At 35.2% G+C, this 128642-nt stretch overlaps 17 protein-coding genes, 1 long non-coding RNA gene, 2 other non-coding genes and 1 pseudogene across 27 annotated transcripts; 11 read left to right on the top strand and 10 right to left on the bottom strand.

The window, feature by feature from the left end:
- Nucleotides 1–11315: 11315 nt before the first annotated feature.
- Nucleotides 11316–13410, top strand: LOC109128134 (uncharacterized). Of its 4 annotated transcripts, none has more exons than XR_015557220.1 (4): nucleotides 11316–11609; nucleotides 12107–12276; nucleotides 12583–12658; nucleotides 13107–13410. It is a non-coding gene; the product is annotated as an uncharacterized LOC109128134 (long non-coding RNA). The 4 variants fall into 4 exon arrangements; XR_015557218.1 differs by having other exon boundaries at nucleotides 11793–12276; XR_015557219.1 differs by having other exon boundaries at nucleotides 11316–12034.
- Nucleotides 13411–14791: 1381 nt separating this feature from the next.
- On the top strand, nucleotides 14792–19221 carry LOC104787019 (serrate RNA effector molecule). Its single transcript, XM_010512509.3, has 12 exons — nucleotides 14792–15334; nucleotides 15594–15694; nucleotides 15990–16047; nucleotides 16520–16594; nucleotides 16677–16751; nucleotides 16844–16891; nucleotides 17014–17082; nucleotides 17177–17965; nucleotides 18046–18094; nucleotides 18307–18575; nucleotides 18680–18838; nucleotides 18946–19221. The coding sequence occupies exons 1-12, from the start codon at nucleotides 14925–14927 to the stop codon at nucleotides 19004–19006; spliced, it is 2163 nt and encodes a 720-aa protein (XP_010510811.2). The 5' UTR covers nucleotides 14792–14924; the 3' UTR covers nucleotides 19007–19221.
- A 150-nt stretch (nucleotides 19222–19371) lies between these two features.
- Nucleotides 19372–23747, bottom strand: LOC104787020 (protein FAR1-RELATED SEQUENCE 3-like). 2 transcript variants are annotated; one of them, XR_015557217.1, is made up of 6 exons: nucleotides 23406–23693; nucleotides 20941–23185; nucleotides 20773–20862; nucleotides 20390–20525; nucleotides 19781–19897; nucleotides 19372–19651 (listed from the first exon to the last, which is right to left on the bottom strand). XR_015557217.1 is itself a non-coding variant. In XM_010512510.3 (6 exons), the coding sequence occupies exons 2-6, from the start codon at nucleotides 23092–23094 to the stop codon at nucleotides 19607–19609; spliced, it is 2556 nt and encodes an 851-aa protein (XP_010510812.2). In that variant the 5' UTR covers nucleotides 23095–23185; nucleotides 23406–23747; the 3' UTR covers nucleotides 19372–19606. The 2 variants fall into 2 exon arrangements, 1 of the variants encoding a protein (XP_010510812.2); XM_010512510.3 differs by having other exon boundaries at nucleotides 20390–20539; nucleotides 23406–23747.
- A 966-nt stretch (nucleotides 23748–24713) lies between these two features.
- LOC104787021 (serrate RNA effector molecule) lies at nucleotides 24714–29022 on the bottom strand. The gene is made up of 12 exons (XM_010512511.3): nucleotides 28396–29022; nucleotides 28045–28145; nucleotides 27692–27749; nucleotides 27261–27335; nucleotides 27101–27175; nucleotides 26960–27007; nucleotides 26757–26825; nucleotides 25879–26670; nucleotides 25750–25798; nucleotides 25352–25620; nucleotides 25108–25260; nucleotides 24714–24977 (listed from the first exon to the last, which is right to left on the bottom strand). The coding sequence occupies exons 1-12, from the start codon at nucleotides 28791–28793 to the stop codon at nucleotides 24917–24919; spliced, it is 2148 nt and encodes a 715-aa protein (XP_010510813.1). The 5' UTR covers nucleotides 28794–29022; the 3' UTR covers nucleotides 24714–24916.
- A 1754-nt stretch (nucleotides 29023–30776) lies between these two features.
- Nucleotides 30777–32179, top strand: LOC104787017 (non-specific lipid transfer protein GPI-anchored 12-like). The gene is made up of 3 exons (XM_010512508.3): nucleotides 30777–31332; nucleotides 31667–31720; nucleotides 31900–32179. The coding sequence occupies exons 1-3, from the start codon at nucleotides 30969–30971 to the stop codon at nucleotides 32013–32015; spliced, it is 534 nt and encodes a 177-aa protein (XP_010510810.1). The 5' UTR covers nucleotides 30777–30968; the 3' UTR covers nucleotides 32016–32179.
- A 70-nt stretch (nucleotides 32180–32249) lies between these two features.
- On the bottom strand, nucleotides 32250–34284 carry LOC104789291 (pentatricopeptide repeat-containing protein At3g29230-like). Its single transcript, XM_010515014.2, has one exon. It carries the CDS (start codon nucleotides 34174–34176, stop codon nucleotides 32368–32370), a length of 1809 nt encoding a protein of 602 aa, XP_010513316.2. The 5' UTR covers nucleotides 34177–34284; the 3' UTR covers nucleotides 32250–32367.
- Nucleotides 34285–40963: 6679 nt separating this feature from the next.
- LOC147944057 (uncharacterized) lies at nucleotides 40964–42376 on the top strand. The gene has a single exon (XM_087512439.1). The coding sequence runs from the start codon at nucleotides 40964–40966 to the stop codon at nucleotides 42374–42376; it is 1413 nt and encodes a 470-aa protein (XP_087368565.1).
- Nucleotides 42377–46968: 4592 nt separating this feature from the next.
- On the top strand, nucleotides 46969–48615 carry LOC104787016 (MD-2-related lipid-recognition protein 3-like). The gene is made up of 4 exons (XM_010512507.3): nucleotides 46969–47196; nucleotides 47467–47574; nucleotides 47671–47849; nucleotides 48324–48615. The coding sequence occupies exons 1-4, from the start codon at nucleotides 47100–47102 to the stop codon at nucleotides 48435–48437; spliced, it is 498 nt and encodes a 165-aa protein (XP_010510809.1). The 5' UTR covers nucleotides 46969–47099; the 3' UTR covers nucleotides 48438–48615.
- A 209-nt stretch (nucleotides 48616–48824) lies between these two features.
- On the top strand, nucleotides 48825–48897 carry TRNAA-UGC (transfer RNA alanine (anticodon UGC)). Its single transcript has one exon. It is a non-coding gene; the product is annotated as a tRNA-Ala (tRNA).
- Nucleotides 48898–49892: 995 nt separating this feature from the next.
- Nucleotides 49893–51477, top strand: LOC104787014 (uncharacterized). The gene is made up of 2 exons (XM_010512505.3): nucleotides 49893–50019; nucleotides 50464–51477. Exon 2 carries the CDS (start codon nucleotides 50481–50483, stop codon nucleotides 51312–51314), a length of 834 nt encoding a protein of 277 aa, XP_010510807.1. The 5' UTR covers nucleotides 49893–50019; nucleotides 50464–50480; the 3' UTR covers nucleotides 51315–51477.
- Nucleotides 51420–52448, bottom strand: LOC104787015 (uncharacterized). Its single transcript, XM_010512506.3, has 2 exons — nucleotides 52175–52448; nucleotides 51420–52075 (listed from the first exon to the last, which is right to left on the bottom strand). The coding sequence occupies exons 1-2, from the start codon at nucleotides 52284–52286 to the stop codon at nucleotides 51498–51500; spliced, it is 690 nt and encodes a 229-aa protein (XP_010510808.1). The 5' UTR covers nucleotides 52287–52448; the 3' UTR covers nucleotides 51420–51497.
- Nucleotides 52449–55777: 3329 nt separating this feature from the next.
- Nucleotides 55778–57887, bottom strand: LOC104787013 (putative defensin-like protein 146). Of its 2 annotated transcripts, XM_087450453.1 has the most exons (4): nucleotides 57757–57887; nucleotides 57105–57214; nucleotides 56077–56125; nucleotides 55778–55978 (listed from the first exon to the last, which is right to left on the bottom strand). In XM_087450453.1, exons 1-4 carry the CDS (start codon nucleotides 57815–57817, stop codon nucleotides 55947–55949), a joined length of 252 nt encoding a protein of 83 aa, XP_087306579.1. In that variant the 5' UTR covers nucleotides 57818–57887; the 3' UTR covers nucleotides 55778–55946. The 2 variants fall into 2 exon arrangements, with proteins under 2 accessions (XP_087306579.1, XP_019101116.1); XM_019245571.2 differs by lacking the exons at nucleotides 55778–55978; nucleotides 56077–56125 and having other exon boundaries at nucleotides 56970–57214.
- Nucleotides 57888–59499: 1612 nt separating this feature from the next.
- LOC104787012 (abscisic-aldehyde oxidase) lies at nucleotides 59500–65088 on the top strand. The gene is made up of 9 exons (XM_010512503.3): nucleotides 59500–60078; nucleotides 60249–62134; nucleotides 62234–62446; nucleotides 62545–62763; nucleotides 62836–63804; nucleotides 63893–63988; nucleotides 64066–64164; nucleotides 64252–64441; nucleotides 64685–65088. The coding sequence occupies exons 1-9, from the start codon at nucleotides 59952–59954 to the stop codon at nucleotides 64909–64911; spliced, it is 4026 nt and encodes a 1341-aa protein (XP_010510805.1). The 5' UTR covers nucleotides 59500–59951; the 3' UTR covers nucleotides 64912–65088.
- Nucleotides 65089–65395: 307 nt separating this feature from the next.
- LOC104787010 (structural maintenance of chromosomes protein 3) lies at nucleotides 65396–74061 on the bottom strand. 3 transcript variants are annotated; one of them, XM_019245948.2, is made up of 28 exons: nucleotides 73771–74061; nucleotides 73491–73532; nucleotides 73297–73372; nucleotides 73100–73138; nucleotides 72952–73019; nucleotides 72776–72847; nucleotides 72190–72269; nucleotides 72024–72102; nucleotides 71770–71887; nucleotides 71494–71669; nucleotides 71030–71275; nucleotides 70723–70844; nucleotides 70309–70453; nucleotides 69935–70107; nucleotides 69755–69854; nucleotides 69392–69528; nucleotides 69078–69279; nucleotides 68800–68887; nucleotides 68565–68714; nucleotides 68253–68404; nucleotides 67949–68140; nucleotides 67557–67740; nucleotides 67398–67468; nucleotides 67172–67323; nucleotides 66804–66972; nucleotides 66578–66724; nucleotides 66106–66201; nucleotides 65396–66004 (listed from the first exon to the last, which is right to left on the bottom strand). In XM_019245948.2, the coding sequence occupies exons 2-28, from the start codon at nucleotides 73503–73505 to the stop codon at nucleotides 65642–65644; spliced, it is 3612 nt and encodes a 1203-aa protein (XP_019101493.2). In that variant the 5' UTR covers nucleotides 73506–73532; nucleotides 73771–74061; the 3' UTR covers nucleotides 65396–65641. The 3 variants fall into 3 exon arrangements, with proteins under 3 accessions (XP_019101493.2, XP_010510803.2, XP_087306578.1); XM_010512501.3 differs by having other exon boundaries at nucleotides 73491–73536; nucleotides 73771–74002; XM_087450452.1 differs by having other exon boundaries at nucleotides 73691–73958.
- Nucleotides 74062–74484: 423 nt separating this feature from the next.
- On the bottom strand, nucleotides 74485–83728 carry LOC147944055 (uncharacterized; annotated as a pseudogene).
- Nucleotides 80275–81357, bottom strand: LOC147944056 (uncharacterized). Its single transcript, XM_087452060.1, has one exon. The coding sequence runs from the start codon at nucleotides 81313–81315 to the stop codon at nucleotides 80275–80277; it is 1041 nt and encodes a 346-aa protein (XP_087308186.1). The 5' UTR covers nucleotides 81316–81357.
- Nucleotides 83729–104120: 20392 nt separating the features above from the next.
- LOC104789290 (glutathione S-transferase T3-like) lies at nucleotides 104121–105016 on the top strand. The gene is made up of 2 exons (XM_010515013.2): nucleotides 104121–104204; nucleotides 104258–105016. The coding sequence occupies exons 1-2, from the start codon at nucleotides 104121–104123 to the stop codon at nucleotides 105014–105016; spliced, it is 843 nt and encodes a 280-aa protein (XP_010513315.1).
- A 920-nt stretch (nucleotides 105017–105936) lies between these two features.
- On the top strand, nucleotides 105937–106866 carry LOC147944054 (uncharacterized). Its single transcript, XM_087512438.1, has 2 exons — nucleotides 105937–106579; nucleotides 106694–106866. The coding sequence occupies exons 1-2, from the start codon at nucleotides 105937–105939 to the stop codon at nucleotides 106864–106866; spliced, it is 816 nt and encodes a 271-aa protein (XP_087368564.1).
- Nucleotides 106867–109266: 2400 nt separating this feature from the next.
- LOC104787009 (uncharacterized) lies at nucleotides 109267–110376 on the top strand. Its single transcript, XM_010512500.3, has one exon. The coding sequence runs from the start codon at nucleotides 109631–109633 to the stop codon at nucleotides 110132–110134; it is 504 nt and encodes a 167-aa protein (XP_010510802.1). The 5' UTR covers nucleotides 109267–109630; the 3' UTR covers nucleotides 110135–110376.
- A 4353-nt stretch (nucleotides 110377–114729) lies between these two features.
- LOC147944053 (small nucleolar RNA R71) lies at nucleotides 114730–114836 on the bottom strand. The gene has a single exon (XR_015558607.1). It is a non-coding gene; the product is annotated as a small nucleolar RNA R71 (small nucleolar RNA).
- Nucleotides 114837–117205: 2369 nt separating this feature from the next.
- LOC147944052 (uncharacterized) lies at nucleotides 117206–119454 on the bottom strand. Its single transcript, XM_087512436.1, has 4 exons — nucleotides 119405–119454; nucleotides 118372–119356; nucleotides 117694–118063; nucleotides 117206–117645 (listed from the first exon to the last, which is right to left on the bottom strand). Exons 1-4 carry the CDS (start codon nucleotides 119452–119454, stop codon nucleotides 117206–117208), a joined length of 1845 nt encoding a protein of 614 aa, XP_087368562.1.
- Between the last annotated feature and the right edge of the window lie 9188 nt (nucleotides 119455–128642).

The raw sequence follows: 128642 nt of genomic DNA, 5'->3' as shown, positions 1-128642 counted from the left end.
ACGACCACGACCGCGACCAACAGCATCCTCACCCCTAACCATCTGTATCATCCAAGAACAGAAGGCTAAGCAAACAATAATTCTAATACACAAGAAACACAACTCACCGTGGAATCACAATCAGGCTCGAAGAGGATGTTCTAGGACTTCATGCCACACACAATTGCCAATCACACAATCAATTATAGCATGTAATCCTAAACATCAACAGCAGAAGCACAATGAACCCTAGACCTAGAACCGTAAGGGCTCTGATACCAAATTGAAACAACCCTTCCCGTTTTTTTTTTTTTTTAATACCTTAATTTACTAGTGGTCCCATACCCACTACATCCTATCATCATTCAATAACCGCGGATAATCAAATAAAACAAATTCCAATAAACCAAAAGAATTCCAACATTCAAATCCAATAACCAATAACATCAATCAGATAAAGAGATAACCAACCACTAACATCCTACAATGTTCCTTTGACTTAATCTAGCAACCTAACAACAGCTAGACCACAATCAATCAAGTCTCTAGAACACCCCTTCATCATCGCCTTGATTCCACGATCACACTTTGCCTTTACCTGCACATCACAAACAACAATTGAGATGCGTAAGTATTATCATAAATACTTAGTGAGGCCGTCCTCCCATCTACTGGGTTATACACACAAGCATATGAGACTCCCAAGTCAACAAACAACAACAACACAATCAACATATCAAACCAGGAAAATAAGACTCGGCAGGTACTAGTGTCGACCGATGCTCAATCGGTGTCGACCGATGCTACAGGAACTGGTGTCGACCGATGCCGGAATGGTGACGATCGATGCTACTCGAGACGGTGCCGATCGATGCTCCACAAAGGTGGTATCGATCGACGCCTCTTCTGCAGTCACGATCTGCGCGAAACTCAGCGACGAACTCCGATCTCAATCAACACAGATTCGACTCCAAACACGTCTAATCATCTCGGAATTCACTAGAAATCACAAATACAATGTACCCAAGCAAGCAAACACCACAAATAACAAGGAATCACACAAAACAAGGGAGATCTCATGCTTAGATCAACCATGGTCAAGCACTCACCTCAAGAACAAGAAGTTTGGATTGAGAAACGTGGAAAACAACACCTCCAGAAGCTTCCCCTTCGATTCCAGCAACAGCTAACACTCCTACAGCCTCAGATCTCTCCAAAATCACCAAGAACAAGCCCAGAAATCCCAGAAAAGTTTTTCTCTCTTTTCTCTCTTTCTTTTCCTCTCAAAAACGGCGAGAACCACAAATAATACGACCTAGGGTCGTTTTTCCCCTTTTACACACGATTAGGGTTTTAAATCAAACCAAACCGAACCAATTCGGTAATTAAATCAAACCCGACCAAACCGGAAAACATGGTGTCGATCGATGCCACCAAGGGTGTCGATCGACACCCACACCAAAAATACACAAATTGGTTCGCGGGCGTTACAATAGCAAACAAAACGAATCATGATAATGAAAAGCACAAATAAAGAAGTGGAATGCAATATGTTTGTGGCTCACAAATTTCTACAGAAAGTCACACTACAATTGAAAACTCAGATCACGACACTTCTTCTTCCTTTTGCTCATTTTTTTGGTTTAGGTTTTTCTTCCTCTCTTCTTCATCTCACTTAATTTCTTTGTTGCAGGTATAGTATGACAGTGAACTCACTAAGTCCGGGGAGCAAGCCTCTGAAATCTGCTTTGTGATAATGCAAAGATATTATGGGTCATTTACGGGTCATTTCGCGTAGATCCTTTATCAAGCTGGCTTTAGCAGAATAGTTTGTACTCTTCTGTAATGTAAACTCTACTGCAGCGAAGAAAGTTCCCTCAATACTACTCTGGTTCATCTGTTTGCCACTCGGTATCTCCGCGTTGCTCATGATACGGGAAACAATCTCCCGAGTTCCAGGACGCTTCAAGAATTTGGGACGAACAAGATTCAAAATGTTAAACACTTCCTCAACATTGTTTTGGAACAAAGTACCCTGTGAGAACCACCTTTCGAGGAGTCCTGACACGAGCAAGCGAAATAAGCATGTTTGTCTCGAGTCTCCTTGTTCCCTGATGTATGACCTTCATCAAGTATAAGCAACGTTGGTTTCTCAAGCAATATCAGCTTACAATCTTCTGAAGCTGCTTCAAAGTTATCATCGCAGATGATTTTTGCAAACTGTTGGTACCCAAAAAACAGAATGCTTCTCTATTCGACCCATTGCCCCAAAACCTTCAACTGTTGTTTCTGTGATTCTGCTTTCACGCTGTAGAAATCAAGAAGGGGGACGTTCTCAACTGCCCACGAAGTAAACTCTCTCTTCCATGAATCTTACATATATATGTGAATGCTTCTCAACTTTCTACAGAGCTTCATGGCTATGGATTCGCAGGCTAGACCATTGATCGTGTTACCAAAGGGATAGATTCTCGGAAGCATTTTTTACCCAATTCAACAACCAGATTTCAGAGGCTTGCTCCCCGGACTTAGTGAGTTCACTGTCATACTATACATTACAAATGATTTTAAAGTCACACACTCACACCACAAAGAAGCTTTTTTTCTTTGTTACAGGTTTTAATTAGAAACTCAAATCTCAACAATCAAATATGTTATTATGGGATCATCTTGACCAGATTTAGACTCTCTGAGCATAATTTTCTTTTTTGGCATATAATTTTCTTTCTTTGTATTGTAAAATATTTAAAAATCACCCAAAGTTTATTAATAAAATCTCATAGAATCATATTTTATTTCTTTTTTAGAAAAATAGAAAAACTCTAAAACACAATCAAATCTCCTAAAAGTCTTCTAAATCTTTCAAAATTCTAAAATATTAAAATCCTACAAAATCTTTAAAATATCAAGTTGAATACCTCCCTCTTATACCTCAATTATCTAATCATTTGATGTAAATATAAAATATATTTCTTCTATCCTATACAAAATATATTTCTTCAATCATTATTCATTTTGTACTAAATGTGTTTGTGAAGATTGAACCAAACTATAAGGTATACCAAAAACTACTTTACAATTGATTTATTTTTCTCATTTTCAGATAACCAATAAAACACAAGTCACACTTTAGATGATTGTTTTGTGATTAAAGTTTCACTCTCTCATTATTATATTGGACCACTTAAAATTTATGTTTTAATATATATTATTTATTAACAATAAACTTATGTGTTAACAATTTTCCACATAATTGACTTGTTTGAGCTGATTATTTTGTTGTCAAAAAAAAAAACTTATATGTAATTTTGGAGTGAATCTTAAAATGAATGCATTCAAGTGGGTTTTAATGAGTCCAACAATTACAATATTAGAGGGAGTATTCAACTTATATTTTAAAGGATTTTAACATTTTAGGATTTTGAAAGATTTAAGAGATTTTTAGGAGATTTGATTGTGTTTTAGATTTTTTTTTATTTTTCTTTTTAGAAAATAAAATGTGATTTTATAAGATTCTATAAGATTTTATAGTAATTTACAACACAGAAAAAATTCTATAGCAAAATATTGTGATCAGTTGTGAGAGATGCCGATGAGACACCACAACAGAGTCTAAATCCTGCAATAAAGAAACAAAGCTTGAAGTGAGATGAAGAACAGAGGACAAAGCTAAGTGAAGAAGATGAGCAAAAGCCAAAATGAGGAAATGTCGTGGAGAAGGAGAGAGAAAGAGAGAGAGAGAGAGAGAGAGAGAGAGAGAGAGAGAGAGAGAGAGAAGCAAAAGAGAGAGAGAGAGAAGCAAACGTGAATGTGAGGAAAAAAAAAGAAACAAAGATATTAGAAGAAGTAAAATAATCTGATTTTTCTCATTGAGTGAATCAAGTCACTGTACAAACATATATATAGTGAAGCTAAATTACTATACAACAATGGACTTAACGTCTAACAAACAAGCTCTGTTTAGCTCTGTTAACGTCTCTGTTATGTGTCCGATAACTCCAACACATCGCCTCTTCTTCATATAGTCTAATAAAAGAGAAGCAAACGTGAAACATGAATGTGACAAAAACCAAAACAGAGGAAACAAAGTGTCGTAAATGAAAACAATCTAAAATAAAGCATAGTCTTGAAGATTTGCAGTCTCTGTCTTCACCGTGTGGCATCGATCTCGTCCGTCGGAGCATAGCCTTTGCGAGTGGATTTGGTGTCTGATTTGGAGCGAGTCTTATCCCTTCGTCTTATCTAAAATAAAACTGTTTGTTTTGCTCGCCTTATCCCTTCGTCTTGTATAGATGCTGAAGCCTCACTACTCTAGCTCCTCTCCTTCGGATATGTATTCTTGACTATGCTTCCGGTAATTTTCAGTTTTGGTCATCTTCCTCGACGATAAGGTTTGGCGTTAGAATGGACGCTTCTCTGTTGGTCAAATATGTCTGAAGACAGCAGCATATCTTTTAGGAGAGTGTCCTTTGTGATGCGTCGGGTGTTTGGTTATTGTCTTGGGGTCTCCATTTTGAGCTTACCGGTAGCTCCGGTGTTACTGCTTTGGTGATGTTTTGGCTGCCGGTGGTGGTTCTTTATAACATCTCCTTTTCGTGAGTATCAATGGTATATCTTGTTTCGTGATTTGCTTTTTTCCCTGATATTGGTTGTGTTTCGTTGCTCTGCTGTTTTTTTTTTAATGAAATCCTTTAAAATTCTAGCTCAAATGGTATGATTTTGAGAGGAGTAATTTTCAACTAAAAACAAAAAAAAGTCTCCTAGAATCATTCAAAGTAGCATTCTAAAAAAAATTGTGATATTTTGAATAACAAGAGATTTGAAGTTAGTTTTATAAACTATTGACTGAATAACAAGAGATTTTGAATTATTTTAAAGGATTTTATAAAAATCTTAATTGAATAACATAGAATTTCATAAGATTTTTTAAAATCCTCAATTGAATAACAAATGATTTTAAGAATACTTTAAAATACTTTAAAATATAAGTTGAATACCCCGCCTCTTAATTACTAGTCACTAAACACTATTTAAATCATTATAAATTATAATATTAATTTGTAACATACATACACATAGCATATATAATAAAGTAAGGTTTCCATAAAATCAAATCTCTTAGAAGCTGCCATGTGATTCGTAATCTTTTGACATATGTCATTTTATTAAATTATAATATAAAATCTATTAATTTAATTAAGTTATTAATGAAAAATTCACTATGGATCTATTTTACAGATATAGAAAACAATTATACATTATTAATATGAATTCAGTTTCATATTCCTTAATCTTTTATTTGTATTATATGTAATACGTTTTTAGTTTTATGATGTTAGAATACCGTTTGAGAAAATTACTCCATAGGATTAGGTGATATTAGATACTAAATATGTAAATCATAATGGATATATCTTAAGAATTTTCAGCAACATAAAATTTGTTGTCTTCATCCACTCTTTTCTAAAAGAAAAATTTTCTCATAACAAGATGAACATGATTTTATTGTGAATAATAACTATATATATATATATTCAACATTTCAAAAAACCAAAAAAAAAGACTAATTTGCTGACATATATAAACAATCACACCTATAATTTATATTTATATAGAATTCAATATAAACTATACTCAATATATATCAAACGATTAAATCAAATCATGTATAGATTTGGGATATGATACTTACCAATGTAAAGCCTTGGCCTTATGATATAAGTTTGTTTTGTACTTGTGAACATGTAGATGACAAATATTGACAAGAATTAGATTACAAAGGCTTTTATCACTCTTGACTCTGAGACGCATTGCATTGTGCAAAGGAAACAACTTATCCAAAGCCACAAACATGTTTGCCTATTTTGCCTTAAACGCTACCTGAAAAAAAAAATAGAAAATTGATTTATGTGTTTCTATTATAAATACATATCAATAAATATATATAAACAACTAATCATCCACGCATTCACGGGGGAGTACACATATAGAACAAGTGGTAAAAAGATATAGAACAACAAACAGCGGCTGGGAATCATGATCGGAGGAGATGAGAACAAAACGCGACGGCGAGGAGTTACGATGGGGGGATATTTAAACAAGAAACGGCGAACCAAGTATATTAATCATTGTATATCGTATCAATATTTTCCAAAAACATAGGTTTAAATTACAACTTTAAAAGCATAGGTATAGTAGTATAATCAATCTTTGCATGTTACCGGCGAGTCTGATGGACGAAATCAAGGGAGCAGTGGAGAGGAGAAGAATCCGCGAGACGCCGCCGGTAAGAGCTCTACCGGAGGAGTTGCTACGCGGAGCGGAAGAGGGAGATTCACGGCGACGAACGAGAGAAGAAGGTAGATAGATCGGAGGACTGGAGATTCTGGAGGCTTCACGGGATCGGTTATGATAGGGGAGGTAGTCTCCGATTCGGCGGAGCTAAGCCACCGTCGAAGGTCCGCTCATCTACTCCCTGCTGCCTCTTTTCTCTCACGACTGAGCGTGAAAACCTCCTCGACAAAGGGCAGATCGGATCTCTTCCTCCTTCCCAAAACGGCTCTACGGTGGCAGGATGGCAAATGGATCTTGGATCACCATCTCTGTTCGGCTACCGTCGTCCAGGCTCACCGGAGGTCCTGTTCCGGCTGAGTATCCGCAAGTATGGGCGGCGGCTGCAAACGAGTTTTTCGTTTTGCAAATTAGGGTTTCACGGTCCCCGGTTAAGTTCGGTTTGTGAACCCGGCCGGTTTTGTTCCATCGGTTTAGTTTTGGTTAACTGTAAATGAGTTGGACCCTTGGGATAATTGTAAATGGGCCTACTCCGGAAATAGCCCATTGGGCATTATATTTTATAAATTGAATACCCTTTAACAAAAAAAAAAACATAAGTATCATATTAGTAAAATATAAATATAATACAGATAAAATACAGAACCAAATTTGTATGTGTATATTGACTTAAATGTAATTATTATCAAACAAAATAAAACAATTAGATTTTACAAAAAAAAAGAGAGAAATAAATAACTTCTCTGACAACAACAAATACAATAGAAAAATTAGGTGATTAAATTTGTATAAACTACAAAAAAATACTCCATAAATTCAAGCTACTCTAATATATCTAGCTCCCACAACAAGTAAATAAAATAAAATTTGAGATTAATGTTTATATTGATTTTATATATTAAAACACCAACTAATGACAAACTGAACAATATTTAAGTTCCAAAAATAATGGTTTTATATTATAGTTTAAAACAGTGAAACTAATTAATCATCTACAACTTAAAACTTACTTTGAAAATTAACCTAATCCCTATGCTATTCAACAGAAGTATAATAGTATTAAAATAATACAAAAAACCAGACTAAAGTAAAAAAATATGTCTATATATTTTGATAAATAATAACTTTTATAACAATTAAAAACACTATATAACAATTATGTGATTAAATTTGTATTAACTACAAAAAAATACACCACAAATTCAAAGTAACTAATATATCTCCTCAGCCTGGAAATATTACCCGAACCGAGAATTCCGAACCGAACCGAACCGAAATTTTCGGTTTTTGGTTCGGTTTCGGTTAAGAGAAGAAAACCGATCGGAAGGAGTTATAATATGTAATCGGTTATCGGTTCAGTCGGTTCGGTTCACCCTAACCGATCGGTTACCCAAAATTACCCAAATTACCCGCATTACCCAAAATTACCCGAAATTAACCGACCCGAATTACCCAAATTACCCAAACTACCCGCAAATAACTGAAATTACCCGAATTTACCCGAAAATAACCAAGATTTTTGACCCGATTTAACTTAAATAACCAAACTAACCAAAAAAATAAAAACTTCGGTTAGTTTCGGTAACCAAAAATAATAACCGAAAAACCCGATACCCGAACCGACCCGTCCCGTTATTTAAATCGGTTATTTTCGGTAACACTTCCCAGATTCCGAACTACCCGACTATCCGAATTACCCGACCCGAAGTATCCGACCCGACCCGAATTCGCAGGCCTAATATCTCCCACATTAGGTTAAAAAAAATAAACCAGAACATACATTAGGGATTGTTAGAGACTCCAACTTAAAGTATCTAATATAATAAAGTAGGGTTACACCTCTAACAAGCTCTATCTATCTGCCACGTGGCACTTCTAAATTCTCTGTTTTTTTTAATAATGTTTTATCTCATGTTTAAGCCAATTGATATGTAAATCATTAATGGGCCACATAATTTTGTCGACTTCTCGAATAAAAACCGACGGAATCTATGACTTCCGACTTCTCCTCTTCCTCGCATCTCTCTCTTCCCCACCCCTTCCCCCCTTATCTGTTCAATTCTGCGAGATTTTGAATCAGCCGAGTTGAAGGGAATCTCGACATCTCCAGTCTTTCACAGCTTGACATATGGCAACTATAAAACTGACACCTGTCCAAAAAACTTGTTCACCAAAATTTTAACTAAACTACCAATAAAACACATTTAATCAAATACATATAACTCACACTTTAAACATAAAACTAAAAAAATATATTTTCAATTAATCCACAAATAAGTCATTTAATCTTACACTTTAAAATTAAACTTTCTTATATAATAAAGTATGATACCTCCTAAAACTTTCTTCCACAACTACTGTAAAACTAACACTTGTCCAAAAAACTTATTCACCAAAAATTTAACTAAACTACCAATAAAACATATTAAATTAAATAAATATAACTCACACTTTAAATGTAAAACTAAAAAAATATATTTTCAATTAATCCAAAAATAAAACATTTAATCATACACTTTAAAATTAAAACTTTAATAGAAACCTTAAAAGAAAATTCAATTAAACCATAAGTAAAACACATTTTATCTTATATATTTAACTCAAAATTTAATATAAAACTGAAAAAAAACATTTCCAATTAAACCACAAATAAAACACATTCAATCATTTAAATTTAACTCACCCTTTAATATAAAGCTAAAACGGTTCAATCAAAACAATAAATAAAACACATTTAATCATATACATTTAACTCATACTTTAGTATTACAATTGAAATAAGATATAAAATATTTCCAATTAAACCATAAATAACACACATTTTGTCATATGAAACTGAAAAACTATTTCTAATGCAACCACAAATAAAATACATTCAATCATATAAATTTAACTCACACTTTAATATAAAATTGTAAAATTATTTCCAATTAAACTATAAATTAAACACATTTAATCATATACATTTAACTCACACTTTAATATTAAAACTGAAATAAAATAAATTTGCATTAACTTTATTTCTCCACTCAATTTTATTCAACACACAATAAATTAGAATTAACTCTCATACTTTTTAGTTTCAAAACTATAACTCTCATCACTTCCCATTCCATAAATACTCATTTTTCATTCTCTCATTCTCTTTCACTTCATCTTAACTATTATAAATTTTTTGCTATTTTTTGTTGGTTGGTTGGTTGGTTATTGTTGTTTGTGTTAAAAAAAAAACAAATTAAATATTATTAAGTGGAGATGTTCGCATGTTTTTGGCGAAGTGAGCAAGTACAGGGACAAAGTGAAGTTTGTTACAAGTATGGCAAAAGAAGTGGAATCTGCTTATAAGGCTGCTCAGGTAGGAAACCGCGGAGGTGAACAAGTGGAATGAATGATCTGTTGGAAACCTCTGGGTGATGGATGGGTGAAGCCGAACACTAACGGGGCTTCACATGAGAATCCGGGTCTGGCCACAGCTGGAGGAGTACTGCGAGATAGGATGGGGCAATGGTGCAGAGGTTTTGCTTTGAACATAGGAATTTGTTCTGCGCCTTTAGCGGAGTTATGGGGAGTGTATTACGGTCTCCATATTGCTTGGGAACAGAGAGTAACACGGCTTGAGCTGGAGGTTGATTCGGAGTTAGTTAGTTGATAAAATTATTTCAAATTAAACCATAAATAAAACACGTTTTATCATATACATTTAACTCACACTTTAATATTAAAACTGAAATAAAATAAATTTGCATTAACTTTATTTCTCTATTCAATTTTTTTCAACAAATAATAAATTACAATTAACTCCCATACTTTTTGTTTCTAAATTGTAACTCCCATGACTTCCCATCCTATGAATACTCATTTTCTCATGCTCTTTCACTCTTTCTTAAATATTATACATTTTTTGTGTTTTTCTTGGTTGGTTGTTATTGTTGTATGTGTCAAAAAAAAACAAAATTTAATATTATTAGAAAAGCTTAATTGTAAATTTTAACTTTAGATACTATATGATATATATCTTACATTTTTTTTTTGAAGATACATCTCTATTATCCCTAAAACAAACATTTTCATAATCAACCTATTACAACTTACATACAACTATCTTAGATTTTAAAATTAAAAACTAGATAGGAACCCGCGGTACACCGCGGGGTTAATTTTTCTTTAAAAGAAAAAAATATAATATTAGTTTAGTAGACTTAATATTTTGTATTTATTAAATGTACAACTCTTATATCGATATACTAAGTTCAAACCCGCGGTACACCGCGGAATAATTTTTTTAATTGTATTTTGATATTCATTTTTATTTTTTTGGAACACCATATTGTATTTTAATATATGTTCTTATTTTTATTGTGTTTTAATTTATTTTTATTGTATAGTGTTGTTTCTTGTATGTCGATATATTTCATAGTTCGTATAGTAAATAAGGATATAATCTATAACCTAATTAATTTCAAAAGAAATATATAATATATAAAATATGTTCATAGTTTTTGTATTGGTTTAATAATTCAAACCAGTCATGCTAGATTTGTGCTACAACATATTAAAGAAATTTAACCCCAGAAAACCATCCTAGTGTAATATATAGTATGTCTGCATTTGCTCTACTTATGTAATATCGTAATGTTATTTGCAAAAAAAAAATACACAAAATACATGACCCGCATTAAAAAGAAACATATCTTTTGATCCATATCCGATTAAACGTAAGATCTAAAATAAAATAAACAACATGTTTAAGAAAAATAAAAAAATACATAACTGTTTAAAATTTCTTTAAATATATATTTTTGACTATTATTTCAACACTTATAAAAAATTTTAGTCTAAGATTGAATAAATAATACGTATTATTTAACAATAATACTTGTAATTTAATTTGGTATCATAGTAAATTTAATTTAAAAGATAAAACAATTAAATATGATCCAGCTACAGGAAGCATTTTTCTACATTGGTTACATAGTCATATAATTTGTATGATTATAATAAAATTTATTATATTTTGAGTTGGGGCAAAACAAAAATCAGCCGAAGAAAGACATTAAACCTAAAGTCATTGTTCCTTTGTCTCTTTCCTCCTCTCTTCCTCGGTTCCTCCTCCGTGACCTTCAAAATTGTTCTCTTACCAATCTTTTTTCGTTTCTACACCCAGGCCGTTTCTTACCAACTTCCTCCACTGGATCAACTAATCATGTATTATATAATTAACAATTCTATGTGTTTGCCTCCGATTTTGTCTCATCTCATCACGAATGGTTACCTGAATGGAAAGAGCTACTCTTATCTATCTCCAAGGCTGGTTATTCCGCAGATCTAGTAACAATTGTGTAAGAACTCTTTTTCTCACTGAGTTTGCGACTTCTTAAATTGATTTGATTCTCTTATTTTGGTGAAAATAAGTTTTTTTTTTGGATATTATTGATTCTGCTATATAATCTATATAACTATATTCTCTGTCAATACAATTTTGTTTTTTTTCCTTTCAAAATTCCATTCTCCGTCTCCATCAGCAACTAAATAGCAAACATTGCCCGTGAGATCTCTCTCCACTTCCGTCACCGAAGATGCATTCTTCTTCTCGAGGATCCGAGCCTTCCAAATCCATGAGCTCTCTCACTGCTTGATGCTTTAAAATCCCAATTCTTTGATATGTACCAGTTCTTCATCGAATTAGGATTTCGCATGGATGGATTGCTCATAGTATATTTGTTGGGCAATAACTGGTAGTGACAAAACATGAGTTAGGCTTTAGGTATAAATAAAATAAAAAGCTTACAAATATATGTTTGATGGTTTCTCTGTATTAAAATTTAGACATTTTTAGATGGCTATATTGGAAGACTTACCTCCCAAACGAACATGCAAGTTGATGAAATTAAAAGAGATGATGTCATTTGCCTGTCAAGGAATGCTGCTACTTTGGCTGGTTCTCTCACTCTACATGTCTTTCAAGTTTATATCGATCTTCCAACTCTCACATAGAAGGATAAGGAGGTCAGAGTTGCTTCTAACCTCTAAATCTCAACAATTTATATTGAATCATATGTTACATTCAAAATATTAAATTCATATGACTTGCATGACTTCTCCTCTTGAATTTCTGGAACCGGTTCATTAGATCCTTTTTCACAGAAGAGTGAACTTTGTACCCTGAAAATGACATAACAGTAGGTTAAGTTTATGAACATAAATACTGCTGAATGTGTATATATACAACAATATAAGATCTTTATACTTACCTTGGCATCATCGAGTAACATGTCAAATGTTTCACCAAACATTGGTGTATATGTCTCCCAGGTATGAAGAACCCTGAATTGCACTTTCTATGAAGTCTTGAAAGGCATCACATCTCGTAGGATGCAGTCATTGCGAGGTATGTGTTTCAAAGCTTGTATTTGAAAAATGGTGAATGTGTGATGATCGGGTCTATGCGTTTCATGATGATATTTATAGGTGATTCATATATTAGTGTTTAGGTTAGAAGCAATAAATGATAGATTTCTTGTGCAAGCACAAAAATCTTTGATACGCATAATTAGCATTGATTAGCATTGCTTTTTTGGTATCAAATTAGCTATGTTCGATGTTTATTTTTGTTTTTTTTGGTAAGTGTATTGTGTAGCAAATATGGTAATTGTATGCTAATTATAAGATGACTGGAGAATTATTAGTCGAAATTTCAGTGATTTGCGTTGTGTGATTTAGGCAGATATTAACATTTAAACATATGCCATTATTACCGTTCATTTATGGATATTTTTAGGCTATATTCCTCTATTAGTAACTAACTAACAACTATTACATTTTTGTCTGTTTTGCAGGATTTATCCTATACGCAAGGCCCAACACGCATACAAAATATTTTAACAATAGTAAGGCCCAATTTTAAATCAATATCCATGCAGCTGGATACGTTGTCGGATTATCTGGTGGGTAATCGGATAAACACGCGGACCCTATAGCTAAAATCGAATCTTTAGTTTTTAAGTCATTTTTGTCCTTATTGATTTCAATAAAGTGTCTCCTTTTTTAATAATTGAGTGGCAATTTGAGTAATTAGATTAGGGATTTTGGACATTCTCCTATTTGTACTTCTCTTTTAATTATAAGAAGATTTTTCTCTAATGGCATCTATGCTTAATTGAATTCCTACCTTATTCTTATCTCCAAACTAAATTACCAAAGATTTCCATAAAATATAGTAATGTCTAAACTCTTCTAAACTCACACTTTAATATAAAGCTCAAATATCGACAAAAAACAACAACATCAGCTACACAATCTCATATTCCAACAATCCACATTTCATAACCATAACCAATTTTTGTATTATCTTTCATGAATAATTTGATAGATTTTATACACGCATCTATCCTATCATTTGGACCAGCTAACCCACAACCACTCAACGTCTTCTTTGAAAGCAAATACCACAATCCAATGCAACAAGAACACTTGATGTGGAAGCAGTAATTTAAGACCTAGAAATAACAATCAACTTGTCTTCAAGATCTACGAGGAACTCAAAATATCGACACTCTATTTTGCAATCACAAAATAACATGTCCTAATTATAGAATACAAATAGTATAAACTATAATACTATTTAGAATTCAATAAAAACATAAATAATATAATAATTTAAACTTTTAAAAAGGTTTTTTAAATTGTTCATAATTTAGAAAAGGATAAATTGATCATTTAACATTAACTATATAGTTAATGAATACAAATAAAACAATTCCAAAACCCTAATAACTTTTAACCAAAAAAACAAAGTTTCTCGATACAAATAAACTTTATTGGTATGATCTTCAAATTGTAAAGTCTCTCGAATTTTTTTTTTAAAAATTAATTTATTCTTAATGACTTTTAACCAGAAAACAAATTAATATAATAATCTCGTGCAACGCACGAGACTCAACCTAGTTATAGATACAATTAAGTACACCCCATTTAAATGTAAACATTTATAAGTCATCCTAGATTTGACATTTCTCTATTTTTATTTTATTAGTGCGTTTTTCTATTTTATCATTGTATAAACCATAATTTTTTACAATTAATCCAATTCCGAAAAAAAAAATTCATATTTTTCAATAACTAAATATATCTAAAAAATAGTTACAAAAATATCCTGCAGCGTAGCGCTGACCTAATCTAGTTTTCGTAAAAGAAGAGAAACAAGTCCACCATTCCTATTTTAATAAAAAAAATCGACACAAAATCTCGTTTAGTTGTAAACTATAATCTTTTTTATAAATCCAAACTGATAAAATAATTTCATTTAATTGTAAGATCTAAACTCTAAAACTTCATATATAAATTTAAACTGACATATAATTTCGTTTAATATTTAAACTTTTTTTTTCTATGTTTATAGATTTTCTTTTTAATGTTTTGTTTATTACATGGCATATTGTTTTGTTAATAAAAAAGAGAAGGAGAAAAGTGTTGTATAAATGAGAAAAATAAAGAAGATTAATATAAAAAAATCCCTTAATTTTCATGAAGACGAAGATGGGCCTCTGAGTAAGGCCAAGTTGAATAAAGTTCACTGTAACAGCTGCAGCAGCAGAACCCGTAAACGTAGAGAGAGAGAGGCTTTTGGGATTCTCCGATTTAGGGTTCCGATCGTAATGGCCGATGTGACTCTTCCTCCGTCTGATTCCGTCGATAACCGCCTCCCTGAGAAATCGACCTCTTCCTCACCACCGCCTTCTTCCTCTCTGCCGCAACAAGAGCAGGAACATGAACAGCAGCAACCTCCACAACGCCGTGACAGAGATTCACGAGAGCGGCGTGACGACAGAGACCTCGAACGTCCGCCTAATCGCCGTGACCGTGACCGTTCTCCTCTCCCACCGCCTCGTAGGGATTACAAGATACGGCCTAGCTTGAGTCCTCCGCCACCGTACAGAGATAGGCGGCACTCTCCTCCTCCTCCCATGCGCCGCTCGCCTCCTCATAAGCGTTATCGGAGGGATGATAATGGCTATGATGCTCGCCGTGGCAGTCCTCGTGGTGGCTATGGGCCTCCCGATAGAAGGTAATCTTTATCTCCTAGGCTTGGATCTTCGTTGCTCACTCACACTTCAATTGGAATCACATCAGAGTTCATCTGTTACCGATTGAACTATATATAATTCAAAGTCATATGGGTATCGTGATTTGATACAAGGCTAAGTTGCATTGTTGCTTAGCTGAAGAATAGAAAAGTGCATCACAGACCTATTGTATCAATGATTGTTATATCCTTCGTTTTCGTGATTTCCTAATCTGTACACAATTCTTCTTTTGCATGTTAGATTTGGATATGAATATGGTGGAGGATATGATCGTGAAATGGGTGGGAGACCTAATTATGGTGATGAAAGGCCTCATGGCCGCTTTATGGGTCGCCATCAGGGTGAGACATCTCTTTTATATATTTCGAAAGTTGAGAGAACCTGTATAACCACTTTGCACTTGTGAGACATGTTTAAGATGACTGTCATTGGGCGTTCTGATAGATTGAAGACTTCTGGATCATTTGACTAGCATAATTCATAGTCATAGCTTCATATTTTTCACTCTATATGCTGTGGATTGGATACACTTTGAGTAACTAATTCACAATTCTGTTTGTGAACAAGCAATCTATTTTAGGAGAGTGACTGAGTGATATCAATATCTACCTTTTAATTTTGTATTTCTTTTGGCAGAATGGGAGGGAGGTCGTGGAGGGTATGGTGATGCTTCCAACAGTGGAAATAATCAAAGGTTAAGGCTCCTTCATCTTTGTTTATTTTTCTTTTATATTTCATGCTTTGCTATCTTTGTCATATGGTGTGTAGATTCTTGGTAGTGGATTTTTAATCTACTGAATGTATAATAGGAGTTATGAACTGTCCTATGGTGCTCAATGAAGGGAAGTTTTATCCCTTTTCGAATGTTCTTTCTTCGATGAGGCATATATGCTTACTTCCTTATAGCTCCAGAAAGTTAGAGCAAATGTTTGAGAGAAACAATTGATCAGACACTAATTCGATAAAATCATTTCTCAAACATGCGTTGTTGACTTTGTCATCTCTTTTCCACTATTGCTGTTGAGTACGAGATAACCTCATTGTGGGTTCCAAATGTTAAAGTTTGATCTGTTTTACGTTTAAGATAGTGGCACACAACTACTGCTGTTTGTAGTCTTCTTGTTGTTGCATTTAATAATACGTACCGTTGTATTTCCTTTATCCAGGGATGGATTGATGTCATACAAACAATTTATCCAGGAGTTAGAAGATGATATATTGCCATCTGAAGCTGAACGCAGGTGCGGTTATTTCTGCAACTTAGTCTTGTTGGTTAAGCAGTTGTATCGTAAGCTGCAGTGGTAAACTTTTTTCCTGATGCAGATATCAAGAATACAAGGCAGAGTATATCACAACACAGAAACGTGCCTATTTTAACACCCACAAAGAAGAAGAATGGTTATTTCCACTCTCTGTTTCCATCTTTTGCATTCTTCTGGTATATTCTGCAAGCTAACCTATTAACATGTGTATCTATGTTACACGTCCAGGTTGAAAAATAAGTATCATCCAACAAATTTACTCTCTGTCATAGAAAGGTGAGTTCAAGAGCCATTTGCAACAGTGTATGTCGGGCTTTTGTGCCTGAATGGTGTTATATTAATACTATACATTGATCTCTTGTAGTCTTGGTATTATACAGTCTTGTTTTTTTTTCCAGGAGGAATGACCTTGCACGAAAAGTAGCAAAGGATTTCTTACTTGATTTGCAGAGCGGGGCGCTAGATTTGTAAGATAATTTCCTTTGCATGTACACCACATTTATGATTATGATCACCATTTTGTCATCTCTAAAGCTCACAGTTTCCCTTGATCCGTTTCAGAGGTCCTGCAGTGACAGCATTGAATAAATCTAGCCAGACCAGTGAGCAAAATTCTGAGGATGAATCAGCTGGTGGTAAAAGAAAAAGACATGATAGGGTGGGAGCTAAAGAGGCTGACCTTCTTTCAGCTGCACCAAAAGCACCCAGTTTCACTTCTGATCCAAAGAGAATCCTAACTGACATTGAACAAGCACAAGCACTTGTGCGTAAGCTAGACTCTGAGAAACGAATTGAGGAGAATCTTTTATCAGGTTCAGAATCTGAAAAAACAGATAGAGAGAAGTTACATAGTGGTTCAACTGGTCCAGTTATAATCATTAGGGGGTTGACATCTGTGAAAGGCCTTGAGGGTGTTGAATTGCTCGACACACTTGTCACATATCTCTGGCGTGTTCATGGTGTGGACTATTATGGAAAGGTTGAAACAAATGAAGCTAAGGGTCTGCGGCATGTGAGAGCTGAAGGTAAAGTTTCTGATGCAAAAGGAGATGAGAGTGAAAGTAAATTTGACTCTCATTGGCAAGAGAGGTTGAAAGGTCAAGATCCCTTGGAAGTGATGGCTGCTAAAGAGAAAATAGATGCTGCGGCTACTGAAGCTTTAGATCCACATGTCCGAAAGATTAGAGATGAGAAGTATGGTTGGAAATATGGTTGTGGGGCCAAGGGTTGCACAAAGCTGTTTCATGCTGCTGAATTTGTGTACAAACATCTCAAGCTGAAACACACTGAGCTTGTCACAGAGCTGACTACCAAAGTTCGGGAAGAACTGTATTTTCAGAACTATATGAAGTACGTAAGGTTTTTTTCTTGATTTCCTCGACTGTCGTTTCTGACAGGTTCGTAATGAAAAATTTATGTGCCATGTACAGTGATCCTAATGCTCCAGGAGGACAACCAGCTACTCAGCAATCTGGCCCGGTACATGATCTTTTTTTATCACTATAATTGAATGTTTAGTAGTCTTTATCTTTGGGTTTCCACTTGTTTAGCTTTGTTTTGAGGTTTACTTACGCCAGTGAAATATATTTTTGACAGAGAGATATTCCTATGAGTAGTTTGTATCTTTAACTTTCCACTAGTTTAGCTTTGTTTCGAAGTTTACTTACGCCGGTGAAATATACTTTTGACAGAGAGATAGACCTATGAGACGTAAACCAGGTATGGAGAACAGACTTAGGGATGACCGAGGTGGACGCAGAGAACGAGACGGACGTACCAATGGAAATGACAGAAATGATCGGTCAGAGGATCAACAGAGAGGTGATGGTGATGGTCCTGATGGTGGAAATCCTGGGGAAGGTGGGTACGATGCATTTGGTGGACAAGCAGGTGTTCATGTTCCTCCCTTCTTATCGGATATAAACCCACCACCAATGCTGATGCCTGTTCCCGGTGCCGGGTAGGTTAAAGATTATCCACTCCCTCGCGATCTTGTTTCCAGAGTAAACTAGCTTCTGTGTTTAATCAATGATTTTAACGGTGCTTAACTGATGATGTGGGCAGACCACTGGGACCATTTGTACCAGCACCACCTGAAGTTGCGATGCAGATGTTCAGGGACCCAAGTGGACCCAACCCTCCTTTTGAAGGTAGCGGCAGAGGTGGACCCGCTCCTTTTCTTTTGTCTCCGGCCTTCCGACAGGATCCTAGACGGCTACGCAGGTAATGTGGCTCACTCTATGCTTTCATCCTTACAGCAAACATAATCCAATCATATGAACAAGAGTGCAGTGTCTCTAAGAAACTAATGTATTGAAAAAATGGTGCAGCTACCAAGACCTAGATGCTCCAGAGGAAGAGGTGACCGTTATTGATTACAGGAGCTTGTAGACAAGGAGCTATAGCGATGCCAAGTTTACCCATTCGGGTCAGGTCGGTTTAATGGAATCATGGATAGAAGGCGAACTAGCTCTGATTTGTGATGTATTTATTTTTGTTCCTCCCAATTTTCACACACACACACTCCATATATTTCCCTTATTGCTTTTCATGTGCTTACTGATTCTGTTGGACGAATACGTAAATGTGCATGAGAATTTCTTGTATTCATAGTGCGTTTCAACTACTTTGTTTGTTACACGTAGTCTATGCTTTCCTCAAAGCTGCTTTATTTCCGAAGTGTATAGTTATTCACTCAAACCAATGACTACATAACAAGAAGAGAACCGCAATAGATCTAAGCTAAAGACGGGTACTTTGCGCACTTTTCTACACACTTGCTAAGATGACATGATACTTTTACATATGTTACACATGATATTGTATCACATTTCTAACAACATCAGTCACAGAGATAGTACAGATGAAACCCTAATGAGGTTAACAAGCATGTTCCTCAAGTTATAAGAAGTTTTTTTTTTCTCGTGGTTGTTTCTCTCTCTCTCTCTCTCTCTCTCTCTCTCTCTCTCTCTCTCTCTCTCTCTCTCAACATCACTTGCGTTGCTTCTTTGCTTGAGGTTCTGTCTGTAGCTCTCCCTGCAAATGCAAGATACCATTTAGATCCTTAATAAGACACTACTCAGACCTAGTAATAGTTCAAGAACAGTTATAGAATAACTACTACTTAGAGCAAAAGAAAAAGGATTTGAAAGGGAGAGTGCCTACAACGATAGAAAGCTGCTCACGGATATAGTCCATCGATCTCAACATGGCACCTAGTGTATCACGGGACACCTGAAATTTGACCTCTGATTCTCCTGTTGTTGTCTCAGTATCTTGAAGCTGGGGTAAGGACAACAGAAAACAGTTCAATACCAAAGAGAGCCACACACAAAATAAGCCAATCGGTCTCCTATTTTATAAGTGATTCTCCCATAAAATAATGCATCATGAAAGAAGAAGACGTTACTATAGCTATTTTAGTTCCTCTCATGGAAATGACTCCTTTGAAGTGGTGAAACAAACTTCTCTGAACTATTTTCTGATTAAATTCAAGTGGGATTCAAAATAACCTTTTCTACGATAGGCAGAAATGAAATTTCATATTCAAGTGGTGACTGCAAAAAGTATGGCAGCTTAACATGAAAAAGAAAAACCAGATTTTGTAAATAATGTGGGGATAAACAAGTCAAATAACACAGAAGTTTCCTGCACTGAAGGTATATGGAATCTATGTTGGAACAAACCAAAGACAATCAATAAATTAAAAAGACTTTCGTCTCGTCAAGTCAAGACTACATGAGAAGCCTAGAGTCTAAGAGTCTTAAAAGATACCTTCAAATTGATGACAGCTACTCTATTGGCTGGAGATGAGAGTTGCTCGCTAATGTAAGCCATGGACTTTAACATGGGTTCAAGTGTGACGCTAGACAGCTGAAATTTGACCTCCATATCCGCTGAGGGAAACTTTCTGTAATCGTGCAACTGAAATCATCATGAAAAAGAATCCTCACTAAAGCGGTCAACTACTTTTATGCAGGAATCAGTAAAGACTTTGCCACAAATGACAATTTCAATTGTTCAAATCTTCAGCATCAATATGCTTTTACAAATATCCAGTCTCTTTTAGATGAATCATCCCATCAGACCAACTTTTAGCTTCAGTTAATGCAAAAACCATACAGAAAAAAAGTTACTAGTTTAAAAATAATGCACACCTTTAAATTGATAACAGCAACTCTACCACCCGGCATTGTATTTTTACTCTCCATCATCCAAGTCATTGATTTAAGACAAGGAAGAGCTACCTGTAAGACAAAGCAAGTCAAATTACCACTCAACACCAATATCAACAATTAAGTCTGTGAAAGGTTTACTCTGGGTACCATATTCTCAGGAGCACCATCGTCTCGGTGAAGTGCCATACGCGGCAGATTCAGATCAGCAACAGATTGAGCTCTGGCCCCACCATCATTAAGGTTAAATCTGCGTATCATTTCATCCTGGCGTGGCCACAGTAAAGGGGTTGTGTCAGCAGCTGATAGTGAGGTCTTGCCAGCACTACCATGTGCGCTAGGAGGTACAGCTCTACCTATATTTTTTCTGACAACTGAAACCTTCTTCCCACCCTCTCTGAGTGCCCCTAAAGCAATACTATAAGCTTCAGCTGTAACTGCCCCTTTCTCAGCATACTTGATGGCCTCGCGACATAAATGATTATAGCGGTGTATCAAGCTATCATGTCCATTTTCACTGACATGCTCATCCAACTGTCCCATGCTCTTGGCGTTTCTTGTCCACCGTCTCAAAATATAATGTGGTGGCAAAGTAGGTATATTTGTGACAGTAAACACTGTCAAAACATGTCGGCAGAGTATGCCGCAGTGCTCAAACATTTGACAGCTACAATTGGCTCTCATTTCAGGGTAGCAAAACGTTACTATATAAGCTTTGTTGTCATCTTCAAACTTTGCAACCCTAAATGTGCTGGTCGTACCATCATCTTCAATTCTGTTTGCAGTGTGAGCGAATGTTTCGACCAACTCTTCCTGGAACTTTCCAAAAATTTTCCTTGTGAAAAGATTTGCAGCCTGGTTCTCCATGGGTGATGGCGTCTTCAAGACTGGAGGCGTGTTGACAGTGTCAAGATCAGCTTCAGTCTCCATCTCAAACCAGTTCTCCATAGCCCTTTCGTACAGCCTAAAGAACATCGGAAGGGTTGTCTGCTGATTCACATATCCATCGAAAAAGGAATCTGAATAACCTTGGCTAGGAAACACTGCAGCAAAAAACGAATCCCGGAAATAAACAGGTACCCACTGAGCTCGTGCATTATATAAAGAATTAAGCCACTCATGTCTTCCTAAGTCATACTTTTCAATGATGGAACTCCAAGACGATTCAAACTCCTCAATGGTTTCAGTGAAGTTGATACAGTTATATAGCTCCACCTGAAAACTGGGATACGCAAGACATACATGAGCCAGCTTTTCCTGACCTTCTCTTAGAACATCCCACTTATTAATACAGTGACGAGCACCTGGAAATACCTGAGCAACAGCAATCTGTATGGCTCTATCTTGATCAGTTACCAAAGAGACAGGCGGTTGGTCTCTCATTGCTGTTAGAAAAGTCTTAAATAGCCAGATAAATGAAGTATCAGACTCGTCCAAAATAAGTGCACAGCCAAATATGATAGTCTGACCATGATGATTCACCCCAGTAAACGGGGCAAAAGGAACCCGAAACTGACTACACCTGTATCTCGTATCCAAGGTGACTGCGTCACCAAAATGAGTATAAGCAAACCTAGATCTTGAATCTGCCCAAAAAACATTTGTCATCTGATTATCTTCATCAAGCTGAACCGCATAGAAAAAACCAGGATTCTCTGCCTGCATCCTCTTAAAATACTCCAACAGATTGTGTGCATCCCGTCCAATTGTCCTCTTCGTGTTATTCGCCATACTTCCATAACTTTTCGAATCCTTAGACGCAGCACTTCTGTTATTAGATTCTAAGGGAACACGATTACCATCCATAGAAACATACATCATACCACTAGGCACATTATTCACCCCTTCTTGATAACTAGATTTTTCCGAATTAGCAAAATGCCTACTACGAGGACGAAGACAATGAAGCGTATTAGAACTTGCCAATCCATGAGTATGCTCTTTAACAAACTTTGCCACAACCCATTTATCCTGACCTTTCATTTCTATCCTAACCATTGCATCACAGCTCTCAGCAAGCCTTCTCTTAGACCTTTTGGTACTACATACGAATTCACGAACACTAACAGACCCATCAGTTCTCGGAAGAGACTTGGAAGTGAAACCAAGCTGCCTCGAATACTCGTCATAGAAAGACTTAGCTTCTTTTTCTGAACTAAACTCCATGCCAACACATGGCTCTGCAATACCAATCTCATCTTGAACTCCTAACGAGTTCTCAATGTTATTAGGTTCAGCATCTCCATCATCTCCCATCTCATGATTCCCCATTGACAAACCCTCTTCAACCAAATGAATATCCATATTTTCTCTAACTAACTGAGCACACTTTCTCCTAAACAAGTTCCAATTTCACACACAACTGTTTCGCATCTTCAACAGTCTCTATACAACACTGCATAAAACCAAAAAAAAGTACCATTCAATCATTAGGTGTTTGATTAGAAAAATCAAAGCACAACAAAGTGTTTGTAGATCTTTGAGAAAAAATCTTAACTAAATATAGAAAGAGGACTCTGCTATCTATCACTCTCCGATTGTTTTTTTTTCTTTCCATCGATAACAGAGAAACCCAGAAAGAGGAGAAAGCAAAGATAATAAGAGAAGGAGCTTACGTGAGTGTTGATTGCGACGAACCCCAGAAGATTTTTGGAAGTCGTGAAATTGGAAGAAGGGTAAACAACAATTCGGGAAAGTTGAGAAGCTGATGTTTTGTTTTCAGATTCGACCGGAAGATTAAAAATTAAACTCGAGCTTGTGCAGTCGTTTGAGAGGAAGAAGAAGACATTGAAAACTCAGACGACGTCGTTTCACGGAAAAGTAGAATAAAAACAAACCCTAACACCTGAAGTTCAAATCCTAAGCATATTTAAGAGTCTTCTGATTCATAAACAAACCTTAACACCTTAATTTCAAATCCTAAGCATATTTAATAGTTTGTGTTTTATTTTGAGTATTCGGATTACACTGTCGGGTATCAAGTAAAACACGAAACCGAACCGATACCTGCAGGTACACACATGCATAGGACCCAATAGTGTGAAATGTCTATAACAGAACCCGAATGGAACCAAGTTTTTCGAGTCGGTTTTGGTTCGAATACATAGGACCCAGGGGCCAAAAACGTCAGCGGGCTCAAAAATAAAACTAAAATAAACAAAATTGCGAGTAGTCGGGGCCAACCCGTTTAAATCTCAAAATACACTATAGGCTATAGCCAGAGCTGACTAACCCTCGGATGTGAGCTCGTAGTCGTATCAATATATTTGGATGTTGGGGTTATGAGTTTGTTAGGTCTAGGTTTTGTAGACCGATTTGCGAACATTATATAGAAACTGTGTGTGCGTCTTTGGGAAAGTTTATTGTTTGTTGGTTTCTTCGTCGTCAAAGAGTATGCGAAAAATGCACCCACCTACTTTGTTTTTACCTTCTGATTAAACTCATTAGCAAAAACCCCAAAAAAAAGAATAGCGTGAAGTTGGTTGATTATAGAGTTATCACATTTTTATGCTTAAAAAAAAAATATATATATATATATATATATACCTAAAATAGCAACAATTTCCATGGTTTTTGAAGATGCTAAAATACAGACTGAAGCGAAACTATCGAATATGTTGCATGGTACAATGGTCATGATTTCGAGAACTTTGTTTGAAGTCCCTACTATGCAAGAAAATCCGAGGACATATTACATATACATTTTTAGCTATATATATCAATATGATCATAATGTGTGTTTGTTGTTTTAACTATGGAGGATTTGATTGTTACCAAATACGCTCAAAGTAGGAACGCAGCTTGAGACATAAGTACCGTAATAAGCACCCACAAAGACAAAACAAACAAAACTTCATGGCATAAACGTAGAAGTATTTTTTTTTTTCATGCACATTCATTTATATAAATGTCTAACAGATTAGTAGGCAGATGAAAACCAAAAAAGAAATATATGGGGTTGCGTGTTTTACGCTTCGGTGACTGGAAAATTAGGAGGAACCAGAGAGAAAAAATACATCACCAAAGGGCATGTCATGTAAATTGTCATAATCTGCTGGCTCGCCTTTTGACCCAACTCGACCTAGTAGGTGGGGGTCGACTCAGCATCTCTCTAGCCCTCTCTTGTCTACAAGCTCCTGTAATCAATAACGGTTACCTCTTCCTCTGGAGCATCTAGGTCTTGGTAGCTGTACCATTTTCTCATACATTAGTTTCTTAAAGACATTGGACTCTTGTTCATCTTGATTGAAATATGATTCATGAAAAATGAAAGCAATGTGTTAAGATACTCATAACATATAGAATGAACTATGTTACCTGCGTAACCGTCTAGGATCCTGTCTAAAGGCTGGAGACAAAAGAAAAGGGGCGGGTCCACCTCTGCCGCTACCTTCAAAAGAAGGATTGGGTCCACTTGGGAACATCTGCATCGCAAACTCAGGTGGTGCTGGTACAAATGGTCCTAGTGGCCTGCCCAAATATCATCATTTAGACACCCTAAGTCTTTGAAGTTAATCTGAAGAGAGGATCATGAGAGGGTGTAGTCTTTTATTAAACCTACCCAGCACCAGGAACAGGCATCAGCACTGGTGGTGCGTTTATATCCGATGAGAAGGGAGGAACATGAACTCCCCCTTGTCCACCAAATGCATCGTACCTACCTTCCACAGAATTTCCACCATCAGGACCATCACCGTCACCTCCCAGTTGATCCTCTGACCGATCATTTCTGTCATTTCCATTAGCACGTCCATCACGCTCTCTGCGTCCACTACGATCATCCCTAAGTCTGTGCTCCATGCCTGGTTTACGTCTCATAGGTCTATCTCTCTGTCAAAAGTATATATCACCCGCATAAGTAACTCTCAAAAAAACCCTAAACACATGAAAACCCAAAACCAGTATAGACTATCATTCAACATTCCTTTAAATGATATAAACAAATATATAATCTTGTACCGGGCCAGATTGCTGCATAGCTGGTTGTCCTCCTGGAGCATTAGGATCACTGCAAAAGGCACATGATTTTATCATTAGGATCCCGTCATAAATGACAGAAGAGGAGTCCAAGAGAAAAACCCTACATACTTCATATAGTTCTGAAAATACAGTTCTTCTCGAACTTTGGTAGTCAGCTCCGTGACAAGCTCAGTGTGTTTCAGCTTGAGATGCTTGTACACAAATTCGGCAGCATGAAACAGCTTCGTGCAGCCCTTGGCTCCACAACCATATTTCCATCCATACTTCTCATCTCTAATCTTTCGGACATGTGGATCTAAAGCTTCAGTAGCCGCAGCATCTATCTTCTCTTTAGCAGCCATCACTTCCAAGGGGTCTTGACCTTTCAACCTCTCTTGCCAATGAGAGTCAAATTTACTTTCACTCTCATCTCCTTTTGCATCAGAACCTTTACCTTCAGCTCTCACATGCCGCAGACCCTTAGCTTCATTTGTTTCAAACTTTCCGTAATAATCCACACCATGCACTCGCCAGAGATATGTGACAAGTGTGTCAAGCAATTCAACACCCTCAAGGCCTTTCACAGATGTCAACCCCCTAATGATTATAACTGGACCAGTCGAACCACTGTGTAACTTTTCTCTACCTGAATTTTCAGTTTCTGAACCTGATAAAAGGTTTTCCTCAATTCCTTTCTCAGAGTCTAGCTTACGCACAAGGGCCTGTGCTTGTTCAACGTCAATTAAGATTCTCTTTGGATCAGAAGTGAAATTGGGTGCTTTTGGTGCGGCTGAAAGAAGTTCAGTCTCTTTAGATTCCCACCTACCATGTCTTTTTCTTTTGCCACCTCCAGCTGCTTCATCCTCAGAATTTGGCTCACTGGCCCTGCTGGATTTATCCGATGCTGTCACTGCTGGACCTCTGGAACAGATCGAGGGAAACTGAGCTTTTAGAGATGACAGAATGGTGACTTGTGACTAGAGTAATGGCCAAGGAATTGATCTTACAAATCTATAGCCCCGCTCTGTAAATCAAGTAAGAAATCCTTCGCCACCTTCCGTGCAAGTTCATTCCTCCTGAAAATTTGTAAGGAATATAAACAATCAGAAACATAGTTTTGAACTACGAGACTGTAATAACAAGTACAAGAGATCAGTGTATAGTATCAAAATTACACCAATCAAACTGTGGGTAATGCTCATGAACTCACCTTTCTATGACAGAGAGTAAGTTTGTTGGATGATACTTATTCTTCAACCTGGAATGCATAAAATACATAAGCATGTTAATTTTTTAGCTTGCAGAATATCCAAAAATAGTGTAAGAGATGTAAACAGATAGTGGACTTCACCAATCTTCATCTTTGTGAGAGTTAAAAAAGACGCGTTTCTGTGTTGTAATATACTCTGACTTATATTCTTGATATCTGCATCAGGACAAAAGGTATTAACCTAGCAGCTTTACACGACAACTGATTAAGCACCGAGACTAAGTTGCAGTTATAACGATACCTGCGCTCAGCTTCTGATGGCAATATATCATCTTCCAACTCCTGGATAAATTGTTTGTATGACATCAATCCATCCCTAGATAAAGGAAATACGACAATATTTCTTGTTAAATGCAACAGAAAGGAAGTTACACTAGCACCAGAATATAGGCATTATCTTGTACTCAACAAGAACAATGGAATAGAAACGATGACTTTAACATCACATGTTTCAGAAATGATTTTCTATTACTGATCAATAATGTCTCTCAAACATTCACTCTAACTTTCAAGGGCTATAAGGAAGAATGCATATATGCCTCATAGAAGGTAGACATTTCTTAACTCCTAGTATACATTTATCTACTACCAAAAATAAACACACCAAAGGACAAAGAGTACAAACCCCATGAAATACAAAGGAATTATGAACAAACATGAAGGAGCCTTAACCTTTGAGTATTTCCACTGTTGGAAGCATCACCATACCCTCCACGTCCTCCCTCCCATTCTGCCAAAAGAAATACAAAATTAAAAGGTAGATATTGATATCACTCAGTCACTCTCCTAGAATAGATTGCTTGTTCACAAACAGAATTGTGAATTAGTTACTCAAAGTGTATCCAATCCACAGCATATAGAGAGAAAAATATGAAGCTATGACTATGAACTATGCTAGTCAAATGATCCAGAAGTCTTCAATCTATCAGAACGCCCAATGACAGTCATCTTAAACATGTCTCACAAGTGCAAAGTGGTTATACAGGTTCTCTCAACTTTCGAAATATATAAAAGAGATGTCTCACCCTGATGGCGACCCATAAAGCGGCCATGAGGCCTTTCATCACCATAATTAGGTCTCCCACCCATTTCACGATCATATCCTCCACCATATTCATATCCAAATCTAACATGCAAAAGAAGAATTGTGTACAGATTAGGAAATTACGAAAAGAATATAGATATAACAATCGCTGATATAAGAGGATGATCAATGTGGTTTGATCTCCAATAAAATTATGAGTGATGCACTTTTCAATTCTCAGTCAATTAACAATCGAACTTATATTATCGAACAATCCAATTGAAGTGTGAGCAATGTGGTACATCAAAGAAGATCCAAAAAAACTCACTGAGCACAAGAGATGGAAGATTACCTTCTGTCGGGAGGCCCATAGCCACCACGGTTACCGCCACGGCGAGCATCATAGCCATTATCGTCCCTGCGGTAACGTTTATTAGGAGGCGACCGACGCTGGGGAGGAGAGTAGCGCCTATCTCTGTACGGTGGCGGAGGACTCAAGCTAGGACGTCTCTTGTAATCCCTACGAGGCGGTGGGAGAGGCGAACGGTCACGGTCACGGCGTTCGAGGTCTCTGTCGTCACGGCGCTCCCGGGAATCTCTCTCACGGCGTTGCGGAGGCTGTTCCTGTTCCGGCTCCGGCTGCGGAAGAGAGGAAGAAGGCGGAGGAGGAGGAGGCGGTGAGGAAGAGATCGATTTCTCAGGGAGGCTGTTCTCGACGGAATCAGTGGGAGGAGGAGTAACATCGGCCATTTGGAGAAGATGATCGGAACCCTATTTCGGGAAATCTACGGTTTTATTCAACGATACACTCCAAAGCCTTTTTCTTCTACTACCTTTACTTACTAGTGTGTGAAATTCAAGTTGGCCTTTGAGGCCCATCTTAGTCTTCATAAAAATCAAAATGTCTTTTTTCTTTTTTGGCTCAACTTCAATCTCTTCGTTAACCAAACCATTACAATCACATAATATCTTGGTCCACAGTATTTTTAACCCATACTGGCAGTAGTTGTAGTGTGATTTGATTTTTTTTTTTATGTTTTCAACGTGTAATTTGATTTAATAATAACTAAGATTTACTGCGTGGTATACCACGATCCATTTGCATTCTGAAGAAATTAATTTAAATATTTCATTATAAATTTGAATATGTCATTATAATTTTGAATCAATAAATTAGTTCCTCTATTTTTAACTATAATAAATATAGAAAATCTGTATTTTGATACTAATAAGTAAATTTCAATAAAATAATAGAAATTTTTTTGATTTTGATTAAGATAATAATGAATGAAGATCCGATTAGTGCAATCTGTTTTCTTTTGAATTAAAACCGACCCAACAATTAGGATTACACCAAAAATATACTCCAAAAATTTTTAAATAGATTTTACTCTTTTTATTCATAACCGATACTATTGATTATTTAAAGAACATATACGAATTATCTAAATAATGCTAATGCACAGTGACATACAACCTCATTTCATCCACTGTTAATATATTTTGATAATGAGCCTTTATATTGTAAAATAACTCAAATATAAAATAATCTATATCTGAATATACTTGTTTGGTTACAAAAATCCTAAAACAATTTTAAAATAAATATCCGTTTATAAAAATTCAAATCACATCATATGCTGGAAAAAATCTAAAATTTTATTAACTTTATGTATTAAATAGTAATTCAAATAATTAAATATAAGATTAAATAAAAGTGAAAAGAGAATTATATTTTAATTTAACATATTGCTTTAAATTAGGTAAATAGATTTTAGGAAATTTGAAATTAATATTATCAAATAAAGAAATGATTGTGTTTGGTTGTAAGGATTATAGAGAATTTAGTTGGACATTGTTTGGATACAAATATAAATTAAAATATGGCACAAAAATGTACTTAAAAAATGTTAAGATAGATAAATATTCAAATATATTCAGTTTAACCATTTAAGTTTTTTTTTGAATTACTAAGAGATTCCTAGCCTAGGTCCATACATCTCTTTAGACCAGGAATCAAAGCATTTTATAAGGTCTCTTTCTAAGGACCGTCCCTCGAACTGGCAACCGTTTCTCGAACCGGCAACCTCTAGATTTTGCTAGAGAGTTTTTACCAGTTGAGCTACCGACGCTTGGTAACCGTTTAAGTTTTAAGTTACTCAGTCATCTCTAAACTAAAATCACCCGAAAAAAAAAATTATTAAATTCAACAACTCAGCCGGTTTGACAGTTTCCATCCTACTATATTAATGTGTAAAAAATTACATTCACTTACTATTAGAAAATTTTAATTAAGATTAAATAATTAATTAAATAAATAATTCTAATTTAAAAAACAAAAATAGGGAAATATCAAATAAAATAAATTGTAAAAAAGTAAAAAAAAAATCCGTTAGAATCAAAACTAATTTGTTCTTAAAAAAAACTAACATATAAGATTTTTTTTTACATGTTAGTTATATCCTTTTACTTACTTCACAACTATAACAAAAATTTCACAAAGGTTTAAATAATTTTATTCATTACATACAAATGTTTTATTGACAGGTTTTCAATAAACATTTAAAAAATATAAAAATTATAATATAAGCAACAAATTTTTAATCATAAACCATTATAAATAACATAATAAGAAAATAAATTATTACAAATTTTCATCAAAAAAATGTTCAGCCCGCAGTTTTCCGCGAGATAGTACCTATTTTAGATTGTTTTAACTTTACACCATTGAAGAAGTTAATAATTTATAGAAAACTTTAAACTACATTTACAAAGAGACAAAAACAGAATGTAATAAAGACATGTCTACTAACAACACTTTACTCTTTACAGTTAACTTGTCCGTATCAGAAAAAAAAAAATTAAATCTCCAATTCCAAAAAACATTGAGTGCAAAAATCTCAGATCCAATCACACTCCACCAAAATGCTCACCGCCAACTTTACCGCCGTCCTACTCCTCCTCCTCGTCACCTTCTGCTCCGGTCAGACTCCTCCGGCACCAGAACCCATCGCAGCCGATGGACCTTCATCTCCGGCGAACTGTCTAGTATCTATGCTAAACGTATCGGACTGCTTCTCGTACGTTCAAGTGGGAAGCAATGAGATCAAGCCTGAAGCTGCTTGTTGCCCTGAGCTTGCTGATATGGTTCAAAGCTCGCCTGAATGCGTTTGTAATCTTCTCGGCGGTGGCGCGTCGCCGCGTTTTGGAGTTAAGCTTGATAAGCAAAGAGCTGAGCAACTCTCAACCATCTGCGGTGTGAAAGCTCCATCTCCTAGTTTGTGTTCAGGTACATTTACTCATTCCGTACACCTACTTTTTCTATGTAATTTTGACCGTTCGATTCGATCAAATCCAATCTAACGGCTTAGCGGGACCTCTCACTAAATTCACTAATTATTATTGATGACATTCTTTAATTTAACTAAAATAAAATAATAATAGAAATAAACTGTGGTGTGAAATTTATTTAAAATTTTTTTTTTGAAATAATTGGTAATTATTTATTGAAATAATTGGTAATTATTTATTAATTAATTTTTGGAAAATAATTGTATTATTCATTTGATTATTTTATTTATTTTTAATAATTTAATTGTTTTATTTATTTGTACATATAATAGTTCTAGGTTTTCCGACGATATCCCCAGCCGGAAGTGAAGATTCATCATCTGAAGGTAGATTTATTACTTTGAACTGAAATCTAATTTGAGTCAGTTCAAGAAAAATGATACAATTTTATTAGTACAATAGTATAAAAAGCAAACATAATTTTTTTCTTTTTTGTAATTAATAGTTAACATCTTAAAACTTGTCTTAATCTATCAAAAACATTGATATGTGACTGAAATTTCAGATTCAGAAGGGTCAAAGAAAGATAAGAAAAATGGTGGTGCGACTTCTAAAGATTATGGAGTAGCTTTGAACTCCTTAGCCTTTATATTATTGTTCATGATTTTTTCTTTATTCTGAGAGTTACATAACTTCACTAGGTGATCCAGCATATATTCTCGACTATCTTCTCATGTGTGTTTCTTATGGAACTAAGGTTCTATATTATTTTTACACTGTATGTAGTTTACTGAGCTTAAGTTATGGATGTTATGAATAAAGATCTTCCATATTTCAAATACAAATCAATGATGGAATTGACCATTGAACTGGTAAGATCCAAGCTCCAATTTGCAGTAACATGACAACAACGAATTTGCAAACTGTACCATTGGAAAGATTAATTGAGTGTGTGTTTGGAAATCTGTGGAAGACAAGATATGATGCTAGAGTCTGAAAAATAAAACATTATCATCATCTACCATATTCTGCCTTACTTCATAATCTTTAAATCAGAGCCTATCTCACACAACATAGAGTATACAACACTGGTCATGCAACTTAAGTTACTTGCTATACACAGCATTTTCTCATCCATCATCTTCCTCACTTTCTTCACTTCCTCCCACTTTCCATCAACAGCGTAAATATATGATAGTAGCACATATGGCCCTATGTCATTTGGCTGCAATCTCATGAGCCGCTTCGCCAAGATTTCTCCAATGTCAGGATTCTCGAGTGTCCAACGAGAAGAGAGAACAAACGTGGACTTTTCTTTCAGTTCTTCCGAGTATTTAGTCAAACCTGCTCGGCCAAGGAGAGTAACCAAGCAGCCATGGTGCTCTAATTTAAGTTCAACTTTATAGATTCGTGTTAACCGATCATAGGCCCACCAACCTTCTAGAACCATCCCAGCATTTGCACATGCAGACAAAACACAAACCAAAGTAGCACCATTTGGGAAAACGTTTCCATCCTTTTCCAAATCGACAAGCATCTCTGTAGCTTTCTCTCCATGCCCTAGCATGCCATATCCAATGATCATAGAGTTCCACGACACGATGCTTCTCTCTTCCATCCCATCAAAAACCTCTCTAGCCATATCCATTGCACCACATTTAGCATACATTGTAAGCAGAGCAGTTGAAAGAAGCACATCGGGTTTAATCTTATTGCTTGTCACATATGAATGAATCTGCCTACCAATCTCAATCTGGCCTAAATATCCACAAGCAGTCAAGGCGCTCATGACACACGCTTTGTTTGGCTTCAATCCATCTCCTTTATCCACCATTACTTCGTAAAGTCTAAGACATTCTGTGTAATCCTTGATCCTAACATACAGAGCCAATATAGTATTCCAAGAAACAACATTTCTTCGTGGCATTCTATCGAAAAATCCCCGCGCCATTGTTACATCTCCCACTGCCGCATAACCGTCAATCATAGAGTTCCAAGAAACAGCATCAGGAGCAGGCATATTCTCAAACAAATACCGTGCCTCCTCCATATCCTGAATCCTCGCATAACCGCAAAGCATAGAGTTCCAACTAAAAACATCCCTCTTAGGCATTTCATCGAACAACTCACGTGCAACATCTATTAACCCATTCTTCACATACCCATCAATCATCAAATTCCAACTAACCAAATCAACCATATACCCACCATCAAACACCTTCTCTGCATCTCGGACTCGTCCACAAACCAAGTACATATGAATCAACGAGTTCCTAACAAACAAATCCGAAACAAACCCGTACTTGGAAACCAAAGCATGAATCTTTTCTCCATCTTTCACCAATCCAGCTTCCCCACACACCTTTACCATCAACGGAAACGTGTAATGGTTACACAAGACACATCTACCAACAATTTTGTCGTAGTAAAACCTCAACGCACCAAAGGGTTGTTTTAAATTAACGAAACATCTCAAAATAGTGTTACCCAGAAACGCATTAGGTTCAATGACGGAATCGAAAACAGAAACAGCTCGTGAAACAGAACCAAAACATGTGCAGAGCTTTTTAATCACTCGTCCTGAAACAAGAGAGTTCTGGAGCAGTCCAGAGACTAGAATCTGGGAATAAACTAGGTCAAATTCATTCACAGATCTTAAAGATTCAAGCTTTTTGAGTATCGGATGATGGAGATCGACAACGACGTCGAGATGTGTGGTACGAGGTTTGGGATCATCTGGCCAGAGTCTTGGTGATGGTTTTGAGAGATTGTCTCTGCATTTAATGAATTTTTCAAGAGCAATTGAGCTTCCGCTTGATCTTCTGGATAAGCCTAGATTCATACTCGTATACGTATTTGTTGTTGTGCCCCCTTCCTTTGTATTAATGGGTTTGGCGGCAAAGAATTGTCTATTTGTTGGTGGTGGTACGTTTTCTTGTTGTTGGTAACAATATATATTCAAAGTTCAAACTCGGAAGGGGGGCCAGCTTTATAAAGCCTCACTGCCTCAGCCTCAGCCTCAATAGTCGTCAATTCACACGCACATATTACGAAAATTATTTAATATTTGTTTTTGATTTCCGGTAAATTTCAAAAGAATTAGTCTATTTGTATTATAGTAGAAGATGGTGGTCGGTGAACAATTTAGGTTGTTTATATAACCTGTAATAAAATTGTCTGATTTTAATATGTTTTTATTAGGTTTTCCGTGAAAATATCAAGTGATTATCGAGATTTGAAGGCTGTTTTCAAGTATTTTTGATTTAAGAAGGTTTTTTTATAAAATTTCAAAACAAAATGAGAAAAAGACAAGCAAATCCTGTTTCAGTATAGTTTGGAAACTTCCCGAGTATGGTATTTGCTGAAGGTTTTTTATGTGTACCAAATAAAGAGATAGATTGGAATGTATGAAAAGCTAGAAGAACCAAAGTTCACCTCGAAGAAGAATTAGAACAATACATTTAGCCATTCGGAAGATACGACCCGAAGAGTAAAAACATATACATAACAGCCAGAAGACGTGTGGCCAATCAGAGTTCTCTTGGTCACATCGGCCATGGGAGACGTATTCGATCTCTTTTCTACTCCACACACCGGTCACAACCCACGTGACTAGTCCTCAAGACTCGTCCCTTCATTTATCGATCAAAACAATGTTGGTTTAGTGTTTTTGCCCTAGACCGAGACCGAGCCTATAAATACAACAACAACTAAAGAAAAAAACTCTACGGTTCTCTCAACTCTTTTCACACCACCAACAGCCTCCAGAGTCCAGAGCTCCTCGCCGCCTTCATAACCAAGTGAATTCGTCCATTGAAGCTTGGTTGTTTCTCATCCTTTCGTAGTAGTGAACCTAGATTGAAAACATTCAAACATACCATCTGTCACTTGATTTGCCTAGATGGATATAAAACTCTGCAAAATAAAGACGTTTATATTGTTGGACTATATTGGAACAAAACTCTAACAATTTCCGTCAAGTTTTGTAAGCATAGTTTACAATGTAACTTTCAAATATTTGAATATTATTGACTTCAAATTCACATGGATAATTATAATTAAGCATATATCATGTAAAACAATAATGCGAGCAGTTTTTTTTTGCTCAATGGAACATATTTTCAAACTAATGTTGTATGTGGTTTTTAATAAAGTTAGTTAATGATTTTTTTTTTGTTAACTATTGGACCACAACTGGTCGGTCTATTAGCCAAATTCCTACATTAGTTAATGATCATTTTTATTATAGTTATAACAAGATACTGTATAATTAAGGTTATACTTTTGCCGATTTTTAATATTCATTGTCAAAAAACGATGTCAGTGATTAGAAAACGTGCATTATATTATGACTCATTGGTAATATATATATTTTTCGATTTTTACACACATGACGGATTAAATTTTGCTTTTGGACAGGAGAATTTTATATTAAAAAAAATTGTTGAATCATTATATGAAAATAGCTGCGCATTTTTTTACGGTGATGTGTAAGGTTTTTTTATGTATGAGAACACTTGATTGAAAGAAACGCAAAATAAATTATTTATACACTACACATGTGATTTGATGATAGATGAACAAAGTATGAAATACTATGATATATATATATATATATATATATATATATATATTTAGTTTTTTTTTCATTTGTGTTGTTCACCCAAAGGTTTAAATTGGACGATGAAAGACCAAATTGTTTTCACATGATTTGAGTTCATTTTGTGTACAAGACAAAATTAGACATGATGTATTTTAGCTTCTTCATAATCATGCACGTTTGGGTGCGTTAGGGAGAAAGGCTACGGCCTTGACATCTTCGAGGTGGAAGCTTGGCGAAGCTGGCTCGAGAAGAGTTTTATGCTGGCCTTGATTCGCTGGAGGGTGGATCCTTCTTCACAATATTGTGACGACATTTCTTTGGTGTATCTCTCTCTCTCTCAAATGATTTATTCTCCTCATATAATAAAAGCCTAATTATAATAGTTCTGAAATCGGGTCAGAACCATTATATATTAGAACAGACAAAAACAGACACAAATAAAGTTTCATATGATTTAATTTGATCGATAGATATGGATTACATGTCATAAATATCATGACAAAATAAGCATATCAATTGAATTTCAAACATCATTCTCAAAAGAATTGGAATTTTTGGAACATTGATTACTTTGAAATTTTTGGAATTAATTTGCCTGAAGTAAGTCTGAATTTCAAACATCACTCGCATTGCAAAATATTAGCAATCCTTTTACGTTTTTAGAATATCTATATTAATATTTTCACAGCAGTTTTGACAAAAAAGACTTTGAGTTGAGAACTATTTACAATCCTATGCTATTGGCATTTATTATTATTTCACATATTTAGTAGTCATTAATGTCTTCCCAAGAATCTCTACCATATCTATACAATAATCGATTTCAAGATATAAAATTATGGAAAGCCTATAAATCAGCTATATTTGATTTTGTATGTCATTAATTACTCACCATATTTAATTTTAAACTATAAACAAATTCGAATACAGAAATAAATTAATGGCTAGAAAAAATATCAAATCACATAAACTATGCATATTCCCTAAAAATAAATATTATGCAATATTTAATCTCTAATTACGTGGTAACCAATTAAATATGCTGTGTGTTAAGAGTTGAAAAAATAAACCTAATTAATTGCCTATAAATAATTGGTCCTTAATCGCAAGTTAGCACCACCAACAACATCAATCATCAATCTCTACCTTCCAATACCAATGTGAGTACGAAACAAATTTGGTGATCCTTAGTCTGCTTCATTTTTTTCCGATAAAAGCTTTTTTGTAAAAAAAAGATCTCAGAAAAGTGTGGTAGTGAACCCTCTGAATCTGAACAGATTCAAACCATTTTATATGATAAGATCGATTGTCAATTTGTGATGATGCAAAAGTATTCATACTGCTAAATATTTCACTCTTTTTTTTCCTTAGAAGTATATATTTTAGTTAGAGCAATATATATGTTTCGCTTCTAAATGTCATTATCCTTTTTTTCCCAGTGGATTGTGATTATATAACTAATTAATTTTGGTAATATATACATACTAGTGTTATATCCGTACTACGTACGGTTTAAGAATCACCTAAGTATTAAATTATATAAAGTTTACATTTCCAGTTTGACATGTACTAACGCTACATAAATTTATATTTTTGTCCAAAAAAATGTTTAAATCTAGATTTATGCTTTCGAAAGTATCATGTTATGAAGAGGTGTTTTTAGCCAAACACTATTTGAATTACTCTGTACAGTCTCAAAATACTACTTTTTATTGATCTGGGATAAATGAAAAATATTGGGTTTAGGGACACAAATTATGTGGTCTTGTTAACGCTTTTTAAGATGACATGTAACTAAAGAACTCACCAAGTTTCAAAAACAATAGTATTAGTTTTATAGCCAAACTAAGGAAACGCAAAGGAATCAAAGAACAATATGCAAAAAATTGAACTACGTAAATACCTTTTTTTTGGCATAACGAACACTATTATATTTTCTCCGAGTATTTATCTTTTCTTATTGCCATTCCTTGCTTCCTTTATTAAAATGCCATGCCAGTCCAGATTTTGAAGTAAGTCGTTGCAACCCTTGTTTTGTTCTTGTTCTTCAACTTCTTATCCGACCATGCTATTGTTCACTTGACATCTCTCATTTATACTCCTTCAGAAAATCGAATAGAATGTTACTTTAATTGCAGAATAAAAACAAAGATTAATATGTAAATTGTTTCAACATAAAGTAGAAAATTACCGAGGAGAGAGTATATGTTTGGAAGCAATAAAACTTGTCATGGACTTGAATTTCAGTGGAGCGACAAAATGCGGAGGGTGAGAAAATTTCTTTTAAATATTTACTGGTTTTGAGACAACTGATTTAACTTTCATTATATAGGAGATGAGATTAGTTATGATATGAAAAAAAGAAAACTGTAGAGAAAGGTGGGAAGGCTGGGAGAAATATGTGGAGTTAGAACAAACCAAAATATTAGTTTGTGTTTCTTTTATTTAATTATTTTTTTTAAAAATATGTGTTAAATTGTTTTATTTTTCTTTCTTTGGTCGATCAATCTTTTGTTTTATATTTTTTTTCAAAATTAATTTGGTGTTGCTGACATGTCACAATTGTATTGGTGCAGTGACTTGTGTTTTATAAGATAAAGGATTCTTGTGTGTGGATCATCAACGTGATTAGTGTTTGATTTGAATGTAGGGGATTAAGTGATGAAATATATAAAAAGAAGACCAAAGCAATTTGTAAATACAACTCCTAACAAATTACACAAGTCTATTTGAAAAACAATTCCTCAAGCAGATTTAACAAGTCTGTTTAACTTTTTTTTTCTTTCATATTTTACCTTAGAGCATACAAGAAACAGTTACCTTATAAATCATAAGATCTATTGGAGAAAATAAAGTCAACAACCCGAGAAAGTGTGATACAATATGGGTTTGAAACAATATTACTAAAAAAATTAAAATATCATTAATCTCATATTTCAACATGGATAAAATCTTCATATTTTTTTTTTTAACAACACCAATATAGGGCATGCACAATTAAATTGATTTAATAAAAATTGGTATTATGCAATCTTAATAATTATTAATAAACTCCAACAAATTTGTAAATTCCAGAAAAGATATGTTTTACACCACAGATTAAAATATAATAATAATGTTTACAGATTATAAATATTTAAACTTTATAAGATTTCTAAATATTTAAACTTTATATGAATTATAAATATATCATATAACTTACAAATCCTGCGGTGTACCTAAAAAAAATAGATGTGTCATTTATAAAGTTAATCTTAGAATTATAAATGTTTTTTGAGTGACAAAAAAATGTTTTTTTGACTAAAAAAGAGATATCAAATACAAATATATCCTGTTACACAATATAAATATTGAATAAATCAAATTTAGTCCTATATGAGTAATATCAACAATGTTACTAATTTTGTGATAATAAAAACTAAATTTGTGTAAATACAGATTTTAGCAATTTAACATATGCACAATACTCTAAAAGCAACAACATTTTATGAAATTTTTTATTTATCCACGGGTCCAAACCTAGACTAAAAATAATCACAAGTACGTGATGGGAATTAGGGTTAATATTAGTACACTTATATATTTTTGCGGGTTCGTTAAAAAATACAAGCAAAATACACTTATATATTTTTATTTTCACAACAACTAATTTTGATTGATTAAATTCTAAAATGAAATAATTAAAATTAATTAAATTTCAAACGAAAATAATATTTGTAGATAGATAAAGCAAATAAATCACAAACATCTCAATATTATTATTAAAAACTTTTAAATATATCTATATATATATATATTTTGTCAACTTTTAAAAACATATATTTGATCCAACATAATATTTTGGTGTAAGTTATATTAAATATTTTTTAAAAATAATATAATTTTGCGATGTACCGCGAGTTAAAATCTAGTTATAACCATAAAAATATCTCTATATTTGAAAACTCAGCACATACAAGAAAATATTTTGTCATGCCTCGTAAGACATCCTTGTGTCTACCAAATGATTTTTTGCTCTAACCGTATTTTTTTGCTATTCTAACCGTATTTTTTTGCTCTTCGAATTTTTTTTTTCTAACTCTACAAATAAGAATACTAAAACATTATTTCGATTATAAAATCTACTAAAACCAAACAAAACTTATTTGATTGCTTGACTTGTTAAGATTTATGAACCACAACCCCTTGGATATACCCCAATGCCCAACGGTTTTAGTTTCTAAAAATATTACTACACTGCCTTGCTCGAAAGATTAGTACAATGATAGTTTTAATTTAAAATCTGTCAAAAATGAAACAAAAAAGTGTTATAAGTTTACTAAGAAATAAATGAAACCTCAAAAGTAGATTGAATATATTATTTGAACGCTTTGAAAAATTAAAAGATAGATACTCCCTCTGTCTCACAAAGATTGAAGTTTAGTATTTTACACATATTAAGACAGATGGAATATATGATTAATTTATAATTTATTATTTTCACTTTTCCACTTTCTCATTTTTACACTCCATACACTCTACAACATCAGTAATCATTAAAACAAAAATTATTAAAAATATTCAAAACATCAATCTTTGGGAAACAAAGAAATTTCTCTAAAACTTCAATGTTTTTGTGAGACCGAGGGAGTATGTCATATGTCATATGTTCAGCCATATTTTTACCTAAATTTCATGTATGGATTTGAATTTTTTTCCATATCGTTTTTCTCTTAGGAGTCTCTTGTTCAATTAGAGTTTTCACTTTAACGAACGTTTGAGCTTTTGTCTAGGGTAAACACTCCCTCTTAGTAAGAGTCATACCAGTTTAGTACTCTTTTAGCCTTGGTTGGATAATTTCAAAGCTACAGTTTCCTGTTCCTTCTCCTTTCGCGATTAGGGTTCTTCTTCAGATCTTCTTCGTTTGCAGATTTTTCGAGGGGTTCTCTTTATTTTCAGCGAGCAGTAAAGGTTGCAGTCAGTTGGCTTCTAGTGGTCTGTGGTTGGTTGTCGGATGTCGACGCATTTAGATACGGCGTTAAAAGCGATGTCTTTGGAAGAAGAAGAGGAGGTCCCTTTCAATATGCCGGATCTTCCTGAGTACTGTTCAAGTGAGAGCAACGTCTTCAGTCTGATGGGCAGAGTTCTAAACCCAGATTGTCAATCAATCTCGAATCTGGTCAGAGATCTCCCAAGGAAGTGGCAGTTGTATCACAGAGTTAGAGGTGTAGCTCTATCGAAAGAGAATTTTCAATTTATCTTCCAGTATGAGCATGATTTGGAAAGAATTTTGGAGAAAGGGGTTCATACTTTCAATGAATGGTCAATAGTGATTGATAGATGGGTGGAGAATCCTCCGGAGGATTATCTGAAGTTTCTTCCAGTTTGGGTTCAAATCAGGAAGATTCCGGTTAATCACTACACTACGCAAGCAATCACAGCCTTGGGGGAAATCATTGGTCAGGTACTCGAAGTAGCCTTTGACCCAGATCAACCTCAAATTAATGATTATGTGAGAGTAAAGATTAAGTTCGATGTTTCCAAACCTCTCCGTCGTTCAAAGGTAGTAAATTTCAAAGGAGGTCCATCCACAATCTTCTTTGACTTTGAAAGAATTCAAAAACGGTGTTTCACCTGTCAGAGGCTAACTCATGAACAAGGAAAATGTCCGATCAAACTAAAAGAGCTGTCTGAGCAGAAAGAAGCAAGGAGTCAGAAGAAAAAAGAGATGCCTGCTCCGAATCGTTTAATACCAGTTTCAGATCCTCTTTTTGGTGTTTTAAGGGATGATCAAGTTGGGATTGACCCTATTACAGGAAGACCAAGAATGGTAGCAGAAGTCATTGATGAAATGAGAAAGTATATGAGAGGCGCAGTGGGTGCTGAAAGGATTGAAAAAATTGAAAAGATCAAGTTATCTCTTGAGGATTTAAAGAATGATCCGCTGAGAGCCAAACTAATCCTTAGGCTGGAACCTCCTCCGGTGGTCTCCTCTGATGTAAACAAGCAGAAAGGGTTAGTTTTTGGTTACTCAAGTGAGTCGATTCAGTCTGAATATGATGGCAATGTTCACTCTAGATTGAGTCTCAAGGTTGACTCTAGGACTTTGGCAAGAGACACAATTATGGAAGCCAATACGGGGTTCACTCAATCTGACGTAGGGACTTCAGCTGGGCTCTATGGTTCTTCTTTGTACTATCAGGATAATCCTACGGTCTTCAATGCGGGTCTCTCTGAAGCCGGTTGTTCCGAGAATATCCTGAAAAAGTCTAAACAAAGAAGAAGACCATACAGAGCACAGAGGAAAAAGAATAGTGTCATTGCGGTTGGAGAGGGTAAAGAGGTTGTAATAGAGATTACTCCAAAGAGGAAAGCTGCGGATGAGGCTAACACTACATCAAAAGTCGCTAAGCGCAAAAACAAAGAGGTAGTCCCAAAGGAGGGGCTGTCCAAGTGTTAATGAGCATGATCAGTTGGAATTGCCAGGGACTGGGGCGGCCTCAGGATCTGACAATTCCTCGTCTCAGGGAGATGCGTAAAGAACATTTTCCGGAGATCCTGTTTCTGATGGAAACTAAAAATAATAGTAATGTAGTAGTTGATCTGCAAGCCTGGTTGGGTTACAAAAGAGTTTTTACTGTAAACCCAGTAGGATTAAGTGGAGGTCTCGCTTTATTTTGGAAGGAGGGAGTCAATTTAGAGATGAAGTTTGTTGATAAGAATCTGATTGACTTCCATGTACAGTTTGGTTCTGTGGAGTATTTTGTTTCTTGTATATATGGTGATCCGTTGGTTAGTGAAAGAGCAAAGGTCTGGGAAAGATTGACAAGAATTGGTATCCAAAGATCTGAGGCCTGGTGCATGATGGGTGACTTTAATGACATTCTACATAATGGTGAGAAGCTTGGAGGTCCCAAGAAAGGGGATGCTTCCTTCCTGCCCTTCAAAGATATGATAGGAAGCTGTCAGATGGTTGAACTATCTAGTTACGGAAATGGATTCACGTGGGGAGGAATGAGAGGAACTTTGTGGATCCAGAGCAAGTTAGACAGATGCTTTGGGAACAAGGAATGGTTCAAAAAGTTTCCAATCTCCAATCAAACCTTCATGGAGAAGAGAGGATCCGACCATCGACCCGTTCTGGTCAAACTCACTTCTGTCAAAGAGCCTTACAGAGGTAGCTTTAGGTTTGACAAAAGGTGTTTCAATAAACCAAATGTTAAAAAGGCTATCACTCTGGCTTGGAACTCTTCGAACCTTAGGAGAAATGGGGTAGTATCAGAGAGACTCATAAACTGCAGAAAGGCGTTGAGTAGGTGGAAAAAAGAGAACAACACAAACGCCTTGACAAAGATCTCTCAGTTACAACTCAACTTGGAGATGGAACAGTCTTCTGGATACCCAGACATCTATAGGTTGAGAAGTCTAAAGAAAAAACTTTGTCAAGCCTACAGAGAAGAAGAGAATTACTGGAAACAGAAGTCTCAGGAAAAATGGTCAAAGTCAGGTGACAAGAACACTAAATTTTTCCATGCAGCAGTCAAAGCAAACAGAAGGAAAATTCGGTTAGAAAGGCTGATTGATGTTAACGGGAATGCTCAGAAATCAGAGGCGTCCAAGGGTTCAGTGGCAATTGCTTACTTCCAGGAGCTCTTCACGTCTTCTAACCCAGAATCCTTTAATGAGATGTTCCAAGGTTTTCGGCCTAGAGTAACTGTTACGATGAATGAGCATTTGTGCAGAGTAGTATCGAAGGAGGAAGTGAAAGAGGCTGTCTTTACCATCAAGCATTCCATTGCACCTGGAGCAGATGGATTCACTGGCTTTTTCTTTCAAAAATACTGGGGAATTATCGGAGCTCAAGTCACACAAGAGGTCCAAGCCTTCTTTCTAACGGGTATCTTTCCTCAGGAATGGAATTACACTCAGATCTGTCTTCTGCCAAAGAAAGAAAATCCAGAGCACATGTCGGATCTCAGACCAATCAGCCTCTGCTCAGTGCTTTACAAGATAATTTCAAAAATTCTTATCAGAAGGCTTAAACCACTCCTGCAAGAGATAGTTTCTCCTAATCAAACTGCCTTTGTGCTGGAGAGACTAATCTCCGACAGTATATTGATTGCACATGAACTCGTGCATGGCCTACGAACAGATAAAATCATCTCAAAAGAGTTCATGGCCATCAAATCTGACATGTCCAAAGCCTTCGACAGAGTGGAGTGGAAGTATTTGGAGGCTTTGCTTGGTGCTTTAGGCTTTGATCAACAGTGGATTCTTTGGATTATGAGGTGTGTGACCACGGTCACTTACACAGTTCTGATCAATGATCAACCGTTTGGCATGATCACCCCAGGAAGAGGTTTGAGACAGGGTGACCCCTTATCCTCATTTCTATTTGCCTTATGTACGGAAGGGCTTACCCATCTATTGAACAAAGCAGAAGCGTCTGGTCTTATAAATGGTATTCAGTTCTCGGTGAATGGTCCCTCAGTTCATCACTTGCTGTTTGCGGACGACACTTTGTTTTTGTGTAAGGCGGATCAGTATCAGTGTAGTGCCTTAAAGAGTATCTTAAAAGTTTATGGTGATGCAACAGGTCAGTGTTTGAATGTTCTCAAATCTTCTATCACTTTTGGAGACAAGGTAGAAGAGGATAAGAAACTTGCATTACAAGAACTTTTAGGTATATTTGCTGAAGGAGGTGCTGGAACATATCTAGGTCTCCCTGAGTGTTTCAGTGGTTCTAAAATTCAACTTCTGGACTACATCAAAGAAAGACTCAAAACCAGACTCTCAGGTTGGTTTGCTAGATCTCTGTCTCTTGGAGGTAAAGAGATCTTACTCAAGGCAGTTGCCATGTCGACACCTGTCTATGCCATGTCGTGTTTCAAGCTGCCAAAAACGACGGTTGCCAATCTCACAAGTGCTATGTCTGACTTTTGGTGGAACGCAGTTGAGCATCGCAAAAATATTCACTGGGTCAGTTGGGAAAAGATGTGCCTGTCTAAAGAGAATGGAGGTCTCCGGTTTAGAGATTTAGAAGACTTCAACCAAGCACTTCTGGCTAAACAAGCCTGGAGAATCATACAAGAACCTAATAGTCTCTTTGCTCAAGTTATAAAGAGTAGGTATTGTGTTGAGGTTGACTTTCTTGAGGCAGGAATTGGGGAGAGACCCTCTTTTGGCTGGCGTAGCATTGTCCATGGCAGAGAGTTGTTGAAAAAAGGGTTGAAGAAGAAAATAGGAAATGGGAAGTCTTTCAAAGTCTGGTGGGATCCTTGGATCTTTGATAATTGTTGGCGAGCTCCCTACAGGAAAAACACATTGTTTGATTGGGACCTGAGAGTCTCTGATCTAATCAACAGTGAGTCAAGAACTTGGAACTATGAGATCCTGGATTCCATTTTCCTACCCAATGATATAGAATGCATCAAAAAGCTGAAGCCGATCATCAGTAATGAAGACTTCTGGTGTTGGGATCATACGAAGAGTGGAGAGTATACCGTCAAGTCGGGCTATTGGCTGGCGAGCACTTTTAAGAACCCAGAGCTGCTAGAGGAAGCAAAGTCGCAACCATCTCTCAATGGCATCAAACACAAAGTTTGGTCTCTTCAAACTGTTCCCAAAATCAAGGCGTTCCTCTGGAGAGCAGTTAGTGACGCATTGCCGGTGACTGATCTGGTTTTGAAAAGAGGAATTAAGCTGGACTCCAGATGTCAGACTTGTGGCAAAGAGGGAGAATCAATCAATCATGTATTGTTTACTTGCACTCTGGCTAGGCAGGTATGGGCATTATCAAACTTCCCCTCTCCCCCAAATGGTTTTGACGAGCTCTCAGTGCATTCAAACTTCCACTATCTCTATAGAATAGCTAAGATCTCAAGTGTTCCTATTGAGACTAGAAGGTTATTCCCGTGGATTCTTTGGAGATTGTGGAAGAACAGAAACTCCTTCTTTTTTGAAGCAAAAATGTTCGATCCTCTTGATACAATCCTCAAAATCAGAGAGGATGCAGATCAATGGAGCTTATCTCAACAGGTGAACATTGAAAGCGAAATGGAGGAAGAAGCAGAGGAACATCGGAATGTTAACTTGTGGAAACCGCCACCTGCTGGATGGTTAAAGTGTAACATAGGCACTTCAAGAGGAAACAAAAATTTGGTCTCAGGAGCTGCCTGGGTTCTTAGAGATGAACATGGTTCAGTTCTCCTACATAGCAGAAAAGCCTTGGAGAGTTCTATGAATAGGGAAGAAGCAGATTTTCAAAGTTTCTTATGGGCTGCCGAGAGTATGATCAGCCACAAATTCTTGAAAGTGATCTTCGCTTCTGAGTCTGCAGCACTGACTGGGGGGATTTTAAGACCAAAAGCTTGGCCATCTTATGCACACCAACAATCAGAATTGCTTCTGCTACTAACTAGAATACAAGAATGGAGAGTACTTTTTGAGAAACCAGATTCAAATAGAGGAGCCTCTCTCATAGCTCAAAGTGTTCCTGATCATGCTTTATTGCAATTTTATGTTTCCATTGGGGATCCCAGATGGTTACATGAACTCTTTGAATCTGAGAGATTCTTTTCCTCTGTTTAGGTATGGGTTTCATCTCCCTTAATGGCTAACTTGTTAGAGCCTACTTTTTGGAGGGTTAAGTCGAGTTTGTTTAAATCACTTTCCCGTAGTAGATTTTGATCTCACTACAAAGCTACACTTATGTAATCCCTTCTTATTTGAATGGAAAATCCAGATGAAAAAAAAAAAAAAAAAAAAAAAAAAAATCTTTCGCAAACCCCATAACCATATGGTAGGGAAAAACAAATCGAATCTTTTATCACTACTTCGAGAACGGTTCGGTCTCCGAGATGAATCACGTGCTTCTGAATAAAAGTTGGTGAGCAATGAATAATTCACATTTACACTACTAGTAATAATTTAAGATTCCTGCCTCCAACGTGCGATATTTTTGTATAGTATTTTTTATATGTCGGCATCGTGGGAAATTAATTATTAATGTATCACTTATATGGTCTACCACTAAATTCTATAAACTGTGTAGACTGTAGAGTGTTGACTATATAAATTAAATCTTGCATGGATGAATAATTAACATATACTATACAAAAGACTTCTTTGTCTCTTACCAAACACAAATATCTTTTCAAGAAGCTTTGAAGATCAGAAGATTCATGGCGATGTCTCACCTTCAACCCATGCTTGTCCTCCTCACATCACTCTTCTTCTTACCAGCTTTGCACGGAGCCGTCGATTTCGAATACTGCGGCAGTAAGTATCCATTCGTAAATTGTTATGTATGCTCCTTTTGTATGTTTTTTTGTATACAACATCTCTATACAATAACTTTACCAAATCAGGAAAAAAAATCAATTTATACCAATCATTGTATTAATTGTTATGCCAAATTAAAATGGTAGGAAACAATGATTGGGTTTTATTTTTGTAAGAAAGATTTATAGATCCAAGTTTTATAAAATCTAACAAAACTCATAACTCATAAGCTATACTTTTCACAATTAATCTGTGTGACTGCTGCAGAAAATGGAAACGATTACGGTAACGTCAATCGGATCGAGATCTCTAATAACCCGTCGGTTGGGCCTGACGAAAGTTCAAGCATGACTATATATGTATACGGTTCTGCAAGTACGTAATTTTATTTTATTTTTCTTCCCAAATTTTCAACTTTTTTTTTTTTTAGTTAACAATATTTTTTTGATAAATTATGTCATGTATATACAGACAAAAACATCACCGTGGGAACACTCGTATACGTAACCTTTAAGACTGGGGAATTTACTGGCCTTTTGAAGACTTACAACATCTGTGATGTGAGTAAATGTAACACTGAAGCTGAGATTGAAGCTGGTACCAACTTTGTGTTGACTCTTCCAGATGTTCTTTATGTTGGTTTCGATGAGGTAACTTTTCTTACACTCTTTTGCTTAGGGAGAAAATATTATGAATGAATGTGATTTTTCTTTAATCCAAACGGACCATGTTCAACCTGATGTACAGCCGGGTTGGACTAATTAATTAACCGCAATTAACCGGCAAACCCCCTAAAACTGATGATCTAATAAAACCGGTTGACATGGGTCGGGTTTTTTTTATTTTTTTCCAAGACTTGGCTTAATTTGTTCATAAACATCACATTTTTTTTTTTCATTTTCTAAGAAGTGAGTTATGAGTATCTAGTGTTTTCAATGGTTTAACATTTTTAAGGAGTAAATCTTATACAAGACTTGGTTTTCTAAGAATATATATATATATATATATATATATATTACGGATTATTTTGTTTTAGAAACCATACCAAACCTACCTATACCATTTTTGTTTTCATTTTACCTGACATCTCACATATTTATGTTTTTTCTAATGAAATTGTGCAGGAACTTAAGTACTCTGTTTCTTTGCGCCAAAAGTACGTGGAAGAGCCAATTATAAATATGTGCGTCGACTTCAAACTACCTACTCCAACTCCCACATTGGTCGTCTCTGCTTAGTCAAGTTGGCGGATGTGTCCAAGTCTTTTGGTTATATCAGTCTCTCTAGCCCTCGCTACTTGCATTTCCTTTGTATGTGTTGTCCAACTAATAAAATAGATAACTCTCTATTGTAATATTGGCTTGGTCTATAAGACTATAAGATTAAGAGCCAAGCACGTCTTTGGTTTTTTTCCAAGCTGATACAAGAAACAAGAGACTTATAAAGTAGTCAAGCGAGTACAATCTGTAGCATAAAAATGATCAAATACAGTCGCAGATCTTAGAGATTTCAACTTTTAGAGTATTTGATAATTAAATTTATTATTCTAATGAGCCGAAACAGAGTAATATATGAAAAATTATGTCATTGCTTTAAGTTTTGAATACATATATGACATTACAAAAGGGGATGAAGCTCAAATGGTAGAGCGCTCGCTTTGCATGCGAGAGGCACGGGGTTCGATCCCCCGCATCTCCATTTTGTTTTTTATTACAAAATTATACATATGGGGATACAATTTAATCTTCAATGGTGGAAAGAAATAGTGAGCTACAGCAAAAGGTTGACGCTTGTTGTTAGTGACATCATGAGATGGTTGAGTTTGGGCTCCGGTGATGACAAAAACAAAACTGCCTAATGACTTAAAGGAACACGGGAAGCTCATAGCGTGATTGGAGACACATGATTTGGTTGAGATTAAAACAAAAAGCATAATGGTTTGAAGTGTTGTGGCTACATAAATGAATTTGACTATTTTTCAACGATTTAAAATTTTAAAGCCAATGAAACTTGTAAACAAATTAAGAAAACAATGAAACTTTATAGCTTAAGAAAACCAGAATAACAAGATTGATTGATTTTTTTTTTTTTTTTTTTTTTTGTCAAAAATAATAAGAATAATACTTTGGTTTACTTGATTTTTAAAATATTTTGGTTTGATTTAGAGGTTCATTATATACTTGAATTATGAAAGCATACTGGCGATCCGCATTCTTGCTTCTATTTAGTTTGAATATTTTAGAAACTATTATTAGTAAAATCTTTGAAAATTCTCTTAAAAGTAGCCAAAAAGTTTCAATATATCTTATATTTTTCATAATTTTCAAAAACGATTCGAAATAAGATTGAAGATGATATACTTCATCAAAAATAGTGAGCATTTGAATAGTAGTTGTTTTTTACCCAAATTCCATAACCCTCTCTAATACCTAATTTTTGTTTATTCTGTAATTTATAGGAGTTAATACTTCGGATCATACATTCATACTAATATCCAAATTGTAATTCGTTCCTAAATCCTCCTAACTCAGTCTTTACTATTTTCGTATAACAACCAAAACAAAACAAAAAAAAACTGAAGTACTCACCTCAAGTTTCTTGTGGGTAACATATACTAACACGACTGGGCCACAACACACCGAAGAGGCCCAAGTTATAAAAGCTAAACCTTTAACCCTTTTTTTTTTTTTTTTACAACCATTTTATGTACTCAGGATTTTACCATAAAAGACCAAAATGAAAAGAAAAATCTGAAACCCTAAACGACGAACAAAGTGTGGTGACGACTGATGCAGTGATTTCATTTCATCTTCTATTCGGGTAAGTAAGATTCATACTTTACTGCGATGGTTAATTTTAGAGATGCTGCAGCCAAATGTAATCAATTTTCAACACCGTTGTTGATTTGTATGAGTTGTAGAATAATAAATTAGCTTATACTGTTACATTTTCAATCATTGATGGCTTTAGAGTTAAGAATTAGATTTTTTTTTTTTTTTAATGTATTTATGAATACATTTGTGTGAATTAGAGAATATTATTGATTATATGCTGCAGCCAAATTATATTCAATTGCAACGCCCTTTATTGATTTGTGTGAGATGTAGAATAATAATAAGCTTGTTGTACTGTTAGTAGTAACAGTCTGTTTACATTTTTAATTATTGATAGCTTTGGTTTGGAGTAAACTATAATTAGATTTTTTTTTTTTTTAATTGATTGATTGTCTTTATGAATACATTTCTGTTGTTTGTTTATATGTAGAAAACAATAGGAGAATAATGCCACCACTGAGTATGAGAAAACAGCCATCTGGAGCTTTAAAAAGGAAAAAGAGAAAGAAGCTGCAAAAATTTTTGAAGTCCCAAGCCAATGCTATTCTTAAGTTTGTCAAGAAGAAACCAGAAAATTCTGAAACAGTAGTGGAGTCTCGAAAAAGCGGCAGTGAAGAAGATGTTATTGGTCAGAGTCAGAGCAACGTTGTTCCTGAACACATTGATGAGCAAAAACAGGTTCTGATTCGAGGCGAGGGAAGTGAAGAGAAGAAGACACATATATGTGAAGGTGTTATTGGTCAGAGTCAGAGCAACGTTTTTCCTGAACATTTTGATGAAGGTAAAGACAATGATGAGCAAAAACAGGTTCTGATTCGAGGCGAGGGTAGTGAAGAGAAGAAGAAACATACAAGTGAAGATGTCTCTGATCCTGGAAACTGGGGAAACGTTGATATGAAAATGAGAGATTTATTGGTTAAGAACGGTCCAACGACAAGGCTATCGACTGATTACCAGTTTCCTAAGGATGGTATCGGTAGGCGTTTCTCGCAAGCTTTCTACACAAGAGAACTGGTCAATGGAGAAAAACAAGATCGTCGATGGTTGGTTTACTCCGAATCTTTAGATAAAGTTTTCTGCTTTTGCTGCAAGTTGTTCAGGCCTGAGAAAAACGGCGGTGGTAACTTGGCAACAACGGGGTACAATGACTGGAGAAATCTTTCGACTAGGCTCAAAGAACATGAAAATTTTCATGATCATTTTCTTTGTATGATTCAGTGGAAAGAGCTGGAGGTAAGACTACATAAGAATCAGACAATTGATAAGCTGATTAAGTTGTAGCTGTCTTGTCTTAGGTGAGTTTGGTTAGTTTGTTTTTTTTTTGGAGAATATGTTTTATTGGAAACTATTTAATGATGTTTCAGAACAACATTATGCAAGGAGATGTTTTTGTTTATTAGAATGATTTGTGGTATTAGCAAATTTTAATACATTTGATCTCTCATTGAGAATTATGCAAATAGGTTAGTAAGAAGTAAACATTTGGCCGGCATAGAACCCAAGAGATAGCAATAGAACCGCAGCCGCGGGAATAACCAAACCAGCCGTAAGTGCTGTTCTGTTATTCTTCATCAGTGCCATATATCCTCCAAGATTTTCCTTGTATGCATTCACTTTACTTCTATAATCTTGGTTAAGTGTTCCTTCCTTGGCTGCAACTTTAAGAGCTTCTTCATTCTCTCTTCCTGGCTTTGGCGATTGAACCTTTTCGGCTTGTTTTTCTAGTTCCGCTTCCTTTGACGGTTGAAACTTTTCCTTCTCTGCCGGGCTAGGAGGCTTGAAGTTATCCTTTGGAACAAGAGGAGGTTTTGATGTTGTACCACTAGGTGAATCTTGTTTGCCCATTGGCTCAGGTCTAGGAAGCCTCACAACGAGATTTGCGCCTTCAAATTTGGCAGAGACAGAGTCAACGTCGACGTTTGGCGGAATAGGAAACTCCTTGCGGAAACGGATCCATTTGTTGGCTCCTGCTGGACGATCTCCCATCACTCTCAGCTTCCTCGTGGTGGTTATTTGCACCTTAAGCTGCTCTTTCTTAAACCCTGTTTATTTCAAGAACCGTTACACAATTCAAGAACCGGTTAGTAAAAACCAAAATCACGCGGCAAAAACGAAACTAGAGTTTTGTTGAGCAACCAAACCTGGAAGGTAAACAGTGAGAGCTTCAAATCCCTGTTCAGTTTTCCAATTCGAAAGCGGCTCGAAGTCATCGTAGATGCGATTAGCGCTAGCATGTTCAGAAATTCTCTCCATCTCTTGATTTCTTGGTTTGAATTTTGGAATAAGAAGATTTTGTGTTATGTTGATATGTAAGAGAGTATCTAAGCGATTTCTTTATATACCAATGAAGAAACTATTTCTTATAAGTTGATTTCTTTGAAGTTGGGTTATTCCTTAACTTTGCCTAACTGTTGTGATCGCCTTCTGTATACTTCTTCTCTTTTATATGCATTTTTGTACAGCTTTATGTTCCAATGTCAAGAAAGTGAAGAATATAAAATTTTGTAAGGAGGGAGTAATGCTTTGCTTTGAGGGGATTCAAGGACCAACGAGGATGATACTTTTTTCTTTAATAATCTAATGTCTCTCCTAAATTTGTCAGAGACAACGTGTGAAAACATCTACAAAAGCAAACCCAATTTGATGTCTCTCCTAAGGATTTTACTAGTAAGATATTATTGTTAATGAAGCCTATGAATTCCATATGTAAATCTTTTCAAATAGTTTTACTTATCAACTATGATTATAAATAACCGATAAATCTTTGGTAAGAAAGTATTATTCCAGTTCTAACAAAATGGTATTCAAATCATTACATTTTAAAAGAGAGTGTTTTTGTGCTATGTGACAAGTCCACAATTATTGTTACTACACTATCTACATAAGGCATGCACAATAGGGTCGGAAAGAATTGTTTATGGTAGAATCGTCTATGTAACCGTTCTCATAATTTGCAATATATAATAAATGCTGACGTCAAAAAAGAGGGTTAAAAACAATGATGCTAATTTTTCTTATTCGTATTAGACCTCATTTTTTTTGGTGCGTCTATGACTGTTTATGTGAGATAACTCAAATTATATCTTGATGTTAATTACTTGGAATTATTGTATACGCAAGGTGATAACTCGACATTTATGCCCTGAAGTGTTATTAGACTGATAAATTGAATTTAAGTCACAAAGTGTTATCTAACGTACTATACATGCGAGGTGATAACTAAAATTTCAAAGTATGATTCGATGTCGGTTTTACTGTGATTGCACGTTTTGGCTTTGAGACCTTGATGACAACTGAACGGTATGGTACTCCTCACATTTATCGGTGATGAATTGTGAAAAAACAGTTTAGAGGATTTATGCTATAAATAATGAGACCAAGCTCACATGTTATTGGTTGTATATATTGATAAGCTTTATAGGCTATGTGGAACCTTCTTGATCCATGTTCCCTAGATGTGACTGGCTTGAGCTTTGTTGTTAACCCTGTAGCATTCCAGAGTATTAATTTATAGCTTTGGTCATGAACGTCTTCCACGACTCGATCTTCAAAAAGGTCTTTTGAGCTAGGAATTCGCCACTGGAAATAACACCTTATGCAAACTTTGGAGAGGAGACATAGTCTTAATCTTTACATTTATGAATGAAAGCGTATGTGATTTAGGTTTTCTGCTTCTTCATTTTTTTGTTTAATCCAGAGCTTTTATAAGAAAAATCAGTTTTCATGATTCTAAAGAGCTAGTTAGAATCTATCGTTGGATATGGGTTTCACCCAGCCTTAGCAGGCCTCCATTCAGTCCATCTGAGAAATAGTCAACAAGAACATCTAGAAGAGTTGACCGGCCAGATAAACCTGATTGGGCAGGCGAAGCTTCTAGAAGATCCAATTGGACGTCCAGCCCATTAAGCGACGGCCCGAAAAGTAATGATCGCTGACTAAACTTTGAGGCGGTACCACATCGATCCCGAGGCATAAAGCTGAAACGTCCCATCAACTATAAATAGCGGGATCGATGAACAAAGAAGGACAAGTCAACTAGAGTGGGAGTCATGATACAATCCGATTCTAATTCTAAGTACTAAAAGTCATATTAGCGAAGGTATAGTTTTGTAATTAGCTGACCGGCTTTATGTAACATTGCTGTAATCTCGCCGATTTTTGACTATCTTAATAAGAAGTCTTTTGTTTCGTCCTGTTTCATATTATTATTATCTATTCTAGTTACTCGATCAACATCTATGAAGTGCAAACATTTGAATCTTAAGTTAATAAATCTCCTAAGTTTTTTGAAAATAATAAATCTCCTGAGTTGTAATAGCTTGGAGAGCTCCATCCATAGGGAATTTGGAACATCTTTAAATTTCTCAATCGTTGTGGTGTAGAAATCAAAATCTTTATATTCGTTTCACCCCAATGTAACTATTTCTATTGTAAAAATATATATTTTACTCAACCACTATTTAAACACCCACTAGATTCTGACCCGCACATACGTGCGGGGTTGATTTCAAAGTAAGTCTAAACCGTATCCTAATAGCCATTCCCTAGTATAATATTTTCTTTACCCATAAAAGTTCGTCCCTCTAAACCAAAATAGTAAATATCTCTAGTTGCTCAATAAATAATTTTCTCTCATTTATTAAATATATTTCAAGCTAAAATTAATTAATTCTAATAATAAATAGTTTAACCATAAATACAATATGGTTTCAGAAAACTTAAATTTTGATAATTATGTCATATCTATTACAAATTATTATAAGATTTTAATACTATATATTATCTAGATAAGATATATAATTTGATGTTTTGTGTATTTTGAAAAATATAAATATATTTAGTTATCCAAATTTTCAAATTCTCATCTGCTATTCAATCGGAAATAGTTTACAACATGTATTTTAATTTATGAATTACCGTTCACCTCTCATACCGTTAGTTGAAATAAATAGCTCTACGATATTTTTTGAATATATATTACTATCTCGTCCATCTTGTATTTTCTAAAAACTTTTGAAGTTATTATAAATCATATGGATGTATTTAATTTACTATGGCAATGTGTGGTATCTAATGGATTATATAGGTTGGTACTTCTTTGGCTTCATCGATTTCTAAATATTATGTATCACAAAGTTTTTAAATTTCTAGTGGTTATTTACATTTTTTGACAATTCTTGGTTTCGTCTAGTTTTTTCACATCCTATTATGCTTCCATTGTACTTTTAACTTGAGACATTAATAAAGTAAAAAAAATTATTTCCAAAATTTATGTTTTGTTCCCATTCTCGATTTTTTTTATCTCCAATTACTGTGTCCCAACCTTGACAAAAGATTTTAAGTATGCATGTTTGCTCTATATATAAAATCGATGAAGTGAAATTGATGAAAACGAATCACCTGAGTAAATTTTTTCTAAATTCTTCACGATTAAAAAATATTAAACGATTCTGAAGATGTTTGGAACCATTGTAGTGCGAAGAGCATATATACACTTGTTTACTTAGAAGGTTATGACCACAATTAAAATATCCACCAGAAATTAGCTTATATTATATTCTCTAAACATAAAGGTGTATTAACATAAATAAGAAGACAGTTCTGACTTCTCCTTATAAAAAATTTATATAAAAATAACTTTTATAAAAAAAAAAATTAGAACCCAAAATTAAAAAACATAAGAGAAACCATAAATGAATAAAAAACAATATTTCTAACACCATACATTATAAACATACACTGCATTAGGAGTTAAGAATGGAGTTTGATGTTTTGATGATAAATTCTCTCAATTTGGCCAATATTCACAATCTGGAAATAAATAAAAATATTGGATTAGAAAGTATTTGAAAAGAAAACAGATACAAATTAAGTGAAAACATCTATGAAATCTTTATATTTTTTGTGAATGGATCAATAAATCGACTTGTGATCAAGTATTGACCCTGCAACAAAAACAATAAGAATACGTGTAAGAGGTTAGTAGAATTTGGTAATATACATATGAGAAAGTAAATTAATTGATTTACTTTTAACTTCCCACCTGAAATTAGAAGACAACACCATAGGCTTCTCCAACTATACTTTAAATCCTACATAAACACATCATAAATATTAGCTTATTTATTTAAATTATAACTGAGAATATATAATAATCATAAACTAAAAAGGAAAATAAATAGAACATCTAAACATATAACAATCTAAAAACAAAACAAAGAACAAATAAATTTTGACGACATAAAATAAGGTTTTTTATAAAGAACCTCTCTGTTTTGGGTGATTGACTTTTTTCGAGTATTGAGTTATTGTGAATTGACTTATTTATAGATACATAGTCGGTTACGTTATTCATAGGTTTGTCAAGTTTTGATAAAAAAACTAATCTTAAAATATCTATAAGATTTGATTGTTTTTAATGTTAATTGTTCAATCAAGGAATCTTTTATATACGTTACTCCTTAAAATATGTTACATTGATCATATGTTAACTATCCGAAATTTAGGTGTAAAATGTCAAATTGATCACTTATTAACTATATATTTACTTATAAGAAAGATATTCTAAAACTGGATTTTCCTAATCTTAACAATATAATTTCAATTGTGTTATACGTTACATTAAATTCTGGTGTGCTAATTATGTGGGTAGATTTGTTTAGCTTTAATGGCATCTGCAATATATTATCGTTACAAACTTACAATAGTTTTATTTTCTATATATAGATTTTTTTAAAACCGATTTATTGGGCAAACTTAACATAATTAATACATGTTTGGTTCCGATTTTGTGGCTATCTGTTTGGCTTCAAGAATTAGACATATTTTTATTCTTATTTGAGTGACATTTCATGTAATAATCTCTTAATCTATGTATACTTATTAAAAATGCTTCCCTTTTAATAGTATAGATATTACTGGTATATTATAAGTATATATCAGTAATCAGTATTTTTATTAATTATTTTCTGACTGAATACAGTATAACTCAAGTTTTGTCATAAAATTAAATTAAGAGCAAAAATAATAGCAGCGGCACTTCCCAGGAGGTAGGCAAATACTTGCACTGACCTTGTGCATCTTCGTACACGCAGCTTCACATTCTGCAGGAACGCATTTTCCGGATTTGTTTGGAATATTAGTATAGCATTGCCTTCCTTGTTGCATATTCCCCAATACTCCTGTTTTGTGTAGTATTTAGACCATAAATATTAGTAACTATATATAAAATAAAATAGGTTGTTTTAAGGACTTTTGCGTAACAAAGTTTAATATATCAAATATAATTTTTTTGTGATACATTAATTATTCTAGATAAAACCTAACATAATAACTAAAAATATAAGAGTTATGTTTACATAAATATATATATATATAAGAGTTATGTATACATACATATATATATATATATATATATATATATGTAACTGGAAAATATCATATAGATTTAATTAGGAAGAAAATTGGAAATTTGAAACTTATTTTCATGCAAAACAAAGCTAAATAACTAATAAAAAAGAATGGAAGTTTATTTAATCAGTTCATATTATGATAGTTATATTTGTAACAATTTTTTTTCATAATATAATTGATTTGATGTTTTAAAGAAATTGTATAGTTGAAAGAAGATTACTTTAAAGAAATATTATGATATTCATTATTAGTTTCTGTTGAAAAATGTATATGTAATTTATTAAGGTGCATATTAAATGTAAATACAAACCTAGCTCAAGAATGATGAAGAAAGTTAGAATGGTGAGTGATAGTTGGAATGTCTTCTTCATCGTAGATTTTATGAATGAATAATTGATGGTGTTTTAAAAGTAAAAAAAGAAAGAACCTACTAAGTATACTCCAATATATACTTTTCTAAAAGTTTAATGTACCTCACATTCAAACTTATCTAATTTAAGTAATCTATCTCCTTAAGTTCCGATTTTACACATTTTTTTTCTTGTTTCTCATTCTGTATATAAAACCTTTAGACTCGTTCATTGTTATTCTTTACCGTAACCTAGTTTCCTATTTAGATGAAACAGTCAAATACACAAAAGAAAAACAATATAGCCACACATTTGTGCAATATTAAATCTCATATATTAATTTTCCATATATCATAATTTCTTTATATGCAATCATTTTATCAAATTTTCAATTTGAGGCAGATACACTGGATGAAGTTGATGGCGGATTATGATCAGGAGATAACTTACCATCTTGGTAATGCTTATTTGGTAGATGATGCTTTGAGTTATGATAACATGAGATGAAGTCGTTGGTGAATGAGTTACTTTGAGGTTGTGTGCATCTCACAAGAACCATTAATGCTAGAAGCAGGTTAACGAGCAGATCTTCTGAGTAGAGATTGGTTGGCTAAAGAGAAGGATTAACAACTGATTAATATCTCTAGGGATGCATATTCAGAGTATCATGTCTCCGTTAATGGGAGTATTCTTGTGCACGAGTGGATATAACCCATTAAATTCACAGTTTAGTTGGAATTAAATATAATTCCACAACTTTTTTTGGTTTTGTTGAAAAATGGTATTTTGCAATTTTTTGCCAAAATTTTAATTTACAATTTGGCGAAAAACACAATCTGGTAAAAAAATATATATTTCAATGGAAAAATATCTAAGTGTAGTCCTTTAGGGTTTTACATTTTGTTTCGAAGACTTTGGTTTGATTAATCAAGTATATATCTAAGACTTTGGCAAGCTGCAAGCTCACATAATAGGAAATAAGAACTGTGAATCAACAAAAAGAGAAAAATAAATTTATTCCTTGAGGGTTTTACATTATTTTTACCAAATTTTACTAATAAAATTCATTAGAAAAAACATTTAATTAACAAAACATAAAGCTTACCCAAATTTTTATTTTCTACAAAAAGCCTAAGAGGGGGTTATTGGTTCTATGATTTTAATGAATTTGGAAATCCAACCAAAAATCATGTGTTATTCAATCATTGATTTTAAAATACTTATCAAAATTATGTGTTATTGGTTCTATGATTTACAAATACTTGTTCAAATCCCATGTTATTCATTTAATGATTTGTTTTTGGATTTCAAAATCCACATTATGTTTTAAATGGATTTAGATGGATTTGAAAGTGTAAAATAGAAGGATTCAAATCCAAGGATAAAACATGTTATTTCAAAATCCATCTGTTTTAATTTTTAGAATTTACAATTCCATATGGATTTAGAAATCACCTCTCAAATTCATGGCTTTACTTGTTTGGCATACGAGAGGGACCATATGCTCATTATTGGACATAAACGTATTTGGGACCATTGTCTACTTACTATAAACCGTCCAAACATAATTGTCTGGACACGCTCCATGGTCCATGGACGGACCAATTGGCACCTCTAGCCAAAGAATACATATGTTGTTTGTAACTTTGTATAATTTGTGTTTTACTCTCTTTTTTTCCTTTTATAACAAACAAAAAAAATCCGTTCATTCCATTATAATTTGTGTTTTACTCTCTAAAAAGGTAAGATTTGTTGACGACAAAAAAAAAAAAGGTAAGATTTGTTGATTTATGAGATTTGAGATTTCTTTTCCAAAAGTCAGAGATTCCTTTCACCTAAGACTGACGACATGTTGGAAAAGTGACTCGTGGCATACCGACAGTGCCTTTTGAGTTATGTCTGAACCTCAAACTTTTTAGAGACGTGAGTGAAAGAGGAGGCGCAACTAAACGATAGGAGAGAAACTAAAATGAAACTCTTTAGTCACACATCTCCCTCATGCATTTTATATTTCTCTCTTAAATTTGGGTCAAATCACTATACCCCACTCGTGTGCTCCTAACTTGTTTTCTGGGTCTCTCCAAAATCTTACCTTTTTATCAAAAAAAAAGAAAAGAATTTGGTATAACTGCTGATTCCGACCAGAAACAAAAAAATGGATTTGGAGTTTGCTGTTAATGGAGAAAGATTCAAGGTTGATTCTATTGATCCATCAACTACCGTACTCGATTTCTTGCGATTCAATACTCCTTTCAAGAGTGTCAAGCTCGCCTGTGGCGAAGGCAAATCTCTCTCTCTCTCTTCTCTGTTTTTTTTTTCTCTCTATCTTTTAGTGTTATATGTTCAATCTATAATTGAAGTCTTGTGCTATGTTTTAAGTCTAAGAACTAGTGAAGTTGACTCAATTTTGTGTATCCAAATCTTGAGTTCTGTATCTCCTTGGTTAGTGCAGGAGGGTGTGGTGCTTGTCTTGTGGTGTTAGCAAGATATGATCCAGAGTTAGATCAAGTGAAAGAATGTAGTATAAACTCTTGTCTCACTCTTCTCTGTAGTATCAATGGATGTTCCATCACAACATCTGAAGGTCTCGGAAACAAGAAGAAAGGATTCCATCCCATTCATAAGCGATTCGCGGGGTTTCATGCCTCTCAATGCGGCTTTTGTACGCCAGGGATGTGTATTTCTCTCTACTCAGCTCTTTCAAATGCTGACAGTAGTAATAATAATAGCTCCAATGAGTTCACTGTTTCCGAAGCTGAGAAATCTGTTTCGGGTAATCTTTGTCGATGTACTGGCTATCGTCCCATCGTTGATGCTTGTAAGAGTTTTGCTTCTGATGTTGATATTGAGGACTTGGGGTTTAATTCCTTTTGGAAGAAAGGAGAAAGCAAAGAGGTTATGCTGAAGAATTTGCCTCCTTATAACCCCAAAGAACATCTTGTAACATTCCCTGAGTTCTTGAAGAAGAAGAAGAAGAAGAAGAAGAAGAAGCTTCATAATGGTTTGGATCATTCGAGGTATCGTTGGACAACTCCATGTAGTGTAGCTGATCTTCATAACATAACTGAAGCTGCTAATTCATTAGGCTCTTTGAAGTTAGTTGTGGGAAACACTGGGACAGGTTACTACAAAGATGAGGAACGGTTTGATAGATATATTGATATCAGTCAAATTCCGGAGATGTCTATGATGATCATCAAGAAAGGTGAGGAAGGGATTGAGATTGGAGCCGCTGTTACCATATCGAATGCAATTGCTGCTTTGAAGAAGGAAGAAAGCAAATCTTCATATATTTTCAAGAAAATGGCTGCTCATATGGAGAAAATTGGCAACCATGCTATTAGGAACTCAGGGAGTATTGGTGGTAATTTAGTAATGGCACAAAGCAGAAAGTTTCCTTCTGATATTACAACGCTTTTGCTCGCTGTAGATGCATCGGTGTATATGTTAAACGGCAGTAAAAAAACAGAGAAGGTTAAGCTACATGAGTTTCTTGAATTGCCTTCGGTTTTAGACTCCAAACGCGTTCTTTTAAAGGTTGAGATTCCATCATGCACTACTTCTGGTGATGATGAGACAGAGTTGCTCTTTGAAAGCTATAGAGCTGCACCTCGCTCTATTGGAAACGCGTTGCCGTATTTGAACGCTGCTTTCTTTGCGTTAGTGTCTCGCCGCCAAGAACCATCAAGAAGAGGTGTAACGGTAGATAAATGCATTTTGGCATTTGGTTCTTATGGCGGTGATCATTCAATCAGGGCGAGGGAAGTGGAGAGTTTCTTAACAGGTAAATTACTTAGCTACAGTGTTTTGTATGAAGCTGTTGGTTTACTTAAAGGAATCATAGTTCCTGGAAAAGACACTCCGCACTTCGAGTATAGAAAAAGCTTGGCTGTTGGTTATCTTTTCGAGTTTTTCAATCCACTGATAGAGAGTGGCCATTATAGCAACAGCCATGTTAATGAAACCGCGAAATCTCTTCTTCCCTTCCTCTCATCTTCACAGCAAGTGTTAGAGAGCAATGAATATCAACCTGTTGGTGAAGCAGTTATCAAAGTTGGAGCAGCATTACAAGCTTCTGGTGAGGCGGTTTTTGTTGATGATATACCGACTTTACCGAACTGTTTACATGGAGCATTCGTTTATAGCACAGAGCGTTTGACTAAGATAAAAAGCATAAACTTCAGAGAGAATGTGATTCCTACTGGAGTTTTTGCAGTTCTTACTTCTAAGGATATTCCAAAGCAAGGACAAAACATTGGTTCCAAGACCGTTTTTGGGGCAGGACCTTTATTTGCAGATGAACTAACTCAATTTGCTGGTCAAAGAATTGCTCTTGTGGTAACATAACAACTCCAGTTTCCTCTTCTTCTTTTTTTTTTTTATATTCTTGCTCATCTTTCGTTTCGGAACTAATCGAAAAGTATAATGGCTTTGTAGGTTGCAGACACACAGAAACATGCAGACATGGCAGCAAAACTTGCAGTAGTTGAGTATGATACAAAGAATATAGAAGAAGAACCGATATTAACAGTGGAAGATGCAGTGAAAAGATGTAGCTTTTTCGAGGTTCATCCAATGATTTACCCTGAACCAGTAGGTGATGTTTTAAAAGGAATGGAAGAAGCAGAGCGAAAGATCATCTCTGCTGAGGTATTTATTATCACAACTCCGTTTTTTCACCGCCAAAGTTTTGTAATTACATCTCATTTTTGTGTGTTTGAAACTTGGTTATATATATACATATCCAGTTGAGGCTCGGGTCACAGTACTTCTTCTATATGGAGCCACAAACAGCACTTGCCTTGCCAGATGAAGACGACTGTGTGAAAGTATATAGTTCATCTCAAGCACCTGAGTACGTGCATTCGGTAATTGCTACATGTCTTGGCATTCAAGAGCATAACGTACGAGTCATTACCAGAAGAGTTGGAGGTGGCTTTGGTGGTAAAGCTGTAAAGTCAATGCCTGTAAGTATTTACCATACTTTGTATGTTTGCTGTTTTCTTCTATAAATTCTCATTGAAATCAATGTTTCTCAGGTTGCAACAGCATGTGCACTGGGGGCATACAAATTGCAGCGACCTGTTAAGATGTATATGAACCGCAGGACTGATATGGTAATGGCTGGAGGAAGGCATCCAATGAAAATAACTTACGATGTTGGTTTCAGAGCAGACGGGAAGGTCACAGCACTGGAGTTTATAATGCTAATAGATGCAGGGCTTGAGCCAGACATAAGTGCAATCATGCCACGGAATATAATGGGTCCGCTAAGGAAGTATGATTGGGGAGCTTTGTCATTTGACATAAAAGTTTGTAAGACGAATAGCCCTAGTAGAACGGCGATGAGAGCTCCAGGGGAAGTACAAGGTTCATACATTGCGGAATCCATTATCGAGAATGTAGCAACTTCTCTTCAAATGGACGTTGATGCAGTGAGAAAGATTAACCTTCATAGTTATGAAAGCCTTAGAAAATTCTACACGCACATCTCTGGTGATCCTGATGAGTATACATTGACTTTATTATGGGACAAACTTGAGATATCTTCCAAGTTCAAGGAGAGAGCTGAGATGGTGAAGGAGTTTAATGTGTGTAACGTATGGAGGAAGAGAGGGATTTCTAGAGTACCTATTATCCATCAAGTTATGCAGAGGCCAACCCCGGGGAAAGTGAGCATTTTGAGTGATGGTTCTGTTGTGGTTGAGGTTGGAGGGATTGAGTTAGGGCAAGGGTTGTGGACCAAAGTACAACAGATGGTTGCTTATGGTCTCGGTTTGGTTAAATGCCAAGGAAGTGATAAGCTGTTGGAGAGAGTACGGGTTGTTCAGTCCGACACACTCGGTATGATCCAAGGAGGTTTCACTGCTGGTAGCACAACATCCGAGAGCAGTTGTGAAGCTGTTAGGCTTTGCTGTGTTATCTTGGTGGAGAGATTGAAACCAACAATGGATCAGATGATGATGGAGAAGTCGGGTTCAGTGACATGGACCATGCTCATTCAACAAGTAGGTAGCCTAGTAGATTATGATACTCTTATTCTAAGTTAGATTCTGCATGACTAACCCTTAAAGTTTGGCTTTATCTTTTCATTAGGCGTATGGTCAGTCTATTAATTTATCGGCGAGTACACTGTATACGCCAGAGTATGCGTCCATGGAATACCTCAACTATGGCGTTGGAGTCAGCGAGGCAAGTCATTATGGCAAAAAACTATTCTTTTAAAAACTTTGAATATCAATCAAACAATAATCTGTTTCTACTTGCAGGTGGAAGTGGACCTTGTGACAGGAAAGACAGAGATTTTACGATCTGATATCATTTACGACAGTGGGAAAAGTCTTAATCCTGCAGTTGATTTAGGACAGGTAATTAATAATTAGTTAGCTCTGCATGTTTTCCTTCTAGTCATTTTATTGTGCTAAGTAAAAAACAATGAATGGTTTGTGAAAAAGATCGAAGGAGCGTTTGTTCAAGGCATCGGGTTCTTCATGATGGAAGAGTACACTACTGATGAAAAGGGACTTGTGGTGCAACAAGGCACTTGGGACTACAAAATTCCTACTGTGGACACAATCCCGAAACACTTCAACGTCGAGATTGTCAACTCTGGTCATCACAAAGACCGCGTTCTCTCCTCCAAAGGTACACTATGATTTTCATTTCAAATTGTTATATTCTTATCAAAATTATCACTTGGTGTTCACGTACCGAGTGACATAAAACTATTTTTTGAGATATTTGATTATGATTTTAGAATTAATATTATAATAGAGACAGGGATTTACAACAACGTTCATGTACAAGTGTTATCTTTAATGTTGCTCCATACTGAATTTGGGAGTCACTACTTTAATACTCAAACAACTTCTTCATTCTGATCAACAGCCTCGGGTGAGCCACCTATGCTTATGGCGGCTTCTGTTCATTGTGCGACGAGATCAGCCATTAGGGAAGCTAGGAAACAGTCCCTTTCATGGAACTGCCACGATGGGAACAGAGATGAGTCTGGTACGGATTTTGAGTTACCGGTTCCAGCGACTATGCCTGTGGTGAAATCTCTTTGCGGATTGTATAGTGTAGAGAGATACTTACAAGGGAAGATCCTCGGATAATATAGGCAAGCAAAACTCTCGTTGCTGCAAAATTTTACAGTGTTGCACATTCCAAAGTTGTCATTTAGATTTCCTATACAGGCTAAAATAGTTGTTTCTGTGCATCGTTGTGCATAACCAAAGCCTTAAAATTTCAAATTAAAATCAAGAAATCAATATTAAAGTCTTACATGTCAATATAGTTACACTCACATTACATGCCTATATCTCTAATTATAAATAGTGAACTGCCCATACCTCTAACCACTTTCATAAAAAGTGTCCATTCTCCAAATTTACTCCAGTTAGAGTGTGTGTGTATCCCATTGTAAATCTATGTTTTGCTTTGAGGTCATTAATCTCCTTTTGAAAGTTTATAGCCTTGGGCATTCGGTTTATTTGGCTCGGTTTAAGAGCTTTAATATCAGGATCAATATCAAAACCTCTGGAAGAATTACAGAAAAGGTTAAGTTCGGTTATGGCTAGAAGTTATATATAGAAAAAAGATATTAAACTATCTAGATATTACCATATAAATCCATCAAAGCTAGAAAGGTATCAGTCAGCATCGATAAGAAAACCGTTATTCTTAGTACTTATGATTATACAACCTGAACTGCACATTAGATATATTATATTCCTAGAAGCAAACCTGATAAAAGTGTTAACCCACTTTAAACAAGTGTCACGGAAGCTCTCAGAAGAGAGTAGTCGAGTACTGAAAAGTATTAACCAACTTTAAAAGACTTGATCAGGTATCGTGGGATTGGTCTTTCTCGATGAAGTCCAATGCCTGATCCTTTGAAATAACATTCACGATACTCACTCTGTTCTTATGAAAGACTCCATATATCTTATCCGCTACTCTCACAAGCTCAGGACGGAAAGTCGTGGTTATGAACTGAGTGCCATATTTATCAGCTAGACGACGAATCAAGTTGCCCACAGCGGTTCGATACTGAGGATCAAGTGCCGCATCAATCTCATCAAACAGATAGAATGGTGCAGGGTCACATCGCTGGATGGCAAAGATTAGTGCAAGAGCAACAACGGTTTTTTGGCCTCCTGACAATTGTTTCATTGCTTGTGTCTCTCCTTGACCAGTAAATGACACCTACCAAACAAGTGACAACTACGATCAGCCCGAAAGCTAGACCAATGATAATTATATACCTTTCTTTTTATGTAATGTAATGTCAATAAGTCTTTCTGTACCTTCACTCTTACACCAAGGTACTTCTCAAGCCTTCCCTCTGCATCAGTTTTACGACTTCCATCATCGTCATCATCTTCATCTTCATGATCACGATCCTGAATATGTACGCAAAATGTATCATCTCCACCCAACTAGTAAGTCAAGAAATCACACAAGCTTTTACATAGAGGCAAGCATCATCCAAACGACAACAGTGCAGATTCTACTGGAAGTTTTATGTAATTCCTTGGTGGAGACAAAGGTTCTCAAGATGAAGAATAAACAATAATACCAGGGATATACTCCCACACTTAAGGCTCACTAAAAGACCTCTGCACATGGTTTAGCAGAACACCAAATTTATCTCGTTCAATTGTACTCTGGAATTTAGTAAAACCATTTTGATAATGAAAAAGCACACAAGGGATTTAAAGGTAAACGAAGGACATAGATGAAAAAGGTTTTTTCGAGGAAAAGGATGTAGAAACATGCCTTTAATCTCTTTATGAGAAGCTGACCATATCCACCTTGCACAAGCTCAGAGAATACCTCCTTGAAGTGACGTGCAACCCCTTTGAAAGTACGTTCTATCGATTCGTCTTTCCGCTGATCCAGAACTGTTATCAGTTCTTTAATTTTCTGCAGAACCGTCATATTTGTCAGTCAAGCTCTACTTTCTAAATACAGTTTGGCAGAGTATGAAACCTCCATTAGCTACCTCATCTCCTGCATCAAGCTCTGCTTGCCGATTCTGGAGTTCTTCTCTCTGTTCTGTGAAATTTACATATTGATCAAGCGCCTTCTTGTTTACATGGCTGAATTGTTGCAGCTGTTCACTGCACCGGTGTAGCATCTTCTGCAGCTCCTTGATATTTTTTCGTTTATACCTATAAATTTTCATCTCTATTACATATTATAGAACTCCTAGGGCAAAAATCTCAGGACGGATCCGCCCATGACAGCTAATAACTAATTGGACAAGATAAATGGAAATTAAGGACAGTATAACTGTAAAAGTTCCAACTAAACTAAGAGAGCCGAACTGGCCGAATGATGACCAATATAGAAGAGATGAAGCAAACATACGTGTCAAAAGCGTCAGACGACAATGGACCCAATCCCCTAATCTTCTTTGTATTCTCATCTTGCTTAGCAAGGAGTGTGTTGCGAAGGCTAAATAGTTCCTCTAACTTTTTATCTACATCTTGCAGTGTGCCCTTACAGTCATCTTCCAATATCTGAGAGAACAAGAATTTGTTTTGGTCACAGATACTATACAGAGGCCAGTCTCTTAACTTACAGAATATACTACCTTTAGCTTTGCTTTCTCATCTTTAATTTTCTTGACTTGCTTCGTCTTCTCGTCAATGCTGTCACAAAGACCTAAAAACAGAAAATGGCAGTGAGTGTACTCGTCCGAATAGTTAAAGACCAAGATCAAGCAAGATAGATCAGAATGTTTGGGACCCACTTTTAAGCTCTTTTGCGGCCTCATTAACCAAATTGTTTGCATCATCAAGTTCTTGTGCATTTAAGGTAGCTGAACTAGGCAAACTATCATCGTCGATGGAAGCTATAGTAGCCTGTAACTCATTTATTCTCCTCTTTAAGTTGGTAGCCAAATTAGCCTCCAACTCTGCTTTTCTTGTCTCCCTCTGTGTGTGATGAAAAGCAGACAAATCAGACTTATGACAAAAATAAGAAATACACATAAATCAGGACTTACTCTGACGAAATAAAAGCACACTTATTCAAAAAATGTAAAAGCACATAAATCAGACTCGTTTAAACAAAAAATTGCACGCAAATCAGACGTCAATCTAAAACAAAAGCAACATTCAAACTTTATTTTTAAATGCCAACCTCAATGCGATCCGTCGTGTAAGCAATATTCTTTTCCTTAAGATCCTTAATTTCGGGGTTTAATCGTGACAACTGCTCCCTTTCTTCTGGTGTTAGGTGATCCACAAGTTCTGTTCCCATTTCAGCTTCCTTCATAGCCATGCTGGATCTAAGCTGATCAATTTGTGTTCTAATATCACCTAGTGATTTCTCCTGCAAACAGATGAAGAAATTTAGTATTTACAATATGGATGTACGATATAATTAGCACTGATGGCCACTTTAAAAAATGAATTGAAAGACTAGAGGCATAGAAGAATGGCACCTTATTTTCAAGAGCTTTATATATATCATCTTTCTGCTTCTTTGCGTTAGCTATCTCTTGCTTAAGTTGCTCCACCTGTAATTTGCTGTGCGTCCAGTCTGCTTCAAGTCTCTGCTGCTCAGTAACATACTGTGTAATATGCTGATCTATCAGTGAGACATGTTAAGTAAACGCTGTGAATGGGGAACTATTGACATGGAAAATTAAAATAAATAAACACATACTCAACACTCATCAATGAACAATACGATAGTTCATCAAAAAACAAAAATGCAAAAACAAAAATGCCAAAGTCAGTTATGGAAAGGATATCATCAAGCTGCCTTTTAACATCCTCCAGTTCTGTCACCTTCGCATTTATAGACTTTGTATTTTGTATTATAGTATTCATGAATCTTAATTTTGACCGCCTGTGGTCATAGAATCCACCAGTCATACCACCCTTTTTGCTCACCTGGTCACCTGTAATGGTACACCATAACCTTCAGATACCAAATACATGTTGAATAGAATGTAAAGTGAATACAAATGCAATTACAGTTTCAACCTTCCATAGTTATGCAATCGAGGACATGACTCTTAGCAACTCTTGTTGCTACATTCAGATCTTTACATACCACAGTTCTACCAAAAACCTACAGCAAGACACATTACAATATAATGACATTAACATAAACACAAAAGTATAAAACACAAAAGTAAAATAATTCTATCAAAGGTACATCTAAATAAGTGGGCCATGTGAAAACAGAAAGGCACAAACAAAGCTCCGAAGGTGACAAGAAATTGCTGGGCAAAAAAGTGGACAGAGAACAAAAGGAACACCTGAGCCAATGCTGGTCCAAACTTTGAGTCGTACTTTAACTTTCTCAGCAGTGGTATTGCAGCAGAATCTTGTGGAAAGTTTACATGAGGCGCCTTTACCCGATTTAGAGGTAAGAAGGTCAGTCGACCACCCTTTATAGAATTCAGGTGTCTGATTAACTTGGTTGAAATATCATCATTCTCAACTACCACGTGAAACAGGCTGGTCATGGAACAAGAGATGACAAGAGCAGATCATAAGGAAAAAATAGTCACATAGCGAATAGTACGATAATTGTAGCTGTGAGGTAAATATCAGCAGGTTTCCCGCATACCTGTTTCCTGCAGTGACTTCAACTGCAGTGAAAAACTTTTCATCGCAATCAAACAACTCAACAAGTGGACCAAAAAATCCATTGATCCTATACTCTTCGACATACCGTCGAATAGTGTGCAGCCCTCGCCTAACATCCTGAGAAAATAAATGGGCTTAGTCAACAGAAACGAAAATTGACAATGGCCATTAAATTACATCAGCTCGGTAGAGATGTAAGGTTAGCACATTGCTCGTCTAACTTCTAACTATGCCGAAAGGACTTGGATGGATCTAATTCATACAGTGCTCCTAAACAGTCAACATTTTCCCCTCCATATTACTGTCAGCAACAAGAAAAGTGATACCAAAACCTAACACTTACTCCTGGAGTTGCATGCTCGAGGTTTTTCTTTGCCCGTTCAAGTTCCATTTTCAACTTCTCAATTTCAGAAGATAGTTGACTTTCTTCTCCCCATTTTTCCCTGGTTAACATATATCTTGTTATATCAAAAATAAAAATTTCTACTTTCTTACAGGTATTTAAAATGGAAGCAAATCCTACTTTCTAATTCTCTGTTCTTCATCTCTCTCCCTCTTTTTAATATTGAATAGTTCATGGGACTTGGAAATGTGAGATCCCAGTTCACTAATTTCAACTTCATGTTTCTTGATGAGTCCATCACGCTCTGTCAAATCAGTATTGAGGCGAAGAATTTCATCATGAAGTCTTTTCTCCTACAATAGAATCAACATGTTAGATCACCAATCACACCCATCAAATTCCATATATTCACTGCAAAAGATGAAACTATACAAAAATCCGAATGTCATTGAAAATTTGGAATACATTTACATATTTTTAACTTTAAAACAATGTGATCATATGACCTAAACTATACTACGATATAACTTTCATATTTAATAATGCAAACTCACTTGAGTCATATTTGAGTCTAGAACACGCTTAAGATCTTCAATCTCCTTCCTGAGCCATTTGTCTCGGGCAGCCTTGTTTGAAAATTGAGTTGCACGGCCCTGTTTCTGGTAAAGAATGCTAAGTTTTTTTTCCAGCTCCATGATTCTGTAAGAAAAAAACCATACACAAGAATTATGAATGTAAGATGACTCTAACAAAACCCAAAAAGAAACAATTTACATCACTAAAGCAAACAGCAGAACTTCCCATTTTAATTAACACCTAAGCTTTTACCCAAATTGATCGTTGTATTCTATCAAGGGAATAAATACTATTGCTTCCCTCAAAACAGGAGGCCTAGAGCAACATACAATCCACTAATTTTCAGCATGAACAAAGCTATTTCCGTGTTACACTACATTACATATGCCTACCTTTTTGTTGTCTGCTTTTCCTTGTCAAGTTGACTTTCATATAAAGGATTAATCGCCTCCAGTTCTTTTAAAGAATCCTGCATTTCTCTTTCCACCATATGAAGCTGCTCAAGCGCATCATTCTGAAAGCCATAGTAGTTCATTAGTGCACATTATCCATACATATATAAAAAATCAACTAGACATTCTTTTGCAGGCATGCAACTTTTATATCCATCATGATGTAAACTTCTTGCACAAAATTTCTAAGCAGAGGCGAGTAAGTACCAGCTTCTGACCATATGAGTTGCCACTAAGTTAGTAATACCTTAGACTGTTTATTTCCAGCAATCCGATCCTGAAAGTCTTTCACATCAAGCTCCAGCTTTGTCTTCTTCTGTATAGCTTCATTTTGTTGAGCTTCAACAGTTTCTTTCTCCTTGTATAATGTCTGAAGCTCCTTCGTCAGCCCTTTTAGCGACTCATCCAAGGACTTGGAGTCGTCCTGGGCCTTCTCAACTCTATCATACATTTTTGTAGACTCTTCCGATGCCTTAGTTCGTGCAACTTCTACCTAAACCATGACAGAAGAGGCCCATTTTTAAAGGTAATTCAGCGATGAGTGAATAACAAAATAACCTTTTCTTAGAGAAGTGCATATAAACAGTCTGGCGGAGCTCAGCGAAACAGCAATCGAAAGACCAATAATATCTAATTTTAAAATCATAAGTAACATCAAGTTCACTGAAAAAACGAGACAACATTCAAAACATGTGCCTATAGTTGGCTGACCTGTTCCAGTTTCTCCCGAGCATCGTGAAGCTCTTTTTCGTAAATGGTGTATTCCAGTGATTTCCTCTGCTTGTCAAGTTGTTGATATTTTCTGAGCTCTTCTTTCTCTTCGTCCAATTCCTTTAGTCTTTCATCCAAGTAGTGGACAACTTCGATAATCTGCTTCCGTTTATTCCCTGGGAAACGAGTAATTTGGCAATATTAGATTTTTAAGGTAGCCATGCATGCATCTGAAAATTAAAGAGATTCCAATATTACTGCAGATTGATAACTTGCCTGTCTCCTGCATAATTTTTAAACTCTCACGACGCCTCTCCTCATAAACACGGGTACCACCTATCTCTTTTAGCAGATCCAGCCGTTCCACGTCTTTCATCAGTGTTAACGAGGCTATCTACAAACATACCAAAAAATAAGGCATTTGAAATGAAGAACGCTGTTGTACAGAAATCTGTTTGCCCACATTAACTTTTCTCTGTGCTTGGCAGCACAGGATTAATCCAACAATATATCCTCTAGCAGGAGCTTACCTTTCCTTGTTGAACAACATAGTACGGATTAGAACGAGAAAACCCAGCACTCTCCAATAAATTCATAACTTCAGCTTTTCTGCAAGTTGTGTCAGATAAATATTCAAACATCGACGAAATAGGGCATCGGAAAAAGAGTGTTCAAATTTAAAGAAACAGTGCGCACGTTATGTGTTTCAAATCCAAGGTATAATCATCCTTCTTTAGACCAACTGTTCGGCGCAAGCGAATTTCTTCCTTATCAACCTAGTGGAGAAAATTAAAACACAAATGATGAGGACTGAAATATACAATTTAGGGAACTATTTTGCATTCAGAAATAAGAAGTACGTGGTGGAATACAAGATTTTCAACGGCCTTTGCGTTTTAACTTCGATTTGAATAGCACCCCAAGTATGTTTTGATACTACCAGATGTTCTTAGGTGCGGCTAATCTTTACAAATTTAGGACTTCAGAAACCCAATAGCCAAGAAACTGATGACAGTTTTATGAACTTGAAGGGAACTTTAGTATATAACTGATTGACATGAAGCCATAAAAATTAACCTAAAAGAACCTGTACACTAGACTAAGATATGACGGATCTAATCTAAAGCTTAGAAACACAGTTTTTTTCAGCTTCTACCTGACAGAAATACAGGTCGATGGCAATACTACGATCCAACATCAACGACAAACATGAACAAACAAAAGAAAACATCCCATCCCGATTTTCAGACAGAACTAGTTTTTAAGCAATGGGAGTTATTACCGGGAACCGGTTGTCAGAATTATCAAACACAATCTCCACAAACGCAGAAACAACTTGATGACCAGCACCTTCCTGTCCAAATAACAGGCTCATAGTTAGAAACTAAATTATCTCAATACCATGAAAAGCACACAAACGAAGCAACTTTGAAGCCTGCAGCAAACAAGTAGACATACGTGGAGTAATGCATGCCTATCTTCACTCCGCAGATTTTGGAAGATGTCACTCAATACAAAACGAATTGCTGCATCCCAATTCAAGAATTTCACTTAGAATCAAATATTTTGCAAACAACAAAAGAACACCAGGAAGGCTCAATCTCACCATGGAAGAAATTGCTTTTCCCAGACCCATTTGCCCCAACTTCATTAAAAAAAAAACAAAAAAAAAAAACACAGTTCATCAATTTTAGCAACAAGTTCAACACTCCAAAATCAAAGATTCAAACATGAAGACTGAAGGATACAACAATTAAAGATCCACAAAAATACTCAGAACAAGGCTGATCTGAACAACATTACCAACACAATTAACTCTGTCGCTGAAATCCTCAGTAGCAACTTGCTCTTTGTAACTCTTAAATCCTTCGATTATAACCTTTTTACACAATAATAATCAAATCCGAAAACCCAAAGAAGAAATTAAAACAGAGATTTACCAGATGAACATCAGTTCCAATTAAAACAATAATAGAGGAAAGAATAAAAATTCGAACCTGCTTGATATACATAGCGAAACCCTCAGTAGCTACTCCAACCTGTCTAAATCAACACCAATCCCAGATATTATTAGGTCAATCGAAGCAGATAAACAACAGATTTAGACTCGACGAGCAATCAAAACCCTAATTTCGGTATGAGGAAAAAAAACGAAAGAGATGATTAAGAAGTTGAAATTCTAGGGTTTTACTACTACTTTCCTAATAGAGTAGATAGATCCAAGCGGAAACGAAGACGGAGGAAAGACCGTAGGAATCGGAATCTACAGAAACTTACCTAGTGAGGAAGTTTGTTCACATATGGAGAACGATTGAGTTGAGAGAGAGACAAAAAAAAAATTGGAGGCAAAGTAGAAGAAAAATGACCGGGAAAATAAAAAATCAGCCCCCCAAAAAAAAAAAAAAGTAGAACTGAAAAAAGAAATGGTACACTCCGTAATCCGTAGGCAGCAACTAGCAAATAATATTTTTTTTTGGTCTATCGGAGAAAGATAAAATAAAAGAAAATTGGAAATAAAATATTTTTGTCATATGCTAAGAAGAATAGATACTACTAGGAGAGTTACCCGCACGCTTGTACGGGCAAGAGTTAAATAAAATCAAAATGTCAAAAAAAAAAAATCTATTTTCAAATTAGTTTTGTGTTCTTTTTAAATATGTTCTAAATTATAATTAATTTTGTATTTTAAACTTTTAATCTGACATTTCTAAATGGACTTTCAATATATATTATTTTGTTTTAAAAAATGTTAAGCCCATTTGCAAAATGGGAAAAATCCATTAAGCCTGATCCATATTATTTGGTTAATTTAAATTAGGTAGAAGTTGGGTCAGAATAATTTAATATTTCGTTTAAACCATCAAGAAAATTTGGAAAGCAACCCTTAAAAGGGTTTATAGTACTTGATCATACAAACCTTCAAAATAATTATAAAGTTAGCATATACAAAAGATTGTTAACAAATATGCCTTCAGCTTAAACTTCTCCAGTTTACCCTTCATGCTGCATTATGTGCTTAATGTAATAACGTCCAGCAAATTCCGAGCTAAAAAAATAGAAAACACATCCATAAGTTAGACCCTAACATGATACACCACTTGATATTTTTGAACATTAAAAACTTACACAGCCTTGTGATTCTCAAGTCCTACAAACTCCGGTTTTAAATAGATCTTGGAGGAGGCCAATGTGTTTACAATACACGGCTCACCTAGGAATGTTTTAAGTGTTAAAAAGATTATTTAGATGAGTATACAACCTACTCTTAAGAATTTTTACAATCTAGCAAGTTCTATTAATAGTACATACCTTCATACTCTCCAACCCTCCAGAAACGCAGTACACAAAACACCGGTTCAGTTTGATATGTGAGATGGCATCCAGTTGACACCCATGAAGACATGAAAAGGTTAGCATAGTAATCCATTGCACGACACTTTACAGTTTCATTCCTACAAATGAATATACTTGTTACACTCTACAAAATAAAGTCAGACTTATAAATCTTAATATGAGTAACGATGCAATAAATGTGACTTACCTGCCATTTAATAATGTTAAAACAACTTCAGAAACACCATTTCCATGATTTCTTCTGTCATCAACAACTACTATACATCCGCAAACATCTATTTTTGGAAAAAAGTCAAGAATATTTTTAGAATGTTTGTATCCAAAGCTTTTGGTAAAAGTTCAATTTGTACTTTTCTATTGAGGTACCAATACACAAAGTTCCAAAATTCTTTTAGAGTTTCTAGATAACTCAACACAAAACTAAAAAACAATCCATTCCAATTTGGTTATACTATGTTAAAATAAATAAATTACAATTAAATTTCGAAAAACGTACCGAAAGATATGTGATGATTGATCCTTCCACGATATATATCATCCAAATCTTCGAATCAGAAGTAATTTTTGGAGGTGATTGATTCGAGCCGGAACATGGTTGAATCATCCGTAAACTTGATCTGTAAAGGATGATGAGTATTCCTCTCCCTGAGGGTTGGATTGATGATTTGGAAATTTCGAATCTGATACCATTCGCCCTCATAAATATACTTCCGGAGCTTTTTAAGTATAGTTGGGACAAAGGCGACCTCAATCGTGTCACCCTTCAAGGTTTGTTTAAAATCGTGTGAGTAATCTAGCATATAAACACTATTAAAATAAAGATTTATGTAAAAACAATTTTCGATTAATTGCTCTAACCTTCGTATCCACAAGAAGAAGAACTCGTTTTGTGAAGAACTCGGTGACATGCCAAGAATTCAAGACTTTAGCGTGAATACACCAGTTCGTTCGTCCTCGATGAAGATCAGAAATGTAATCGATTCTCATGATTTTACCAAATTAGGGTTTCTTACTCTTGCTTCACTGTTTTCGAAGACGAAAATGAGATTTTGGATTTGTAAGAATATAAACAGTCACGATTAAACGTAGCGTTGCGTCTTAATCGTTTTAGTGTCTTTTTTTTTGTTTTTTAGTATTTATAATTTTAATAGGTATAATTATGATTATAATTACAGATTAGTAGTATATTTTATAGTCGGTATATTTGATGTTAATCATTGCTAAGACTTTGAGAATAACACTTTTTTTTTTGTCCTTGCATCCATACATGCATTGGTTAATTTTGATAATATAATAAATTTTTTAATCGAAACTATAATACATAATTGATTAATTCATATTTATAATGCACTATATTCAATTATACAATTTGCTTGAATTAAAGTTGTTACTGTAATAAAAATATGAGGAATATTCATATTACAAAATAGATGACAATTAATTAGAAGTCTTACTTGAGTTTTAGCTAGAGACATTATATTCTTAAATAGTATCATTTGAAACTCATCTATTTACAATACTGTACATGACTATATATTCTTAGTTAAGAATATTCTATGGTGATGGATACTGTCGTCTGATTATTTTTGTCTTCCATATAATAGGTTTATAAGACTTTTTAAGAAATAATGTTTTTACCAATATAGAACAATTGTTTCAAACCTTTTAAATTTTTGTTTCTTGAAGATAGGTAAGTCGGAATTTTATCAATAATTAAACTAATAGATTAATTGGTTGCTATTTTTAGAATTATACTAAATTAGCAGTTAAGTTGTACCTTAAGAATTTTATTTCACTTTTTTAAAAATGGACTCATTTATTAAATATATATTATTCTAATAAATATGTAAACTTTTATATATTTTTTTTGAAGCCCATTTTCAATTTTCATGAATTTGATGAGCCCAATACAATCGGTATGGTTAATTAAATCATGATGGATAAAGATTTGCGTCACATTAATTTACTACGTTTAGACAATAGAAATTATTTTTGAAAGTAATATAAATTATAGGTCATACAAACATTACAAATAGTTATAAAGTTTACATATTCATAATAATTTTTATTTAAATAACCTGCCTTCACCTTAAGCCCCTTATACGATTATTCTTCATGCTCCATCATATGATTTATGTAGTAGCGTCCAGCAAATTCGGAGCTAAGTATAGAAAGCAAATTCATAAGTTAAACCCTAGCATGATATACTACATGGTATTAATAAACATTTAAACTTACATAGTCTTGTGATGCTTAAGACCTTCAAAATCCGGTTTTAAAAAGATCTTGGAGGAGGCCAATGTGTTTTCAATACACGGTTCACCTAGAGATGTTTAAAGTGTTATAAAAGTTTTGTAAATGAGTATAGAAAATAGATAGTCTTTAACATTTATTAAAACTTGTAAGTCCTATTAACAGTCATACCTTCATACTCTCCAACCCTCCAGAAACGCAGAACACAAAACACTGGTTCGTTACGATATATGAGATGGCATCCTGACGACTCCCATGAATACATGAAAAGGGTAGCATAGTTGTTTACTGCACGGCACTTGATAGATTCATACCTACAGATGAAGTTAATACAAACATTTTTTAAAGAGTGAGACTTAAAAATCTTGGCAACATCAAATGTGGAATAAATGTGTCTTACCTGCCATTTAATAGCGTGAAAACAACTTCGCCAGCATGTTCTCTGTTGTCAGTTACAGCTACTACACATCCGCAAACATCTATTTTTTGCCATAAAAAGACATTTTTTTATTTCAAAAAGATGAAAAATTGTTTCCAAATCTATCATATACATAAAACTATTTAGTTTCTAAATTCTGTTTGTACTTTTATATGGGAAGAACCAATTCTCAAAGTTCTAAAATTATGTAAAGTATAAAGATTCACCAACACAAAGATAGCAATATCTAAGAATAATTGTTTCTGAATCTATCATCCACATAAAACTACTTATGTATAAGTTCTATATTTGTACTTTATATAGGAGGGACCAATCCACAAAGTTCCAAAATTATTAAAAGTCTAAAGATTAAACAACTCAAAGATAGTAAAAATCTTTATCCACAGGGTATAATTGAATTTTTTTTAAACCGTATATTTAAAACGTACCAAAAGAAATGGGATGATGGATTCTTGAACGATATATATCACCCAAATCTTCGAATCGGAAATAGTTTTTTGAATTAACTGATTCCAATTGATTCATGGTTGATTCTTCTGTAAACTTGATTTGGAAAGGATGATGAGTATTCCTCTCCCTTAGGGTTGGATCGATGATTTTGAAAGTCCTAATCTCATACCATTTACCCTCATAAATATACTTCTGGAGCTTTTTCAGTGTTGTTGGAACAAAGGCCACCTCAATTGTGTCACCCTTCAAAAATTGATAAATTGTGTTAGTAATCTAATATATAAGACTTTAAAAATATCAAATATCAGTAGAAATTATCATTTGGGAAATTCTCTAACCCTTTCATTCACAAGTAGAAGAACTCGTTTGCTGAAGAATTCGTAGACATACCAAGAATTCAAGACCTTGGCTTGGATACACCAGTTGGTTTTTCCCCGATGAAGATCAGAAATATAATCGATATTCATGATTCTATCGAATTAGGGTTTTTCTGTTTTCTCTTTTTGTCGGAGACGAAAAGGGGATTTCGGAACTGTAAGAAATCAAAGAGTCACGATTAAACGTTGCGTATTAACGTTTAGCGTTATAACTTTTTTTTTTCACTATTATATATTATTATTTAAATTATGATAACAAAATGAAAGACAAGATTCGTTTTAATAGATATATTTTGCAAGGTTCTAATTTAAATGTGTTTGAGATTTAATTGTTTAAATTAAGACTTTATCATATCTTAAACAATAATTTTTACCATTACGTAATTATATTTTCTATTCTAATTACATAGCAAAATACCACAATTTTAATTATATTACAGATAATTGTAATGAATATTATGAGTAACATTGTATTTCAAAGTTCATAAAAATTTGTTTAACTAATTATAGAAAATAAAATTTAATCTAAAATTCCAAAACAATGTTCAATTAAAAACATAATAATTAAACAGTCTCAAAAACCTATTTGAAAACAACATTAAGTGTTTTGTTCTGGCATTTTCCATCTTTATCAGTAATTAACACCTTCAATCCTTTTCTGGTTGTCACTCGAGAGAATGCAACATAAAGCTGTCCATGTGTGAAAACCGGCTTCGGAAGAAACAATCCAACATGTTCTAGCGTCTGACCCTGACTCTTGTTTATAGTAATTGCAAACGCCACGGTAATAGGAAACTGTCGTCGTCTCATACGAAAGGGAAACTTTGCATCAGGTGGACTAACATACATCCTAGGGATAAGTACCTTATCTCCAACCTTTTTTCCTGTCATGATTCTTGCTTAATGTTTAGCGATACAACTTTTTTTTTTTCACTATTATATATTATTATTTAAATTATGATAACAAAATGAAAGACAGGATTCGTTTTTAATAGATATATTTTGCAAGGTTCTAATTTAAATGTGTTTGAGATTTAATTGTTAAAATTAAGACTTTATCATACCTTAAACAATAATTTTTACCATTACGTAATTATAATTTCTATTCTAATTACATAGCAAAATACCACAATTTAAATTATATTACAGATAATTGTAATGAATATTATGAGTAACATTGTATTTCAAAGTTCATAAAAATTTGTTTAACTAATTATGGAAAATAAAATTTAATCTAAAAATCCAAAACAATGTTCAATTAAAAACATAATAATTAAACAGTCTCAAAAACCTCTTTGAAAACAACATTAAGTGTTTTATTCTGGCATTTTCCACCTTTATCAGTAATTAACACCTTCAATCCTTTTCTGGTTGTCACTCGAGAGAATGCAACATAAAGCTGTCCATGTGTGAAAACCGGCTTCGGAAGAAACAATCCAACATGTTCTAGCGTCTGACCCTGACTCTTGTTTATAGTAATTGCAAACGCCACGGTAATAGGAAACTGTCGTCGTCTCATACGAAAGGGAAACTTTGCATCAGGTGGACTAACATACATCCTAGGGATAAGTACCTTATCTCCAACCTTTTTTCCTGTCACGATTCTTGCTTCGATTACATGATTGGCCATCTGAGTAATAATCAGCCTCTTACCGTTACATAAACCTCCCTTAGGATCTATATTCCTTAACAACATGACAGGTGCTCCTATTCTCAAAGTCAAAACATGGCTTGGCAGTCCAGAAACTTGAATACTGTTTAGGAATTCCTGAGTGTAGATCATATCATCAAGTCCGCTCGTATCAGACGTTTCAATACTATCAGAGCTAAGATATCGTCTTTCCTCACCTGCAAAATTTAAAAATTAAATTTCGTATATGTTTTGAATATTAGAAAATTTTCAAAAAATTAAATTTCTATATCCTTTTTAATTTGCATACCTGGAAGCTTAGTAAGCATAAACTGATTTATCTTATCAACATCGTCATTTCTTGGACTTAGAATAGCTCTTTCACTAAAGAATTTTGGGTCAGTCCTCCTTGTAAATTGTTCTCCGTAGATCTCTTTAACTATTGCTTCAATAGGATTTCCACTTGTATTAATTAATAAATCATCCGGAATTTCTATCTCCACATCCCCACTATCTGACTCGTTAATTTTGCCATCCCCGATATCAAGAAGCCACTTAGAAAAAGTAGCAAGAGCACCTGCATCCATACTATTACGTGCTTTGCGAAGTCTCAAATTTTCGGTAAGTTTAAGAACTTTACAACTATTCCAAAGAACAGATGAGTTGATAGATGCTAAAACTGTGGCTACCCTTCCACCTTCGGTAATAACTGGTAAAATCTGTCTAAAGTCACCTCCTAACACAACAACTTTACCTCCAAAAATCTGGTCACACTTCATGATATCTCGCAAACTCCTATCTAAAGTCTCATAACAAAGCTTGTTCATCATTGGAGCCTCGTCCCATATTATGAGCTTTGCTTCTCTAATTAAATCAGCAAGATCAGATTCGGCATCTATCAAACAAACAGAATATTCATTAAGATTGATTGGAATACCAAATCTTGAATGAGCCGTTCTACCACCTTCCAAAAGCAAAGCAGCTATACCACTCGAAGCAACATTAAGAACAATATTACCTTTAGACCTTATATCAGCACCAAGAATAGTCCACATAAACGTTTTTCCAGTACCTCCGAAACCATGGACAAAAAACATACCACCTTTACTATGATTCACAGAGTGAATAATTTCTTCATAAACACGTCTCTGCTCATCAGTTAGCATAGGTAACAACTTATTGTACAATTCCTGTTGTTTTTGAGGCTTATATATTCTCTCATCTGCGATAAGCCTATTTTCTCCTGTGTTCATTATACTATCATCTGGTCTAGGCATTGTCTCGAAGGCCGTAAGAGATGTCCCATTCGATCGTAACATGAGTTCTATTTCAGTTAAACATATATTTTCTATCTGAGTCCGTGACAACATTAGACCTACCACAGAAAATTTTAAACATTTCATTATATATAAATATATATATTTTTTTTCTTCGAAAACGGAATATTTTGATAAAAGAAAATATTTTTTTGAAATACCTGGATCGTTCCTGTTTCTCCTTTCTTTAAACAAAATATCCTCACACAAGATGTCTTTCGTTTTATTCCAAACTTCAAGAGGAACAGTTAAACTCTTTGTATGCAGTAGGATCGCAAATAACTTTCTTAAAAATTCCCCAAAACACCATTCACCTGCTTCATTTATAGCTGCAATGTACTCCTTATCATCATCCAATAATCCCAAAGCATAGCAAGCTTCTTGGAAATCACTATAAAGTACACCATTGGCTGTTTTTAAATAGTCAAAACTTGTTGGTCCTGGAATTTTATTAAGCAGTACTCGCAAGTAATAGGCTTGTCCTACAGAAGGCGGTACATACATAATTCTGCCTATTGCAAAACTTTTCCGTTTCTCTGATCTTGGCTTCCAAAGTTTTTCTCTCTTATTCCACACAAATTTAGATGGAAATTCAGCATACGTAAGTGCTCTGGCCTGGGGATAAATCTTGTTGCATTCCATCCAGCCCAAAAATTTAGAAGTTCTATTTGTTGTACGTTGCAATACATCTTCTATTGGATCATCCTGATTGTAAATAGCCAATTCTTGTCCTGGAAGATGAAACGGGAGTTTTTCTACGGCTGTAGTACGATAACAAATCGGGAAAGCAAAAATTCGCCAAGAAGCCTCACATGCAGATACATATCTAAAAAATATTGGATTAGTTTGTCAGGTATAATTTAATATGAGAATATTTAACAATCCTATTAAGTTGTTACCTGCAATTGAAAAACTTTTTAATTTCATTTTCCTGATCTTCTTCTCCTACTTTGGCTCTAACATAGTCCGGACCTTTAGTGATGTACTTGAACAAATATTTAACTGAACGTGTCTGGTTGCACCACTCAACATTTATATGAGCACGAAAACGGAGTGATAAATCACGATTATAGGGAATAACGTAACTATTATCGTATTGAAATCCTCTTTTCTCCATGATTCTCCCATCGTTACGTCGTCTATATATTGGATAGCCAGCATCGTCGACAACAGTATTATCCATGAATGGTTTTGGGAAGAATTTAGTGCATTGCCCATTATTCATGCAGACACTATCTCTGTTCATATGACCACACGGACCATGGATCATCACATCAGAAACAACTTCGTACAAATACTTATCCACCTCTTTATCAGGAATTTCAGCGCTTATGTATTTATCAATATCGTCTGATGTACGCATCTTATTGTCTGGGTGTAAAAACAGAATCATGTGGGCATGAGGCAGACCCCTCTTCTGGAATACTATTGTATACATCGCTGAAATTTTTTAAAACAAATAATTATTTTTAAAAAACATTAATAAGATATTTTTTTCCAAAGACTAATATAAATAATAATAATTAAATCTTATTAAATACATACCAGAATTTACGATACCAAAAGTTTTTTCCTTTCTCACTTGGTCCATTAATCTATCAAGTTTCATCTTGAAAACTCGGCTACATATATCAGGTCTATCTTCTTTACTAAGACGATGCCTTGCTAGATAACGATCAATTTCAGGCCACCTTGGGTTGCACGTAAAAGTTATGAAAAGATCAGGAAATCCAAAATACTTGCAAGTAGCCATGGCGTCAAGATAATGTTGCATCATATATCTTTTTCCACCAGTAAACGATGACGGAATAAATATTCTTTTTCCATGTTGTGAAAGGTCTTCATGTCCTTTTTCAGCAGCTTCAATTATCTTATCGACTCTTTCAGTTCGGAGTTTGCTTTGGTTCATCCATATGTAGTTCAACCTGTTCGACTCGATGGTAGTGAATGCATCGACTAAAAACTGCTGGAATAATTTGCCTGCCATAACAATAGTCGAAGACTCTTCATATCTTTCAAATATTCTATACGCATAAAATTCCCTCATGGTTACGGTTTTCCTTTTACGTCAACGGGTATCCATGAAACCTATATCGATACCTAATCTGAAACCATCTTCACCATAAGGGAACAACAATGGGTACTGTAAAGGCAAGTATGCGGGATGAAGCTCACTTATTCTCTGTAAATTACCCGAACGACTTTCTATAACAATGTCATGTTTATTCACACCAGCCGTAAAATCTCCGGGAATTAAAGCAGCGACCTCTTTACTGGTAGGAAGATTATGAGTTCTTGCATCAGTAGTTCTGTCTGAAGGTAAGATTAATCGCTGACCATCGCTACCTTCTTCCATATTAAATCTTTCACGTGCCGATCTAAACGCCTTAACATGCGGATTATGACTATCAAGCATTTTTTTTAATAGTCCAACAATCTCATGTTTTAAATCTCCAGAAGATCCTGATGATCTTTATCAACAACAAAACACAAAAATTATTAATAATAATGATTAGTAGATACATCGAATTATGCTAAAGATATTTAACAAATAATTAAGATATGGAAAATATTTAAATACATATTTATCAATATATATAATTACCTAAATGCAGAAATTCTATTCGTTATCTCGTTACATACATCATGTATATACAATTGCAAAAACATTGGTTCCTTTCCAGGTTCTGGCAAGATATCACCGATATGGTGATAGTTTTCTCCGCACATCTGAAATAAATACGGTCCTCTACCATTATTTATTGAATGGTTAATTTTCCCACCTAATGATGTGAACGAAAACATCATGTTGTACGCTCGTATGTTATCGCGGAAGTTTTTACCCCTATCGTCATTATTATAAAACAACGATAATAATGTTTTAGGCGCAGTCTTCAAAGTAGGAAGTATTACTTTGTCGCGATGGCAACACAGTGAAAAATCTGGCTTTGCCTTTTTAGTCCGTTTGTTCACCCGTTCTCCATACCACATATATGCTCCACAATTATCACATAAAAAATAAGGATCTCCATCATCATAATAACCTACATATACATTTTTTAAAAAATTATTATTTCAAATATATGTTAGATATACATACTTATTTACAAAACAGTCGTATAACGAATCAGATATGCATCGAGATATACCATTATTTAATAACTTAGCTTTTATGGGAGGAAAGCCAAGAAACATCTCAGATGTCGCATTGCTTTCATTAGTATCGAATGAAATCCCATCAGTAGAGCTGTCTGAATCACTTTCATCGTTCGTATCCGAATCAGTTGCGACGAAACATGCGAAATCTTCCTGTAATCTGGGAAGAAGGAAATTTTCTGCATAGGCAACAATTGGATTAGTTTTAGCATTTATATATATATTTTTTATATATATTCTCATTTTGAAATCCTTTCCCGAACATATTACCTTTTTTCTTCCTTTGTGCCCGTTTAGACTTCAGTATTTGCATTCTTTTCAACCTTGCCATCTTATATGGATCAGGATACTGAAAATTCAGTGCATTCGAAAAAGCAGGAAGATTTATCGTAGAACTAACACCTGTAGTTTAATAATGTTGTTAAGTGCAATCTATTAGTTTCGAATGTAACATATATCTTAATGTAAAGAATATAAAATGTCTGTACGTTTTCTAGAGACGGCATGTGTCGTTACATTCTTCCTCCGATATGGAATCTTCGAAGGTCTCATTATAATACGTCAAGTGTAGTAATCTGCAAAATGAAATTCAAAGTACGATCAAGAATTCATATAATCGAGTAATTCTAACAATTTCATTCTAAAATTCGCTGTTAGGTTTGTTTATATTGGAAGATGGTGCCGTATATATGATGCCATCTAAAATGTACTAATTATTGATATATACGAATATTGACATATGTATCTATATATCATCTTAACTTTTTTTAATATTTTTTTTGAAAAATATGTTATTTATCTTTCTATTATGTATGGAGATCTTTAATACGTATTTTTTGAAATTTACTTTCTTGATCTTTGACAATATTTTATTTATTTAATTTTTTTTTATCTTTTTTTTGTTATATTTCCATAATCTTGCAGATCATTATCGGGTCATTACTGAATATCTAGTTTTTTTTTTTAATATTTTCAATTCTTATATTATATTTTTTGTAACAAAATTTTAAAACATGTTAAACTAAATATTTTTCTTCCATTATTAATATTATACTATTAACGAACTTTCCGCTGAATTGTCATATCATAATTATTATTAATTAGGAAGATAATTTCATTATGTTATAAAACTAACATTTGATAAACATTAAAAAGTGATAAAATCCCTTTAAAAAACATAACGAATTATAATAACATCGTGATGATATTCAGAAATAAAAATAGTTATTATTATTGAATATCAAAATATGAAACTAAAATTCAAAAACGACATTCTAAGGTCTATCCTTTTTCATGATATATCTTTGCGTACATATTTCTTGTTTTTCACACACCAGAAATATCCGGAAACATCCTTATCATATGTGTAGATTGGCTCATTGTTAGGCATGACATTGTATTCAATCCAGGATTGAAATTGAGATTTCTTGTTCGCTGATTTCAAAATACTATTTTCACCGTCAACGACGGTATTTTGAACGTCAAGATGCGCCAATGAGTTATGTTCAGAAGAAATTGATTCTTTTCTGGTTTTCCTGACTTTTTTTTGAACTGGTTCCGCAATGCGATCCTCAAAAAACAAAACAAATTGTTCTTGTTGAATTTGCGAACGGAGCGCACCTTCATCAGGTCCTGATCTTTTCTTGGTGGTTCGACGAACTCCAGATAAACGTTTCATTATGATTCTGCACGTATACATTTGAAACATGTGAATGTAATTTCAATAATACAAAATAATGAAAAGCTTCATTTTTGTTTTACCTTATACGTCAAACAGCAAGAACTTAAGAATTGGTTCAGTTTTTTTTTTTTCTAGTTGACATGGTAAATTAATAAGACTTATATATATACATATAAAATGTATAAAATAAGTTTACACATTTGATAATATTATATTTCCTAAAATTTCGTATTGAAAAAGCAAAATATTTAGGATTACCATTAAGTTTTTAATGTAAAATATTTTGTTAACATAATCGTTAATGGTCATTTTCTTAAATTATCGTATTGAATATTCAGACCATTAAATTTGGCCTTTTATTTTTAACATATTATCATTATTTATGGAATTTTGAAATATGTTTAAAAAGATTTAGGTTGGGGTTTAGAGATATTCTAACTATTAAAATTTCCCAAATGATTTTATAGTATGATATTTATTAAATTATATTGTATATATTTTTAATTTTCGTTTTGTAACATAATTATAGTAATTGATAGAATTAAAGTTTGACCAATACAAATACGCTAAGAAGCTTAAAAGCGTTCTTAATTGTTCAAAATAATTAAAAATTTCAATTCAAAAAAATAAAACAAAAAGATGAAATTAAAAATTAACCAATATCATGTTTTGAAATGACGCAACTTTTTCAATCTTGGGGTTCAGATTTGATTTTTTTCCTTGTCATCATGCTATGACCCCCGGTCGATCCAATATTGCTGTCTGTATAATCTCTCTTAGATGAAGTCAAATTCATTTCAGCTGGTGCAATTTGCAACTTATGGTCGTCGAGATCCAAAGAATTATTCGAAAGTTCATTCCTTCCATATAGTTCCTACATTGAAATTACATACATTGAGATTTTAAAGGTATAGAATTCATAATGATATTATGGATATATGTTTTTTTTTTTTGTTTACTTTAGTACCTTTCCAAATTGCACAACCATGTCTTCCTTTTCCCAAAACTTTTCGACAACATAAGCAGACTTGTCGCTTTTTAAATTCTCGATTGTAATCGAAATTTTAAACAGCATAGTCCTCCCAACCAAGGCAGAGAGACTTCCAGGAATAGGTGCAGTATCGTCCTGAACAAATGTCAAATCTTGATTTAATACTTGTTTTTATAACTTTAAACCAAAAAGAATTCAAATGATACTATACTTACTTTAGGTTTTTCCAAAGCTAGTTCTTCTGCTTTTTTTCCAATAAATAGTTGGGCAAGACCGTCAAAGAAGAGCAGCTTAATCTTTTGTGAATTTCCGTACCCAACATGAAGTATGAGTTTATACCTTATAGACAGTTTGGTACGACTTAAATGTGCGTATAGTTATAATCCACAATTCTTTTAAAAATTTAAGAGACAATTTGGTACTTACTTGTAATCAACTTCCATAACATCAGAATCACAAACTCCACAACTATATAGTAAATCCTTTCCAGCTTGAGATTCTGGTGGATATGGCTGCACCTTCTTATTGCAAACTTTACAGGCAATATAATACCATTTGGGCAACACTTCAACAGAATGAATTGTCGCGATTGTCACACATGTTCGCGCCTGTAAAGAATTAATCAAACATTTATTATCCCAATTATAATTCAGAAAAAAATAAGATCACGATATCAATTTTACGTTTGAATCATTACCTCAAGTGCATAAACGATTTGGTCCATAGTACTCTTTTCGTTCACAATGAAAAACTCCTCATATAATGTCACCTTGGGTTTCTGAGGGCTTGGGTCATCATCAAGTTGTACTAAATCAACAGCATCAGTAGGCAACCTATATAGTTATGATAATAATAAGAATATGTGTATGATTTAAGCATGTCGTGCAGAATAATATAGAAAGGATATATATATTCATATATATACATATATGTATACTTACTTATTTCGAAACGCGTCTACTTCAGACATAACTGGATTTATGAGAATATCGGTAGAGTTGAACGCATTGGAAATACTATAATTTCCTGTAACATGGATTTAATTGGCAACGTTAGATTTGACAATTATAAGCTTTAAGTTTTGTTTTTTCTGAAAGTAAGATATTACCTTTCCATTCCTTCAGGCATGCAAATCGTATTACACAAACGACAACAATATCTTGATGTTCTTTTATTCGTGTATCAAAGTCCTTTGCAAGATCCCCCCACACCGTGCAATTTAACCGGGTTCCACTATATTACGAATGCATGAAAAATAATAAAATTTAGTTATTTATTTTAGATTAAATTAATTTTCAAAATATTTACTAAAGTTACTTACGTTAAATCTTGCAAATCGAAGCTCAATTTGACATTATCCTTCCCTTTCGTTTTGACGCTATCAAGATTTCCAACACTGACGATTTGGCCGATTACATCTACGAAAAAAAAACATGAATTAATATTTTGTTTTTTTCATGTAAATATAACTTTTAAAATCAAAGTTAATTAACAACTCACCAAACAATATATTCTTATCTAATTCTCCAGATAAGATAGTAGTAAACGCCTGAAAATATTTTTCTCGAACACGAACTGGGAATTCATCACATGGTTTCACAACAGTGGTTCTATAAAAGACGATTTTAAATCCCAAAGAACTTGTCTTAAAATTACTATCATAATCCACTAAGCTGAACGTATCGACTATTTTAGACTCGACGACAGCGAGTTGATTTTGAAACCTGCTGACCAAACCATCTTCAATAGATGCATGTATTTTTGTACCTATATATAACGATTTAAAGTTATAAAACTAATATCCAGTTTCACTAAATTTTCATAGATAATTCAAATAAACATGACGCTTCAATTTAAAATTAGAACTTACATCACTATCAACGAAGACCATCTGAAGGGACTTGAATGATTTCCAAAGTCTTATGATACGGACTCTTATCTTTTGATGGTCTAAAGCAGGGTTGAGATTGTCTAACTGAACAAAAGGTCGAACGTTCATCTTTTTAGAAGTCATATTGAATTGAGCATACAACTCATAAACACATAAGCGGAACAATATTTATAGAGATGTTATACAACCGACTTGATTTTTTTATTTTTAAGAATATTTTCTTACTTTATTTTGTTAAAACGATAATGATGAGGAATGTAAACATATCATTTATGAATATTCTCGATATATTTATTATCATTATTAAAAAAGTATATTTAACATTTTTTTACTCTTTCAGATTTAGTGAAATTCATCAAGCAGTTGTAAATTACCATATATCGTTATTAAAATAAATGTTATTTTGTAAATTATAATAATGGTTTTTAATATTTTTATTTAAACAAATCTCTATATGTTAAAATTTGCAACTAACTAAATTTAATAATAATACAGAAAAATAATATTTTAATTATTTTATTAAATCCCAAAAAAATCATCAAATATAAACTTACAAAAGTGTTTTTCAATAATTTTCAAAAAATACAGAACTTCAAAGAACGGTTTTGAGCATAGTTATCAATAAGGTCTTCGATGCTTCTCAAAGGAGTCCTCAACAGCAAGATGAATATAGGAGTCAAGTGAATCTCTGTATTTTGCAGAAGGATAAATTCTAATCAGTATTTTTTCATATCAACTAATCATTAATCAAATAAAGTAAATTTTTACTGTTACCTTAGGTCTAAATCGAATCTATAGTCGGTATCATCCAAACTTTGATTCTTGACTCACCATGATCAACGTAATTGTACCTAAATATTTAAAGTTAGTCAGATACATCCACATATTTCTAAAATATATAATCGAAAGACCATCCAAAGTAAATCTCTGACTTACATGAACATGTAGTCTGCAAATTCTGCACTCTTCGGGTCCTCGACAATCTCCGAGCATCCATCGCCGTTGGTTAGGAGAACATTATCATCTAGCATTACCGATGTTAAATAAACAAATTATTCATTATCATAATAAACTGTACTGAATTACTAAACTAATTATCTATAAACAAACGTAATCACCTCCGAATCTTACTGCTTTCCACATTTTGAACAGACAGACCCTCTTTCTGTTACGCAGTTTGAAAGTTTTGAACATATGATTGGCATAGACTCCTGTTGCGAAACAGTCAAGTACATATCCCCTTTGGAAAAAGGTTTGTTGATATAATAATGTCAATCTACGTATTTTATCAAGCACTTAAAACAGTTTTTTAAAATATTATTATTCATATATAAACTTACTCAATCGACTCGATAGTGAATTTTATGTAGCGATCCATCAAGCTCCAACGATAGACACCATCTTCTTTTTTGAAACTCTTGATTTCACCCATATTGGTGATGCATCCAATCAGATTAACTGCCATAAAAACGAATAATATGTGTTAAAAATAACAAATTAATCTTTTATAAAACAATCCATTATAAAGTCCGATTTACCGTAAGGCCATCTTCCATGAAACGCATTATCATAAACACGTTTAAAATCTAGATTATTAAAAGATTTGGAAATGATAAGATCTCTTGCAAAACTGATTATAGTTTTGTCTGTGAAGAAGATCCGATAACCGTTTTTAGTTTTCTGGATCTGTTCTCTGTCATTCTTGACTTCGAACTTCTCTATAACATAAGTTTGATCCTCCGACAATTTAAATTCTGGAACACCATTGAGTGATGCCGGGATAGTAGCATGTCCAAATGTACCCTAATTCAGAGAATGATTTACCAAAGTATTTAGACAGACGAATACATATGAAGTAACAATGAAATAATTCTGTATAACATACCTCTTCGTCTACCAAGATTAGTTCTGTCGATACATCATTCGAACGATCTCTCACTCTCCATGAATGGAAAACCTTGACACGAATCTTCCATCCCATTGTCCAAGGACACAATTTGTCGAGCATCACAAATCTCGCCATTTTTTTTTTATCTTTAAAAAAAAGTATTTTAGTTAGAGAGAAGTTTAGTAAGAGAGTGAAATGAAGAAGTTGAAAAGACAGTAGTTTGGTTTAAGTTTTTAAACTCGACTATAAGAATTTATAAGGTGTTAATGGTTGCATAAAAAGTATCGACTCGAAGGGGTGTTACCATCCACACCTTTTAACTACATAATTGAAAGGTTCATGAATATGTAAAAATCAGTGGGGATATCTATTTTGAATACAAAAGGTAATTAATATAATATAGTTTTCGTTTTATGAATTAATTAATAATTGAATAATATTATAAATCAAATTAAAATCCAATCACATTATCATAGAGGATTAAAGTATTATTTTTATCTTATAAATATGAAGTATAAAAGTCATGCACTTTAAAAAATCAATTTCAAATTTCCATATCAGCAAAGGCATCCAACATCTGTGTGACTTGAGGACATGGAGGATTGATCATGACACTGGTACAATTGTGCACTGTGGTAGCCATCCATGTATCTACATTAATAAAATTTGATAATTAGTTAACTTTTTATTAAAAAAGCAATTATAGATTTATCAGCAAGAAATGGTCCGAACCTTTATTACTTTCGAGCTTGGCAAAACGTAATACACATATGATAATATCATTGTCACGATGTATCCAATGGTCATAGAAGCTGTTCGCGTAGTCTTTTGGTAAACGACATGAGAAATGTTCACCCCTACAATTTATCATCACTGAGAACTTCTCAAATCATTGAAATTTAAATTAGAAAGCTCAATAATTTAGAGCAACTTACTCAATATTTTCAAGAACAACGAATAACTCATTCCATTCTTTGTATGGTGGACCTTGTTCCATGGTATTTCCAACACTAAAGACTCTTCCGATAAGATCTATGAAAATTTATACAATAATTTAACTAATCAAGCACTTTAAACTTAACATATAATATAAAAATAAATTGGTACCCTTACCTACACAATTTTCAGAATCAAAATATCCACTTTTAATATCACTGAATGATACGAAAGAGTAAAATTGATCTGAAGACAAAGGAAGTATTTTCTTAAACCATGTCCCATCTCTCCAATGTATTCTGAAACGATGGTCAGTTGGCCTAAAACCGCCATCAACATTGCTTAATGAGAAACTTGATAACATAATCCATTCACCTTCTTCCAAATCGTTAAGAAAGATGTCACGATAAGGAGAACCCATCAATACATGGATTTTTGTACCCTACGTAAACGTTATACATAAGTAAATAAAACTAAATTTAAATTTATAAAACATTATATAATATAAATATACCTTCTCATCTACTACGATTAAGTCTGTTGACTTGAAAAGAGGATGACGACACTCAAATTTCCTCAGAATTTTTACGTTAATTTTCCACTCATGAACGAAGGGGTTTAGGTCATCCACATCGAAAAAATAGTCTCTCTTCCCGAACTTTTTTTTAATAGCGTTGGATAGGAGGTTAGCCATAATAATCTTTTTTTTCAAAGAATTCTTAGAGAGTTCTGTCTGTCAAACGTATTTATATATACATAATACATAAATCTGTTTTCGAATATTTACATCTAAAGATATTATCAAATATTCTTTATATTTATCATCGTGAAAACTTTAATGGTATTTGTAAAACAATCATAAATTAGTAAATCATTATTGTCATGTTTCCCGTCATTTTTATAAAATTTCTATTTTGTATAAGTATTCAATATTTTTCAGATATCTACATTCCAAATTATGTTATAACCACCAAAATTTCCGCATGATAAAAATTAAATTATTCATTAATTTATACTGACTGCAAAGCTTATTAACAAAATATTATTATTTTCACAGCTATATTTTATAGTATCTACATATTTTTTTGTAATTAACATAATTAGTTATCTGTAAATAACATAATTAGATATCTATATATATATATATATCTAATACAATAGAATTCTTTGATTTGATCATACTATAATTATAATGCTCAGTTTCAAATTATTTAATTAAACTCATTCAATCTTTAAGTCAAATAATCTGTTAATATTATTTATACAAAACTCGCTGAGAATTTCTTCAAAATAAGTTTTTTATATGATAATCACCAAATCGGTTATTTCATAAATTTAAAAATCAATTTAAAGGCCGAGATCATATACAATAGATATTTTATGATATATCAAATTACACTTTAATTATTATCAATATCAGTTTTCCATTAAGGCAAAATCCTCAAACATCTGCGTGACTTGAGAACATCCAGGATTGATCATGACCATTGTACAATTGTGTACCGTTGTTGCCATCCATGTATCTACATTAACAATAAATAATTAATTTATATTTTTTCAATTATAAACAATAATATTTCCAGCGTGTATAAATAATTCAAACTTTTGATAGTCTCAAGTTTGGCAAAACGTAACACACATATTATATCAAAATCACAATGTATCCAGTCATTGAAAAAGACATTCGCGTAGTCTTTTGGTAAACGACATGATAATCGTTCAAACCTACAATTATACGTTATGTAGAATTAGAGTCATTAACGAACACGAACATATTGTTAAATCATATTTCGTTAATAGAATGACTTACTCAATATTTTCCAGAACGACGTACAACTCATCCCATTCTTTATATGGAGGACCTTCATCAAAACGATTTCCAACAGTGTACACTCTTCCAATAATGTCTGTTCATAAGAATTGCATTAGAAATTATTTTTCAGGTATTTCTTTTAAAAAATTATATAATTATTTTAATCTCACCTACACAATGATCAGGGTCTAATTTCCCTCTTTTGATATCATTAAATGATACAAAAGAATAAAAGGGTTTAGGTCTTCCACATCGTAAAAATAGTCTCTCTTTCCGTTCTTTTTTTAATGGGATCGAACAGCAGGCATGCCATGTTTATAAAAGAGAATAAAAATTTATGGTAAAACTAAACCTACGATCTTGATTTTTTCAACTTGTAATCGGAAAAAAATATATATATATATACATTATTTTTTTTTTTTTGGAAAATGTATATTTATGATATTATCAAATCTCAATATTACTTACCATTAGATAAATTCGATGGTATATATTCATTCTCAGTAATCACCAAATATTTGTTTATTTACATAAACTTAAATTATTTACATAATCTTTTAAGAAACTTACGATTTTAAAAAGTTTTAAATATTTGTAAAAGTATATCACTCAACGAATATAGGAACTATATATATATCAAACATTGCATACCATTTTTTTTTACGATTTATGAGAATAACTTTAAAGTCCAAGACTAAGATATGTTTTCTTTACGATTTATCAGAATAACTTTAAACTAATTTTAGATTTCGTAATTAGGTCAATATCTCTAGTTTATATTATCGATTTAACGAACTTTCGGGTTTTAGAATAATAAAATAAAGCATCGTTTATATTTTATGTCAGATAATAATAATTTAAAATTCAAGAACAGCAAACGATTAAGATAAAATTCTTAACATTGTTAATGATTTATAAAGGGAACACGAAGTTTATCCCAATCAATTTTAGGAACAACACATTCTTTTTCATCTTTCTCAATAACAACCCTAACATCTTCTAGTCTGTTTCGCTCTTCAATCAAGTCGATTCGCCCCTCCAAGATATCGTCTATTAGCAAGATCTGAGCATCGATTGTTTCAAGCTGACAGTTTAAGCCGACAGATTCTTTTTTGTTGATGTACTCTTTCAACATATCAATAATCGCAGTGAAATGTTTCATCGTTTCCTTTAGAACCACGTCTCTCGATTTGCGGAACGCTTGTTTAACTATGTCGATTGCTCCATCTTCCCACCCGAAATCTGACATAGGCTCTTTCCGTTTCCTAGAACTTTCACCTTCCATCTATGATTTTGAAAAAAAAAATATAAAGATCTTTAAACTTTCAAACAAAGAACTGATGGTACGAAAAAATTTAATGAATATCGTTTGGGATCTTACCACAAGGTTATGGATGATAATAAGCTTTTATTTTACTCTTTCTTTCTTGACAGGGGAAAACAAAAAGTCACGATAATAATAATAATATAAAGACTTAGAATGCTTAAATATTAGTTCTAAGAGTCGCGATGGTTTTCTAATTGGCATCTATTAAGGCCAGGCCCATATAATTTAACCAAGAAAAACATTTGATCCTCTCTGTTAAATTTTATTAGATTTTAAATTAATTAAATTCACGTGAGTCTACTTGTGAAGATAATTGTTATTTTAGAAAATACCTAATAAAAGTTAAACAAAAATTCCGATTATTCATCATCTTCATCTTCATCATCTTCATCTTCAACAAAAATAAATTAAATAATTATTCATGCCCAAAGTTTCATCAAACTATAGATTGATGCTCGTATGACGAAATTATTCATCATCTTCATCTTCATCATCTTCATCACTGGAATCAACGTTTAGCCAGCGTCTGAAAAAATAAAACAATTCAGGATTAAACTTCCCACATAATTTTGTTTATACCTTTTTTCAATTTATTAAATTAATGAACTTACAGCATATCGCCAATATTAATTCCATCCACTTCATCTTCAAGAATGACCTTTGAGCATCGCAACTGAGACATCAAACATTGCATACCTAGCAAAGTAGAATTTAAGTAAAATGATATTTTGGATGGTATATGAGTCTAATATTGAACAGTACCTTCGTAAACAGAGATCCTCCAAAATAGAAGAGTACACATTATTGGTTGATTAGTAGTATAGGTAGGCGAAGACATAATTTGTTTCCGTTTCTCAAGAAATGCAGTACAAACCGAACCAACAGCAACACATTCAATCTCTTGGCCACTTTCAGAAAAACAAAATGATTGTATATAATTTAATAAAGAACTGTTTAAAATAAAATTTCTATGTATTTACAATGTTATAGAAAGTTTTTAAAAATATCTTACTTGTGTTCAAGGATAGTGAAGGTCACAACTTCATTCTCTGAAATGTAGCCATTTTGATGATCGAGGAAATCAATCATCTGCGAATTGTTTACATGTACCACCATTCCTAAGACATCTAATATAAAAAATAATTTTAATGTTATTAAATATAGTAAAATTAAGATGGATGTATGAACATGAATTGAGTATAAAAACTTACCTACACAACAATTCTTCTCGTCAGGCGTCGCATTTTGCATTCTTGGTGCATCATACATAAGAATAAAATTGTCAGTACTTCGTAGATTTATTGGAACCATTTTTGTTTTTTCCTGGATCAGGATCTCAAACGGATGGTTTGAATTTCGGGATGATTGTTGACCTTCAATCACCTTAAATCCAGAAATCTCGTACCAGTTTCCTTCACTGAGCTTTCCATAGTAACAATCTACATAAAGTTCCGCATCTATCTTGGCATCAATCCTAGTTCCCTAAAATATAAACATAATTTAGCATTCCATTGTTTTTTTTGTTGTTGTATAACTCGATTGATATTTGCTAAAACTGCTAAATGGGATGAGGAAGAAAATTTACCCTTTCATCGACCTAAATCAAACTTTGATAAAAAGGCTGTCCTTGTATAAAATGCGGTGGCCATTCTCGAAGTATTTTCACAGTAACTTTCGGGTTACGTAAAGTAGGATTCAGATCTTTCAAGTACAGCACCATCCCGATTGGACTTTTTTTTTGCGTGTATTTAGAAGCTAGAATAAGTATCAGAGAGAACTTTCAATTCGTTGTACTTCAAATATTCATAGACAAAGGAAGATAAGGATTTTTATAATTACAGTTAAATATTTGTGTAGATTGTATTAAAACCCGTGCTCAAAACAGGGAAAGCTGCATGAGTATCTGTTCGATATGAATTAATCAATGTTTTCGTATTTTCAGAATACTTTATTTAAAAAAAAAAAATAAACTGGACGGTTGAATCTCTAAATTCCAGACTGCATGCCTTCCCTTTTTTATTTTCAACTTGCATGCTGACATCTTTAATTATGATGCATTGGACTATCGTTTTTTTTATTACTAAGACTTTTGTTGAAACTTCATTGGAAAACTAAAAGTCTTCCACTTCATATTTCTTTTTAAATAATTTATATGTAGCTAATTTTTAAAGTTATGTTTAAAGAAAACTACTGGTTTTTAAAAACATAATTCGTTATATGTAACTAATTTGTTTAGCTCATTATACGTAAATAAATAATTAATATATTTCATTTTAAATCAAAGCAAGAATTTTTTAAAATCCAACTACTAACTAAATATAAAATAATTAAAATCCCATAAAATCCCTAGAACGCCATAAAAATTCATGGAAGCCAGTCTTCTATCCGCGAGTCCTCTTCCTCGATCTCCTATAATTCAATTAAGTAGAACGTGAAAAAGTTTATAAACGAATTTTGTTTTCATCTATTTTATAGCATGAACTAAGATGTTATTCTTACAATTCCATCATTTTCGCAACCTCAGAATTGCAAGGATTGAGTGTTATTCGCGTACAAACTGTAGAAGATATACTTCTTTTTCCTGCAAAGTTATAACATAATTTATTCCTTTAAATACACGATCATCATAAATATGCAATAACACAAATTATACCTTGGAAATATACCTTGGAAATCTTCAATAACACCCCAACGAATAACACAAATTAAACGTTCACCCTGGAATGATTTTAAAGCATCATAGAATTCCGCAGCCGTTTTTTCGAATAATTCACACCTTAGTAGGGTTCCACTAAAATTAAAGAATTAAAATTTGTGTGATTTAAAATAATGGATTAAAAGTATGATTATGTATAATATAAAATATATATGAGTTTTAAAATTTACCTGAAATCACGAAGATCAAATGAGATTTTGTGATTAATTGAGATATCCTCTCCTTTTTTTTTTTTAATTTTAAGATTATCTTCAGTACTTTCCAGCTCATCATCTTTTTCATCTTCTTCAAAATCTTGGACATAATCTTGGTCATCTTGATCATTGTTACCACTGTTATCTGTTTGGTATTCGCTATCATCATCAGTTTCTTCCTCAATATCATCCTCTTCTTCATCTTCTTTATAATCATCATCGTCCTGATCTCCAACATCAATGTCATCATCAGAGTCTTCAAAGATCGTGCAATCTGTTTCATATCGATCATGAAAAGTAATGTTTTTCTTTTGATCTGAACCATATCGAGTAAAGTACTTAAATAACATACGGATATTATCAAATTGTGTGACATCCTCATGTTTTCCATTATTTTCCACCCCTTTGATTTCCTCTTTTTGTTGTAATTCTCTGAAATTACATCTGAATTCGCCAACATTTACAACCTCACCAATAATGTCTGTATAAAATTTACATTAGTTCAAAATATAATGAATCTCAAATAGTATTTGAAATTTCTTTTTTAAAAAACTGAATTATTCCCTTACCGATTAAGTAATCTTCACATTGGGTACCATCATGGATGAGTTTGAAATCGACGAAATCATAGAATTCTTCCCCTCCAACAATTGAATTCTCTCTTATCTTGGTATTGTACAAAATAACAATTTTGTAACGATGTGTAGTAGCTAAACATGAACCATTCTGTTCAACAACCTTAAAGTCTTCGAAATCAAGCCAATCACCAACTTTAAACTTTAAGACAAAACGATCATAAACATCTCCACGAAAGGAGTATGGACCTTTACACCCTAATAAAACATAGTATTATTAATTATCGGATAATACGATTTTGTTACATGTCTTTAAAATATTTTAAAAACCTTCTGATTTGTAACTTTCAGGTATAATTGCATATAAACTTATTGTTTGAAATATATAATGAGCTTATAATTAAATTAAAGTAAATACCTTAATATCAGTTAAAACCATCTCCAAACTTGGACTTTTATCTTCCCACAGACATAAGACCTTCACACGAATTTTCCATTCATATTTTGAAGAGTTCAAACGCGAAACATCATCAAAAAGGCTATACATAACCATAATTTCTTGCTTTTTTCGTGTGTTCTGTGGTTTTCTTCTCTAATTTAGGTTTAAAAAATCAAAAGTGTCGAATAGACGTATATATATACAATTTTATATATTCACAATTTACATTTTTTTTCGGAAGTGATATTTTTAAATTCCTGTTTACCAAATCATTTTACTATTCTGTAAAGATCTCCAGACATTGATATATCTTTATATTTCCTTCTATTTTTGAGTTAAATAGTAATCTTCTTAATGATTATCATTACGGCTTTAAATGCGTAATTTTTTTTGTTAAAAAAAAATAAATCATGATCTTACACTATATTCTAAACTGTTTTAAATATAGAATATCTCTTAAGATTTTCAACCCTACTTTACATAAGGTATAAAATAACAATTTTAGATTTTTCTAACAATGATCTACAAAGTTTTGAACATAATAATTATCACATTTTTAAGAATATTAGCATCATTATGTCTTTTCTCTATTTTTTCAAAATTGAGATAATAATCAAGAACCTTTGTAACCGATCGTTTAGATATCATAATATTCATAATACTATTCTCTAAATATCATGCTTATATTATCCTTACGTCTGAATATGAGCTACGACACCAAGGATTATTCTTCCATATGCAGATTGTTTTCATTAATTAATAAAATTATTCAAAATATTAGACATAATTTTAAACATTTTTTTATGTTAATAATAGTTATGAATATAACATTTTATTATTTTATTTTGTTCTTATATAATAATCAAGCACCCTGGTATTCAGTCATTTGATTGTCATTATTAAAGTATAATCTTATATTATTAAAATAAATTATCATTGGACTATTTCTATCTCATAAAATATTCAACCATCTAAAACAATATCAATAAAAATACGATTATAAGATCGCATAACATTCATCCTACTATTCTCGAAAAATCGTCTTCCTCCTTTCTTCACGCCTGATTTTTTGCAACGACACCAATCATATCTTCTTCCATACGCTGCCTATTTTTAAAAATAATAACAATGTTATAAATTATATATAATGGAATTTGATTGAGATTATTTGAAGATAATTACCGTGTAGTTTAGAAGGAACGGAAACGACTCTGTTTTTTTGCGATCAATAGCTTCTCTGCAAATATTCATTAAAATAGGATTAAGATCAGAATTTACAGACAAATGGTAATAATTTGTTTCATTAAATTTTCGTATCAAGATGACTTCAAAACACTTTTGATTTGTATAATAATACCAAACGTTTGAGGATGATCCAAACAAATAATTAGTGTTAAAAACGCTTTTTAACATAGAATTACTACCGAACAATAGCCGAAAGACGTTGTGCTGCTGACTCTGAAACTCTAATCTGTTGATTAATCACACTAAATGTTGTTATATCCGTGAAAATAAGAGTTATTAATTTAAAACAATAACTATTAATTTATTTAAAAAAATATACCATAACTTTTGGGATATTATTGACACCATTCACCGTCTTTCTGCAATAATAATCAGTAAATGCAAATGTTAATATGATTTTCTGAATCAAATATATTTATATATAAAATTAATTTTCCTTTTAAAATAAAAATACCTGTTTTTCACCATACGATCATTGGTAGATTCATCTAAACAATGTTTAAATTTAATTTGATCATTAGAAATATATTAATATAAGGAATTTTAAGTTTAGCAACATACCTTTTAGCAATATATTTGAAGATGCAGAATTCAAATTAAAAATTTCGATAGCCCTCGCCACCTCCACCTATTCATTTTTTATATTTATTTGTTAGAACCACATACTTATAAATTAATTTTTATAACGATGATAGAGTAATTTACTATTAAATTTTAAATTACCAAACATCTCTCATCACTATGATCATCTTCAGAAGCTTTCCTGCAACTATAGAAATAAGTCTTTCTATTTAGCATCATCAAACTATAAAGATTAAAGTTTAAAGTATTAATAAATAAAAGACCTAGATTTATTGTCCGAGAACATAGAACTAAGATCACGACCATGTACCAACTCACCTGAAACATAAGAATTAGTATAATCGTTTTTACAAAACAGTTAATAAATCAAGAAACCTATACAATATAATATAAGAAGTAATAATGAAACCATACTCAAAGTTTTGGTAATGCTCGAACCTGCGTTCCAAACAAATACTACAGAAAGAGGACATGAATCATTAAAACACGAACACGAATACGAAGAACTATATAAGGGATCATCAAAACTATAATACATATATAATTTGAAGAACATGAGAGAAAATTAGGGTTTTCTTTATTTTAAAGATTTCGGATTATAGAGAATGATTAGGGTTATACCTATTATATATATATGTTTACAACCTATAATTTTAGGGTTTCGAATAGGTCAGTATATTTTGGTTGGGTTTTTTTTTTAAAGCCCATTATTTTAGGTTTTAGCGTTTTAAAATTTATTAAATCACGTTTTGACGATTATATAGATTAGATATTTAATTATTTAAACTTTTTATAATTTTCTAAATTAATTTGAAGGGTAAAAACGTCCAGATTGGATTCTCATTAATGGCAAATTAGTAATCTTAAGTCTGAGGATGAATGTGGTGCGTTTCAGCAACCTAAATAGAGATCAAAAGCTTGTCCGAAAATTTTTCAGGGGTAATTTTCATTAAGGGCAAAAGAGGTCAAATTTTGTGAGATTGGCTGTGAGCATAAGTATTAGTTTTTAATACTATTAGAACATAAGTATATGTTAGAAAATATATTCTAATTTTTGTTAAGAACAAAGAGCAAATTATAGAATATGTATTATAAATTTCTAAAAAACATAGAATTCTAAATATCATTGAACAAAAATGACTCCTAAATTTTGTAGAGCATGAAAGATATGTAGAATATATAATCTAAATTTTGTAGCACAAGTACAATGTATAAAATACACGTTTTAAATTTTAGAATGTGTGTTCTAAACCTCGTAGATCAAGTTTTATCTATCCAAAACAGCAACAACATGACACATTCTTTACATTAAAAATATCCTCATGTATTCTTCATCCATTTTCTACAAATTCTTGTTAATTTTCATTTGACTTTTTTAAAAATTTAGTGTAAGTGGTAGTCTATGAATAGTTGGCATTTGTTCACACATAATGCATAGATAGGTCAATCTTTATTTATCATTTATTTACCATTTCTCTAAAATAAATATACTTAATTAATTATGTAATTAGTAGTTAGTAAATAGAGTTTGTATTGCAGAATTCAGGTGAACAACCAAAATTCTAGAGTTTCAATGATTAACAAAAGATGGGTGAAACATGAGGAATACTCAAATGTAATATTCACACATTTTGGGTTAATCCAACTTCATTATGTGGTGACTCCTAGATTGTTTGGAACCATTTGGATGATACTATTAATTGTTAACATGATAGTGGCAGAGCTAAAATGTATTTTGTGGTCTCTTCATAGCTTGCGAGATTTTTTTTTTTTGTCAACCATTGGGCCACAACTGGCCGGCCCATTAGCCAAATTCCTATATTCGTAGCTTGCGAGATTTACGGATCGAGAATGTTGACCTTTTGAAGATGGTGCAGATTGAGAATGTTGAGCTTTTGAGAATGTCATTCAACTCTTAGGCCATCTTTAATGAGAGAACAGTTTGGGTGTTCTAGGCCCATTTAAATAAAAAATATATTGAACAGTGGCTTTAGAACATTTTTTTTGGTCTTCAATTAGAACTAATTTAAGCCCAGTTCTATTAGGACGTATCAGTCCCTGAATGGTTGAGATTTTTTTGCAAAGAAAGAAAATTTTTCATTTCTCCTTCTGTTCGAAATCGCATCTAGGTTTTCTTCTTTCTCTCCAAAACGGCGAAAGCTTCGTGGTCACCATCTACTCCGACCAAGGTTTGTATTCCGGCCATTAAAACACCAAAATCGAGAGCTCATCCATGTAGAAATCAATCTGTACATAGCTTTTTCGACCAATCCGTAAAAAATTTCTTCTTTTGTCGATTCATATGTCCGGCGATTTGAAGGTGAAGTCGAAATCCTCTACTTGAGCCTTTGTCTCCTCGTCTCTTTTGTCTTGCAAATCTCATCTCCGGCGATATAGACAAGGTAGTCCCGTCGTTTCCTCTGTCAGTTATTGTTTCATCGATGTTTCATCGATTTAGGGTATTGAAATCTGTGAATTAGGTTTCGGTTTAGTAACATGGTATAGGGTTTCGTCTCATCTGTCAATTAAAGGTTTTGATTAATCAATATAGGATTTTAGTGAGCTTCCAGGATGTATGACTGAATTCTGAGTGTCGTATATTGTATTTGAAATCAACCTTAACACTGATGAACATTAATCGATTTTGCTTTGTTTATGAGGTTTGTAGGTGAGGTTAACCAGGGCAAATTAAATCGGATAACCATCAACAAACCTGCATTTACTCGAAACTAAAAGGTAAGTCACACTCACTATATGTAATGCAAGGTTGGTTTCCTGATTTGAGTGGTGTTGTGGTTTGTGTAGTAGTGTATAAGTGGTTATTCATAGATTTTATGTGATTGTAGTGGCTTGTTAAGTGTTGTTTGATTGTGTAATGAGTTTCTCAGAATTGTTTTGTGATGGTCTTGGATGTTTGTTTGGTTTATGTCTTGTATAATATGTTTGAGTTGTTGTGATCTGGTCATGTTCTCGTATAAGCGGTTATTCACGGAAAGGTTTTGATTGTAGTTTTGCTTTTTATGTTAGAGTTGTCTTAAAACTTTAAAAACTGATTTCTATGAAACCTTTGAAACTTTTACAACTTTTAAAATTGAATAATATGAAGTAGGTAATGGTTATTTACTTCTGATTTGACTGAAGTAGGTAATGGTTATTTAGAATTAAAAATCTCTAACAACTCCAAACTTTGGATTTAATGATCTTCTTAACTTCTCTATATTACATCCGAGCCAAATACTCAATCTCTCATATCTTTTACTTCTCTTCTATCATCTATCTTATTTTCTTCTTTCTTAATCTCTCATATCTTTTAACCAATCTCTAAGAACTTTCCAATAATATCTCAGTTTCTTCCTTGTTTAAATTTGATTACTATGGAATCAAACAATACTCCTAACAGTCAGTCTCAATCCTACTTTAGCCTTCTTAACTTCCCATATGACAGCTTTGCTCCCAATGTAAACATTGGTTCCTCTCAAATCATGCTTTTAGTTCACAAACTAGTTCACAGCCGAGTCAACCTCCTAGTCAATCAGAAGAGACAGCAGAACAGCGTAGGGAGAGAAGGATATGGTCCACACAAGATGACTTAGTCCTAATAAGCGGCTGGTTAAACACATCGAAGGATGCAATAGTTGGGAATGGCCAAAAGGTAGGGTCCTTTTGGATCCGTATAGGAGACTATTTTGAAACAAGTAGTCATGTACTTGGTGGTGCTGAGCCTAGGCGCCCTGAACATTGTAGACAAAGATGGCAAAAAATCAGTAAGGAAGTGAGCAGGTTCTGTGGAGCTTTTGCAGAGGCAGAGGGTGAGAAAGCAAGTGGCATGAACGATTTAGATATTCTGCAGAATGCTCACCAAATCTACACTAAGCTGTACAAGAAGAAGTTTGGTATGGAGTATGCTTGGAATGTGCTACGCTATGAACATAAATGGGTAAACCTGAAGGCTATGAACCCCACTCCAAAGACAACCAACTCTAACAAAAGAAAAGCGGATGATGCTGCACCATCTACAGGTTCTGTCGTTAGTGAGCACGAGAGCAGGCCTCCTGGCATAAAGGCAATGAAAAAATTAAGGAACAAAGGTAAAGAGAAGGCTGCACCATCTGCAGAGTTTAGTCACATGTGGGAGATAAAACAGAAGGATTTGGAGGGCATGAAAGAACTCCAAAAGATGTCCATTCTTGACACTCTCATTGCCAAGAAAGAAACTCTAGACGAAGATGAAAAAACTCTAAAGAAGAAGCTAATGGCTGAACTGTTTTAACTTAGAAGAAATAGTAGATGATATCTCCGTTGTAGTTTATGTTTGTTTTAACTATGTTTGTCTTATGTTTTTAATGTGTTTATGAATCAGATATGTGATATTGTTCAACTTGTTAATGAATCTCGGATCTTTTGTTACGAAATCACCTGTTTCATAAGCGTTTATATATTAGTTGGAAACTTATATATGTGTTTTCGGTTTCATGTTGAAGAAGACATGGGACTTGACTCTATATACGACTATGGAATAAACAGCCCATTAGACTATAGTTCCGAAGAGTCCGAAGAGGAGGCTGAGACCTGTTACTATCCTTCGCAACCATCAACTGAGATTGGATTCACAAGTATGTGGAGCCGTGAAGCTGAACCACTTCCTGATTATGAGACACAACTGATCCAGCTCAAGGACCAACTGATCCAGCTCAAGGACCATCAAAACCATTCAGATCAGAGGTTGGTGAATCTGGAGAGGCTTGTTACTGAGGCACGAGAGAAGAAACCATTGTTTCAAATGGCCCCTGAATTGGTAGTTGTTGTTTGCTTTGGTATGATGGTTATGGTATTGGTACTAAGTAAATTTGTTTAGGCTTTATGTATGATTGTAAGCTTTTTGGTATGTACCCAGGATGGGGAACCCGTGAATTGTATGATTGTAGGCTTTTTGGCTAGTGAACCCGTGATCGGCTAGTGAACCCGTGAATTGTATGATGGTATTTTGTTTGTTTGGATTTTAGTTTTAAAGTCAAAAATTGACAGAGTCACAAGAGTTGATGTATCACAAGAGTTGATGATCCCTCTATATGAGAAGAGCACAAGGTTTTATTTCATCAAAAACAAACATTTCCTTCTCTCACCAAAAACATACAATCAAAGTTCTCATTGCAAGTTTATTTTCTTGTTTTATTTTCTCTTGTGCATCTTATGGCATCTTCTTCCAACAATTTTCGCTACCATTATGATCCAAGTAATGATAGTTTTAACCAATTTTTTCAAGAGCAATTTAATAATCAATTTGAAGCTGCTGAAGAGGAAATTCCGGCCGAAAGGAATACACGTACATATATCGATAGAAAACGGGAAGATAGGCACGAACGTTTGTGGAACGATTATTTTAGTGATAATCCGACTTACACGGAGAGGCAATTTCGCCGACGGTTTCGAATAAACAAGTCATTGCTCTTGCGTATTGTGAATCATCTCAGTGAAGAAGTTCCATATTTTAAACCAAAAAAGGATGCAACCTTCCGGAATGGTTTATCACCGCTACAACAATGTACTGCAGCAATTCGACTATTAGCATATGGGATTGGGTCGGACTCGGTTGACGAATATATACTTCTTGCTGAATCGACTGCTCGTAAATATTTGGAACATTTCATCGTCGGAATAGTTGACTTGTTTGGCACTGAATACCTACGCCGACCCACACCAGAGGATCTTCAAAGGCTACTCTTTTATGGAGAACAGCGGGGTTTTCCCGGGATGGTTGGAAGCATCGACTGTATGCATTGGAAGTGGAAAAATTGCCTAACCGCTTGGAAAGGAATGTATTCACGAGGCACCGGTAAACCAACAATTGTTTTGGAGGCGGTAGCTTCACAAGATCTCTGGATATGGCACACATTTTTTGGAGCTCCAGGTACTTGTAACGATTTAAATGTTCTTGATTAATCATTAGTATTTAATGACATTATTTACGGTCGAGCTCCCAAAGTTATGTACTATGTCAACGGAAGTGAGTATAATTTGGCTTACTATCTGACGAATGGTATTTACCCTGAATGGGCGACATTTGTTAAATCCATCCCACAACCACAACACCCGAAACATCGTTTGTTTGCAGAACGTTAAGAAGGTGCACGAAAAGATGTTGAGCATGCATTTGGAGTCCTGCAATCTAGATTCACCATGATTAAAAATCTATCTCTTTTTCTGGGCGAAGGGTAAAATTGCATATATTATGAGAGCATGTCTCATACTCCATAATATGATTGTCGAAGATGAACGAGATTCATACACACTCTATGACGAACAAGAATTCCAACAAGAAGATGGAACCGGATCTACTCTGGATCTTACGTTTTCAGTAAATATGCCTTCAAATCTTGAAGGTTTAGGTGATGGTCATACAATAATTCGTGATAAACAAGCACATCACAAATTAAAAGAGGATTTGATTGAGAATATATGGAATAAATTTCGACATTAAACTATGTATTAATTAAATACAATGTTTGTGTGCTTTAATTAAGTGATATGTTTGTTTTTTTTTATCTTTAATATTTTTTTGTTTCACAAAAATTTGGTATTGTATTTTGAATTTTAGTATAAGTTTTTTAAGTTTGCAATTTAAATGTTATTTTTAAATTTTTTTAAATTGTAATATGTTTTAGATTATTATATTATTAAATCTTATGATCTTAAACATGTTCTTCCAATAACCAATTTCTTAACAAAATATCTAAACTAATGATCTTACATTATTTTCATAATATTTTTACTCTAAGAACACCTAAAAATATTCTCCCAATGCAGATGCCCTTAGTTCTAGTTTTTTCTATTTTGATAAACTTTCCATCAATTCAGACAAATACGGTTGCAGAAGATATAACTAGAAGTGTGACTTGGGAGAAGAGATTCAGATCCTATCTCTCAATTGGTGGTCCATCTTCCGCTACAAGAAATCATATGCATTTTGCGATATTCTTGACTTAACCGTCTTCGTTCTTACTTCAATTTTTTGGTTTGCCTTTAGAAATTCATCTTAATTCTTAAAGTAGCATGACAACTTCCTCCACTCATATAGTTTAGTGGCTTTAGGGGGCGATCCAAAAACTCACATGAACACATACATTTTATAATATGACAAACTGTACGTGCAAGTGGAACAAAATGTCTATCAATATGACTAACATTACACGTAGACTGAAAATGATATTCAACAACTTTTCACAAATTATATATCTTTAAAAAAGCAAAACATATTAAAAAAAATCCTCATGCCAATGCATACGTACTATATGTGCAGATAAGATGCATTCAAAGTCTTAAGAATCATATAAAATTAAATATCTTTTTGTGTGATAAATGCTCATATCGAGCTGGCAGTAGCATAAAAATTGACTAAACAGATTGAAAATGAGAAAAGAAGAAAGTACGATCAGGTGCTTTGATAAGCAAACAAATTTTGTGGTTCATATTGAGATTTAAACAAAACAACACACAAAAAGAAGAGAACTCCAAAAACGACTTTATACCAACATCACTCACGTCACGTGTGGACAAAACCAAACAAGTCTCTCTCTTTTCTCAAATCGCAGCCAAAAGAAAAATTGGCAACTGTCTTTTATTTTTATGCTTTTCACTTAAAAAAAAACCATTTATTAGTACAAAAATCTGATAAATAACAAACAAAATACCATAACAAACAAACAACCAAATAACAGTTTACCAAAAAAAAAAAGAAACAACCAAATAACATTGAAATAACCTGATGTCGTCGACTAGAAGAAACAACAAAATAAATAAAATTTGAAGGACATTGAGTTTGATTGTTAATATCATTAGATTGAAACTCATGATTAAAATCTGTTCGTATACCATGTAAACAGAGAATATTAAATTTTATTATAAAATAAAATGATACAACTTATATAGTTATATATATAATCACAAAACATGATGAAAAGACATAATTTCAAGTTTGCATAAAATAAGATAATTAATGTATAATAGAGTAATATATGAGATTTGAGTAATCATAGGTGGTATGATGAGACTCTTTCCTTACTAACCAAAACACAAAGAAATATTCAAAACAGGAAAAATATATAATAATTTAAGAGAAAATATATAATAATTCAAGAGAAAAAAAATTTAAAACTCAGAATTTTTTTTATATACATTAGATATTTTCCAAAACAAAAAACTATCACCAAAAAAGCGATCAACCATAAAATCACTTGAATTTTAAAGACTTCAAAAATTAAAATTATTAGCTTCTTAAAACAAATTTATTGAAACCGTTATTTATTATATCGAACTATAAAAATCGACAAATATACAATTAGAAAAAGCCAAAAATAAACTTTATATCTTCTGTTTTGTTAAATTTAGTTTTTTAAGAAAAACAATTGCCAATTATCAATCCTCCTATTTATTATTCTTTGTTAAATTTAGAAAAAGAAGAAAAAAAAATATTTTAGTTATATATCCTCACCGATCTTCTCGGTTCCATATTTATCTCTCTGATTCAGTTATTCTCTCTGACCCAAACGTTTCAAGAAAATTTACAACCAATCTTCACAAATTTTTTTACGACAGCTATTTTTTAACTCATCAAACTTTTCGTTACTCTCTCCCTCTCCCTATTTCTACTTTTATCATCCACAAGTTTCTTTGTTTGTCTTCTCCCAACCTTTCTCCTCCTCTTGGGATCATCATCATCACCATCATGATTTGATTAGTAAACATAACCTTTAGAATCTCAATGATGAATGACCCTTATCAAACATGGGTCACTTTTCACTAGATTCTTCTAGGTTATTTCACTAATCCGATAACCGGGAATATTTACAAAAATAAAAAAATCCCAAAACCGGAAACTCATTTATTAATGCTAATGACTCGCCACGTGATTTTGAAATCGGCGTTGTTAGCGTCGTCGGAAGAATCGACGATGAGAAACTCTTCTTCTCCACCGACGATGGCGTTAGGTAAAGAGAGGAGAAAAGTTGGAGAGGTGGCAGGAGGAGTGGCGGCCGAGTGTGCGGCGGTTTGGTGTTGTTGTCCATGCGCAGTTGTGAATCTGGTGGTTTTGGCCGTTTATAAAGTTCCGGCGGCGGTTTGTAAGAAAGCTTGGAGACGAAGCAAACGGCGACGGTTCACGAGGAAACGGCATGGTTTGCTTGCGTCAGCGGCGGCGGAAGGGAGCGAGAGCACCGTTCACGCTAGATTGAATGAAGAAGATCCGACGGCTGAGATTGTTTTTGAGGAATGTCACGTGAGCGATGAGATAAACGACGTCGTTAGACTTGAGAATGAGATGTTGGATCGTTTCTATGGGGCTGGCTTTTGGAGAAGCCCTTCACAAAGGGACACGTCATCAGGAAGCCTATAAGATTCTTCTTCTTAATGAATCTTTTGGGTTTTTTGTTTGTTTGAGGGAATTAATAGTAATTTATTTATTTAAAAATTTATGTAATTTCAATTGTTATGTGAATAGGAAGATGGAAGAACATAGCATCCTTTATACATTTGTTTTTTTTTTCTTTTACAATGCTCGTTTTTAATGTAACTTTATCTCATTGTGTCCAGAATTTGAGCCTAATGAAAACTATAAATAGTGGAACTTCTGTGGAATTGAAGTTTCTAGGCTACTTAACAATAGTAAGATAGATTTTGTCTCTGAGGACCACCTCATCTCATGGAGATATTAACATAATTGGAGTATCTTTGAAGGGATATTTTCGTTTCAATGTACAAGAATGTGAATGTACTTGCGGTTGCAGATTGTGATGTTTAAGCTGTAGACTAGATTGTTAAAGAAGCTAATGTGGAACTAAGAGAAACTACAAGAGACATATCTATTTTTTTTTTTTTGACGATTAAGAGACATATCTAATTAAAGATGATGATTCGGTTAAGGAGCATCATGAGTCTTATTTTGAGTCTGATGGTGAGGAAAAAACTGTTGTTGATTTTGGGTCAAATGATAATCATCCTTTAGAGGGAATCAGATGAAGAGAAGTGTTAATTAGAGTTTTTTATTTTTTCTCACACTCCTCTAATATCTTCTCAAATTTTTTTCCACTTTTGCAGTCAACTCAACAATCTGTTTCGTATCTTCTTCTTAACTGTTTTTCACAGTTCTATCATAATCAACACAATGGTTGTTGTTACTAGATGCAAGATTCGAAATCAACTGTTGAGCTTCTCCTTCTGTTTTGGTCATGAAATCTCTATTGCTAGCTGTATCCAAAGCCATTTTATACCTCTCATCAACTCCTCTGTAGTACGTGCTCATGAGTGTTTATGGAGCAAAGCTATGGGATACAAGATTCCGCGAAGCTTGTGCCAAAACAGGGAAGTTTCCTGAACTGTAAGTTTCTAAAACTGTAAAGTTTCTAGAAAAGGAAGTGCTAAAAATGGAAAGTTTTATGGGAGTTAGAATTTGTCCATTTTTAGTGGTTGTGAGCCTTGGTAGGGCTTGTGTGGCCTTCGTGGCGGGCTCGTGTGTGGTAGTGTATCCCGTGTGTGGCGGTCTTCTGAGACATTGTGTGGCCTTTGTGGCGGGCTGTTTAGCCAATTGTGTGGCCTTTGTGGCAGGCTGTTTAGCCATTTTTGCCTGTTTAAGCGGTCCTTCGAGATGTATGGTCTTCGTGATGGTCCTTCGGGACGTGTTATATATGTTTCATATCTCCTTCTTAACTGCTTTTCACAGTTCTATCATAATCAACACAATGGTTGTTGTTACTAGATGCAAGATTCTCAATCAACTGTTGAGCTTCTCCTTATGTTTTGGTCATGAAATCTCTATTGCTAGCTGTATCAAAAGCCATTTTATACCTCACATCAACTCCTCTGTAGAACGTGCTCATGAGTGTTTCTGGAGCAAAGCCATGGGATACAAGATTCCGCAAAGCTTGTGCTAAAAGAGGGAAGTTTCCTGAAGTGTAAGTTTCTAAAACGGTAAAGCTTCTAGAAAAGGAAGTGCTAAAAATGGAAAGTTTTATGGGAGTTAGAATTTGTCCATTTTTAGTGGTTGTGAGCCTTGGTAGGGCTTGTGTGGCCTTTGTGGCGGGCTCGTGTGTGGCGGTGTATCCTGTGTGTGGCGGTCTTCTGAGACATTGTGTGGCCTTTGTGGTGGGCTGTTTAGCCAATTGTGTGGCCTTTGTGGCGGGCTGTTTAGCCATTTTTGCCTGTTTAAGCGGTCCTTCGAGATGTATGGTCTTCGTTATGGTCCTTCGGGATGTGTGGCCTGTATAGGCAATCCTCTTGGATGTGTGGTCTTCGTGACGGTCCTTTGGGATGTATGGTCTTTGTGACGGTCCTTCGGCGCGAGTGGTCTTTATGACGGTCCTTCGGGACGAGAGGTCTTTGTGATAGTCCATCGGGCGAATGGTATCCGTGACAGTCCTTCGGGATGTGTAGCCTTTATGGCGGTCCTTGTTAGTACAAATGTTTAACCTTTGTGGCAGTCCTGTTTAAGACATTTGTTTGGTCTTTGTGGCGATCCTGTTTAGGAAATTTGTTGGCCTTAGTGGCGGCCCTTGTGGCATTTTGATGATCCTTGTGTGGTCAGGAGGAATTCCAGTGAGGGAATATGTGGTTGGTATGACATTGTGATGTTTGTTTTACGTGAGCCACGAGAGGGAGACCTTGTTAGGAGATAGGACTTAGACGTGTTCAGAATTGTTTACTCTAAGGACATATGGTCTTGAACGGCTCTTGGGGAACTTTAGTTCTCCAAGTACCATCATATTCTAAGACTTTGTGGCTTGAGAGTATGGCTGGTATATCAACTTTGGATGACGATCCAGGGACGTGCTGTGGGTTGGCAACCCAAGAGACGTATATTGGACTTTTCTTATATATTATGGCATGCGGGCTTAGGCCGATGATGAGCAAATATTATGGCATGCAAGCTAAGGCCTGATGAGGAGCAAATCAAAAACTCAAGGTTAAGACCAATGAGTAAAGGAAAGTCCAAAAGTCGGGAGCAAATAATGCCTGGAACGTGAGTCTATCACCTGGAGATAACCTTTGTAGATCGGTCAGAGGAGGTGCGGGCCATGAAGACGGTTGCACGAGAGTCTTTGACTGATGGTTCTTAGAGATTTGAAGACGAATCTATGTTGGTGGGAGAGAATTGTAACATCCGTGAACCAAATAATCGGTTTTGGGGTTGGGTGTCGATCGACTCCAAGGAGGGTGTCGGTCAAACACCAACAATTCTGGTCTGATTGGATTGATTTGTTTCGTTGATTTTGTTCGGTTTGGTTTAAGTAGAATCTCCAAACCAAGGTATTTAAACAAAAAATCGACCTAGGTCGTGGATAGAGTATTGTTTTGCCTATTCTAGAGAGAAACAAAGGGAAAAAAGAGAGCGCTTGAGAGTTTAGAGGTTTTTGGGAGATTCTTGGCTTGGTTTGGGAGATTTATTCCTGTGGAGTGGAGATCTTATGCTAGGAATGAAGGAAAAGCCTTCAAAGGGGATGCATTCGTCGCTTTTGGGTCAGAACTTTCTGCAAAAGAGGTGAGTGCATGACCATGGCTGATCTAAGTATGAGAATCCTTTGTTTTGCTTGTTTTATGTCTGTTTGTGGTGTTTTTCTTGCATGCTTTTGGTTGGTTCGTGGTTCCCTTGAGTTTTTAGGACTTTTGGGTGAGTTTCAGACGATTTGGAGGAGTTGGAAATCGGAGATTCGACATTCGGCTTCAAGCAGAATGTGTCAGCGGAGTCGATATCCGATCCCGTGCTCACATCACGGGGTCTGAGAGTGTGATCGGTATGGCTTGAAGGTTGCGACCTAAGAGCGGATGAGTTGATGGGGTTCAATCTTAGATTTTCGGTTGAGACCGGATTGCGGATCTTGGGGTTGATGGGGGTTCAATCTCGGGGGGGGGGGGGGGTTATGTGTGTGGACCAGGAGTGATGTGAGCACGGGATCGGTCACTCGGCCATGACCACTCGCATTTCTAGAACACCTCTCGGCCACCTCTCGGACACCTCTAGGCCACTCGTACCACCCGCGGGACAACTTGGGACCGGCCTCCCTAGTGATGTGCAACACCAACCAGTCCCCAAGGATCATCAAGAAAGAGCAAGACAAGTCACCTAATGGGCAGTTCAAGCCAAGCTCCAACCTTTACACCAAGGGCTCATGGCTAGCATCACCAAAGAAGAGCCTAGGGTGCGACCAGCTTTGGGAAGCTTGATACGCGTGTCTTCACCTAATCCTGTTATCTATTTGGCGCTGTTGCCATTTGGTTGAATTTTATTTGCTATGTTTAAGATTTCAGCACTTGCTAGATCAAGTTCTATTATCTACTTTGGTTCGGAACTGACTTGTTTACTTTCGTGTTTGTCTGTTTTGCATTTTAGGTGCAACCCGAGTACCCACCCGACCCATCACTCGATCACCTTGATCGGGTAGACCTTCGTGTACTCACTAGGTTCACTGATTGTGCATGCAAACACAATCCAAGGGTAGCCAACACTTGAGTTCTTTCATCGACAATATCGACAGACCAAGGTTACTCCATCAACAACAAGTCCATCAACCGCAACCAACCACAATTGAGGAGATAATGAATAATCAGAATGGTCCACCAGCTCCTCAAGAGAGGACCGACATAGGAGCAGGAGATGCTCCATCTACTCACACTCAGAGACCTGGCATTGTGCCACCTGCTGTTCAAAACAACAACTTTGAGATCAAGAGTAGTCTCATCCAGATGATACAAAGCAACAAGTTTCATGGACTGCCAATGGAGGACCCATTGGACCATCTCGATGAGTTTGATAGGATCTGTAACCTAACCAAGATCAATGGAGATAGTGAAGATGGATTCAAACTCCGGCTTTTCCCATTTTCTTTGGGAGACAAAACACACATCTGGGAGAAATCACTCCCCAAGGAGTCCATCACCACTTGAGAAGCATGCAAGAAGGCGTTTCTAGCCAAATTCTTCTCCAACTCTAGAACCGCAAGGCTGAGAAATGACATCTCCAGCTTCGTTCAGAAAAGCAATGAGACGTTCAGTGAAGCTTGGGAACGTTTCAAGGGATACACAAGCAGATGCCCTCATCATGGCTTTCAGCAATGCTTCATTGCTAAGTACACTGTATCGAGGTGTAGTCCTTAAGATCAGGATGTTGCTGGATACCGCAAGCGTATGAAGGTTGAGATCTAGTGGAGAACTTGGCTCAATCTGATGGGCATTACAATGAAGAGTATGATCGCACTGTACGATCTTCTGGAGAGGATGATGCTAAGTACAAGAGAGACATGAAAGCCCTCAATGAAAAATTGGATAAGCTCCTCAGCCAGCAGCAGCATGTCCATGCTGTTAGAATTAGCGGAAGAGATTTGTAGTTTGAGTAGATTAGAGAGAGTTTTGTGTGTTGAACAAAGAGAATGTGAGAAAAGATAAGATTCTATTATTATATCCTTTTACAACATGTGAATACAACCTTAAATAGGTGAACCAACTAGGGCAATCCCCTTTACCGAAATAGAAACAAACAATAGAGACATTCAGAGAGAGAGGGAAGTGTTCCCAAGCTGATAGCGACCCCTCCTAAGTCAACTTGCTCACCCGTGACTCTTTTTCTCTTCTTCTTCCTAACGGCTAGATTAGAGACTTCTCGAACACATGATGGGTTTCATGAACTCCACTTCTCCTCTTCTCTTTGTGTCATCAAGAGGCCATGATCTTAGATCAATTGGTGGCAATTTGTCCTGTGGAAAGGTTGTTAAAGGGTGAGGACCAGGGTTCGAGGAACGCCTGGCGCACCAATAACCTACTGGTGGTTTGGGATATCCACAGTGATGGGTTAGGATCGATGCCCTGCAGGGCCAGCTTGGGGTCCGTTGGGACGACTAGCAGTGAGGCTAGTAGGCTAGCAGTGAGGCTAGTGGGGTCCACGGGATGGGTTGTTACATTTAGCTTGATCAATACTCCCCCTCAAGCTTAGCCGAGTGTAATGGCTAAGCTTCGAACCCGTGAAGCATCACCTTATTAAAAACCTTAACAGAGAAAACCTCATGGTACAAAACTATGTTAAGGGAAAAAGAGTGTGATGTCCACGAATTAGAGGAGTAAATCAAGGATGAGTAAGGTCAACAAGCCCAAGTTTGCTATGAATGTGTTCGCAAACCTTGGAACATGCAGCCTTTGTGAAAATGTCGGCCAGTTGGTCTCCACTCCGAGTATGGGACGGCAAGACTACTCCTTCTTCTATCTTTTCACGAACCTTGTGGCAATCCATTTCCATGTGCTTAGTTCGCTCATGAAAGACCGAGTTGGTAGCTATGTGGATAGCGGCTTCGTTGTCACAGTGCGTAGTAATCGGTTGCTTTGTCTCAATGCCAAGATCCTTGAGTAATCACTTCAACAATGTCAATTCACTTGTTAGCTTCCTCATCGCGCGATATTCAGCCTCGTCACTCGAACATGAGACCACTTTTTACTTCTTTGATTTCCATGTCACTAAGTTGCCTCCTACAAAAGTGTTGTACCCAGTAGTGGAGCGTCTATCCAGGGTGTCACCAGCATAATCCGCATCACAGTAACCGACTAACTCGGTGTTTGAATTCTTGCCCATCCAAATGCCTTGTCCCAGGTGCCCCTTGAGATAGCTTAGAATCCTTTCGACCATGCTCCACTGGTACTTAGTCGGAGCCTTCATGTGTTGACTTACCTGATTTACAGCATAGCATATGTCAGGTCTTATAATGGTAAGATATATTAACTTACCTACAAGTCTTCTATAGCGTGTGACATCCTCGTACTGCTCATCCAACGGTTCTTGCGGTTTTCCCTCCAGAGCTCTAAGACTCTCCCCCTTTCGCTTTAGCTGATAGTCCTCATCAAGTGGTGTGAGAGCCGGTTTAGCGCCAAGTTTACCTGTTTCATCAAAGAGATCAAGGGTGTAGTTTCTTTGTGATAGAAATTAGCCTTCCGGGGAACGACATATTTCGATCCCAAGAAAGTATTTCATCTCTCCAAGATCTTTAATATCAAAAACAGACTTAAGGAAGAGTTTAATATCCGAGATACCATCCTTGTTGTCACCGAAGATGATGATATCATCGACATAAATCAAGACAACCACAATGCCAAGGGCGCTTTGTAGTGTAAACAAGGTGTGATCAGCTTCAGACCGGCGAAACCCATGATCTTTCAGGGTAGAACTACGCTTGTGGTACCAAGCTCGCGGAGACTGCTTGAGGCCATAAATGGCTTTACGAAGTTGGAGAACTTTCCCGGGGGCAACAATATCTTCAAGACCCGGTGGTGGAGTCATGTAGACTTCATATTCGAGTTTGCCTTGGAGAAAAGTGTTCTTGATGTCCATTTGCCACAATTCCCACGATAGATTGGTGGCCAAGGAAAGAACTACCCGAACCGTATGTAACTTTGCCACAGGAGCGAATGTCTCCTTGTAATCCGTTCCATATGTTTAAGTGAACCCGCGAGCAACAAGCCGAGCTTTATACCGTTCAATGTCTCCATTACTCAAATACTTGATAGTGAAGACCCACTTGGAACTAATAGCCTTCTTGCCTTTAGGTAAATCTGATTCATCCCAAGTATGATTCTTAATCATAGCACCTGTCTCGTCCTGAACAGCTCCCAACCATTCATCATGATCTTTGGCTTCATCATATGTTTGAGGAATCCAATGATCCTCAATCTTGCCAAAGAAGGCCCGATGTTCTTCTGGTAGAAGCTCATGTGAACAGACCGCTTGGAGTGGATGAGCCACAGCTTGACTATTGTAGTAGACGCGTTTATCTTTCTGATGAGACTTAAAGCGTTCACTTCTTCGTAACACAAGATGTGCAACCTCTTGGTCATCTAATGCGGTTACACTATCCTCAGCCGTCTCGTCATCGTGTTCTGTTGCCTCACGAGACTTAAGATGTTCACTTCACCGTAACACAGGACGTGCAACATCTTGGTCATCTAATGCGGTTACACTGTCCTCAGCTGTCTCGTCATCGCCACTCACACAGACTGTCTCGGTAGCTTCATGAGGGGCATTACTGCCCGGAGAGTCAGAATGTTTCGTAGGGATTATGGGCTCTTCGTCACCATTGGTCAAGGGAGCCGTACTTTGATCACATATCGGCTTTGGTAGAGCGTTTCCGAGGTGATCAAGAAGGAACCTCAAGCTGGACGCTCGGTCATCCGGTGAACATGAGAGATCTTTGAGGCTGTTCCAATCTTTCTTGTCGAAGTAGCCAACATTCTCCATAAACTTCACATTCCGAGAGACAAACAAGCGGCTCGTAGTCGGATCATAGCACTTATAGCCCTTTTGTGTCGTAGAATAACCAACGAACATACACTTGGTGCTCTTGGCGTCAAGTTTACTCCTTTGTTCACCAGGCACTAATACAAAACAGACACACCCAAACACGCGTAAGTGGTCCAAGGATGGTTTAAGTTTGTTTAGTACCTCAAATAGAGACAGGTCGTTTTGAACTTTTGTTGGTGTCCGGTTGATCAGATAGCACGCCGTCATGACAACATCGCCCCAATACCTCTTGGTGACATTTGTGTGGAACATCATCGATCGTGCGAGGTTTTATTAAATAGTTTCAAGTCCCGTACCCCCTTTACCGGTATCCGATCTCCGTTGGCAATAATCACATTCCCTAAAGCAGGTTTTATGATGTCTAACAGACTCGGGTTACTAATCATATGGTGAGAAGCACCCGAGTCAACAACAAGTGAACTACTTGGATTAGAGGCAAAGAAAGTGATACCAGAGTCCTTGAGTGAGGCAATGGATCGAATGAGTGCCTCCAAGTCGGATTTCCTCACCACATCACCATAAGCTGCTGTCATAGCCGCCTCATCTCCTTGTTTCGACGAACCAGTTCCTTTGTTGCTGGTGGCTTCCTTCGAGAAGTTATCCTTGAACTTGGCCGGCTTGAGATGGGGGTGAAGTATCCAACACTTATCCTTCATGTGACCCCGTTTCTTGCAGTGGTCACATATCCACACCTTTCTGTCCTCCTGCTTGTACACACCTTTGTTGGTCGTGATGATCTCCCCCTTACCACTAAACAGGTCAAGATATCCTTGTCCCTTTTGAATTTGTGAGAAAATATCTTCAAACGTGGGTAGCTTGTCGGCTCTTAGGATATGCTTCAAGAGGTCATTGAAGGCTGGATTTAAAGTGAGGAGGAGACCAAAGATCTTGTCTTGCTCCTTTCGTTCGTTCAGCACCACCGGATCCAACGAACTAGGTCGTAAAGTGTCAAGCTCGGACCAAAGTTCTCTAAATTTGCCAAGATGTTTGGTAAACTCCAAATCCTCTTGGGTGAGGTGGTTAATGGCTTTCTTGACTTCAAAGACTCTTGTTAAGTTAGAGACATTACCATACACATTCTTGAGTGTCTCCCAAAGTTCTCTAGCTGTCTCGCAATATGAGTAGGCTTCAAGAATCGGAGTGTCAAGCGAGTTTTGGAGAACTGAAAGCAACACTTGGTCCTCTTGAAACCATTTTGCCTTCCTTTCAGCCTCCTCTTCTCCCACCTTGGAAATATCCTTCTCATCTCCTTTAGAGATCTCCTTTGGTGTATAGTCTCCTTCGACATGGCTCCAAAGTCCTCAACCTCCAAGGGCAGTTCTTGTGGTTCTTGTTCACAGCAAGTAGTTTGTTCCCTTGAGAACAACAGTCGGTTTAGAATTATCCATTGAGTAAAGTAAAGAGAAATCAAAGAAGAGTAACGAGTAGAGATCTTAGTGAAGAAAGTAGAATAGAATGATGAGATTAGAAGGTAAAGAATCGAAGAACATGCTTTGATACCATGTTAGAATTAGCGGAAGAGATTTGTAGTTTGAGTAGATTAGAGAGAGTTTTATGTGTTGAACAAAGAGAATGTGAGAAAAGATAAGATTCTATTAGAATATCCTTTTACAACATGTGAATACAACCTTAAATAGGTGAACCAACTAGGACAACCCCCTTTACCGAAATAGAAACAAACGATAGAGACATTAAGAGAGAGAGGGAAGTGTTCCCAAGCTGATGGCGATCCCTCCTAAGTCAACTTGCTCATTTGTGACTCTTTTTCTCTTCTTCTTCCTAACAGCTAGATTAGAGACTTCTCGAACACATGATGGGCTTCATGAACTCCACTTCTCCTCTTCTCTTTGTGTCATCAAGAGGCTCGGCCTTATTGTAATTGTGTACGGACGTCCGTACGGTACGTCGGCCCTCCGGCTTTAGCTTGATCAATACATGCCATCACAGAGGAAGACCAGTTTCAGCAACAAGATGGGGAGAGTCCTCAGCTAGAGGATGTGAACTACATCAATAACCAAGGAGGTTACAACAAAGGGTACAACAACTACAAACCTAACCCCAATGTTGCAAATCCTTAAGATCAAATCTACCCATCAGCAGTCCAAGGAAACCAGGGCCAGCAAAAGCCATTTGTTCAATACAATCAAGGCTATGCTCCTAAGCAGCAGTATTCTGGTACTTACCATCAACCAATTGCACCACCTAGATTCCAACAACAGCAAGGCCCGCAGAACCTATCTCAAGAAGCTGATCTACGCGGACTGATTCAGCAGATGATACAGAGTCAGGCATCGACTGCTATGGACAATGTAAAACAGTTCGTGGAGATGAGCAACAAGATCGATTCTGGGTATAATGACCTGAATGCCAAGTATGATTCTCTCAACACTAAGCTGAGATACCTAGAAGGCCAACACAACACCCAACCTCCTCCAAAAATCAACCAGCTTTCAGGTAAAGCTGTTCAGAACCCAAAAGACTATGCCACAACCCAAGCCATCTTTCTTGATGATGAATTTGAGGACTAACTCACTGAGGACAGCGATGTTCAAGATGGGGAGGATAGGGATCATTATGGGATGAATAAGTACCAGTACTACATATCCGAGTATGAACCCGAGCCTTCACTCGAGAAGACTGATCGAGTTGATGATCGAGCACTAGTTTGAGAATCACATACTAAAGAACCACCCGAGGTTGAACCCGATGACATACCCGATGATGGTGATCAGATGATACATCGGGTAGACGTTCAGATGACAGATCAACCTCAATTGCCTGCAGCAGAGGAAGGGGAATTAGAGGAAAGGTTCAGAGCAGCTCTTGACATCCAATTAGAGGCACTTGCAGAGCATATGTCCAAGCAAAAAGCCCCACCTCCTAAGCTCTTGCCACCACACGAACTTCGAGAGAAAATCATCAAGAAGACAACTTAGCTGGAGATTGAGGTTAAGGAAGCTATCAAAGAAATTAGGAATGCAATTCTAAGGAGTGGAGTGTGTTGAGATCCTGAACTGCAAATCGAGGAGAAATTGGAGGATACCGGCTCTTTTACATTGCCATGTTCAATAGGATTTCGGATGTTCGACAACTGCTTGTGCGATTTGGAAGCTTCAGTCAGCATCATGCCACTATCAGTTGCCAACAAGATGGGTTTCAACAGTTTTAAACCAAGTGGTCTGTATTTGGTTCTAACTGATAGAACAATAAGACACCCCATTGATATCCTGGAAAACTTGCCTCTTAGAGTTGGGAGAGTGGAAGTTCCTACTGATTTCATGATCCTTGATATGGATAAGGAACCAGACGATCCACTGATCATAGGAAGACCATTCTTGGCAATAGTAGGAGCAGTGATTGATGTGAAACAAGGGAAGATCAGAATTGAGCATGGAGAGCACTTCAAAATGGAATTTGGCATCAAGAAGGGAATTAAGAGGGCAACCATTGATGGTCAGCTTTTTCCACCTAGACGAAACAAAGAAAGGTCAAGCATCACAAAGAAGTCCATACTACATTTGCTGTGGAACCGGGATAAGACCAGTAAGATTGGTTGAGCCGGTCTTTTCAGTGGAGAGGATTCCAAAACCTCTCCCTCCTAAAACCCATGCTTAAAGAGCATGAAGAGTCAAGCTTAGTGACTTAAAACATGCTCACTTGGGAGGAAGTTCCAAAGGTATCCTTTATTTTCTTTTAATTTTATTTATTTTGTCTTATTTTAGGTTTTTACATATATTTATTATAAAAAAAAGAAGAAAAGGAAAAAAGAAATTTTGGGGAACCCGAATCCGTACCCGACGCGCCTAATCGTGTTCCCACTCGGGTGGCGAGTGGAGTCCAAATTCCACAAACCCTAGCCCATTCTCGGAGAAGTCCAAGAAGCCAACCCTCTCTATTTAAGGAGCCTCAACTTCACAACTCCATAAGTTTTCACTAAACCCTAAACTCTTTGTCTTCCAAGCTTCTTCTCTCTCCCTAGAAATGGAGTTTTTCAATCTTTGTGGACTAACCCTATTAATCTTGGCTTAGTCTCTGTTGTTACCTTCAAGGATTTACCAATGGCACCAAAGATGAAGACCTACCAAAAGAAGGGAAGCAGATCAACCTCCGCCGCTGCAAGAACCGGGGGTGAAGCCGTCGAACCTTGCGATTCCCAAGAAAGAGGAGACGTTCCACATTCCCAACTGTTGGCTAGACATTTTGCATCCCCAACCCAATGCTCCACCTGATCCGTCACCCGAGCATCTGCTCGAGCAACCGATCATGCAGACCCCCAAGTTCGCTGACCAAGCCCGGTAGCGAGTGCAATCCACCGATCTCCTTGACGTAGGGACCTGTCTACGTCAGAGAGAACCATCACTGATCCCATGGAGGTCGATTCAGATGCCGATGGAGGAGAACCAGAGGAGATTCAAACCTCACGGCCGAGGAGCAGAGCCGCGGTTGCGAGAGGGAAGAGACCAGCCTCTGAAAAGGCTGAGAAGGTAACTGAAAGAGCGGCGGAAGAAGAAGATTGAGACACGGAGGAGGAGAGCCATGACCGAGAGGAGGAGCAGAGAGAACGCACCCGATTGGCATCGAGGAGGCTGAAGCAAAGAGAGGTGGAGACTCCGGCAAAACTCTTCAAGGTCCTTCGCAAGATGAGCTTTGTTGGTACTCGCTACCCCCACCGCGAAACGATGAAGAAGTTGGGAATCGAAAGAGATGTCGAGTTTCTCTTCGACATGTGCCACCTGGGCAATATGATGCAAGCTAACCTCGAAGCTTATGAGGAGGAGACAGTTCACTTCCTTTCCACGCTGCGGTTACACTACTTTGAAGACCACCCGACCCTACTACCCGATGGGGGGATCGGGTTCATCACTTTCTTCATGCGCAACAAGGAATACCGACTTACCTTCAAGGAGATGGAGAAGCTGTATGGTTTCAAGGCTGGTAGTGGAGAGAACATGGAAGTAAGCAAGGAGGAGATGAAGTTACTATGGCTGACAATAGGCGACAAGCTTCCCTATATGTCTACAAGCTCCAAATCTGCTCAAATAAGGAGCCCTGTTTTGAGGTATTTTCACAAGTCCCTAGCCTGCACTCTATTTGCTAGGAAGGAGACTGGGAATGTGAATGATCATGAGCTCCAACTGTTAGACATTTCCTTGTGTGGAGTGTTTGACAATGCTAGGGACGGTAGACCGCTAGTAGGAGATGTTGCGGATACAAGTTTGGTCTTTGTCTTGCTAGATCAGTTCCTATATCTGAAATCCTGGGCAATGAAAACCGAGAGGCGAGAGGGAGCTGGAGAGATCTCCATAGGAGGATTAGTCACACCGATCTTGGTGGCTTGCGATGTGCCCTTGAAGGGAGTAGTACATGAGCCCAGATGGCTAGATATCGAGTACCTGACACTGGCGAGATTCTTGGCCTATGAGAGGCTAAATGATATGTTGCTCTTCAAGTTTGTTAATCCAACTGCCGGAGCCACCCAAATGATCCTGCCCAACGTCGTGTGCACAAAAATCCGGCTAGGGGACAGCATAGACTTCACGCCACCATTGGAGGAGCTGTACAACCCTGAGGAGGAATCCGAAGCTGAAGAGAGAGAGCCGACTGGGCAAGGACAGGGAGGCAATTCAGAGGACTATGATTTTGAGGAGTATGCTTGCTCCCAAAAGCAACCTGTTGGGGTGAGGGAAGCTCATTAGCGGATCGGATGGTTGAAGATGATGAATAATTTCCTGGCTAGGAAAGTGAAACACCTTACTGGCACAGTGAAGGTGATGGGAGGGCAGATCAGGGAATTGCAAGACAAGGCAAGCTTTGCCTCAGCTCCCACTTTGGCTTATGCACCCACATGGATGGGGAGAAGCGTACCACTAGGAGGAATCCGAGGATTGACACCTCCAGAGCCTCACAAGGCATCCTCTTACGAGCCCCAAACAGAGGAGGATGTCCCCAGACCCGATAGATCGCGGAGAAGCCGCTCAGATGCTTATCCGACGCTTAACCCGATGGGGTACACGATGCCGTATCCGATGCCACCATCGAGCACACATCCGGGCGACCACTCGGGTCCTTTCCCTCTGACATATCAGATGCCGTATCTGATGCCGTACTCGATGCACCCTGCAAGCGGCTATACTGGTGATCATTCCAGACCTCTCCCACCATATCTGTCGTACTACCCGATGCCCTACCCGATGAGCTACGCGATGCCTTACCCGATCAACCTTTTGGATGGTGGTCCGAACAAGCCGTCCGTGCACATAACCGAGCTCTCTGATGAGCGAATCCCGGCACCTGCTTAAGCCGGTGACGATCCTGGCTACACGTTGACGAGCATGGAGGCTGCTACAACCTCCTTGTTCACCAACCCATGAGGTACCACTTTCATCCAAACCATTGTCTATACCATTGCATTTTATTTTGTTTCATTTTGTGTGATTCTCAGACTTCTTTTTCAGACTTTTATTTACATAGTGGACTGTGTAATTTAAGTTTGGGGGAGTGTCTGAGAATGTATTTAACATTGTGTTTTATTTTCTTATTTTCCTATTTCAAAATTTTGCATGCTAGTTTTATTCATTTGAGTCTGCTTCTATTTGCATTAAAAAAAACCCAAAAAAAAAAGTTTGAAAATTAAAAAAAAAGAAAAAAGAAAAAAAAAGAGAGTTTTCATGTAGTTGCATTTACATATTAGGATTGAGTCTAGACTGTTTCATATAGGATTGTTGTATATGCATTTTAGGGGACAATGATTAAAACCAACTTGTTTAAAGTCAAACCTTAGGATTGAAGTTATAGCCCTTAATCACAGTTCATTGTTGCTAGATCAATCTTTGGAAAAAAATGAAAAATCTTTGTTTAGAACCTTGTGTCTTTTGAATGCTTCCTCCACTTGCTTGAACATTGAATCATCTCTGTATTATTGGACTTAACCTGAACTTAAATTATCTTGCTTATGGAATTTGAATACTTGCTCATGGTAACTCTAAACTCGGGTTAGCACTCCATTTTTACCAATCTTTTCGTTTAACCCGATTTGTTTTTCCCTACCCTTGAACCTAAACCTTTCTTTCAAACCTTGTTGTGAATTTTTGAGTGAGGCATTTTTATTGTGTTATAGGTTGTGAAACCTTGAGAGTATTGAGAACGACAAAGAACTGGCTTTTGATTTAGCTAAGTTGGAATCATTTGGACTAGCTAATATAATCAGTTTTGAAAGATAGGTGGTTAGCATGATTATTTTGGGTTGAGGAATAAAAAGGAAATTAAAGAAGAAGGTCCCTAAGGTTTGGTTCAATTAGCTTGTCTCTATGTAAAAAAGAGAAAAAGATCTTGCTATAGTCTCCTAGAAAAAGAAAAAGAAAAAAAAAGAAAAAAGAAAAAAAAAATAGAAATGTTATTAGGAGTTTAGCAAAGAAGAAAAAAAAAGGAGCTAGATGTTTAAAGTTTAGCACTTTAGGGATTATAAAAAAAAAGAGTTAAAATCAAGGTTGTGGGTAATTTTATTTTAGGGGGTTTGATAAAAAGGAAAGTGAATGAGAAAATGGTAGATTATCACGAGCTAAGCTTTGTATGCCCTAATTGTTCTCAATCTTAGATAGTTTTCACAACTGTCTATCATTCCATCTTTCTAGAGAGAAACCACCCAAAGATATTGTTTTAAACCACCCTACCAAAAAGTCTTACCCTTGAAACCGATTGAGCTTGATTCACCTTCCATTTGCAAGAATTCGCCAAACACTTAAATAAATGTGAAAGAGATGTTCTTTGGAATTGCAAGTCTTTACTTTTATTGGAGGTTGAACTAGATCGATGCATGGTAATAAGCATAGAAAAATATTTGTCAGTATGTCAATTGATCTTAGCACCATTAAACTATCTTTAAGGACTATAGCTTGAATCCTTCGCTTAGCATAAAAGGGTTACGAGTCCCCAATTTTAATCCTCATCCTCCTACTTTCTTGCTAGAGGACTAGCAAGATTTAAGTTTGAGAGTGTGATAACTCTCTAATTTACATGTTTTAAGCATCATTTTTTGTCCATATTTTGCATTGTTTATACCCTAACCTTAGATTTCTAGGTCATTAACTGTAGGAATTCGCATTTAGGCTATTTAGGGTGTTGCAACCTTGCATTTGCATATTTTGGATGAAAACATGTGCTTTAGAGCCTAAAATAGGGAGAAACAAGGTCAAATCCGAGCATGTACCCGAAGGAGCTATTGAGCAGGAAGAATAGTCCGAACCTCAACCCGATCGAAGAGGATCCAAGAGTAGGAAGAACAACCCGAAGACCTATCCGAGGAGTAACCCGACCTCATCCTCGTTCACCTCATCGAGCAGACCCTCGGGCAGGACTGAGAAGCTAGGTTAAAAGGGTTTCCATATATAAAGACCCCCTCTTCTTCCTCTCGCCCTTGCACGCCACAGACACTCAACACAGAGAGCGAGAGCTGCTGAGAGAGATCTTGAGCGACTCAAAGACTTTTTCTACTTTGTTAGGATTTATTTTACATTTCTTTTGCTATCCTTTTAGATTTCAACTCTATACTCTTTTACTTCTATCTTATTTTCAATACAATGCAATTTTCGTTTATTTGTGTTTTTTTGTTTTCTTCAATGAGATATGAGTAGTGAAACAAAGTTTCTAGGGATGTGATAGACAATTATGTGTTCTTGATCGATTAGGATGTCTTAGCTTAATTGTTTATGTTATATAAATTTCCTTCTAGATTGGTGTTCTTAATGCTATTTTCAGACCGAGAGGTTGAGAGTAGATCTATGGTGTTTTGCCATCGAGAGATGTTGTTGAAATGCTTGAATCAATCGATGCTAGAGATTTACTCACTTAGCCTAAGAGATTAGATGTGTAAGGAGTTTATTGACAATAATGAATCGGTTTGTATTGCCTGCTTGGTCATGTTTCTCCAACGAGATTTGGGTAGGGGAGTGATCAAGGTTGGTTGTTTATATTACGAGAGTGTTTTAACAAGATTTTAGAGATTTCTTGTCTAGGGAATATTTGCTTAAGGCATGTAGGACATCCATACTGGTCAGGAACACTTAGGAGTCGATTACCCCATCTTTAGGAGCTTTTGCATCTTGATTGTTTACATATTTATTTATAACTCAGACCTATACCCGAATTGGTACTCAATCACCAGCTTCGTGTACACTTTCGAGCTGTTCATACTTTTCTTCTTTACCCGATCACTCCACCCGATCTAATGCTTGCATTGAGTACTTAGGTCGTGTGGTTCTTGTTTATTTAATTTCTTTTAATTATTTTAGGATTGTTAGATCAAACCCATTTATTGCTTGGCTTGACTTGCACAATTCTGATCATCTCTCATCTTCTAGCATAACAATCATTTGGATTGATAACCCTTTGTACTACAACTGCATAGGGAATTGATACCCTGGGTGAAAATCCTGTTATCAAGGCTACACTCCCAAGCCAGAGTATAAGAAGCATCAACAGAACAGCGGTTTTACAAGAACTTATGGGAACTCATCTTATCAGACTCCACCTCCACAAAATTCTGAGAGTCGAATGGAAGCCATGCTTGAGCAACTTCTTCAAGGACAGGAGCAGTTGACAGTGACATTCAATGGAAATATCGATAATGTCTATAATGAGCTTAATGTAAAGATTAATGCATTGAATGTTCATGTTAAGAAGCTGGAGAGTCAAGTTGCACAGACTGCTGGGTTTGTTAAAAGGCAAGATAGTTTTCTTCCAGCAAGAATTGAGTCAAACCCCAAGCATGCTTGCAATGCCATATCAGTAAGAGATGAAGATGATGGTGAATGTGCTTCTGCAAAACAGGGAGAGAAATCGATATATCTCTCGACTCCAGATGATGGTGTCGATCGACACCAACTTGGTGTCGGTCGACACTAATCTCAGACAGATCCTGACAACACAAAATCTTAGGTTCCAGCAGCTGAGAGGGTGTACCAACCTAAGATTCATTTTCCTAAGCCAAGAAGATCCAAGCAGGAGATGGAAGAAGCTAGATGCATGGCAATGATGGACAAGGTGATGATTGAGATGCCTTTGATTGATGCAGTAAAGCTTTCACCACCACTTAAGTAGTATGTGAAGAAAATGGTATCAAATGGTTTGAGCCCTAAGGAAGGAGCTTTGCTAACTAAGGATGTCAGTGCAATTCTGTTAAACCAGCCTCCACAGAGGAAGAAGGAGAGAAAGCAGGAAGTGGTTGTCTCTAAGAAAGTGAGTGCAGTAATTCAGTGTACGACTGCTGAGAAGTTACCAGATCCTGGAAGCTTTGTACTTGATTGCTCTATCTCAGCAGGACAATTTCCTCACACGCGTTGCGATCTTGGCTCTAGTATCAACTTGATGCCACATTCTGTTGCTGTGAGACTTGGGATGACAGAATTCAAGCCAACTCAGATTTCTCTTATCTTGGCTGATCGATCCCAAAGAATTCCTGAAGGTGTTTTAGAGGATATTCCAATTAAGGTTGGGAACTTCATTTTCCCACTGACTTTGTGGTGCTGAAGTATGATAAAGAGCCTAATGATCCTCTCATCTTAGGACGATCTTTCTTGGC

Source organism: Camelina sativa, chromosome 5 (assembly GCF_030686135.1).
Source record: "Camelina sativa cultivar CO46 ecotype springtype chromosome 5, ASM3068613v1".
Taxonomy (NCBI): domain Eukaryota; kingdom Viridiplantae; phylum Streptophyta; class Magnoliopsida; order Brassicales; family Brassicaceae; genus Camelina; species Camelina sativa.
This window is presented reverse-complemented; position numbering and strand designations above follow the sequence as displayed.

What these genes read in the sequence shown, in the direction of transcription:
- LOC104787019 (XM_010512509.3), top strand. Translation starts at nt 14,925, where the DNA reads ATGGCCGATGTGACTCTTCCTCCGTCTGATTCCGTCGATAACCGCCTC. An exon ending in CTTTATGGGTCGCCATCAGG is followed by an intron (nt 15,695 to 15,989) that starts GTGAGACATCTC and finishes TTCTTTTGGCAG; the next exon opens with AATGGGAGGGAGGTCGTGGA. An exon ending in GATCCTAGACGGCTACGCAG is followed by an intron (nt 18,839 to 18,945) that starts GTAATGTGGCTC and finishes AAAATGGTGCAG; the next exon opens with CTACCAAGACCTAGATGCTC.
- LOC104787020 (XM_010512510.3), bottom strand. Translation starts at nt 23,094, where the DNA reads ATGGATATTCATTTGGTTGAAGAGGGTTTGTCAATGGGGAATCATGAG. An exon ending in ATGGTGCTCCTGAGAATATG is followed by an intron (nt 20,863 to 20,940) that starts GTACCCAGAGTA and finishes TTTGTCTTACAG; the next exon opens with GTAGCTCTTCCTTGTCTTAA. An exon ending in GTGAGCAGCTTTCTATCGTT is followed by an intron (nt 19,652 to 19,780) that starts GTAGGCACTCTC and finishes TTGCATTTGCAG; the next exon opens with GGAGAGCTACAGACAGAACC.
- LOC104787021 (XM_010512511.3), bottom strand. Translation starts at nt 28,793, where the DNA reads ATGGCCGATGTTACTCCTCCTCCCACTGATTCCGTCGAGAACAGCCTC. An exon ending in TATGGGCCTCCCGACAGAAG is followed by an intron (nt 28,146 to 28,395) that starts GTAATCTTCCAT and finishes TTTGCATGTTAG; the next exon opens with ATTTGGATATGAATATGGTG. An exon ending in CAGAGCGGGGCTATAGATTT is followed by an intron (nt 26,671 to 26,756) that starts GTAAGATCAATT and finishes GATCTGTTCCAG; the next exon opens with AGGTCCAGCAGTGACAGCAT.
- LOC104787017 (XM_010512508.3), top strand. Translation starts at nt 30,969, where the DNA reads ATGCTCACCGCCAACTTTACCGCCGTCCTACTCCTCCTCCTCGTCACC. An exon ending in ATCTCCTAGTTTGTGTTCAG is followed by an intron (nt 31,333 to 31,666) that starts GTACATTTACTC and finishes TACATATAATAG; the next exon opens with TTCTAGGTTTTCCGACGATA. An exon ending in TGAAGATTCATCATCTGAAG is followed by an intron (nt 31,721 to 31,899) that starts GTAGATTTATTA and finishes CTGAAATTTCAG; the next exon opens with ATTCAGAAGGGTCAAAGAAA.
- LOC104789291 (XM_010515014.2), bottom strand. Translation starts at nt 34,176, where the DNA reads ATGAATCTAGGCTTATCCAGAAGATCAAGCGGAAGCTCAATTGCTCTT.
- LOC147944057 (XM_087512439.1), top strand. Translation starts at nt 40,964, where the DNA reads ATGTCTTTGGAAGAAGAAGAGGAGGTCCCTTTCAATATGCCGGATCTT.
- LOC104787016 (XM_010512507.3), top strand. Translation starts at nt 47,100, where the DNA reads ATGGCGATGTCTCACCTTCAACCCATGCTTGTCCTCCTCACATCACTC. An exon ending in ATATGTATACGGTTCTGCAA is followed by an intron (nt 47,575 to 47,670) that starts GTACGTAATTTT and finishes ATGTATATACAG; the next exon opens with ACAAAAACATCACCGTGGGA. An exon ending in TTTATGTTGGTTTCGATGAG is followed by an intron (nt 47,850 to 48,323) that starts GTAACTTTTCTT and finishes GAAATTGTGCAG; the next exon opens with GAACTTAAGTACTCTGTTTC.
- LOC104787014 (XM_010512505.3), top strand. Translation starts at nt 50,481, where the DNA reads ATGCCACCACTGAGTATGAGAAAACAGCCATCTGGAGCTTTAAAAAGG.
- LOC104787015 (XM_010512506.3), bottom strand. Translation starts at nt 52,286, where the DNA reads ATGGAGAGAATTTCTGAACATGCTAGCGCTAATCGCATCTACGATGAC. An exon ending in TCTCACTGTTTACCTTCCAG is followed by an intron (nt 52,076 to 52,174) that starts GTTTGGTTGCTC and finishes TGAAATAAACAG; the next exon opens with GGTTTAAGAAAGAGCAGCTT.
- LOC104787013 (XM_087450453.1), bottom strand. Translation starts at nt 57,817, where the DNA reads ATGAAGAAGACATTCCAACTATCACTCACCATTCTAACTTTCTTCATC. An exon ending in CTTCATCATTCTTGAGCTAG is followed by an intron (nt 57,215 to 57,756) that starts GTTTGTATTTAC and finishes TACACAAAACAG; the next exon opens with GAGTATTGGGGAATATGCAA. An exon ending in GTGTTGTCTTCTAATTTCAG is followed by an intron (nt 55,979 to 56,076) that starts GTGGGAAGTTAA and finishes TTTTTGTTGCAG; the next exon opens with GGTCAATACTTGATCACAAG.
- LOC104787012 (XM_010512503.3), top strand. Translation starts at nt 59,952, where the DNA reads ATGGATTTGGAGTTTGCTGTTAATGGAGAAAGATTCAAGGTTGATTCT. An exon ending in GTCAAAGAATTGCTCTTGTG is followed by an intron (nt 62,135 to 62,233) that starts GTAACATAACAA and finishes ATGGCTTTGTAG; the next exon opens with GTTGCAGACACACAGAAACA. An exon ending in GAAAGATCATCTCTGCTGAG is followed by an intron (nt 62,447 to 62,544) that starts GTATTTATTATC and finishes ATACATATCCAG; the next exon opens with TTGAGGCTCGGGTCACAGTA.
- LOC104787010 (XM_019245948.2), bottom strand. An exon ending in TCGAGCATGCAACTCCAGGA is followed by an intron (nt 69,529 to 69,754) that starts GTAAGTGTTAGG and finishes TTATTTTCTCAG; the next exon opens with GATGTTAGGCGAGGGCTGCA. An exon ending in ACACGACGGATCGCATTGAG is followed by an intron (nt 67,741 to 67,948) that starts GTTGGCATTTAA and finishes CATCACACACAG; the next exon opens with AGGGAGACAAGAAAAGCAGA.
- LOC147944056 (XM_087452060.1), bottom strand. Translation starts at nt 81,315, where the DNA reads ATGTTACGATCGAATGGGACATCTCTTACGGCCTTCGAGACAATGCCT.
- LOC104789290 (XM_010515013.2), top strand. Translation starts at nt 104,121, where the DNA reads ATGGAATCAAACAATACTCCTAACAGTCAGTCTCAATCCTACTTTAGC. An exon ending in ATGACAGCTTTGCTCCCAAT is followed by an intron (nt 104,205 to 104,257) that starts GTAAACATTGGT and finishes ACTAGTTCACAG; the next exon opens with CCGAGTCAACCTCCTAGTCA.
- LOC147944054 (XM_087512438.1), top strand. Translation starts at nt 105,937, where the DNA reads ATGGCATCTTCTTCCAACAATTTTCGCTACCATTATGATCCAAGTAAT. An exon ending in AATGTATTCACGAGGCACCG is followed by an intron (nt 106,580 to 106,693) that starts GTAAACCAACAA and finishes ATTAATCATTAG; the next exon opens with TATTTAATGACATTATTTAC.
- LOC104787009 (XM_010512500.3), top strand. Translation starts at nt 109,631, where the DNA reads ATGCTAATGACTCGCCACGTGATTTTGAAATCGGCGTTGTTAGCGTCG.
- LOC147944052 (XM_087512436.1), bottom strand. Translation starts at nt 119,454, where the DNA reads ATGGATAATTCTAAACCGACTGTTGTTCTCAAGGGAACAAACTACTTG. An exon ending in AAGGGAACAAACTACTTGCT is followed by an intron (nt 119,357 to 119,404) that starts GTGAACAAGAAC and finishes AGGACTTTGGAG; the next exon opens with CCATGTCGAAGGAGACTATA. An exon ending in CCAACGGAGATCGGATACCG is followed by an intron (nt 118,064 to 118,371) that starts GTAAAGGGGGTA and finishes ACGACACAAAAG; the next exon opens with GGCTATAAGTGCTATGATCC.